The 134,379-nt window shown below is 39.2% G+C and overlaps 3 protein-coding genes and 1 long non-coding RNA gene across 4 annotated transcripts; 1 reads left to right on the forward strand and 3 right to left on the reverse strand.

Annotated features, from left to right (window-relative positions):
- Positions 1–676: 676 nt before the first annotated feature.
- On the reverse strand, positions 677–24,202 carry LOC139725725 (neuronal acetylcholine receptor subunit beta-2-like). The gene is made up of 10 exons (XM_071636812.1): positions 23,951–24,202; positions 23,384–23,688; positions 13,557–13,695; positions 11,020–11,064; positions 6,968–7,077; positions 4,883–5,085; positions 3,815–3,947; positions 2,821–3,014; positions 1,785–2,018; positions 677–972 (listed from the first exon to the last, which is right to left on the reverse strand). The coding sequence occupies exons 1-10, from the start codon at positions 24,200–24,202 to the stop codon at positions 677–679; spliced, it is 1,911 nt and encodes a 636-aa protein (XP_071492913.1).
- Positions 24,203–28,443: 4,241 nt separating this feature from the next.
- LOC139726535 (gamma-interferon-inducible lysosomal thiol reductase-like) lies at positions 28,444–40,819 on the reverse strand. Its single transcript, XM_071637521.1, has 5 exons — positions 40,609–40,819; positions 38,592–38,786; positions 37,174–37,341; positions 35,406–35,552; positions 28,444–28,936 (listed from the first exon to the last, which is right to left on the reverse strand). Exons 1-5 carry the CDS (start codon positions 40,723–40,725, stop codon positions 28,814–28,816), a joined length of 750 nt encoding a protein of 249 aa, XP_071493622.1. The 5' UTR covers positions 40,726–40,819; the 3' UTR covers positions 28,444–28,813.
- Positions 40,820–52,398: 11,579 nt separating this feature from the next.
- Positions 52,399–65,658, reverse strand: LOC139726545 (CCR4-NOT transcription complex subunit 1-like). Its single transcript, XM_071637532.1, is given in 15 exon segments — positions 52,399–52,558; positions 53,223–53,357; positions 54,374–54,506; positions 55,174–55,423; positions 55,956–56,039; positions 56,778–56,951; positions 58,310–58,371; positions 58,374–58,410; positions 59,525–59,642; positions 60,546–60,596; positions 60,598–60,680; positions 61,624–61,860; positions 62,500–62,740; positions 64,675–64,841; positions 65,552–65,658. Coding segments are annotated over 14 exon segments (1,863 nt in total). The 5' UTR covers positions 64,839–64,841; positions 65,552–65,658; the 3' UTR covers positions 52,399–52,464.
- A 27,047-nt stretch (positions 65,659–92,705) lies between these two features.
- Positions 92,706–98,328, forward strand: LOC139727275 (uncharacterized). Its single transcript, XR_011710741.1, has 4 exons — positions 92,706–92,908; positions 94,385–94,772; positions 96,287–96,424; positions 97,011–98,328. It is a non-coding gene; the product is annotated as an uncharacterized lncRNA (long non-coding RNA).
- Positions 98,329–134,379: the final 36,051 nt, after the last annotated feature.

Below are 134,379 nucleotides of genomic sequence, written 5' to 3' on the forward strand. Positions count from 1 at the left end.
TACTCGAACGCATGTGTAATAGTAAATGTCAATAAAATTTTGTTGTTGTTTTTAATGCATATTCCACTTTTTGCGAGGTGACGATTGATTCAGAAGTATGTGATTCAAAGCAATGACAAAACTTTTGCAATAAATGAAGATTACTAATATATACAGCAAACTAAACAAATTCAATTTTGCTAACTCTGCAAACTTATATATGCTAAAGGAAGTATTAGGCTCGCCTTGTGCCTAGTGTCTCGATTATACTAACAGATATATAAAATGAGAATGTTCATGAAACAAAAGAGCTATACAAACTCCTAAAATCCTTTTTATAGATATTCTCACCCTGTGTGTTATCATGAGCATGTAACAAATTTATCTGAAATCAATTCCAAATGACACCAAAAATAATGCACTACTTTTGTCCATCAACTTGTAACGCAAACGACAAAACCTCGATCTGTTCAGTTAGTTCATAAACAAAGAAATTCTTTCTTTAGCTACTTACTAGGTATACTGGACATAACTGTTATGGTGTAAAACTTTACACCAGTCATTAAGCCTGATTACCAGTGGAAAGGTGTGTGAGCTAGTATGTAAAGAGCCTTTGCCGCCGCACAGACTGTAGAATCAGTCAGAGTTGTATATATTTAAAAAATTATTTTGGGGTAATTCTAACGACCTTGTTTGATCAGGCTAAGTTGAAGAATAGAATTGTGACGGTACAGATCATGCCGATGACGTAGAAAACGGCGAAGACGCGATCGACCACCAGCGCTATCTGCTTCCACTCGTTCTGAACATCCTCCGATTCCGTGACGTCTTGGTAATGTTCACGTATGTAGCGCACGTGACCGACAAGCCGTAGCATTAGCGCAACAACGTCCTCTTTACGTTCGCTGCTCTCGTCCCTGCTTTTATTCCCGTTGGATATTCTATTCGGTTCCTTTGTTTTGTCAACCGACGACCTTCCCTCATCCAAATGATCTGCGAACAGGTGTATGAAAAAACAAGCAAACACACAAACAACAAACAAACAAATCATCGTTCTGACAGGGAGGTGGAAAGAAGACTACTAAGCATTACATCTTCCTTCCAAATGGGTTTTGACTTCTCGTATTATTCAACTCCATTTTTCAGTTGACTTAAAGTAAAGAAAGTAGGGCCTACCGGTAAAAATACACAATCAAACAAAGTGCTTAAGGTGTAATTAAATCAGAACTAAAATAATCGACTGATGGAATTCGAAAGCTTTACATAATTTCACAAAACAGTGGTGTTTGAATTATGTAGCAAGCACATAAAGGAATTGAAACTTCCATTGATGTCTCATTCTATATCCGACTTTTATGAGTGAAACCATTCCATTCGACTTAGCTCTCTAGTCAGCAGCATATTCCCTGCTTCATTAAAAAAAAAAGATAATAATAAACGGGAGGGGGTCTTAAATCATTTAAGATGTGACTGTGAGGAGAAATACATGGGATCAAAAAGTTTGGAGGAAGCCTCTTGGACATTCACATTGGCAAGAGGTAAAATTGTATACCTTAGCCACGTAGGTTCATCACAGTTAACCATAGTTACGGCATTCTCTCTCTCCAATCTTTTATGCAGTTAACTATAAGTCAAAGCTTAAAAATCCTTATGCCGAAGGTTCGTCATTCCGAAGATTCGTTATTTCGAAGGTTCGTCATTCCGAAAGTTCGTTATTCCGAAGTTTGCGTTTTTCCGAAGGTTCGTTTATCGCACCTTCTTTTCATTTTCGGATTAACAAACCTTATATATAAACGGCAGTTCACCTAGCTTATCATTCATAGTTGCTATCTGGCTGCTCTTTCTGTCCAGTTCGTGTTTTCGTTGCCGGAGCTCCGCAGGCTGCAGTCGCAGAAACCTAGCCAGGGTACCGAGGACGAAAACCCTTAGCCACCTTGGGGCTCGGTTGCAGTAGGGTCCGCGGTGGTGGAGGTTTAGGACGGTGACGGTTAATAAGAGGGAGAATGACACCAGAGCCATGGTGGAGATGTAGTAATGACCTTGGAAGGGGTAAAAAAGCAACGAGATGGATACACCACTCAAATGGCTTGAGGAAATATTGGTATGAGGCCGAGACCCTACCGATAGTATTGGCACAGAGTTATAGGATACACAGCACGTGTATTGTCAGTCTGGGATCACAGTAAAATCAAAAGTAGCAGCAGTTTAACCTATGCAGTAATCGTTTTTGGCTTTTTATGTCAGTATGACGATTGAGTGTCACCTACCAGTACAGACTTATCACAATCTGATTAAAACCTTCACGTTCCTTATGTACAGAGTGTATCTTGAAAATAATACAAAGTGTTTTTGTAAATCATTTAGGTGACTAGGAAACACTGATACAGTGTAAGAACGGGTGAAGCACGGTTATTTCGAAGGCTCGTTAATCCGAAAATGAAATCAGTAGGCCTTTCGTTATTCAGAAAAACAAATTTCATATACCTAGATGTTCGCTAATCCGAAAATGAAAAGGGGGTTGTTATTCAGAACATTTTGTCGAGTTAGTCAGAAGATTCGTTATTCTGAATAGAAGGTAAAGAGTAACGAACCTGATTTCGTTTCCGGATTAAGGAACCTTCGGAATAATAATAATAATAAAAATCAATTCATTTTCAGATTAACGAAACTTCTAGAAATAACAAACCCTGTCTCAATTTCCGATTAACGAACCTACACGAACCGTGAATGTATTATCAGTCTTTTTGCTTTGATGTAAAGCGCCTTTAGCATCTAATCAGAATGGAAAATGGCGCTATAGAAATTGTATGTATGTATGTACATGTATGTATGAAAACATACCTATAATGGGCACAACGCTAGAGGGCGGCATTGACTCTGCGATGAGAAGCAAGAAGACGGTGAGCGAGAGAAGGACGGTGACTCCAAGTGAGACTTTCTCCCCCGAGTCTACAGGGAGGAGGAATCCCAAGAGTGTGATGGAAGCTATCAGGATACACGGCAACAGCAGGTTAAACACATAGTGCATGGACCTCCTGCATGGTAAAATCAATCACAAGTTCATCGTGTGTGCGGCGCATAGGACCTACAGGAACGGCGGGAAATGCTATACTTTTAATATGTGTCTGTTATGACGCTCATTTTCCTACACAGGTGCGTACTACGTAATATTCGCTCGCAGAACACAATAACATGCCGTTCGATTAAATACAATATACCTCGGTAAGAGACAGCCATGCAGCTGGAATTCTCCTCATTGAGAAGGGGTTATAGTCGAACCAGGGAGGTGGGCTACCTCCGTGGTCGAACGTACGTTCATGATTTAGCCTTATGGAAGAGATGATAAATACTTGAAAATACCATGCAGGACGACCACGACGTGGTAGAATAGTGCTATGGTAAGAAAAGTAAAGATTGACACCAATGTCAATATCTCAAACTGTCACCAATGTTAATTTTCAATGCTTTGATAAAGGAGGGTTTAAAAAAAACACGTAAAGTTTGTCCGTATCCAACGTGCGCCAAACAATTTGTTTTTCAATGTAGTTATAATTTGTTTGTTTGCTTGCTTGCTTGTATTTAGGACGTCTTTTCTTGAGAAAAAAAGTAGTAACAGTTTTCTCATGTCTCAAAGATCAAAAATTATGTTTGGATACAGCGGAACTATACTGTATTAGAGTGAAGGTCACGCGGGTATTTATAGGCATTACCGTTTCGTCACCCAAAGTGCACATGGGTTTGAATTGGAGCGAAAGTGTTACTCAATTGAGTAACATTACTCCTAGACGTTAACTGCAGAGATGTTTTACCAACGTGAACTTTCCCCAACACTTACCTTCTGATCTTGATGGTAAACGTGACGTCATAGTACCGAACGCCCGGGTCGTCTGGGTAGTTGAATTGGTTTGTTTGAATAGCAAGGCCAACCATGTCCCATTCCCCGTCGCTCCGAAACACCGTCTCGTCTCCTTCATATCAGGAACCAGGGAATATTTTGCTAGAATTATGAGCCCCATACTTTTATGAAATTAGGTCAATATTACCACTGAACCTACGAAAAGTGAAGCATATTATTAATTTGTGTAACATACACAGTTTGTACACAGGCTGGACGTTGTTGTGTCAAATTAATGCGTTATTTACTGAGCTGTATTCTGTTGCAAAGGACGTTACGATTTGTTCACAATCAAAAATTCAAAATGCCCTAGTCAAACACGAGAAACTAGGGATTTATTTTGACTATGTGTGATTCTATGTTACTCGTGTGCCGTGAAAATGGGACCAGTAGGCCCTACAATGTATTACGGACAATGACGGAACTGGGTTAGAGTTCTGTGATTACGGTTCTCGGTTGCGTTTAAAGCAAACTTTTCAATGTAGAACATGGTTTATAAAATCGTGTTTTACGGTTTAAAACGGTAGTCGTGATTACAAACACGATTTTGAAACACGGCTTTGAAATGCACTGTGGAGGTGTGATTCAAAACCGTGTTTCACTGGAAATAAAGTTTTGAAAGTCTTATAAAAACAACCGAGATTTGAAACATGGTTTATATAACGTCGTATATTGCAAGCGCCCTGTTTGACCAATCGAATTGCGAAGGGAAAAGCTGCGCATAATGAGATGTGCAATCTCACAGTCCGAGCGAGCCAAAAACTCTGGATAAACCCTTATAAACGCTCCTCTTTCAAACCATGTTTCAAATTCGTGTTTCTCAGTACGCAAAATCTTATTCACGCAGCCAAGAATGTACATTCATTAATAATTGATGTCTTTCAAGGGTCTTCCAGAGTATGTAATTTGGTGGTGACACTGCATAGCGATGGATGGGAAAGGAGGAGAAACCACCAGCCCTCATCCCAAACCACACCCATCATATACCACGACCCCGTCTCATCTCACCGGCTCCTTCCATGACGAGTTCCGTGCAATCGTGCTGCCAAGGGCCGAACTTGAGATCACACTGTTGGGTGTCGAAAGGAAAGTTGGCGATGTTCAAGTCACAACTGGCTCTGATGATATGAGGAAAAGCCCAATTCACGTGACCCGTGTGATAGATCTTCACCAGCTTGTTCTGAAGGTAGGGTTCATATCCCGTGCCTGCACTGATGAAAACAAAGGTGGGACAATACTCCATTAATGACAATAAATGCGTATCTTGTGTAGTCTCCACCATTCAGTAATGTATTACGGTAGAATCGAAATTTGGTTTCATTTACATACAATATACATCACTGCCATTCTTTAAAACGGGAACGCAAAACCAGTTAATATTATAGTTGGAAATAAATTTTACGAACACAGCGGTGAAAATGTTATAAAAATTGGACAAAATTTAGGGAAGTTATTGAATTTTAAAGTTTCGCTAAGTTTACAAAACAGTTCTTGAACAGTTGATTTGAATATGGAAGTGCGTGAGCTGATGACACCAAGTCATCAACTCAAAATTTTCCAGTGGTCGTGGACTGAAAAAACTGACGACCATTCAATTATTCTGCTATTAAAACGTAAAACACTATTGCTGGCTGAATGACTTCAAAATAATGATTAATCATGCAGACATTGTTTTAGGACATGAGAATATGGAATAATTGGGTAATCATGAACAAGGAAACTGAAAATTTCAAGATTTTATGCACAAACTATTACGAAAAGTTATTGTGAGACAATGCCATTTTCAACCACGAGCATATTCCTATTAACTGTTAAAGAACTATTTCGTGAAAGTAATTAGTGAAATTTCACAATTTTGTAACTTCCTTAATTTCCATCTGATTTTGATCCCGGAGTTTTTTACGCGAGGTAATGATATATTTTCTATAAAGTTTTAGCCAAGCCTGAATAGTAGTGTAAAAGGCACGAGCTTGTTTCTATACATAGGTCAAAATCAAGAGGAAAACATGAAAAATGTTAGTAGTGCGTAATAACACATGCAGCACTCCAGCATATTACCAAATTATGTTGAAAGATGTAAATGATCAGGGGAAATTTTCTTTTGTATCCTCATGAGTGACAGGTAAGTGGTCAAGCCGAAAGGTGATTCATTTTCACTGTTTTCAAGAACACTCTCCATGGGAAATCCATGGAAAAGAATGAAACGGTAGAGGGTCACCGTATAAGACATTAGTATCTATTTCTGAGGATTATGAGCTGTTTTCCAAGATTATAGGGTAAAGAGTCAGAAACAGCTCATGTATTTTGAATTAGTTGTTATTTCAAGTACTTTGTAATTATGTTGGAGGGCCCCCAAGAAGGGGTCCTCCCACAATAAAAGACCGACACCCACGAGTTTGACATTGAAAAGAGGTCCATGAGTCATACAGTTCACGAGTCATACAGCCCATGAGTTCGACACTAGGTAAAAACAGCCCACGAGTTACAGATACAACACGGGGCTTAATGTGTCGGTCTCGTGGGCCTTGTGTCAAACTCATGGGCCGTATGACTCGTGAGCTCTATGACTCGTGGCTGTATGACTCGTGAATGTCGGTCTCGTAACGTAACGTGCACCCCCAAGAATAACAGTGTATAAACCACTGGAATATGGGGCTATACCCTGTGAAAAGAATATAAATGACTGACTGACTGACTGACTGACTGAATGTATAGAATAAATGAATAAATGAATAAATAGATAAGTCAATAAATCAATAAGCCTTTGTAAGAACCCACTGCAATAACTTACTGGAGAACATGAAAACAGATGAGAGAGTTTGAATGATGGTGGTTGTTGGCGGAGCAAACCATCTACCAACACCATCAAACAGCTCACATCCTTTCTGATTGAAATGGACGCGAGAAAGACAAAGTGTGTGTGTGTGTGTGTGTGTGTGTGTGTGTGTGTGTGTGTGCGTGTGCTTGATATTGATATGTTAAGTGATCGCGAATGTGATAAAAGCAGGCATCGATAATCACGCGACGATAGGAGAATTCCACACTGTTTTGCCCTGATAACGAATTAGCGTGCAGTAATCTCTTTCGTCTTACTTGTTATAGAGCACAATGTCCGGGAGCCAGATAAAATCCGAGGAGATTTTGATGTTCTCCACTCCTTCGTATTCTTCCGGGTTCCATGTTAGGAATTCATCTACCCAATCCTTGAACAAAATGAAACAAACGAAAAATAAATCCTGAAGCCGTTCATCAAAGGGCATCTTGAATATGGTATACTGACAGTCTCTTATGTTAGTGAATGTGATGTGAAAAGTTTTAGTTCAGTTGTTAACAATTTATGGTATGAAAGAAACGTGCGATAACTTTCAATGATCTAACCAATATTGTAAATGCACACAAAAGAACAAACATTCATATACAGCTATTATGTCGTTCTGGGACTTTTGCTTGTTGAAAAGAGGCACTAAATATGTCTGCGAGAGTTCTAATGCGAATTCCCTCACCAAACGAGCGGGACTCCCATCAGGTCTTGGGGTAGTACCCTATACGTGATGCGCTTGTGCTCTCGGGAAACTTCCCCTGGTTGTACAAGAGGGCAGGGCTCTCGAGAGGGAAGGAATGCTGGTGGAGGCTAAGAGTGTTAGGCGGCGGGGTGTCGGAAGCGACATTGACGAACTGTGTGTTAATTCTGTTTGCAGTTGACTTATAATCTGTTGGTCCAACGTTCTCAATTTGGGTCAAGGGTGATGTTCTTTGCCCAGACGTAATTTTTTTTTTCCGATGTGTTGAGACCAGGCTGATGGACTACAATGTTTGAGATGTTGAACTCTTTTCGAGTAATAATTGGCTTTGGCAGCTGCGATTTCTCACTGATTTTTTTTTTTTTTTTTGTCATGTTTTCTTTCGAAGGCTTTTCGTCTTTTCACTACCATCGATTTAATGGCTGGTGTCATCCATTGTGCCACGAGAAATACTGGAGTATGTAATTCAACGTTTTATTGGCTTCAATGAGCTATGCGCCCACGCATGCAAACTGAAGCCCGATATCCGAATGATATAGGTTTTTCCCGGCCAATTTCGCACTTTTGTCAGTCCATTTGATAGAAGGTTCATTCAATTTAGCAAAAACCCTCGTTATCGCACAGTGTGTCTTTCAAAATTGCAACTCGTGCGTTCAATTAAGCGTTTCGACCAACGAAATTCGCACATGTGGCTTTCGAATTCGTAAAACGGGTATTTAAATTGGCTGGTACTCTATACGTTCATACAAATTCGCCACCCCAATCACTCGCCGAAAAGGGTATTTGAGTCATTCAATTTCGCGACTGTGCAGTCAAATTCCAAGCATATTCATTCAAATTCACGTCATGCTATTTCTCTCTTCTTCTTCTTCTTCTTCTTCTTCTTCTTTTTTGAAATGGTGGGAACGTTTAAACATGTATTTCTATGTGACTTTTTTTTTAACCCACGTACTGTTAAGCATGCAGTCAAAGTATATATATCATATTTTGACCCTATATAACTCGAGTTGGTTGTTCTGTAACGCCCCTTTTCTTGTCATGTCATATAGGTCTACATGTACCAGTACTACAGATTAACTTCGTTTCTTACAGTCATGACAGCACAAGTTACAGACGTATATCTCAAGAAGACAGAGAAAGAATTACAGAAATATTTGAGGATCATAACCTTGACTTCCTAGAACTGGCCGACACACTCAGAATAAAGCGCTCAACGGCCAGATACGTTATGACCACTTGCACTATCTTCGGACTGGGAGACTCAATAAGCACATAAAAAAAAAAAAACGGTTGCCAAAATCTCTAAAATGAATACGAAAATAAATGTTATGATACTCACAAAACAATAACTATGATGAAAGAAAATAAACAATGAACCAAAGCATAAACATGTCTGCTAAATTGATTGCAGAACATGTGAAATTGGACGCCCCAAAATGAATTTGAATGAACGAGGGAGGGAAGCATATACGTGATCACGTGACTATATCATTCTAAATTGAATTAACGAATAGTGAAATGGTGCTTGTCTTATGAATTTCAGAAGATAAGTGTTAATTAGAATGAGATTAGAGGTGGGCCCAATTTGAATGCTCCAAAATGAATTTGAATGAAGAGATCATAAAATTGAAATACCGAACATGTCATCATTATTCTGTGAGTTGGTGAGTGCGGTGAGTTGGCTCAGTCGGTAGCGCGTCTGCCTCACGATCACGCGGCCCGGGTTCGAACCCGAGTCTGGACTGAGCAATGTTGTGTGTAAACATACCGTCCCCTCTAGCAAGAGGCAAAACACTCTGTCCCTCGGATAGGACATAAAATGGAGTTCCCGTGTATGAGAGAGTCACAGCTCATGCACGTAAAAAATCCCGCTTCATTCATTCATCGAAAAGAGCAGGGTGTCTAACCCGGTGAAGTGGTGTCCCAGCCCACATCCAACTGGACCCCATGGAAGACCAGCTTAGTGTAGCTGAATATGGGCTATCCAGCCATCTTCACAGATGGAAAATGAACAACAACAACAACAACAACATCTACGCTAAATTTTGCTAAAGTGAATGCAGCAATAAGGAATTGGATGGAAAGCAGTGCGAAATTGGCCAGGAAAACCTATATTATACAAAATTTAATGATGCAGAGAACAGAGTGGTATGGATAAGTGAGAATAATATTGGATGCGTGAGTTTGACTTCGGAACTGTTTAAGCCCACGAGTGCATGCAGCGAGTGCGTTTCAGATTGTTCCAAAGTTTAACGAGAGCATCCAATTCTCACCGATCCACGAAACAGGCCTGTGCATCATTCGTTTTATAAAATGGGCCCGTAAATTCATGAAATTCAACCCTTTTCTCCACCATGCGTCCGGTTCACCTATGACAACGCAGTAAAAGGCTTGAGCCATGCGTTCGGATTTTACCGAACGCATGGCTCAGTGTGGATAGGTAAAAACCAATACATGATAATTGACCAATCAGACTAGAAAGATTCTAAAGCCCATCTTATAAAAACATAATATAAGACAGCTTTAGCATCTGATTTTTTTCTGTTGATATTGAAAGAAGAAATAAACACTCAACTCCACTATGCTTTCTCTTAAAGGGATGGTACAGTTTCGATTGAGATGGTACTTGAGGTTTCCAGCGTTTTTTGATGACGATTTTTTGAGAAACCTATTATGAAATATGAAAGATGATTTCAAATTGTATTTGGTGAAAATTGGTTTTGATATTGATGAGATATCCAAAATAAAGTGAGCCTAACAAAAGGTGGGACCCATCTCTTATTAGGATCGCTTTGTTTTCCTTTGTTTTATTGATATCTCAGCCATTGTATTCTTTTGATATGCTTTTTAATATTTCATAAAGTGGTTTCTAAGTATCTTGCAAAAAGTTTGAAGCTGAATTCTAACCTCAACCAATACTATACCATTCCTTAAAAGATGTCATCGACTTAATGTAAAATGTAATTAACGGATTTACAAGTACTGGTTTAGAGATAAGTAAGACGTATGTGTGTCATTCGGTACCTTGATAATTAAAGAGATAAGATAAAGATATTTTAATGATTGTTGTTCAATAGAATGCACGCCTATGATGAAGTTATACTCTGAAGCCGTATAGATTTACCTGGAGTATAGATTTACCTGGAGTTATGAGGCCCCATCCATTTCGAACCTAATCGCCTATACGATGGCGGTCTCCTTCATTCAATTATCTCTGTTATTTACTGAAGATAATACTGTATGTTCTATTTTATGTTTCTGTGTATGTATACTGCTCAATGCAATTGCTTATGACATCGTGTATCTATAATTTGTGTACTGTTATCGATTTATTTCACTGCACTTGATATTCTTTGTCTTTGTGCTTTTGAAATTTGTATTCATTTCTGTGTGTGTGTGTGTGTCTGATTGAATGCGGAAATAAATCAAATCAATGAATGTTGTTATTCAGTGCAACGATAGAGGGTTCGGGAGATTGTTTGGCGGTCAAGATCATAATCAATAATGTAAATATAATGTGGGAAATAAGGTTAATGACTGAACAAACGTGTTGAATTAATGGAACACATCATCAAAGCAATATGAATTTTTTGTTAATTCATTAAGAAAAACATATATACTTACGAATGTTAACCAAACATTGGCCTTCAGAAGTTGAAACCTTTCATTCTGTAGCAAAAGAAATAAGACAGAAATTCAAGAGAAAATGTGGTATTAAGAAACACATCAATATTTGGCTAGCGGAGGTTGGATACCAGCCCATCCAGCACCCCCCCCCCACAAACAATCAAACAAACAAACAAACAAACAAACAAACAAACATTTCTGTGTTGGTGCTCTATCTTTTCATTCAATTCAATTATACTTTATTTCCATCCAACAAAAAGTAATACATGATCTAAAGTATGGATTTGGCAATTAATATTCAAACATTCATTTTCAGGTTTAGTTTTAGGGAATGTAATACAATCTTTCATTTGAGTTCGTCAGGGTTCACAATAATGAAATATGATTACGTACCAAATATGATTACGTATCAATTGCAGAACTTTCAAAAAGTGTTAACTGTGACTGATTTGGAGCTGAAAGTTCCCGTTCTCTCTAATATTCGCACATTATTTAAGTTTTCATTCTGCTTTTGTTCAGATTTAAGCAATGTAGTTCCGTCTAGCCTTTCTCAAGTATAAGATTTGCAGAGAAATTAGGGGAACCATTTTTTCAAATGATATCAATTAGATGATAATCCCCCAGGATTTGATGGTCAAATTAGGGAAAAGAAAGCGTCTGTTGTAACCATCTTAACAGCTATTATCTGCTTGGTTGGTTTTTTTTTTAATCATTGGTAACGATTACCAATTAGTGACGATATGAGTTTTTTTTTTTACTTTTTTTTTCGAGAGGATCTGGTGTGAGAGGTGGCGGCGTTGAGATTGTTACACCATTTCCAATGCAAATACCCATCTCTATCAATGATTATCATCTGGCAAACGGGTCCTAGCAGGAAGAGTGTTTTTAGTATCCATTCCTATAAAAATTGGGGGAGGGGTCTGGAATCCGACTCATGTTTTGACAGATTGTCCCCTTTGCTGTCTGTTCAATACTATCTATGCAAGCTTTATGGGGGGGGGGGGCATTTCATGAAGTGCTTTGTCAGATATTTTTGACAAACTGCTATAAGCTACTGGAATCCTTGCATCTGATTGGCTGAGAGCAAATTTGTCCGACAAAGTTCATTTCTCGGGGAAAAAAAAAACGCTTCATGAAATGCCCCCAGGCATTAAGAAGAGACTGCGAGGAGAGATAGGACTCCATGTCATATTACATGTTATCATTTCACTAATTACACAAAATGGAAATGTTAATGCAATGAGACCCACATCCGTCACTCATTGCTCGGAGGTAGCAACAAGCCACACTGCGTGTAAGTACGCGGTAATTGCTTTCACCCACCATCGCTAATGGTAATACAAAGTTTGTAATATAGAGTTAAGTTACCCGTATACCATTATTTGAGTTACATTGTCGCTCTTTGTATCCCGCGTTCACTCTGACCAGTTTGAGAACATTTTTTGTTGTTGTTGAGCGGAACAGGCCCCTAATTGATGATTGTTAAATTGACTTTGGCTTGAACTACTAACCACACAGTTACCTGTAATGCCATGCACGCTGCCTCGGCTTAAAATTAGTTCTCAGATAAGAAATAGGCCTGAAAGTAATAGGCCTGACAGTAATGGCTTTCGCATTAAGCGTCGCTTAATCGCGAAAATTACATCTGTACTTTTGACGATATTTAAAGGGAAGTATAGGCATTCATTTAAGTACCCTCAATTTCAAAAGACCGACGATGAACGCCGGTGATGGCCGTCAACATCAAGGAAGTAACTGTCAAGGAGAACACTATCCCAAATTTAAACTAAAATAACATCAACGTTTCTTCAAATTTTGTTTTTCATTCTTTTCATTCCTACACTGTTACAATCAATGTTCATAATATTAAGTTGTATGCGCGCGCAGATGCTACTAGTATATCAATTACCAATGTCAACCAGTGTTCCGTGTTGAAGATAGAGACAATAAACAATTATTCTTGAAAAATGCATAAATTATTTTCAATGCATGAGTTCAGAAGCGCCACACTCCCATTCTAACATCAAGACATGTTGAATTTACGTACTTTAACAATCATTATGGCAGCCTCGAAATCACGTCCTTTCAGACGTTAAAACTGCTTGATTACCCTGTATTTATGATGAAAATATAATGAAAACTGAAGCTTTGAAACACAAACAAACGAACCAAAAACGTTTGAAATCTAACAAGTGATAACTTCATGAAAAATGCTTATAGAAACATGGAACAAAAAGAGGATTTAATAGTGTCGCGGGTCAAGGTCTTTAGTACATAATTCTCTACTTTTCAGACAAAAACAGTGAGACACTTAATATTCAGTTGCCTCCTGAACGCTGGCGCAGGTATTAGAACTCGCACAAACACACTTACGGACACACACACACACAAACACACACACGCATGCAGATGCAAAACGGTAACACATTCCGACATAACAAGGACACGCATGAATTTAATTCTTACCACAATGTGCTCAAATGTGAGCATGCTGGTAATATGATGAGATATAGCCTTATACTCCACTCTCTTACCAGCTCCAGGATTCGAGCCACGAATAACTGCATCTTCAGGTGAATGGCCGTTGTCTCGTTAATGGTCGGCCTGATTTGGCGATTATATGGATCCTCCTCATCGTGGAATAACCTTTTTAGCAGGCCTTTCGTCAGAACACTGCACATACCTGGAAAATCATATATTGACAATGGCTAAAAAACAAACAAACAAACAAAACAGTACTTTGCAATGTTCACTGTTTGAAAAATCTGAGTTGATTAGTCTCTCATTCTGTTAGTGCTAGTCTCTGATATTGTGCAAAACAATGAAAGTAAGATTATTCAAATTTACTTCTTTTATTCTGGATTTACTGAGATATGAGTTCAATGGAAGTCAGTTATAAAATTGATGTTCTTTCTCTAAATTCCTTGGCACTACCGTGATAATCTTATATTTGACGCATTTTTATAACGCGTTGAGAGCGCACATACACCGTTCATAATATCAATGAATAAGGCATGTGTTGGCCTCCCGGCGTCAACACGGATCTCTCCCCGGATCAGATCCGGGGTGGTCCGGGGTGATCCGGGATGTCTATGTGACTGGGGCATTATGCCCCAGTCACATAGCACATCCCGGATCACATAGCACATCCCGGAGCAATCTGGGGTGGTCCGTGTGGCTGCCGAGTAGATGCCGTGTTGATCCGTCTATAGCTGCCGTGTTGATCCGTGTAGATGCCGTGTTTGTCCGTGTAGACGCCGCGCTCTTCCGGCCTTCTCCGTGTAACTGCCGTGTTGATACCGTGTGTACAGTCATACCAAAATCCCGGATCTCCCTGGACGTCCCCGGATCTCCCCGGATCACCGTGTAAATCCTTGAGCACCCGTGTTCATATGTGACTGGGGCATTATGTTGATAGACTGTCTTTTTCACATCAATGCATCTGTCTGCAGTAATGTGTTCACTTAGAAAAATATCTTTTAAAAAGATTTCTGATTATGAAATGGGAGGAAAGAAATAGAGAAATATAAAGAACATACCATATCTAAAATAGGCAGGCAGATGGGGATGTAGGAAATCGCGCTGATTATGAGTTCCTTAGTATAGAGACATCGTATTGTATAACGGAGAGATAAGGAACCAAATAAATAATGCAGACAGAGAGAACCATCAGATCCAGTGATTGATAGCGAGATGAATGGATGAAGTGATGAACAAAAATAATATATGCATGATTTCGATGGAGATCAAAGTGTTACCGGTTGATGAGTCCGGGTAATGGAACCCTTGACAATACCCTGTCGTGGAAAAAAAAAATGATGTATTACAACCGGAGAAATCAGACGCAAATTTCTCATGGTAAGTCACTGATGGCCTGATCGCGTTGAAATTACACTTTTATACCACTTCATTAAATCCGTGTCGGGGTTTTTTTTTTTTTTTTTTTTTTGGTTAAAGGGATCGTATAGTTTTGGTTCAGACCTAATTTCAGGTTTCTAACATTTTTTTTTGTGAGATAATGAGAAAACTCTTATGAAATATAAAAGAGTATGTAATTCTTTGAGGAATCTAACGTTTATTTGATGAAAATTGGTTTTGAAATGAGATATCCAAAAAAGAGTGATTCTGATAAAGTGTGGGACCCACAGTTTATTACTCTCGGTTTGTTTTACTTTATTTGTGGATGTTTCAGTCCTTCCAAACCCGATTTTCATCAAATAAACTTTGAATTCCTCTTGAAATGGTATGCTCTGTATACTATACCATAAGTTTGTTTTGTTTTTGTTTTGTTTTGTTTTTTTGGTATCTCGCAAAAAGTTAAAAGCCCAATTCTTGTCTCCACCAATCTGTACCATCCCTTTAAAGGGATCGTATAGTTTTGGTTGAGACCTAATTTCCACTTTCTAACATTTTTGGATGAGATGATGAGAAACCTTTTATGAAATATGAAAGGGCATGTAATTCCAAGAGGAATCCAACGTTTATTTGATGAAAATTGGTTTTGAAATGGTTGAGATACCCAAAACAGAGCAATCCTATCAGGATGGGATCCACCTTTAATTACGATCACTTTGCTTTACTCTGTTTTTTTTTTTTTTTTTTTTTAGGTCTCAGCCATTCCAAAACCTATTTTCATCAAATAAACTTTGAATCCTCTTAGAATGGCATGCTTTCTATTTCATAAGTGATTTCTTGGTATCTCACAATAAGTTAAAAGCCCAATCCTCATATCCACCAATACTATACCATCCCTTTAAATTCTCATAACTTTCGAGACTGTATTATGCGACAGGTGTCTCAAAAAAGATGAACTCTAAATTCCAGATATTCAACAACTTTTTTTTTTTTACACAACCATGTCGTGTTCTGTGGTGTATTCACGCAGCGTCGTGATTTACGGAATTGGCGTCACGAATTTGGATCAGAACTATAGGTATGGGGGTGCTATTATACGACCCCCAAGTGTCTTAGGGATGATTATATTGGACAAAACACATACTTACGCATATCTAACCGGCGCTCAAAAAACACACTTGACAACGAAAGTATGTTCGTCCTCAGTTGCAAAAAAAAAAAAAAAAAAAAATGCATAAAAAGGCTTTAATTGTATGTATTGACAGGAAATCTTTCATGCCTTTGATGGAATACTAGGGATGAAAATCGCATCAAAATCAAACTCCGCATGGGAATAGCCTGGGGAAAAAATGTGAAAAAAGACGAAATGGAGGTATATCTCGAGGAGAAAAAAATGAGCAGTTTGGGCCCTTGGATAATGTCAAGGGTGCACGCCATGAATTCGACACCCACGAAGCATACAGTCCACGAGTCATACAACCCATGAATCACACAGCCAACGAGCCACACAGCCCATGAGTCACACAGCCCACGAGGTATACAGGCCACAAGTCATACAGCCCATGAGTCATACAACCCATTACCCATAATATTCGACACTAAGCAAACAAGGTCCACGAGACCGACAAATTAATGTCGAGTCTCATGGGCTGTTTTTACCTCGTGTCGAACTCATGGGCCTTATTTGCATAGTGTCGAAGTCATGAGCTGTAAGACTCGTGGCCTCGTTGACCTTTTTACTACATTGAACTCATGGGTTGTATGACTTGGGGTGTCGGTCCCGTGGGATGAACCCAGGTAGTTCCCTCTGATTTGAAATTTTTGTACGTTTTACTTTTGTTTATTGAGTTTTGTTGTAACGAACTCTGCGTTGTTTCCGGAATAAGGAATTCACAAACCCCTAATCCCTATAAATGAGTGATAACTCTGATAGATCAGTATACAGAAATTGCTGGGTTACAGAAAAATGGCAAACATGCTACCGATATCAGGATATGAGAAACAAAATCAACAACTTTCAGTTGAAACTTTTCTTTGACACCAGTTCAGCTATGCCGTTAGGATATATACCGACGTAAAATATGTCACAATATGGCTTGCTTGATTCAGATCGTGTAGCTCCGTATAGAGATCTGGGCTCTTTTTTGCCATTTTATCAAAAGAGCCCATTTTATTAAAGAGGAAATTGCCGCAAACATAATTCAGTGAATTGCGGAATATTAGTGAAATAGACGGTAGCAAATCGGAAATTTCGATTAAAATTTGTGATGAGTATTTGGTGAAATCTATAGTGTCTCTATAAGAATCTTATAAGCCGTTCTTAATGTCACTGTATAAGTAGACCACAATCTAAAAATAGCAATGCACCGCTTATATATGACATAATATTCTTGGTAGCATACACGGACAAGACAGTTTTTAGTACTTTCAAATTAAATCGACGCATTAAATGAAGCGAGAAAAATCATAAGAAGAGAGGTAAAGAAGTAGAGAAGATACGAGTAGGAGTTTGTCTTCAATTTCTCTGCCCTCTGTTCAAATGAACTTTGTATGATCACACTTGCTGATCTACATTTTCAACAAACCTGTCAGGAAAAGACACCAGCGGGAATCCAACATATCATTTAATGCTTTCCGGACAGCGACAGTACCACCAGACTATATCCCTGGTTGCCAGCAGTGACACGATTAACTTTGACAGGTGTACAGATGGCAGACAAATCGAAGAAAACTCTTACCTCATAAATTGGCATTATTTGAAATCACGACCATAAACTTTGAATAATGATTATGACGTAGGTGTTAATACAAACTGCTTTACTGTCTTTCTTCCGGTGAAAATGGGTGAAACAATTTCCATGTGTCATGAAATATAACAGCGCGGTATGAGGGTAAATTTCTTTCTGGTGTATTAAATGATCATTTTTCATGTTTCATGTTTCATGTTTTCATGTGTTTTGATGTTCACTTCGTATAATAGCTATAGGCCTATGTTAGTGTTGTTCGTTTTTCATGGCAGTAAAAGGTTAGCAAAAAGATTCCAGTATTTAACACGTAACATTTCATACGATACACCTAAAGAAACATAAATTCCAACTGGTATTAATGAACGAAAATTAGCACCTGACTGGTCCTCAAAGAAATCGAGTTATATTTTATTTGTTCGCCACACAAGAAGTGTAGATATCCTTTACTCACCTTGGCTAATAAGGAGAAGAAACAGAAAGATTTTCATTAAGTGTCCGTCCATTGGGAAGATATCAGTGTCCACGCAAGATATACTGACAAGCTAACAGCAATATCAACACCCTTCGTATCCCAACGCTGCTTCAGATACTTCAGTATGACTCAACTGTAACTCTTAGATGTCCTCCACTGAGATAGAAAGCTAATAATAGTCCAGGCACCTGTATAGTACTGAGAAGCTTCACAGGAGGAGACACAGTATCATTCATTATTAGTGAGATGAGATGGACAGTGCGTGCGGGAGATGCGTTGGAGAATCCGATTAGAAAAGTGCGCTCATCCGCGCGGCTGAACATCTCCCTGCATCATCACGTGGCATGTTTTTCTTGTCACACTCATGGTGACATGAAATGTCAAATGCGGGTCGCCTCTGTTTTTGCACACCCCCCGCTCTCTACCTCTCCTTCGCTGTCTTTGCGTACGGAATTTCAAACATTTTTAGCAAACGATGAGCAATCCGGAAAAATCGCCTCACGTGCACGCGAGGATTATTCTTTTAAATTGATGGATACATTTAATGAAAAGAAAAGATCCTTACTAACTAAATCTCGACGTTGCTTTATGTTGTAATATTTAGAATATCTAACTGCACATGAATAATACTTCAAAGGTCCATGTGATAGGCTCATTTCTTCCTTTGACATGTTAAGTAGAAAAGCTTCTGGTAAATCCTTGACCCCGTTTACAGTGCGGGGCTGGGCCGAGCCGCGGCCGAGCCGCGGCCGAGCCCAGCCTCAATTGCGAGGCCGAGCCCCGCAATTTTGTCCGTTTACACTGCCGGGCTCGGCCCACAGAACTCTACTAGTCAGAGTTCTGTGGCTCGGCCGCGCTTTTGATTTAAACCTTTCAATATTTTGTCGTAGTGGCGCTCTGCTTGTAAACAAACGCAATTTGGTATTGTCTTGTTTTCAGACCCTTTGCCAACTGAATTCCGTGGCGACAAAGTCGCCGTTCGGGCAAAGGTCTTTGCCGAAGGAAAAAATCCTTTGCAGGACAAAACCACCTTTAACTATACTAGTTTTCGACGTTGAGGGGGTTAATATCCTGAATAGCGAAAGATACAGGCAGAGGGTTTGGAAGCCAGACTAAAATTGGCCGCGCATTTGGCCCAGTTTGCGTTTACACTGAGAAACGCTAACCTGGAAACATTAAATTGCACATTACTTGAATATGAGACCATTCTGAAGCAAATAATTTTCACACAACAATAAATATATAATGTACTCTTAAATGAATCCCACAAGAATTGGAACAATCATCCCCCAGCATTCCCACTGATTCCCACTGATCAGTTACTAGCCATCCCCTTTAAGTATACCAATACATGATCCTTACTTTGTCGTCATAAAAGATTTATCTATTAAAGCTATTCAGTGTCATCACTATCAAGGTTATTCTCGTTGTCTTCCTATATCTTCACTTGGATCGCTTTGATTCTTTTATTATTATTTTTTAATTCATTTTATTTAACCACGGTACTAACATCAGCCACGGCTATTTTTTTCAGTCAGTCCGTGCAATAAAAACAAGTATACATAACGTGATTCATCATCATAGATTCAAAGCAAATAAAAACTACATAAAACTACACAAATCAATTAACATAATATCGTAGGCAAGACACAAAACAGGCAAGACTATCAAATTACAAAATAAAATAACATTTCCATCAAAACTTAAAGTCATAAATATCTTAAAATAATTAATTATGTAATTAATTGATTAATAAAAACAATAGAATAAGATCAAACACAAAATTACCGAAATAATATCTAACACACACGAAAAACACACTTAAAACTATTGATAACAGATTGCTGTAAAACGAACACTGCACATCCCTTCTAACTACCCTAGCCTACGCGTACACACACACGCACACACACACACACACACACACAACTACAACCCACCCGCCCCTGCATATACTTGTATATTGAAAACAAACTCTTTTAATAAGATAAAACATATAATCACAAATATTATCTGAACAATAAAAATTCCTTTGCTCTAACTAAAACACTTTCATCCTCATCAACTCGCCTTTTAAACTCACCCCAATTTGCTACCTTAATATCATCTCTCAAGTTATTCCACAGTTTTGTCCCATAATAAGAAATACTCCTTCGTTTCAACTCCGTGCGAATCGGCGGTAATATGAAATTCTGTATCGTTTGTCTTAGACTGTAATTATAACTCTTAAAAACAAAATGACGTCGCAAACATAAAGGCACTAAATCAGGAACTACTTTATACATAAAATAAAAAACACGTTTAATCTTTCGATCTTAATATTTCTATCTAATTTAAGCATATCATAAACTGTATCAGAAGAAACTGCCCAATCTACTCCCATAACTGTTCGCACTGCCCTGTTTTGTACAACCTGTAGCTTTTGTTCAAGACCCTTTCCCACATTTCCCCATACAATATTACAATAATCAAATTTAGATTGGGTAATACATTTATAAAACGTAAGTGCGGTTTTTTGACCTATAAAATACTTAATCCGCCTCAATAAACATATATCTTTTACAATCTTTTTTCTTAACGTTTCCACTTGAAATGACCAGTCAAGGTGCTCATCAATCATAATTCCTAGATATTTCACATGCTTTACACGTTGTATTGTTTTTCCTCCGATAACAACATCACGTACAACAACATCTCTAATTCTCTTTCTGGATCCTACCAGCATAAACTCACATTTCTTTACATTCAAAACCATTTTATGTCGGGTCAGCCATCGATTTACCAATTTTAATTCTTCATTTAAAGTGTCAATGACGGTGGAAGGGTTTTTGTGCGAAAAATAAATACACGTATCATCAGCGTATAGGGAAACTTTACACTTCTTTATACACTTTGCTAGGTCGTTGATGTACAATGTGAACAATAGAGGGCCAAGATTACTTCCCTTTGATATACTAGTACCACAATCTACTTTCTGCATTGATGACGTAACACCATTGACAACAGTGCACTGATACCTATCTTGTAAGTAACTCCGAAACCATGTACGAGCTCTTTCACTTTGTCCCGTTCTTGTGAGTTTATACAATAAAATACCATGGTGGACAGTGTCGAAGGCTTTTTTCAAATCTAAGGCTACCATTCCTACAAATCTGCCCTCGTCTATAGAATCTGACCAGTTTGCCGTCACATTCAATAGAGCTGTTTCAGTAGAATGTTTCGGTCTAAAGCCAAACTGACTTTCACTCAATATAGATTCTTCAATCAAATATCTGTAAAACTGGTTACATACCAATTTCTCCATAATTTTAGCAAAAATGGGTAAAACAGATATAGGTCTATAATTCCCAATGTCACTCTTATCCCCTCCTTTGTGGATCGGGGTTACCCGTGACAATTTCCATTCTTTGGGAAATGAGCCATGCATTATGGACATATTGAAAATGTGAGTAAGAGGTCTGACAATGTAACTTGCTGCGGGCTTTATCAGGGATGCTGGGATTGTGTCTAAACCACTTAATTTATTTTCCTGTAAACCATTCAACATATCCAACACTTCTTGTTCAGTTATTTCTTTGAAATCAAATTCATTGTTGCTCTCATTTTCTTCTTCATCATCATCTTCATTATCATCATCAGTATTGTAGCCATCATTCATTTCTTCTCCTTCATGTCTGCTGTGAAAATCATCATTGGTTGAGATAGTTCCCTGTATTTGTTTGCCTATGTTTGTAAAATATAAATTCACCTTTTCTGCTATCACAGTTTTGTCATCAATTTCTATTCCATTTTCCCCAATCTGATTAATGGCACAAGTTTTGTTTTTCTGTGGGAGTACATACTGCAGTGCTTTCCAGATATCACCTGACTGACCCTGGCAAGAGGAAATAGATGCTGAAATATATTCTTTCTTCGCCAAACGTATTTGAGCAGTGACTTTATTTCTTAATACTCTGTATCGATCCCAGTCATCAGGTGATTGCGTCTCTTGAGCTTTTTTCTTTTGTTTATTTCTATTTTGAATAAGTTCAATGATACATTCATTTATCCACGGTGATTCTTTCTTTTTTACTCTCTTCTTCCGTAGAGGTGCATGTTTATCTAATATTCCCTTGAACTTGTTCTCAAATGATATGTATGCCTTCTCAGCATCTTGCTCTTCAAAAACATCTGTCCATGTCAGTGAATTTATATCATCTTTATACAGCAATATATTTATTTTCTTTATATTTCTGCTATACTTATACCTGTGCAGACCGTGTTCACCTTGCTTTGTATTACCCCATGCACCATATGAGATAATGATCACTCAAGGCGATTGGTAACACTTTAACATTTCTTATCTTATCTTCGTTACTTGTTAATATCACATCCACCAATGTATACAAATGTACTTGTCACTGAAGTCACTCTTGTTAATGATTTTACACATTGTACCAAACCAAAATTTTCTGTTATGTCACAAAGTCTTCTCGTTTGCCATGACCGAGGACTAAGCATATCGCAATTCATATCACCTAATATCAAATAATCCGTACCAGTATCATCTAATTTCTGTAAAACTTTCTCGAAAAGCTGAAAAACTGCCAAGGTCGTATTTGGTGGTCTGTACCATACTACTACAAACAATAGCTTAGCATTTGGCAAAAAAAATCTCAACAACAATCATTTCAAGCTCTTTCTCTTCTAAATCAGTTCTTACTTTAAAAACAATGTTTTCTTTTAAACACATAGCTACTCCGCCACCTGAAGCGGTTTCTGTCTTTCCCAAGAAAATTATATGAATCAATATTTAATTCATTATCTTTTATGGTGTCATTCAAATGAGTTTCACTCAACGATGATACATCGAAATCTGTCACATGAGTAAGATGACGCAAGTCATCTATATTCTTTGTTAATGACAAACAGTTGAGGTGAGTTATTTTCAGACCTTTTTCTTGTTTCAAAGTTTGAATTTGTTCAACAGGCATATCAAGCGACGGTGAAGGGCATGCTACCGGGGTAACAGACGATTTGCTGACTGAGGAATCAGGATACTTGGTAGTTTCATCAGATGTAAAAGGAAGCTGTTTCCAACAACATTTGCGGCATATCCAGTCCTTATCACTTATGAAAAAATCGATTTCTTTCTCTGAGCAAACGAGGTGACACCAATTATGGCATAAAATACACAGGATAGCATTTTGATTATTCCGCACACTTTTTCCACAACAGATACATGGATATTTCAATTTCATCTCGGGAATAAAACACGGAGACAGCACAGTGTCGTCACGCGACTTACTCGAGAAGTGCGAGGTCGTCCACGGTCCTGACTAGAACTCGTTTCTCCTTGCCATCAGGTGTCGATCTCCATACCGTGATTCTCCCATCGTTGGTACGGACGCGTTTCACATTGGGCATTTTCATCGCTCTGTTCATCAGGTCTCTTCTGAACGGGGTTAGGTCCTCCTGAACGAAGATGTCTGAGCCCTTCAGCTTGGTCTTCGCGTCGTACACTCGTTGGCGAATGTTGTACGCTGAGAATCGCACGATGATGGGATTTGGGCGTCCTTCCCTCCTTCCGCTTCTGGGAGTGATTCGTGGCTCCTGGCGATGTCATTTCCAGTCAGCTTCACTTGTAGATGTTTGCTGGAGATATCTCGAACGATATCATCGGTGTTTTCAGATTCATGTTCTGGGACGCCGTAGAATCTGAGGCATTCTCTGCGGCTGTACTGCTCCTGGTCGTCAAGACTAGCTTGCAGGTTTCTCAACTTTCTCTGCAGTTTGTCGACATTTTCCTTGTGTCTTGTCCTTTCCGTATGGCAGCTAGATCCATTGACATGGCGTCGTAGACATCTTAAGTGACCTGTTGCGTGATTGCCTCCATTATCACATTCTTGATCTTTTCCAGCACGTCATCGCAACACAAAGCCTCCTTTATTCTTGGTTGGAGATCAAGTCCAAGTTCGTCGAGAGCGAATGGGGCTCCTTCGCTCTGTTGAGCACCTGCATTGCCTTCGCTAACATCGATCGGAACTACTGGAGAGCTTCCCCGGAGCCTGTCGCTCCACTGTCCGTTTGATGTTTTCAGCTTTGCCTTGGTGTTCTTCGATGACATTTCCTGATTTTTCTCCTCGTCAATTTACCACATCAGAATGCTTAGTCCAGTGACACAATATGCTCAGTGGTTGGAGGATGTCATGTATTCCTCAATATGACCCTTAATATGAGGTTTCGAGGACGAGAATAGATGAAAATACGTGAAAATATCACTGGTTCTCAGAATAGTTTCTCAAGACGTGCGTAACTCGGGAAGACACACACACACAATAACCAATGATGGTTATTGCAACCATCATTGGTCTGTCTGTGAATGTACTTGTTTCAGTCTTCAAACACAATGCCGACGTCATTACCCCCTGCCGAATTTCAAGATTATTTCCCTTAATTATCCTGGTATAACTTTGTTATCAAAGTCACCAAAGTATATCGGAACCGCCTTTGAGAAACGAAGCGTAGCCTATATTATATCCTTCCCTTTAGCACGTCGACACTATGAGTTGGTGACTCTTTAGGATGTCGATCTCTTTCTTGCGACACTTTGAGGATCCATCCTCAAACGGTCCTAGGTTTTTGCAGCCTAAAATGACAATTTATTTCACGGCGATTTCCCATTGCCAAACCCAGTTTGAAAAAGGAACTTAAATCTGATAAAATAGAACTTTTGTAACCTACAAGTCCCTTGAAAGACGCTCGAGTCATTCAAGGTAAAAATCCTGAATTACAAATGTAGCAACAAGAAAATGACTCTGAGCTAATACTGTCACATGTCATGTCATATTCTGACATTCAGATTATCATTGTCGTAATGTAATTAATAGAAAACCTGGGAGAGGACTTACATTAAAAGAAAATTTTAACGGGTTGTTCGTTGCACTTTTTAGGTTAAAGGCCTACTTGTGATCAATTCCATTAGCTTAATTAACTTTTCTGAGGCGCGCACGCCGCAATCATGTCGAACATCGAGCGCCTCCTGAACTCCTCATCAGCGGGTTAATGAAACGTGAAGAAGAATCGTTCAGCCCCATTGAGCTACCTCTTGTATAGAGATCAGTGTTCACACATCGTAATAAACCTGTCCGCCCTCATTCGGGCACATCTTCACAGAGCTCGTGTGGCGGCGCCAGCGAAAAGTGAACATTGCATGCTGTCACAGCGTGACATTCCAATTTGGTCATATATCTTGTAACATTAGAAGGCCATACTCGAACAGATGACGATCGCTATTAGTATAAAGATGTTTATTTTGTTTCAAATCATGGCAGATAGCGTTTAAATCTGTCCCAAATCCACGTTCCCATTAATTCTTATAACATAACAGTGTGAATAAAAACAAACAACAGGTCCAATTCTGATTGGGTATAGGTCCTATAGAATTAAAAGAAAAAAGGTTGTGGTATCTATCACGCGATGAGGGAATGTCATCGCCTCCAAACTCTCTCACTAGCTCGCACAAAAGAATACAGTTAAACCTGTCTTAGAGGCCACCTACCGTATACGGCCACTAAAAACAATTTCCCAGACAAAAAAAAAAAAAAAAAAAAACATGTTGTAGGCCTTATCTCTAGCGGCCGACTCTCTGCAATGGCCTTTTTTTTCCCCGTCTCCCTTGACTGTATCATGTACTTGGACAATGGCAGGCTTAGTAACTTTATCCCGAGCTCTCCCCTTGAAGATTAATCAAGTTAAATAAATTAAGTATTTTCGATATCATTGGTGTAAAACGTAACGGATATTATAATAATAATCGTGATTGGCATAGTTTGTAACGTAATGGCATCATGACCTCATTCAATTTTCAAGGTGTTGTCACTAATGCCAAGTGATACTGTTTCGTGAAAAAAAAAGCAACAAAAAAACTTGGAATTCCATATTATGAATTGCTCATTTCATGTTTTTCTCTAACGAAAATTATACATATCGTATAAATTCACGATAACAATGGAAGTCAACTTCACCCTAGAGTTCACCGATTGTCACTCATTAGCATCACTCGTCACTCACCCCCACTGATCTCTAGGTATTAAATTTTACATAGAGATCACTGCTCACCCCTATCACCCGTCACTCGTCGCGAGTCGCCTCCCGACCTCTCTCTCTCTCGTCGTTCTAGTCCTATGACGTGACCGCCGCTCGTTTGTACTGCCCATGGGTACACTACCTACCTTCAATTAGTGGTATCAGACTTTTGAGCATCGTGGGCGTGTCCATTTTTAAGGACAGCCTTGCTTTGCAGTGACATGTCATACATTATTAGTGTACAAGAGAGCTCTTCTCTACAGGGATATTATACAGGCGACTCCCTTAAGAACGAAGTCCTCGGGACTGCTTTTTTTTTTCGTTATATCGAAATTTCTTTATAGCCGAACAAATAATGTGTATAGAGACGTATTGATAATTTTGGAACCCGAATTTTACTTCGTTGTATCCGAAATTTCGTTAGACCCGTGTTCGTTATAACGGGAGTGCACTGTTTAGTAGCCTGTACACGAGATATATCTTATACCATCAATAACGGTGTTCGGGTTGACCCTGTATACCTGATAAAACCTTGTGGCTGTAAACTGAACGGAATCAATGCACTCTTTAAACTCTCGTCATTTCTACCGGATGTAAAACTTCACGATGTGTCAAAATAAAATTATATAAACGCACAACAATGAGAATTTGATCATTAACTCACTCATCTACATATATATAACAATTATTACACTATATCGGCTGTTATAGAGGCATTTTGTGAAATTTAGTGACATTTTATAATTTCATAACTTCCTTAAGTTTCATCAGATTTTGATCAAATTTTCACTATTGTGCTTTAAAGAGTTTACTCTTTCTAACCAAGCTTACCTTAAACTGGTCTGGAATTCCCCTTTAAACAAACAAAACTTTTTTCCCTTCTTTCTTTTCTTGATTTCCAGCGGCGACTTGTAAGAGGAATGCCGAGTAAGCTCACAGTTATTGCAGAGTAAAGATTCAAATAACATTCAAAGACTGAGGAATTAGATTTGAATCAGTAGAAATAGTTTTATTGAAGTCAAGGGCACGATTTGTTATCTCAACAAAGTAGATAATTGAAGTGTGTTATCACAAACCTAATGCCTACAATCAATATGAAGAATGTTACAAGATTCCTCAAGCACACTGGTTACGGTGTTGGTCAAAATAACAAACACATGATGCCCACTTGTGGTTCGTCGAAGTCTCTGGTAAGTGCAGTAGGCTTCAAGCGTGTAAATCCCAGAGATAAAGTGCTAAACATCGCACTTTTTACCCGTTTCTGAAGTTTATTCCCGTGACGTATCTGGCGCATTTGCTAAAAATGTGAACATTTTAGAATGCGCACGTGGACCCGCTTTTATAAAATGATAGCACATCCCAATAGGACCACTCACGATCTTGGCAGAACCTCTTGATAACTGGATCGTAAAAGTGTGGACAAGTCTCTCAGTATCCAGGGTATCCCTTGCTATACACTGTATATGCATAACTCTTTACTATTAAACTAAAAATGTATAGAAAATTGTAAATGCATGCATATTTTTATAGAAGGTATAGACAATAGCTGCCCTGAGTTGACATAATATTGTAAAGCGTCACCTTGTTCCACTATCCATATGGATCTACAATGCCAACGGTCGAATGAACGTATGTGTGTTGACATTTTAGTCACGTACCTGGGATTTTACGGAAACCGCTTGACGATTCCAAGGTTTTACAAACACAACGGTGGTGAATGTAATACATGCACTCGTTTACTTTGATTGATTATGATATCAGAAATATATTGTCCAATAGATATCTGGTATTGTATAAGGTTAGAATGCAACTCAAGATTAGAACACAACATGAGTCACCCTATAATTCACACACATACACATAATAAGAAAGTAAAAACTAATCTTGGTTCACTATTATGCCATGCTCACCAACTACACGTTAGTACCTGAGATAACATGCACTTTTTTCAATCCGACTGATACACAATACCTCATGTAACTTAATATTTTGGTCTAATGATGCAACAAAATATCATTAATCATCAATTACAAATGAATAAAAGAAAATGATCCAAATGATCTCTGATGAAGAAGTTAACAGAGAGCTTTAGAATTCGCATCGTGGACGTTTAGACGACGATTAAGTGACCGCTCTCCTCTTTTTCTGCGTCGGGTTGTAAAGAGGCTTTAGATTACGCAACGATTTCTGCATATCGATCATTCTCGATCAAGCTTCACATTTTGCTAAGCTACATGTTCCTTCTTTTTTTTTTCTTTTCTTTTCTTTTCTTTCCTTTGTTCTTTCTTTACACTATTGTGCCGTAATTCAACGCTAGTATTCCGGGTCATCACAATCGATATCAAGGTTGTATTTTGCCGTTGTATTTTTCATACCTTCATTGATGAGCGGTTTTAACGTGATATTAATACCCCGTTTAGAATTGGTAGATAATAATAGTAGCCCATACCTCATTAGAATTGGTAGATAATGAACACCTGGCTGACTACAACAAGTTTTTAATGAATTAGCTACGACACATGTGTCGATTATTATTTTTGTTCTCTCTTTCTTTCTTGGGGGAACTTCGCCGTTGTCTAATGGAAGACCAGGTATCAAGAGAAGAACGTGGTAATGCGACTCCAGATTAGGAATGAGACGAGGTTGGTTTTTACTCTCGGGAGCAGGCCTTGGGGAGCGTGGTGCACCCTGCAGGTTTGGGGCCCGTGTAGGTGTCACAGACCACGCCCAGGGTATTGGACGTTACCTCATTCTGAATCTGCTCAGTGTGAACCTAGAAAGCAATCAATAAAGCAAAATTGAATCAGAGAACGAGTGACCCATTGCCTATAACTTTATCATTCCTGTATCGCAAGAATTTCCTTATATCGCGTTTTCACACTGTAGTGGGGAAAACGTGAAGGGTCTTGCGTTTGCAAAATTGCATTCCATTCAGTATGGTACTTTGTTATAACAACACAAAACAATTGTTTCCAATGGGACATAAGAAACGAGTTCGTATTGTCGCAGTATCATTACACGGATCTCTTTGCATCAAGTTTTCAATGTATTGTCGACTTTGTTCTACAAAAAAAAAAAATGAAATTTTGGGAAACTGATCCAAACAGGGCTTACATATTGACTGATAAACTGACTGACAAAAGAAAACTAGAAATGTCGCTACGGCGACTGATGTTTCCGCCATAATGCATGATTCTCCCAATAGGTGTATAGTACAATGTCAGCACAATGTGTGATGACAGTTTCACATAACTGGCAAAATATCGAAATAACAGGTTTGTCAGAAATATCTTGAATGTTCACTTTCCACGAACTGGGTTTGCTATAATTGTCTATTAAAGAGTGCAGGTACACATATTTGGGGAATTGAAAATTTTTACTTGACTTCTGACCGACCTTATTATAAGTTTATGCATTGAGTATAATTTTCAAGGTATGAAGAAAGAGTGTAATTACAGTACAAAATATATCTCTCTTTTTTTCATTTAAACCTGACCTTTGACCCTTGACCTTTGACCTGCTGGCTGGAAATTTCCAAGAGAATCTCCATTAAGTAATACATGTACATATATTAAATTTTAAAACTAATAATGCAATCATTGCATATACTAGTATATGAGGGAAATAGTAACATTTTGAGGAGTTGACCTTGACCTTTGACCCCCTAACTATTGACCCATGACCCCTATATTCCCTAGATAATCCCTGCCAGTCAGTCCATGCATATGTACCAAGTTCCATGAAGATACATTGAACCATTTGCGAGAAAAGTGATATTGCAACATTTTCACCTAACCTTTGACCTTTTGACCTTTGACCTTATGACATGAAACTCTCTCTGGAGAATCTTTACGCAGTAGTACATGTCTACACTAAGTTTCAAGAAAATAACTGCGGGCATTGCATAGATATGGGGGAAACAGCAACATTTTTAGCATTTGACCTTGACCTTTTGACCTTTGACCTCTTGTCAATGTCACTAGAATTTACTCAACTAATTGTCCCATCATACATCATCCTTGGACCAAGTTTGGTGAAAGCTGCTTCATCCAGTTTTGAGTTATCACGTAAACAGATAAATTTTAGGATTTGACCTTAATCTTTGACCTTTGACCTCTGTCCGATTTCACTGAAAAACTAATCAAGTAATTGTCCCATCATACATCATCCTCCAACAAAGTTTGGTGAAATTTGCTCCATACAGTCTTAAGTTATCGCGTAAACGGATACAATTTCATGATTTGACCTTGACCTTTGACCTTTGACCTTTAGCCGATTTCACCCAAAATCTAATCAAATCATTGCCCCATCATACTTCATACTTGGACCAAGTTTGGTAAAATTTCAGTAAATATTACTCGAGTTATCGCGTAAACGAAAGCGGACGGACGTACGTACGGACGTACGTACGGACGTACGTACGGACGTACGGACGTACGGACGTACGGACGGACGGACGGACAACCCGAAAACATAATGCCTCCGGCACCACTTCGTGGCGGAGGCATAAAAATAAAGATAATCAACGACTGACAATTTCTTGTTGACTGATTAAATGATAAATACTGAAAGAAATGATGGAGGAAATGTTAGCATTGAAAATAAACGACTGACAGTTTCTCAGTTTCTAACAAAAATATGGTGTTATTCACCTAGGGTAACCGCCTCAGTGTTACCATCGTTCTTCTAGAGGACACTGGCATTATTATTACCCTGACATAACCAGGCACTCATTTTTACCCCTGGGTCGGCAGAGACATCATAGTTGAAAAAAACAAACAAACAAACAAACAAACAAAAAACCGTCATCCTAAGGACGTGTAAACTGGATGGTACTCCATGATTTTCATTGGGTAAGTTTTTTCCTGGAGTACATTGGAACATGCAAGGTCTGTTCACATATCACGGGTGATCGTTTGAAAAGACACATATACAATCGAAACAAATTTCACCTTTCTGCAATGAATGAACATTGTACTTTAAGGCCCTTTACAGATACTGTATATCTATAATACACAGATTGTGAATAATGACATGTTCAATATGTCTGTGCTGTTCGCGCTGAATTTGTTTTTGCAATTTCGGCTTCTCATACGTAGGCTAGTGTTAGCACATCAAACATAGCGATGATTGTGTGTTAAATGTATGCGCGCGCGCAATATATAGTAGTGTGATTTTCGGCCTTCCATAATGGGCTAGAAAGATGGCGCACGAACCGACGGTTTGCTGGTTCGTGAGTCTAGCAAAAATGCAGAAAATGTGCAAGATTATCACATGATAATCACAGAATCCCGGATGGAAGTCTTGCATCTGATGGTTCTGCGTAAGTTTACGATTATTACGTTGTTCACAGTTCTTGATAAAAGAGAATTTAAATGCCTTTTGTGTGTCCGGATATTATGAACGGTCTAGCGTAAGTGACGCTAGTGTAGGTTATGTACGGTGCATATTGATATAGCGTAGGATTGACAGCTTCGCATTGTGCATTGTACGTTGCGTGTAGAGTTACTGTAGTTGTAGCGTCGTATAGATTCGCATTGGCTCTTTGTGTTATCACTTGGCCGTGAGCTGATATGATGTGTAGAGCAGTATTCAGAACTTGGTTTATTTGGTAGTAATACATTCAGAATTAATTCACAACTTCTGTAAGACAGAATTTGACAGTTAAGCAACTCTGTTGAGTAACATTTCCAGGTGAAGGTAAAAGTAGATATGAGGTTGGATTTGATATCAGTAATGATGAAGATTAGTGATAATTTTGCTGTGTGGACAGTTTCAGTCTAAATAATGCATTTGGACGTCAGGATGAATAAAAGACTGTCTTTTGTGTTTTTGTGTTTCGACATACGTGCTTTACGTATTCATTCATAAATATGTGGTTTGATGTATGGTAGCGTACAGGCTGAAATATTGTCACATTTTTATGTGATATGAAGTGTACGTTATTAAGGCATCTTAAGCAGCTTTAGCTTAAGAGAAAGTATAATTTATTTTGCTTAAATGTACGAAGGCAAGCGTAGTGCCACACATGTAGGTATATAATGTGTGATGTAAGTTATTTTGTATTTTTCATACAATCTTTTGCAACTTACTGTATTATTTCACAGCTTGGGACAGGATCGCAATCGGAATGCATCCAGAAGGGTTAAGCTTCTAGGCTTGGAAGATCACAAGTCTGTAAGTCTGGTATAGGGTCTTTACATGTAGATTCTATATTACAGCCTTTAAGCAATATTTTTCTTGTGGATATTGCAACAGTGTACAAGGTGTATAATTAACATTGCTATAGTGTAACAGTGGATGGATAATGACATTCAAAAGCTGTCATTTCATAATGTGTAGAGAATACATGCATGGATACAAAATGTGTATGTATAATGACGCAGTACAAGACAGTGTACTATTGTTTGTTCAGAAGAAGCAAACCTTTTTTTTGTGTGTGTTAATGGAGCATTATATCCATATACATTCAATTTATTGTGATCCAAAGAAATGTATGTTTGATATATTCATACAGTGTATCATTCATTGTTTCATTTGCAGTTTTACCGTTCGTTCATCACATACATGCGCACACGCACTTGGGCTTGCGCATGCACAGCAAGAAGGATAATTCAATGAAGACAAGAGTGCAACGTTCGACTCGACTGTCTGCAATTTTATTCTTGTTGTACATTGTGTGTACGGCGGTTAGCTGACTGGATAGGATCTAGTGCTACCGGTACCTAGAAATCTGAGGCCAGCATAATGTCATTGCATCAAATTATTCAGCATTTGCTTATCACGCTCGTGATGTCGAGAGCTCTCCGCAAGTACGATAAATGTCTGAGAATCACTGGCATTGCATTTGATCATTTCCACTATATTTTTGACAAATATTGATGTCTTCTACATTATTAAAAAAAATCCTTAAAGAACATTTGTGCTCAATTTTGCTTCGCAGAAACTTTTCCATCGGTACCTACTTAAAAGAAACCTGTACTGACATTTTCTACTTGTCTGATAATTCTAATCTACATTTTTTTTTGATGCCTACAACTGGAAAGAGAGGATTCTAAAACCCAGGATAAGCCTGTAATGATTTTTGAAAAAAATGAAAACGAGCAAGCCAAGGAACGATCCACACAATTTGGCATACGTCACAGGTGCCAACCTCCGACTTTTGAATAGCAAAACGAACTAGAAAGGTTCTACACATGTCAATTTACTGATGAAATCTCACACGAAGTACTGCAAAAACTGTTATTTAGTAAAATTGCAATATGGAGCTGAAATAAACATGTTAAACAATATTTATTAATTTTTAAAAGGAATCTCTTCAAAAGCTTTTTATTTAGATCAAATTTGTGGGGAATATTCCAGATATGCAAAATGAAATTGGCATCATTGTCCGAACGTGCTGCCCATAGAAAACTGTGTGTAAAAAAAGTAACGTTGCACTAACTATGCATTGATGATGAGCGATAATGGTTCGACATCACAGTTCAAACTATCTAACGAAGATTAGGACAGAGTGATTCTTAAAATCTAAATCCAAAAAATAGTCAACGGCAATCACGGTTTACGCCTAGTTAGAAGAAAACGGCACTCAGTACATATAGACTCTAGACTAGAACTAGGACTAGGACTAGTGAGCAGTCAAGGACCGAGAAGATTCTACTCGCCGCTCCGTCGACAGCTGTACGTGCACAGCGCTAATAATAGGCACAGCGTAAACGTTTCGTATGCAATACATACCCACCCCGAATGGCCCTGCTGCCAGAACTTGAAGAAAGTCCAGACGAAAGTCCAGACTCCAAGGTCTAGCGTTGCCGCTAGAGGCCCTTGTGCTGCAGGCTCTGTTGTTTCTATGCTGAATTTTGCAGGTAAGGTATCTGCTTTATGGATTTTCAATGTTTTTGTGGTCGAGATAAATCTCATGGTGGTCGTATTAACATCAAGGACTAACTTAGATCTAGTTTTAGTAGGACCCATACCTCGGAAGAGTGGCCCGACCACGTAGATACAAACAGTGCCACCGCTTCGCGATCCAAGCGCTGGTGTAGGCATAGTGCTAGAGTACTTCCGTATCCATGTAGATATCTCAAAATTCACCCAACCAAATTGCACCAAAATCACAAGAAGTATTTTATGACTCATGTCCACTTGCTCACGCTAATTGGAACCAAATCGCAAGTTGAGAAGCGTGAGTGAAGTTGTCGACTTTCCTGTCGTCGCTAAAAACAATCTGCTCTGTACGACTAAACAAGAGTGATCGCAGCGTATAGTAAGTAGCCCTACTTGCCTGCGCACGCACAGACTGAAGTTAGCCATCTAATATCATGAGACAAATCTTTCAAGTAATTGGGAGCAAGAAATCAATTTATAAATTATTTGAGCTAAGTTGAATGAAAAATAAAGTTCGTAAATCACACAAATCGCTAAAATCATGACATTTTTAAATTCAGTTCCCGCGTAAATTCCCCGTTCGCACAGCACTAGTCGGCTAACTTCAGTTCTAGATTGTGCATATCGCGCTTACCAAGATCTCTCGCGAAGTGTGAGGATTTTTTTAGTGACAACTTGAAATTCGGCGTCAATATTGATACTTCTCGATAACCGATTTCGTTCAAATATGATACGGTATTTTGAAATATGCTTAGAAGTATATCCTGTAATTTTGGTGCGATTTGGTTCAGCGAAATTTGAGACAGCTGCATGGATAGGACAGTACACAAGTGCCGCCTGCTAGCTAAATTGGGCCTAAGCGTCGTCTGCTACTCGGCACGATTTAACGCACGCGTATGCGAGGGCTTGTAATCAGTGAAACATTTGGCACCTGTGACATCACGACATCCGGGCTCGTCAGCTCATTAGCATAATTCTCGCCCAAAAATTTCCATTTTCAACATGAAATTACGGACTAAATCGTTAAGAAATTTTGATTCTGTTTGCACCGCTGGGTCTTTTAGAATTAAAAGAACAACATATAAAAAATAAAAAACCGGTACAATGCCCTTTTAAGGAACATATTAGGGAGCTTTAGATTTTAGACGCGCGGACGTTCAAAGGGAAAAAAACATGGTCTGAGCGTGCGCAGAAGCGCACGTCAACTTGACGCGCGCTACTGCGCACGCTCAGACCATGTTTTTTCCCCCTTTGAACGTCCGCGCGTCTAAAATCTAAAGCTCCCTAATCTTCTTCACAGATGCAACAGCTCCATCAAAAGAAGTGCAAAAATGCAGACTGTGCTCATATCTCACCCCATTGAGGACCAACCAGGGTACGTATTGATGAGGGGGATTCAAGGCGTCAGTCTTCACGGCCATTTGATGCTCCATCTCGTTCCCTGCTTTGCTCTGTGTACACGTCTCGATTTTCGAGTAGTCGACGGAGTGCAGGGAGGCGCACTTTATGTGGTCAGAAAGGAAGAATAATGAAAGAATGAATCAGCATTGCAAAGAGAACGTGAGCTATAGCACAATTAACCCTTATCCATGTAAATACTGTATATACGCCATATATTTCGCGAGTCTAAATGTTCGCGAATCAGGAATTCCCGACGATTTCGCGAGTGGTTTAAATTCGCGATCGTGGAGTCCTGTACTGAACGGAGAAATGTACACGCGTATGTCACATCCACATCGGGATCAGAGCCAATAATTTTCGTGTGTCTTCAACTTCGCGAATAGCACCTGACTCGCGAAATTCGTGAAAATAAAAACCTCGTGAAATATTCGGCGTATACAGTACCTGTACCCTCTACATCAGGGAGGTGCTTATAAGGAACTAATTGTATTGTCCTCCTTTGAAGTCATGCTCGGCACCGAAGACATATGGAAGACATATGCACTAGAGACATAGGCACCGAAGACATATGCACTTGCATATGTCATTGCAAGTGCTTTGACAAAGAAACAATTAATAACAACAAAAACAATAACAACAGAAACAACAACAAAAACAATAACAAAAATAACTGCAACAAAACAACAGCAAAAACAATAACAAATACAACAGCAACAAAACAACAACAACAAGAAACGCGTCAGTAATAAAGGACTAACGCTCTCAAAGCACAAAAGACGTCTCCTGCTGCAGTTTGCTCTAGTTTATCTCATCTTCAAGTGGCTGGTAACAATGAGTGCGCTTGCTTTGAGTTGGAGCAGCAAATCGAATGCAGCTCGTTAGAATTACTTTTAACAGCAGGAAGTAGAAAAGCGCGCTTGTTCAGTTGATAAGAGGAACTAATTCTTATTTTATTTCGATGGTGCATTGCGATGAGAATAGATTCTTTCAAAAGCTGTTTTAAAAATTCGAGTATTTTATTCACATTTTTACGTTACAATACAGTTTGTAATTTAATCACATGTAGGCCTAAACAACTTATTCCTCGGCTCCATATTTCATCTTTGAGATAAAGTCAACGAAGAGGAATGCTCGACATCCCATTGTAATGTTTTAGAGAACGCAAACTATTTTTTCATGGATCACGAAGACTTGCCAAACCTACTATAACACCTCCCTGTTACACATGTAAAAAAGAGTCTCGCGATTTGGTCAACAGGGCGCCGGGCATCGATCAAGTTGCGCACGCCTGAAATGTCCCCGGAGTCTCACAGCTCTACCCTCTCACCTCGCAAGGTTATTCCCACGTTTATTGTGCAAATTCACAACATATAAACTACATCAACATCCAACAAAGAGAATGGTTGAGGTTCCATATTCATTTCTCATTTGTATCTTCTTGTGTTTCTTCAATTACAGTTCGTTATCTCAAAGTTTCCTTGATCCGGAAACGAAATAAAATTTGTAATTTTGCAGGTAGCCACCTTCTTTTCACTTTCAGATTCATATACCATCGGACAAACGAACATCGTGACCCCTAATGCCATGTCCGAGTTTAACAAAATCCTCTCTCACTCTGTTTATTCAATTCTATCATCATTAATATCAATTTGAATTCTGCATGGCTTTTTTAACACCCTGACTGCTGAAAACATGGGCGAACTTGGACCATGTGTGACTTACATATTCGGCGTTGGTCAGCGTCGGACCGTAGTATTCCAAGCAATAGATGAACGGGAACGCCTTTGGCATTGCGTAAAAGTTCAGTGCGCACGTTTCAATCAGATTTCCCAGACATTCGGCGGCACCGTGCTGACAAGTAAAGTACCATTGGCCGCCATATTGTTGCTCCTGACATAGAGAGAGAAAGAGAGGGTGAGAGAGAGAAACCTTCTACGATTAACATCGGAAAAGAGACTTGACAACAAAGAACGGTAATTAAGTGGAATGCGGTACTAGTGTTCGTTCTGTCCATAACCTGTAAGTTTCTTGTTGTTGGTATGGGATGCAAACGCTATCCGCTTTCTGGGGTCTGTGTGCAGTGGGTACACAATAAAGACGTTTTTTACTCGTGTAAGCCTACTTTTGTATTCAAGCCATCTTTTATTTCGTCCATACTTATCTATTTTGCTTCCTGTTTTAATTTATTCCATACTTTAGTACAAAGTTTATGATTTAACACCAATTTGCCATATTTGGTAATACGATCAATATTACAAGGAAACTAAGACAAATTTGCGGTCACACAAGTGTTTATTGATAATACGCAGCCATGATATTCTGCTTGCCGTATAATGCTAACGGAATTAATATATCTGTTTTCCTAAAGCCCCTTTTACACTTCCACGAATTGCTTCACAGACCATCACAGATCGTAATCAGTGATTGAGCTAAAAGGAAATGAGCTATACAGTTTCAATTAAGAATTCTCTGCATAGTTTACCGAGCATCACATTTTGTATTACGAGCTATAATTCTCAAAGCTTAGGTGGGATAAGTAAACCTGAAGACAACTTCTTTCTAGTCTTTGCTTTTAATGGTGTACATTGTGAAAGAAGACATAGATAAACAATATACAGTGGACTTCCGTTATAACGAAGTCCTCGGGACCGAGAATTTTCTTTCGTTACATCCAAGTTTCGTTATAACCGAACAAATAAACAATAAAGAACAAAGAGCAGATAATTTTGCGGCCCGAATTTTTACTTCGATGTAACCGGAATTTCGTTATAATCCTGTTCGTTAAAACGGGAGCGCACTGTACATAGAAAGTAGAAGTTTCACCGATTTTAATGCGCTCGGATTGACTGACCTTTGTTAAAGTGCATGCGGGTCCTGCATGTATATAAATCGTGGGACTTGATCGCTTCTCCCACAATCTGATATCTACGTTGGTTATCCTTTTTAGCAAATGAAGAATGAAGAGTTTCTCACAATCTAAAAAAATTCTGATAGTAAGACATTCTTCCAAACCGTTTCGCATCATAAGTCAGGGAGTGAAAAGGAGTTGCAATGCGTTACGAGCTTGAGATAACATAATTGCTATTTCTTTTCTTTTGATTAACCGAAATTAAATGAAGATGAAAAAAGACGACAAATACCTGAGCGTTGCCATAAGGAACCAGAGTGAGGTTCAGAATGCCGGAATCACCGATCTTCTGCCAAGTTGGCCACAGCTGGTTCTGAATGTATTGACGGCAGTCGGGACACAAGGATTCATAGTAGAGCTCCAGTTGAACAGGGGGTGCGTCTGTTACCCCCTTCTTAGACTGCCAAAAGGAGCACTGCTTTTCCACCTGCGAGAAATGATGTGAAATGAAGCCGTCAATAACCAAGTGTGTCAACAAACACCACACACAATCACTGCCTTTACGTTTCTTACAATCGTCATGGCAATAACCCCATCAACCAGGCAAAAGTGATGAAAAGGGTGTGGAAAGGTGACCCACCCCTCTATAGAATATACTTAATATATCTGTGGTCACAATAATCACCTCTGTCAACAACTGAAAATGAAACAATCAACTAGCTGTGTAGACTACTCATTGCAACTTCTTCAAAATAAACAAGGCAAAGAAAAGGCTAAATGACAAAAATGCAGTTTACAGGCAGTTCAAACAAATGCTTTGAACAGATTTATGTTAATACAGATAGCCAGCGTATACATGCATGGTGCCATATACAGTACAGGGGCGGATCCAAGAATTCCATGAAGGGATGTGCCTTTTACAAAAAAAAAAATAATAATAAAACCACAACATTATTCAGAATCTATTATTAAAATTCTTGTACATGTGTATGAGGAACTTCCTACCACCATCCATCACCTCCTTGGAGATCTATATAAGAAGAAGGTGCATTACAAAGCTCTGATGAGTGCCTGCCTGAATTTCTAGCTGCACATAGAAAATTGCAGTGATTTTTCCCTGCACACTGCAGCAGGAAGGGGGCCTGAACCCAGCACTTGACGAGCATGAGGTATAGATCCTAGACTGCTAGGGTAAGGCCTACAAGTACAATATTATGCCAGTGGTGGACTGTACCATAAAGGAAGAAAAAGAGAAGAAGAAGAAGAAGAAGTGGGCCTATATTACACGCCAATAAAATCTCTCAGCATTCTTGTACTTCTTCTAAAGTTCAAGTTTAAAATACACCCCGCACCAACGACATGTTTTAGGTACCTGATGATGTTATGGCTTTATGCTATGCTTGTACTAGCTTGTCAACAGTCAAGTGCCCAAATTAATCTAAAGATCTCACTGCAAGTTTTACAATGGATGGTGAGGGAAGTGAGACGTAACCTCGCTGCGCTCAACGGCTTATCGTACTACACGAGGGTGCACATGGTCGGAGCAGCGACGAGGAGTCCGGTAAATCTGCCTCTATGGTTTAAGTCTAACGTTAGTCTGATAAATCTGCCCTTTGTATGTACGGTTGGCAATAGAGTCGGACGCAGCCCGGCCCCTCACCTCGCGACATGCGACAGGGGCCTTCAATGGCCATCCCTGCAAGAAAGAAGAGCACAGGCAAAGGTTGCAATGATTTACTGCATTAAGAACTCCATGATATCCGTCCCCGCAACAGTTCTGACCCCTTCGCTACCTCTTTCAAACAGGGGACACGACCAGAAACTCCAAGTACCATTCGCAAGAACACAAGTCCTACAAAGAAGCTTCTTCCCAGATGCAACCAGGCTTTGGAACTCATTACCCCAGGCCACCGTCTCCTGTACCTCTCTGTCAAGCTTTAAGAGAGAGGTACTCAAGACCCAACTCCGTTAAGACACGGATGCCTGTTTTTTAGCCGCACATAGTACGTTCCATGTAGATTTTTCTTAATCCAGACACTGTACATATGCCTGCACAGCACAACAGTACGAAAATACACCCGACGGTGGCCTGTACTTACGGGTGTATAGAGAAGAAGAAGAAGGGGCCGACCGTAGTACATGTACCGACTGCGACCGTCCTATACTTAACAAGAGCTAGGTCACCGAACAAGAGGCAGATTTATCGGTCTACATTATAAAGCAAACTGTACAAACCATACCGTACTTTTCTAGCCTACCACGAAGTGAATACAATCAGGGCATTTTCATTTTCAAATCACTATCCTTACCCCACATGACTTTGCAATGTCTGGAGAACTGCACCACACGGACGGAGGGAACTTGCAGGCATTTATCACCGCCGTAGTGGCAAGGATTATCGCCAGAGTGTACAAACCCGTTCTCATCTTGCCTGAAATTCTGGTAACAGCTCACAGAGTCAAGTACGATCAAGTAGCTGTATTAAGTGTCTACTGTTTCACAGTTGGAACACCTTGTTTATATCCCTGCCGCACTGCTGGTTACTACATTGTAATACAAGTACTCCCAACACAGTACTAAGTACGTTTGTACTGTGTGTATGGAGCACTTAGTCACATGACACAGGCAATCATGTGGTAGTCCATTGCACAATCGCGTGTAAATGTAGCCTCAATCCAAGGCCGTATTACTCTACGCTGATGTCACGACATTCGCAACCATGCCAAGCCAAAAACCAGTCCGCTCCCTGTTTTTTCAACATTGGAGCGAGAGGGACTTTGACAAAAGCTAGGCAGAACGCAAATGTACACAGGTATGCTAATATTATCGTGCCATCTGTATGTCAATACTACGAACATGATTATCGTGTTTTAGGCCTAAATTGCTTTAATATATCCTAGTCTTCAACATTGCAACCTCTTTGCTCGCTTGCAGACAGTTATGTTGATTGCAGTTCAGCTGAATTCATAAGAGGGAGAATTTAAGAGGTTCAATTATCTGAGCGTATTGTGGGTACGCCGCCCCCTCTACTTTGAACTGTTTCCCGCACTTTATAACCACCATTATCTCTCCTAAACACCCACGCACACGTATGCGCTGTAAGAACTGAGGTTGTACAGTATACATGTATATAGTAGGTCTATGAGTTACAAATCAGTTAGATGAGCTAGCTATTGGCAAGATACCATAAACAGTTGAAATAATATTACTTGTTAACTAGTCTTCTGAAATTACGTGAATGCAGAATCGATAATGACTTGAGCTACCGATCAATATTATAAAGTAACGCTTGAATATGGGGAACGCATGATAAGAGTGTAGGCCTACCCAACTGTACGTCAAGACATGGACTTACACAGGGGCGGATCCAGGAATTCCGTAAAGAGGGGGCGCACGCACCCCTCCCCCATTTTTTCTTTTTATTTCTTTTGTTTCAACAACAAATAAAGGGGTGGGGGGCGTGCGCCAGTTGCGGTCCTCCCTGGATCCGCCCCTGCTTACACCTCATAAACCTTGAAATAATCAGAAACTGAGACATTGTTATAAAGTAGCTAAGCCCTATAACCCTAACACTAATTGACCACAAAGTTCAACAGAAACTAAAAGAGCTTTTATATATAGGAGAGTAAATATACTTTGATCCTTGCCTACGTTTGGAAGGAATAAAGACAACACGCAATATTCACTTTAGACGGTATATAGGCCTAAATGCAATCCCAATGACCCAATAAAGGCCTAAAATTTGTGAAATTCTACGTTAAAAATTTAATATAGAAGTATTACATTTCTTTCTAGGAAGGATAAAATCCCCAACCCCAGCACAGGCTATCTTAAAACAGAATGAGATTTTTTTTTCAATAGTTTATTTATTTCCATCATCACAAAGAAAAGAAAAGAAAAAGTTGACATAATCCAAAGTGATACAATTTTTTGTTTCATTTCTCTTACACTCGTCCGATAAAGGATTTTTTTTTTCAATACAATATAAATTATACACGAATGATGTCGTAAAAAAGAAACAATGCACTTTGTCATGGCAACAAAAATAGTAAATAATCACAATGATGGAAAACAGTGTTCCACTAAAAAAGCCACGCTTGTAAAACGTGGAACACTGGAACAAAACAACAACAGCACCAATTTGTTATACCAATAAGACATATTCATTTTAAATTCTTCTATATACTATTGTACATTTTACTCATTGATATAATGATGTTGATTATGAACAATACTTACTAGGATTTTAGGATGCAAACGTATAAACTATATAACATATCACATTTGTGGCACAGATTTCATTTCTACATCGAAGGTACATTGTCCCATGAATAAAAGTAGCATATTCAGAAAAAAATTCTGAATATAGAGTGGTTTTGTGAAATACAGGGGGGGGGGGTGCCTCACTTGTCCTGCCCATATACACACGCAGCCCCTGCACGTGTGATAATGATAATCCATGGCGTTCATACACTGAGTGTATACGCTGCACTAAAGGACTGTGTACGCGGTACTGGTTGAGGTGAGGACTCAGGTACATAACATTTTGGTGAGATAATGAGAAACCTCTTATAATATGAAAGAGCATGTAATTTCAAGAAGGATTCAACGTTTATTTGACGAAAATTGGCCTTGAAATGACTGAGATATTAAAAAAAGCAATCGTAATAAAATTGACAAGGCACGTACGCCTTTTATTAGGATCTGCAGTCTTTGTTTTACCTTGCTTTTAGATATCTCATTTATTTCAAAACCAATTTTCATCAAATAAACTTTTGATTACCCTTAGAATTGTATGCTCTCCGGGTATACTCTTGAACATTTCATAGAGTGGTTTCTAAATATCTCACAAAACGTTACAAGCTGAATCCTCACCTCAACCAGCACTGTATACAGTCCCTTTAAATGGATCCTTATTATTGTCTCTCTAACAAAGGTCCACGTAAAAGTCGTTTGGAGCTGTTATATTATTGTTTGATGGACTTGAACATTGATATATGAGCTTATAGTTTTGGATAACAAATTATAGCAACGAATAGTAATTAAGGAATGAATTTGACACACTGTTAATTCCCCCAAAGTATATATTTCCCCAATTTAGCTGCTTTCATTATTTTGATTTACGTAAGGGGCTAAAATCATCGTTTGCAATGTGAAACTGAACTGCAGCTTTTGAGTGGATACAAATAAAGAGAAATGTATAAAAAAAGTAGAACCTATTCCCGTCATATCAAAGTCACAACCACAATGTCAAAATGTGTTTATTAATTTGTCATTCTCTTCTTTTTAGTGAAAGATCTCGTATTCATCTTGCCTTATATTGTAACTGTTTGCGTGGTTATTTTGATACAACAATCCGAGGTATAACACTTCTGTCACTGTGAAGAAACAACGAACATTGATATTCAATCCTAACACAATATGGTATGTCATACTGTTGTAATTTTATGCGGCTTGAGACTTCTAAAATACATGCTCAATTCAGTGATCATTAAATCTCGATTCATTTCGATGTTAAAATGACTAGAGGAAAAAAAAAAAACAGGATAACTCATCCTCCACCCACTTCCCGTAACTCTCATATCCAGTGACTGGCAGTTTAACCAATCAAAAAGGAAGTAAAACCGTTATCATCATGTCCTGTATGCATGTTTCTTTGTCTACCACCACCAACAACAACAAAAAATGTCTACGTGCCATGTGACTTTCTTACAGTATAAATAGGCCCACATCGGCCGTTGCGATTTGTGGGTATAGCTGGCTGTTTGTGAGTTGATTCGAGGCCGTGACGCCGTACACGGTGGCTACAATACCGACAAAGGATATAGGCTGGAAAACAGGTGAGCTTATGAAATAATTGAAGGTCTTAAAGGGGAAATCCAGTCCATATATAAGTTTGACTGATAACAAAGAGTAAAATATTACGAGTTCAACAGTACAACAATTTTGATAGAAATCGGGTTAAAAAATAAGGAAGTTATGACGTTTCAAATTTTTGCTAATTTTTCAGGAAACAGTTCTTGAACAGTCAATATGAATATGCAAATGGCAAAGTGAGCATGTCATTCCTAACACAACTTGCCATATAGTTTGTGCATGATAAGATTTTGAAATTTCTGTTTTTTCTTTCAAACGCAATAATGCCCGAGGCTCCAATCCCGGTATATCGAACTGATCATTATTCTGAAGTTGTTCAACCAGGAATAACGTCATGTTTCAGACTTCAATGACAAAAATATTGAATTTTCGTATTCTTTTTTTTTTGTACGCGATCAATGGAAAATTGTGAGGGTTGACATGGTTAGCTTACTCATTTGCATATTCATGTCCATTGTACAAGAACTTTTGCAGAAATTAACAAAGCTTTGGGGCAAATTATTTGTATAGGGCCCCATTTTCTCTCTCTTCTTTCTTTCTATAAAATAACAACAACAAAGCTTCAAAAATAATAATAACAATAATTGACAGTGCTTATATAGCGCATAGAACACAAAGTGATAATGTCCCTATGCGCTCAAGAAATAAAAAAATGAAAATATTATACAAAAACATACAATTCCTCTTACAGTGATGGTACCGAGCTTCATGTTTGCTTACACTGTAAACAAATGCGTTTTCAAAGCAGACTTTAATCTATTTATATCAGTAATTTTTCTTGAGGTAAATTAAAAAAATAAAAATAAGTCATAACTTCCTTATTTTTCATCCCATTTCAGTCAAAGTTTTGTCTTTTAACTCGTAAGATTTTACTCTGTTTTTTATTAGACCATGGACTTACGTAGGTCCATGATTAGACTATTATATTTGGACTAGATTTCCCCTTTACAGAAGAAATTGTTTACCAGTACAGTATGTTCAATTTCCCAGGGCATTTCTTGTCAGTTCTTGTCTCTGCGACATTTCCTGAACTTGCCGAAAGTCGTGGCTTGCTCGATTCGGGAACAAGTTAACAGTGAATGGAATAGATATACGTTTTCCAATCCATTTTCGCACTTTTGTTATTCAATTTCAAAGGTTTGTTATTCAATTTCGTCCCGAGAAGCACGTGGAACGCAAATCCTAACTTCAATTTCGTCAATTGTCATTGTAATTCGTTTTTCGTCAAACATCGACAGTCAAAAGTCATAACCCAGGACAGTATGTCAGTGTCACCTTTTGAACATTAACTCGTAATTTTCAGGTTTTCGCATCATAACGCATGAAGCAAACTTTAAATTTTGTACCCTGGAAAGCAGCAAACATAATTATGTTATCCATTCTTTGACATTAAACAGGCCACAATTCTACATATGCACTTAAAATTTTGTCTTTAATCATGTTTGCCCAGAAATCGTTTGTCAGTGTTTTCGCATGCGAGACGGTACGTCTGTTTGTATCAGTGTGTCCTCGGATTGCTTGTGTGTGTGTCTGTATCTGTGGTTCTGTGTGTGTGTGTGTGGAGGGGTGGGGGGACACTTGTGTGTATGTTAACGCCTAAATTTAAAAAAATGTGAAAGGTGACAGGAAAAAAAAATGCATGAATGACTGGGAAATCACACCGGATAGAGATATGAGACGAATATGAATGAAAATTTAACGAAAATGATTGACAAAAGACGAAATCGATCCTGCTGTTTTGAGTGCTGCGAGTGAGACTGACGAATTTGAACAGTAAATGAAGAAAATGTATGCCAAATGACTAAATTGAATGGACTTTATTTGAAAATGAATGACGAAAGACGAATTTGAAAATAAGATCCCGCGACGAATTGAAGCTAAAATTTGTGAAATTGAATGAAAAGAACTTTAAAAATGAATGGGAAAACGTATATTCACCGAGCTGCCAATGATTTTGCTCAAATAAACGATCGAGCATCATGGAAACAAAATGGTTTCGTCTAAACGAGGTGTACAACATTGCACTTTTAGGTGAATACTGATATTATACCTCCTTTGATATTAGTTCATACAGTTAATGATGTGTAAGCAGTAACAGTGCCATGGATTTGTAATAAATGTAATACAAGTATGGTCTTTCTTCACAACTGGCGATGCACATTATATTATAGGTGGAAAGATGGGGGAAGGGTAGACGGCATCTGTAAATTTGGCTGTCATGTCACTAATAAGCAGAGAGCTTTTTAAATCAAGGAAAATGACATCCCAGAACTTAGCAGCAAGCAAGAGGCAGGCAGACAAACACGCAAACAGATTCTGATAGCAGTGACAGCCCAGAACCGCGTCCAGAACAGCTCGTATATCAGATGTAATCAGACCTAAATTTAAGACGACAATATTCGTTTTGTTTGCTCCCACATTATAACAGACAAAGGACGGGAGGCGGTGGCAGTTCGAAGGGGTCCTTGTCAAGGGTGAATGAACAGAGAATTTGTTTGCGAGATCGAGCTTGAGGATAAACAAGTTTTTCAACATCTAAAGGCATGAGCAACTATACCCTACCTTATGTCAGGAATAAGTCGAGGGATAGATATTTTCATTAAAAATAATGGGGGTATTCTCTTTACAATTACTTTATGTCGTTTTAACTATCCTTACAGCACGCATTGTGACCTTCCTAGCAAGCAAAGACGGCATATGGATTGACTCCAAACTATTAAAAAAAATCATAACTTTTGATTGACAACTTATTCCACACATGGTGTATCATCAGTCTTCACTGAAATGTTTTCTTTTTCTGCATTCAAGGAGGTTTTCTATACACATCGAGCGGTGGTGCACAAAGGTGAAAAGATGGGGACACAGTCAGAAATTATCTGTGAATGTGGTTTACATGGCAATACTAAGCAGGAATCTTTTCAAATCTGGGAAAAATTTAATCTCCAGAATTTGGAATTCCCCATCGCAACGAGAGAAAAAGTTCGAAGGGAAGGGGTGGTAGATAGATGCGCAAACAGAATCTGATAGCAGTAATAGCCCAGACCTATAATAGATGATTATACCTATTAAATTTAGGACCACAATTCGTTTCAAAATGTGCTCGCGTAACCTCGTGGAGGGGTATTGCAGGGTAATTCATAGGGACCGTTGAATGAATGAACAAACAATAATTATGTTTGTGAGGTCGAGCTGATGGAATAAACAAGTCTTTCACCGTCTGAATTCATGACGCAACACTGATGCTTAACTTTTTATGCTTCGAGTCACAGCAATCAAAACTAGTGACCAAGAGATCTAAAAGTGACTCAAATGGAAAATATATTCCTGCTCAAGTACGCTTTGAAATAAAATCAAAATAATTCAATTTTGTTTATTCAATCCCCTCCCCCCCCCCCCCCCCCCCCCGGAAAAAAAAAATTAAAAGCAATTATATCGGCATCTTCTAATGTTTCAGTTTTGGATCCAGCGGCCCGATGCATAAAAGTTACAACTATGCTTACTTTGCCATCCAATGGTAACTTCCATGGACTTCTTCATTTTGATTGGCTGTTGGGTGTTGTTACCATGTTAGTTACCACTGGATGGCAAAGTTACCATAATTGTAACTTTTATGCAACGCAGGAGTTTCAAACAGCGCACTCTCGTTGTAACGAACACGGTCATAAAGAAATTTTCGATACAACGAAGTAAAAATTCAGGTCCCAAAATTATCATCTGTATATATCTTTACATAGTTTACTGTTCGGCCGCAACGAAATTTCGATATAACGAAAGAAAACTGGCAGTCCCGCGGACTTCGTGATTAAACGGGAGTTGTCTGTACTGTACACACTGGATGAAAAAAAAAAAAGCTGTTGCCCGCGCCATTTGGCAACACTATGCTGCAGAGGACAAAATTCAAGTGCGTGGCCACGTGATCCCCATATTCATAATGTGCCCCACTGAGGTACAATATTTGGTTGCATGACTTCCATGTTTTGAGACAAAGAAAGTACCGCATGTAGGTGACTCACTACAGAAGCATGATTGAGCAGAACAAGGCTGTTGGAGTCATGTTTTATGTAGCCTCCTTTTCTCATTAGAATTAGAGGCAGTTTTTCGAACATACAGGTGTAAAAAAAAAAGAATCAAAAAAATAATCAAGTATCTAAATTAAGTTTATATTGAAATTAATTTAGTTTTTTCCTGAGGTAAAACTTAATGAAACAATAACCATTCAATGAATCTCTTGCAACTATATACAATTCAATACAAAAGCATTTTCTTTAATTGAATTTATACACAAACTGTATTTTCTTGATTTTATTTATTCCTTTATTTATTCCTTTATCCATTTTTGCACTCGTCAGTTGGTATGTCGGGCAAGTTTTTCTGGATATTAAGAAAAATCTTGATACAAAAGTCTGGCTGGGGCAAATGTATAAAATACGGTAGCAAGCTGGCCTCCCCCCAGGCTGTTGTAGTTCCCTTGAAACTCACGCCACCGACCCGACACTCTAAACGTTACCGAGTCTTGACATAAATGCATCAATTTGTTTCAAAAATTCAAAGTCCTCATCCTTCAACATGTGTGATCCCTGTGGCAATGCACGTGTGGTGTATATATATAGCCCTAATCATCTGGATTTTATTGTAATTTTCAGAACTCCAGTCATAACGACTCAATACCCGGCGACTTTTTTAATAATTTTTTTAAACAATATTGGTTCCATTCGTGTGCTAACTACATTGTACATTATTCTCTTCGTGACAAATTTGTGGTTGCTAGTTAGGATCAGTTTTTTACGTGGCTACCAAGGAAGCAATTGAATGTTAAATGAGCAAGCTGCCAAGGGACAAATAGCCGTAAGCTCCCTCTGAAGGACGAGGCAAGGAGGGTAACGTGTCTTGCCCGAGTTGACTCGAAGTAGGGACTCCAAGATCAAGAATTTAAAGTCTCAATTCACTGAATAACCCTTGGTGAGCAATTATTAGTTCTACTCTTTATCTTGTGTGAATACATATTGGAAGTTATCTCGATTCCATTTACCTGATTCAGACAATGATTTCTCTTTTTACTGGGTGTGTCTAATGCTTTGTTTAGGTAACTTATCAAAGACTGTTGAGAAAGAAGTCTTAATTATTGTTCTTGGCCAAGTTTGCTGCAGTCTTCACTTTCACATGGCATGCAAGGTTGCATTTAAAAAGAATGAACTTTCATCTCCCTCTGTTGTTTTCCCCCTATTCAAAAATGAATTGTAACAAAATGCTTTAAGATATTGTGTGCTGTACTAAGTTTCTTCTTTTAGGAAAGCAAACTATGAGAATTCAGTCATAGCTTCTTTGTTTGGTATATGACTGAATTTCACCCAGCATATATGGCCAGTGTTCATATTAGATTATTACACTGTAAATAAATATACCATTGAGATGAAAGTGTAGGAAGATTTTGTGAAACTGAAATAAAAAGTCATACACAGAACAAAATGCAAGTAACTCAAATTTTACATGTTTCATATACATGCCTTAAGTTTTATTTCAAATATTTGCAGAAAAGACAAATAAGACATCAGTACCAGCAGTTTCATTGTAACACTGTGCATCAACCATTCCTTTCAGAAAAGAAAAATTCACATCCATTACTCTCCATCGGTCAACAAAACCATTATTACATACATTTTTACAGTCACAGTATATCTCCTAACCCCGTTTCTTGTCAACATACAAACCGATCCTGAGGGAGGCAGATTACGATACACGTGTTACCTGAAAGGCGTCACCTACAATCTAAAAGAAATGTTAAAACAATATCATATATATAAAGTCTTCCAAAATGCTTCATTATTAACAGCAACAAAACAAAGTTTACCTATAAAAGTAAGAGGACCTCTACTCGTAGGAAACAGCTCTTCAATAACTCAAAGATGATGACCAGATCTGGGCTTTCGATTCAGGCATGCTATGTGATTTCAGTTTGAAGGTAAAGGGTCCATACACCTCACTTGGTAATGTCCAGTTGTTAAGTTCACAGTGACGTATGAAAGATACTACACAACGAAAAAAACTTTGTGTGGAAAGGACATGGTTACTGCAATCCACGAGGCAGATTAAACCGATATGTTTTTTCTCCGAGCCTCTCAAGGGAGCAAAAAATTGCACATTTAAGTAAATCAACAGACCCAGTGTTCAATAATATCAGCATTATATTATGATCTAAGTGCAGGTTGTAAGTCAACTGCGTAATTGACTTGATCTCTTGAATATCTGAAGGGGACGTTACTGAACACTGTAGAAAAAAGACACAAGAGCAGGACACATCTGGAGTGGGGCGTGGCCTAAGAAGAGTTGCATACTACGCTGCCTGGAGTCGAGACTATGACACAAGAGTTGATCAGCACAGCTGGAACCAACCATGTGACATTGTCACATGACAACGGCAGACGTGTCTGCAACCCGTCTTGTCCAATTACAGAAAACGATTTGTGAGATAACTTAACCATCCCATATGGCTGCTTGTGCACTTTTCCAACAAATGAGGACATTCTACATAAGAAAGTGGTTTCCTGTTGCTTTTAGTTAAGAATCTCCACTGCACCAGTTACCCAAAATACATTTCTGAATACAATATGACAGATACCCACATCACATTCACTATATCAAAGGGTAAACTTGTGACAATTTGAACGGAGTGAAATTTGGTCATATCTCATGGTAACATGCACATATTACTTGAAAATTTACTTGATAAGAGATGATGTAAATGAATTAAGTATGAAATTACTGATGTAAATCTGCAGACTTAGTATACTGTTGGGTATTGTTCCAAATACAGGATATTATTGGACTTGTAGCAACAACAATGATTCACACACTCAAATAGGAAATAATATTAGTGTATCCCTAATGTCTGTTGTAAACATGAGGTACCTCAAATTCTCAAGATACATGCAGACATATGGAATTCATGAATAAATTGAGGTGGAAGTCATTCTCATCAGCTACAAGTTCAGAATGAGCCAAAATACAATGGAAGTGCATGGTGGCAATTCAAAACGTCCATCATGACAAAGACATGGTGTACTGAGACATGGCTTAATAAACTGAGCGTATGTTCAGGTTGAGAATCTGTGCTCTGTTTCATAAAACTCTGAAAATATTACAATCACTAATAACTCTGTAACCAATGGTAACCACCAGTGATTTCTTGGCTGTGATTGGCTATGGAATAATGTTGCTATGATAGTTACCACTGATTTTCAGAGTTACCATTAACTGTAAAGTTATAATTTATGCCACGGAGCCCTGTTTGTGAGTGAAGTGTTGTGGTCCTCTTCATCGAACTTCTTGGTCAAGCCAGACAGAAAGGAAACTGGACCATGAATTAGTTGAGCATGAGGTAAAGAATACCACCTCTTATCGGACTCTCATCAGGGTGGGGTGTCATCATATTGTGAATTTTAATGCAATGCAGACTGTTTGTTAGGATGTCGCCTCTGAAAACGACATGGATTATGTACTGACACAACGGTGACATTTCGCAATCACACAAACTATTAGCCTCATGTTTGTTCTGCGTCATAGCCGTTTGTTTAGTGGAGCACCAGAATATCAACATGTACAACTACAACAAGAATGACAACCTCTTGGCACTTGGGATGTGTTGACTGAAACTAGAAGGCACAACATAAAAAGTCTTTCGTGACAGGGAATATCATGTCGCCAACAGAATCATATTTGCACATTATTCCATGCTCAAAGCCACGCAGGAGATTATATGGAAGAGCCTTCTATACATTGGAGGCTTGTTACTAGCACACGGCATTTTGTACTTGCTAGCATTAAACTGAATACACAGAGACTCTACATGCTCCTTTCAAGCAAAATCCACTTTTTGCCATGTACTCTTTGACTGAGCAGATGCGTATCAAATCAAGGCAAAACAAAAAGTATTAATGCAATTAAGAATGATGATGATTACTCTAGTACAGAAAGATGATAGAATAGAGGTCAGTACAGTACAAAAATCTTGACACAAAGACAACAGGGCTAGTTGCAGTCAAAACCTTTGTTCTACATACAGGAAACATTACTGTATTCTGTCAGGTTGATTTTGACAATGTGCAGTCAACGCTGCATAATCAGGACCACCACAAACTGCCTTTGTGGCTATACTTCAGCCACAACACCAAAATCAGAAGGCCAGGTAGAATCACAGAATCATGGTTATAGCAGAGTGTCTTTTTTTCCGAGCTTGGGTTTCTCACACAGTTTCATAGTTTCCGCTTTTCACGGATCGACGATGGTAGAGGCTAGGTTTCGTGGGCCTCGGCTGAATCGCGGTTCATTCCGGTCTGCGCACTCCCCTTCTGCTGCATACAGCTACGAGCCACCGATTCAAACAGCCTGTGAGTATCAAAGACACACATATGAACTTTGATTAGATCATTATGTCAGGTGAAATCTATGTACAATGAAATTAATTATCAAAACTTGCTGAAGCAACCAAAACTAGCCATTAGTGAAACGGAGCAAAGTTGCAATGATTGCCACTCCTCATCTAAGTACAGGTACTGTAAAACCAGAAATTTTCTCATGCATTTTAATTTTGTAAATTTTGCGAAGCCAAGATTCGCAATACTGAAATGCATGTGAAAGCTAGTTCCTGTCTACATTATTGTGCATTGGATGTCAGCAGCATATTTGCAAAAATTTCAAGCCACAAAGAAGGCCGTTGGCCAATTCACTAGTATGTCACGCCATAAATATTTCCTGCTTTATAGTAATACCTTACTACCTTACTCAATCAAAAAGCACTATTGCATCTCTTCAGTAGAGTGATTGAGCCCTGGGTATTTGAACATTATGCTGCATTTTGCAAAATTTTAATCGCCCCAATTTTTCACTAACTTAGAATTAAGGGTATATGGATGTCAGAAGTCAAAGTATACACAGGACACAGCAGAAAATTGTACATCGACAGTCACTGAATTAATAAATTTCATTTATCAGAGTAAATAATGTAGTATCTTTGCCTCAATGGTGAGAGAAAACTGTTGGACTTGCTTACTTCTTGATCTCTGGAGCACAGTGCACAAACTCGTGGCTCCAGAACTTGAAGTTGTGGTTGCGGATGAGCTCAATGAAGGTGATCAGCAGTCCCCAAGGATGCGGCCGGTTCACAATGAGGCGCTCCAACAACACACTGTAAACACAAGGTCAAACAAGTGTGGACCACTTTGTCATTAGTGCTCAACAAGACAGGACCAGAGCAGTTTAGAATGAAGCTTGGCAGTTATATTTCCTTTGACAGAAAATACAACAAGACTACAATAAACCCTGTATAATCTGGTAGTGAAATCACCATAAATTATTCCACACATAGGCAAAATATGTGAATAAATGAAAGAACAGCAATGTATCTTTGACTGAGATTCTCTCTTACTTAAGCTAGCAGGTCACGATACCTCTCGGGTCAAAATGCTTCTTCCTGAACTTTGTCCTCAAACCTATGAGACTGACTGACCAACTGCTAATCAGAGAATCATCATTCAAATTGACTAATTCCCTGCATAGTCTTATACGTTACTAAATGTATGATTGAACTATACACTGTGAAATTGACAATTGAATTTTTATCCCGAGATAAACGTATGCATCCTAAAATTAGGTAAGAAATTTGCATCATCAATTTGTCTCCTTAAAAAGTTTCATAAGATTCCAATTATTTATATTGAAAAGAGAAGATCATACATTAAAAACTGACATTTTGACCTCACAAGGCTACTCTAATCTGAAAATACTAATACAGTGATAATAACATGAAATAAATTTTACTGATCGACTTGTAGTAGTTCTTTAATTACATAAATGGAAATTAAAAAAAAAATGAATAACAAGATAATGCCTCAAGAGCCCATTGGTACAGAAGCATAAGAATTTCCTGAAAGTACTCAAAACAAAAGGGATCAGCTTTTTAAAAGCGATATTGTCTTCTTAACAAGGCAGTGACAGGCTTAATGTACTGGTTCAGAAAAGAAAAACATTACGGCAATTTCCCTCAATACTTGGTAGATTTTCTAATACCACTATCATGAAGGTCAGTGCATGCATTGGAATCAAGGAAGGGCTGCATTTCATTTGTAGCAGCCACTCCTCTGTGAAATGAGATTGTCCACTGACTGTCCACTGATTGTCCACTGACTGTCCACAACCACTGACCGTGTGATCTGTTCCTGGATAGCCTCTGTGTTGGCTTCAGCAAACAGGTAGAGCAAGGTGCAGCTGAAGTAGTGAGTGTGGCTGTTGGGATACCGCAGCTGGTTAGCGATGGCGTTCAGGAACAGGTAGCGACCTGGGGTGAGGTGGGGAAGGGACGAATGAGGGGTGAATGGTTTAGGATCTTGTGTCTGTGTATACATCTATAGGCAGATGGAGAACACAGCTCTAAGGAGAGGTACAGTCTTCACTAGTCTGTAAGAAACTCATCCAAGTGATTTTTAGAAATACTTTTACAAGACAGTAGCTAGTGGCATGGTACAAATATGAACAGCTGATGTACGACCAACTCACTCGTTAAACGCAAGCACAACACCATGTGGTCTGAATAATTTTAACTTTTTTTTTATTTCCTAAATCTAGACAACTATGTCTCACTTGACAAAACTCAAGAATGACCACAAGTTGATCAGAGTAACAAAGTCACATTGTGCTTCAAAAGCCTGCATGATGTTTTATGAACCACATGTATAAAACATATTGTAAAGCCATGTTATATTTCCAAACATTATGATAGGAGAAAATATTTATCTTAAGTTCAGCCAGGGCGTGGGATATTCTGACCACTGTTTCACTGAATATCTATGTCCTTGCATCATATGATTCGCCAAAGTATCAAAAAATATATGTATGTGATCATGATATGTTTATAACATGGATTTAAATCAGTAATGCAACATGTATGTTTTCTCTTATGAATACGGCAAATGACTCGGAGCAGAAGCAGGGAATCAGAAGCTCACCCTCTGTATCCAGGTCCACCACAAGGTTCTGGAAGATGTCCATGTGTGAGGAATGGGTGATGGTTCTCATAGAGGGCGTGCTTCCTTTGCTCTGGATGTAATTAATTGCCTGCATGCCCACGTAGAGGACCAGGGCGTTCATCAGCGACACGTTGTAGCGCTGGCCCGGCTCCTGGGAGACCTGGAGGTGACTGCGCAACTCCGACAGGAAGGTGACGGGGCTGCGGGTCTTGATGTACGAGTCAAGGTCCTGTGGAGGATAAGAACAGAGATAAACTCCCAGTTAGCATTGCTTACCATGCTTGATTTTAGTATTCAGCATTTTCTAGCATGGCTTTACCAAAGGAAATCTGGTTTCTGTCAATATATCTATCAAACACAGGGTTTGCTTTGTTTCCTCTGCATAAGGGCTTCATATCTTACTTTGTTGTGAATGAACCACTATTGATGTATTAGATCATAACAAGTCTTTCAGAACTCATGTATCACTTGTCCAAAACATAGCAGTTACAAGACAAGCACAGCGAAATCATGATCTCGCATGAACAGCTACGTAATCTTTAACACAAACCTCATACACCATTTCCCAAGAGATATTTTAGCTTCTTTCCACCTACATATCAAATGACCGAGACATTTCCTGTACTATAAGAACAACAAGAAAAGCATTGTATGCAGACAAAGGGATGCAAGACAGTGTGGCACTAAAGTCTCTGAAGTAGTGTGGGTCAAAGAAACAAAGACCAAACAAACAAAAAAACAAGTGGAGCTCAGTGACTGACCTTTTTGAAAGAAGCAGGCTGGATGACAGTGACATAGTTGGTGAGGATCCTGGGGTGATGAGCGATGTCTGCCAGCATGTCAACCTGAAACAAAATCATATGGTAACAGTTACTTCATGCTTCAGCATGATGTGTGACCCTGCATCCTCAAACCCCCCTAAAGTCACACCACACAATATGACAGTTGACTAAATTCACCTGGCTACGTAGACCCTTCACTTTAAAACCCCCCTCTCTACAGTAGCATTATTTTCTTACGATTTTTCTACATCGACACGTTACTTACTTTACTACTTACTTATTTCCCACAATTTATTTTGGTAGGATAGGAACATGTAGTCTTGATGAATTATATACCATTTTATGCTGAGAAACTCATACTTTAAAGCCTGCACATGAGTATTGAAAAAAAACATATATATATATCTGTTGACTTTTTGTCAGACTTTGTTATACAGGGTCACGAAAAAGGTTCGATTTGAGATAAAACATTCTGTACTTATAGAAGCTGTCTACAAAACAGTGAACATGATAATGCATTATCTTGTATCTGCACGTTAGCTGTCTGCTGAGATGATATGATTGTGACATACAGTTGTACATCTCCAAATTCACTATACTCTTATGTAAAATGATGTGTGTTAGGCATTGGTTTTATAATCTTGTTTTTACCATTCTGCCCAACATTATGCTATATCATTTTTTTAAATCCAGTCAAGAATGCATGGCAAATGTCGGCATTTAAACTGCAAATGCTGCCAGCTTACACTTTGATACAGCCACCATGAACTTAAAGAGAGTGGACAATGACATGAGACTTACCTTGAGGTTTGGGGTGAAAGGGTCTGGGAGGCGCATGTTGCGAGGGAACGCGCTGAGAATGAGGTTGCGCATTTGGATGCAGTTTGGAGGGATGACATCACAGAAGCCATAGTGGTAGTCACAGAGAAACTCTGGGTGGTCGTGGAGAAGGACCAGTAGCACCCTCAGCGTACCCTGCAAACAACAGAAGGGTAACAAACATAAAAATTACAGGGTAACACACAATTAAAGGTCCTGTTTACCTTTGGGAGCAGTGATTCAAAAAATGTTCAAGATATCACATTTCATGCATATGTGTAGGTCTGTTGTACCACAAAACATCCTATAATATATATTTTTTGCAATAAAGCCTAAAATATCAGTAGATATCAGTACTTTTCTCAATAAACCGTTACTGCAGACGGTTAAGTCTGGAAACATTTTTATTATAACAATTGTTCACATTTTGTAAAGTTAACAATACTCAACATCGATTTTACTGATTCAAATTTCTACAGTTTCTATCCCTAAGTCACATTTTAGAACTATTTTAAGGCAGTAATGCTAGGTTTTTGTTTCATCTACAAATGGTAAATGATACCTTTAAAGGGTAACAAACAGCACCTAAGCCTATTAACTGTATCACAACAATTAACCTCCAAGGACTATTACCTTCGGCTAAAGGTACCAGTTAGTGATAAGGTTAGAGCAAAGATTAAGGTAAGGGCTAGGGTTAGGGTCAGGATTAGCTTCAGGATTAGGATTACGGTTTGGGTTGGGGTAAGGTAAGGGTCTGGGGTAATTGTAAAGGGGGTAATTGTCCTAGAACCCCTATTACATCATCTGACCCAACACAATGTACCAACACAGAATCACTGTACATTGATTTCCCCATAATAAAGATATGGATATGAACATTTCTAGCTGGCAACGATTACTGGAGAATTATTTGTCACACACAATCGCTCATTTCATTCAATGGCAACAAAAATCTTTCCACTGTTCCATTCTCGGGTGAAATACCACTGAACCACATTTGTCTCATCTTGTAAAAACTGCAGGTTTTCCTTGTAAAAGCATGGTAACAATTAACTAATTGCAGGAAGCTGGGAAGTCCTTAATACCAAGGTAAAATGTGACAACATAGCATCTTCCTTTTCTCTCAACTGATGACACACATCCTTGCATCTATACCCAGTAGACAGGTTATCTTTGATCAATGACGCATGATCTAGCACAAAAGATTTAATCTAGAATTTGTGTCACAAGCAAGCAATCAGATGACTAATGGCTGAAGTCCCTTCTGCATGACTAGACAATGAGGATAGAGTGCCTCGCCCAGGGGGTGCAACCACTGCCGCCAGGGGGCTAGAACCAGGGACCTCATGGTTGATAGTCTGTGGTCTTATCAACTGAACCACAATAGCTTCTCATGGTTCATGTTTACCATTCTACATAAGACTTTCTAGATGTTACAGCTTCACGCGCATCTCAGTTTCAGATTGACATAATGTTTGCTGCTCTGGCTGATTTACAAACTTTAGAATCTTTACCTTGTATAGGAGTGCTAGGTGTTTAGGCAGTTCTGCATTCCGCATGAATGGCGTCAGGAACTGAAGAGACCAGTCAGAAGACCTGCATACATGGGCCATCCCTGTGGTAAGACAAACAATGAGCAGCATGGAAGACACCTTCTTATTTCACTGCACCTCAATACAATAATAAAGCATCAACATAGCAACAATAAAGCAGCAATATAACAACAATAAAGGAGCAACATACACAGTAAAATGTAGCAACACTGTAGCAGCAATATAGCAACATAATAACAACAAAGCAATAATACTGTATTCAACAATACATTGCAAAAAGTCAAAGCATGATTTATCTATTGTACAGGGAGACAAGGTTGCCATAATGATAGTGTGTGTGATTTTGGTTCAGTACAAGCTCAGCTGAGCAATGCTATCTCCTCTAATAAGAGGCAAAAACACTCTGCCCTCAGCCAACAAGTTGCAGTGGTGAGTCGTTTACTTTTCTGGTTCATAGCTGGATGCAACCCCTGGGAGGTCACACAACCTGCCAAGCTTTGCAGGTTTATCCCAGTTCAGTCTAGCATTCATCCTAGCTGACTCTCCTGTTACAAAGTTTTCAAACTGTCCATTAAAAACATCATCTTTTCTTTTCTTTTCTTTTTTTTTTGCCACCTCTGGTGTGTCTTTATACAGATAAGTCGGTCTATACTGTATGTCCCCAAAAAAATTACAACGGGAGCTCGGCAATGATATCTTTAAAAATAGTGAATCAATCTAAATACAAATTCAGGGTATGAAACTATAACTCATTGCCCACATCTTACAGAAAACCCCATTCGATTTGCTTCAGTGGTCAAAGAGAAATTAGGAATTTTGTAGAGGATGTCAGGAATCTCTTCCCTCCAAGTTTCGTCTATAGCATTCACGCGCAAGAGCATCGAGGTGCTAAACTTGGAAGAATCAGACTCATGACATGCTTTACAACAATCCTAATTTCTCTGTGGCCGCTTAACCAAATTGAATGGGATTTTCTGCAAAATAGAGCTAAGATGTTATATTTTAAGACCTTAAGTAGCACTTAGACAGTTTAATCATATTGGGTGTTATCAATGCAAAAATCTGATTGTAATATTTTTGGGGGACATACTGTATGATTACATTTCTGATTTGGTTAAACATTGTGAAGGTGTTAAGAGTAATGTTCAAGATTAAGAGACTGGGATCCTTTCTCACCTTCTGCTGAGGCAGCATGCTGAGCATCCTGGGAATGAAGATGCGATGAGAAATGAGCTCCAGCCAGGCATAGACGAACCCTGGTGCCTTAGATGGCCTCAACACATGGAGGACATTACTAGAGGACACAAAATATGACAATGACAGCATTACATCAAACTCTGAATGTTCTCTTGGGAAATCATTTAAATCTCTTTAAAAGCTGGTTTTCTTTCACGATCACATAAACTAATGACATCACATGCAGACCTCCCAACTTTTTAATTGAAAAATAGGGATGGTTTGGCTCATAAGTAGGAAAGAAAGAGCAGTGCCCTTAGGAGTGTGTAGTAAAATTCTCAAGAAAAATAAGAAACTCCTATTGAAACAAGAGCTGGGAATAGTCAAAATTCAGATTCTTTCCTTCAAATTCAGAATGGTGGGGAGGTCTACACATGGCATGATAGCAAGTACAACTCAGATATGATAAAGGGAGACCAAAAGTTTGACAATCATATTACACATAATTTTTATGTTCTAACAATGATCTCAAAATTATTTTATCCACATTAGTGATTTCAGCTTGTCTTGAATTTAACTTTCATTCACTAATCAAGAATGTATGGTTGATATTCATATTCTTTCAGCAGAATTTATATGTGCCTATGAGCAACTTATCACCATATAAATGCATTTATCTAGGGCATTTATGCTCAAACAGCTTTGGAAAGACAACAAGAATGATAAGTGACAGCAACAAAATCTTGACTATTATGATTAAAAGGATTAGAACACTTGCTGTCGGGTGGAAGCTCGGTGGTTTAGTGGAGATGATGCCTATCCGGAGATCAGGAGGTCGTAGGTTCAAATCCTGCTCGAGTATGTACGCCCATGACTTCTTTTATCATAGTTACTACTAAAACACTCATCAATTCAGTGCTTATTTACGTCGATGTAGGGTAATTTGTCAATCAGTTGCAATGAAAACATCTCGACGGAAGAATTTCATGAATTTGGAAAATCTTGACTTGAGGTCACTCACCAGAATGCCGACATGACCTGGAAGTTGATTGCCTCAAGGATCTGCTCCGGGGATACGGTGGTAGGGAAGCTGGTGGAACTCAGTCTGTCGCACCTCATGGTCCTGGAGTAGGACTCCTGCCACGATGCCTAGCACCTAGAGTCAGGGAAGGAAAGTATCCTTATTATTATACCAACCAAAGGACTCCATGATCATTATATACCACCACTACTAATTAGCCACATCATTTGTCATTTTACCTTTTATGATATTGGACCAGGGCCCACTTGCATCAGACTATGGTAACTTTGCAATCAACGGTAATTACGATAGCATCACTAAAGAGTACCAATGTGTGATGTCATAGCCATTCATCGCCACGGAAACTGGTTCTAAACAACCTCATCAGGCCGTAGTAGGTGCGCACCTGGTTCCCCCCCCCCCCCCCCCCCCCCCCCCAAGCTATGATTAAGGACTGTGACATCATCAGTTCGGTACAATATTCCGTAGCCAAACAAAGCCAAGAAATCAGATTATTTACCATTGACCGCAGTGTTTTCATTTATCATAACGTTACCACAGTGTTATGCAATGGGGTCCATGTGTGCATTTTTTGGTATATTGCACCTACACATTTAAACCTTAAGCCACTAAGAAGTTTCTTTGTGAGTCAACCTTCACTCACTGAAGTAAAGTAGTGAATTTCACAAGATTTTGTCTGGGTCTTGATGGATCAATTGTGAATGGAGATAAACTTGCAGTGTAGAATGATACAGTGATGATGACTCAGGCATAGTAACACACATATTCTCACACAGAGCACCTCATCGCTACACTGAGCAACACTCGTATCAGGGCAATTACCAACCCCCTCCCCCTCCCGGGGGGGCAATTACCCCAAGGTTAAAATACTGGTTAGTGGTGAGGTTAGAGTAAAGATTAGGGTTAGGGTTAGGTTTACGGTTAGAAGTTTGGGTTAGGGTTAGGATTAAGTTCACGATTAGGATTAGGATTAGGGCTTGGGGAAGGGTCCGGTGTAATTGCCCAGGGGGTAATTGCCCTAGACCCAGCAACACTAATGATTTTATGACACACCCACCTTGTTGAGTAGGTTGATCTTAGTTACTGGGTTCGTGGCATCGCCAGAGTGCTTCACAAGAAGGGCAATGAGTCTGACGAAGGCATCCACGGTCTGGAAACACTTGGCCCTGTTTAAGGCCTGACTGTGTACCTGTTCCCCTAGAGCCCGGTAGCACACATCCACACAGAGCTCGATGGAGAGCCGGAAGAATCGTGTTATGAGGTCATCTGTCTTTAGGATGCCTTGTTGGTGCATCTGGAATGGGACGAATAAAAATCAAGTATAACTTCAATTCCTCTGGACAAAATGAAAAGTTTTTGAAGCGCTCTCATTTGGTCTTTCCTATCTTTCTTCACTCAATCATATACTTTCAACATTCCACTCTGAATTCATTGAATGTTTGATGACTAATACTGCACAAGCTAACAGTTTTGAGGTGGTGTTATTTTTTGCCAATCTCGCAAATCATCTTTGAATGATAAAAGTAATAGTGCAAACAAATTTTTTTCATAAAAAGAAAATAATACTGAGCCAGGACTGGATCACATGTAAATAGTGCACTGTGTAGACCATGACATAGTGGTATCTGAGGCATAATGACACACTAGTACAGTAGTATTTTGAATGCAGAACTTGCTACCAGTTTATGTACAGGGAATCTCAGGGAGTAAAAAACATTCAGCGATGGTATTTTCACTTGTTACTCATTCTTATATATTTCATGAAAGGTGAAGTAACGATTACTAGACCCTCAAAACCACAAAATTAACAACACACGAAATTATGCTACAAGAGGTAATTTGCAAAAATATCTGTAGCACAAGTCTCAGTTTGTTCAGTATACAGACTAGATGCTCATGCTGTCAGTGAATGTATCTGTTTAAATTTTCTCACCTGATTGACAAATGCAGAGAATGCCTTGGTGCTGTCCTTGCCTCCAGCCGGTGAGTAGTACATGTTAACCCACTCCCTCAGGAGGTACCGGTACTCCGTCTTCTCCCTCAGACCTGGGGGGTCGTCAAACTCCCTCGCCTGGGAGATGCCCGAGTGCATCATAGAGGTGGGACCCCCGGGGGCTTTGTCCAGGAAGGCGGGGCCGTGGTTCTGTCTAACAAGCTCAATCAGCTGAGGAAGGCTGGTGTGATACAAGTTATTTGAACATTATTATCCTCAGAATAAAGCAGACTCGCAGGTGCACAGCTCTGTGATTACACTTCCAAACAACTATCTACCAAGAAAGACAAAGAAATGCTTGCAATTAACTCTCTGTGTGCCACAGTGTTAATCCCATGTGCCACATTATTCTGAGACTGCCATGCAAGAGCACTTTTGTAGAAGAGAATGTTTTTCAAAGCCATGTTAAAAGCTGAACCTTAATCATGCACATGGTTTGGTGACAAGCAAAGGTTGCTAGGACCTGTTTCATGAAAAGGCAAACAATATTCATTATTGTTACGTCATCTCTAATTACTTGCATGCACTTGGCATGTGTGGTGGACATGGTAACAGAATGCAGAACTTCCTACTTATCAAAAACTCTGTGAAGTGGATTTTGTCATCACATTACAAGAAACTTTCAATTTGTGGACCTCCCTGGAATGACACTTGTCATGAAATTTTACTGCAACCACCGAATGGACTACCAGGTGAGATATTACTATCATCGACATCAAGTACACATTATCACTTCAATAACATTCCACACACACACCAAAGGTCGATAGTCCCACCTGTGTGTGCCTCACTGCATTTGATAGTTCCTGTGAATTGGAATCATGGTGTCTGGTACAAGTATAAGGGGACACCTGGATCAGAAAACTTTTCCTTTAAAGGACAAGTTCACCTTCATAAACATAAGGATTGAAAAAATGCAACAATATTAGTAGAACACATCAGTGAAAGTTTGAGGAAAATTGCACAATCGATGCAAAAGTTATGAATTTTTTGAATTTTTGTGTTGGAACCGCTGGATGAGGAGACTACTACAGCTTGTGAGTCATATGCGTACAACAGTATAAAGAAAATGTAAAAGAAAATTCAACATATTTTCACTTTTTTGGCATAATAAAAGTGCACTTGACTTGCCTCTTTCTAAAGGCAGAGGGAATAATATTACCCATAACATTTGTCGGTAACGAGTCAAGGGAATGTGTACTTTTTTTCAAAAGATGGAATTTTGTGAAATTCTCTTTATATTTTCCTTATATTGTTGTACGCATGTGACATCTAAGTTATTCACACACTGCAGTAGTCTTCTCATCCAGCGGGTACTGCACAAAAACTTCAAAAATTCATAACTTTTGAACGGATTGTCTGATTTTCCTCAAACTTTCAATGATGTGTTCTACTAATATTGCTACATTCTCTCAATCCTTATGTTTATGAAGGTGAACTTGTCCTTTAACTACCCAAAGGTATCACTGTCGAAAGAACCCGAAAGGCATTGGAAATAGTATGTCTATCCAGCCTCCTCAACATCGAGACTGAAGCAGAACGTGAAGACGACCACATCGAGAAAGACCCAAGTGCCATATACCCTGAACTCAATCCAGGGATAGTCCGCTATTTTGTGCTTACCAATACCTGCATTGTACCCGAAAAGGACAATGACCATCACTCTACTGCTAGCGAACAGTCTCTACACAATAACTCAAATCATTCGCCAGAAAATTGCCTTCGTCAACTTTGCGCCCTTCCCCGTGACTCTTCAGGCCATCTCTGTATGAAGTGCAAAAGTTTGCCGCGAAGAGTGGACAACCTGACAATGGAATTGCGAAAAGTACGGCATGCCATTGATGCCTTGTTATAGACACCCCCAGAGTGGGTTCTGGACCAGAGTAGGTCCTGAGCCAGGGTGGGTCCTGGGCCAGAGTGATAATAGGCTAGGGTGGATTCCAGACCAGAGTGGGCACTAAACCAGGGTGGGCACTAGGCCAGACTGAGTCCCAGACCAGAGTGGGTTCCAAACCAGAGTGGGTCCCCAGGTCAGAGTGGACACAAGGCTAAAGTGGGTATTTGGGAAAGTTACTACGCCAGAGTGGACACTAGGCCAGAATGACTTATACTCACCCATCTGGTGGTGAGGGGCTCTGGGTGGCTATGCGGGCAAGCACATGGAGAGTGTTGTAGAGGTCAGCCTCATTAAGGACATTACTCTGTTTCTCATCAATCAGGAAGCGCTTGACCACATTCATGGCGAAGGCCACAGCAGTGTAGTTTAGACCATTCTCCATCGACTGGGGAGAGAGGGACAAGTGATTTGTTAATGTTTGACAACACTGCATGTGCCCACACTTCAACTTGCATCATACAAAGTACATATTTATCTTATACTACAGATATTTCATCTATCTTACAAGTGCAGATGTTTAAGTGATTTGAAAACAATGGTCTGATTTATCTATCAACTTGGACAAACCTCAATTTTTTATATTCAGAAATATCCATACCCACACAATGGACTCGATACTCTTTCACCTAACAATCATCTTACTTTTCAGATATTTTGGGACTCACTGAACGAAATAGATGTAAGAGACTACTAACAAATAATCATGTATTTTGTTGCCCACCATTCAAGGACCACATTTGACATAAATGGTAATAAATTACATTTTCTATAGGGAGTTCCCGGACCATGGCTTGGCATATCAGCATGAAGCCACACTGAGATTACATCTATACAGATACTAAAGTAAAGAAGTTACAGAGAGAGGTTCTGTACATTTCACATGCACACAACATCAGGGTAAATAACCGCAAGTAAACATCCCCCTCCCCTTTTCTCAAGTGTATTGTTGCTGCTTCAATTGGAAAAGAACCTCCAACACTACAACCCAAAACTAGATCCATTAGTCCATTGACATACTATAAAACCATACAAAAATTGGAGCCATACATACATAAATGTTGTGAGGTAGAAACAGATATAGCAGGGTGAGCTCACCGTTGCAATGTGCAGGTCAAAGGTCTGAAGGTTGAGAAGATGAGTTCTCAGAAGCTGTTCTATTGCATCCAGGTTGTGTTTCCTCTCACTGCTGGTCTCGCACACAACTCTAGTGAAATAAAAAACAGGTGGTAGTAGCTTTATTGAGAGTACTTGAAGAAAAAAAAGTATGAGAAAATCTGAAACTTCCAAAAACAAAGTCTAAAGTACAGTAAACTCAACATTTCAATACATTTGAACTGAAAATAAAAAAACCCTGAAAAGTGGGTTTATTGCAGTTTAGGGCGGTTTAGGGCAGAGTAAAAAAGTCTGAAATCAAATTAAACTATCACATCCCTGATAAAGAAAAATAGAATCATCATGATTCTTTGGCAAATAATTCCAGTGAAATTGTAAGACTGGTGGTTGTAAGGATCATACCATAAACTTACAGGATACAATGCTGGTAGGATTTAAATACAAAAACAAAAACAAAACACAGGTGGCAAATTCTCCCTATCGCATATAGCTCTACGAATCTGAACGCGTGTGGCGCTCTAATTTTTTTACCTTTAATTCTTGGGATATAAACTTCCAGTTATGAACGCGCGATGTGTAAATGTACGTTTTTATGCACAACGAACGCTGAAGTAGTAGTATTCACAGATCGTATCAAATTCTGTCTTATAATCTGTCAATTAATAGAGTTATTTTCTAATCTGTAACTTTACATTTGACTGACGGTAAACAATGACATTTCTATAAATCACATGACAGTCCTCAGACGTATTGTCACGTAACTTCGAACTACCTTTGAGATGAGGTTTATGATTTGAGCTTGACATGAAACAAACCCGGGAACAATTTTTAGGTCTCTACAAACTTGAACGCGGGCGACTATGATAGAGCATAGCTCGTACAGTTTCAGATTTTGAAATACCCACATTAGACCCAACACTGTTAGCTTCTTTTAGGTTATTCCTCCCACGCACTTTTATACTCACTTGAATCATCAATCATCTTTTAAGAGAAATAAACCCCACCATCAAGGCAATTTTTAGTTTTTCATTTTTCGCGATATTTTTTTAATTGCCTACAGGCATTGTCAAAAGTATAAAACATAGGCCTACATGGAACTATCGAGAAAAAGTAAAACATTATCTTTCAATTCTTTTATGTATATTTCCCCCCCCCCAAAAAAAAAAAAAAAAAAAAAAAACACCAACAACAACAACCTTCTATTCTTTGTTTGTCTGGCTTGTTTTGTTGTGTCTTCAAGTTCTTGTCCAAGCGAATATACGTGATCATACCAATAGCATCAACAACAAAAAAAATACATTTTGTGTTCCTTGAAGAGAATACCCTGGGTTTGGGTAATGTTGTAAGCCGGGTTAATGATGACGCTGACGATGACAGTCCCCATGAGTTGAAATTGCAATGATTTATTGAGCAAATCAAATAGACAGTCTAAACTCCGCACTGTCCTCAGCTACATGTCGAATACAGAGTGAATAACAGATACAGGCCTATTAACTATTCAACATAGCAGAGCTCATAGAGAATACATTTGTATATGTCCATTCTCTCTCAAGTGAAAGTGAAGAATCTAGAATCAATCAAATCTGCGTCATTATATTCACATGAAAAATAAAAGTTGCGTTGTGCCCATGCCAACCACACGCACACTGCGCCATTGGCATGGACACAACGCGCCTCAACGCATTGACGCAACAATAACATACCGCATATTTCCATTTACCACAAACTTCCCCGCGATTATATAACACAACCATGGGTTATATAATCCCAATTACATCATATCATTTTCATAACATTATACATAATGATACATAACAAAAAATTCCCCGCTCTTCATGTCAAATCATTACACTTTACAGCAATTTCATATAAGAGCGGATTAACAGCACATAATGCTATACAAAAATATACTTCACGAAAGCGTGTGTTCCCCGCTTTTCCAGTCAAATATACAAACGTCGAAATACTACAAAATTGAACTTTACACATTAAATCTGCCAAGAGCTGAAACTCTTGAATCTTCCAAATTTACAGTAAATCATACAAACTCATATTTGATACATGGCACAAATGTTCCGCGCCAAGAGAATAACACATCAATATGTTACAATTTTCTTCAGTTCCGTTTCGATGTAGAACTCAGCCGTCCCACATTGTCAGTTATGTACAGAATATCCGAGAAAACAATGCATGAAAACCCGTCAAACATGCCGTAACAGAACATGTTCTATACATTGTATGTAAAACCATACATCAATGTGTATAGTTCAAATTTATCGAGACGCAATATATAGACAAGTCTCTTAATACACATGCCAAATGCATACAACAACACAACTTCCCCGCGATTATATCATACGACCCGTATGATAATAATCGATTTTCTAAAAGTAATGTACTTCTCAATGAATCAATATAACACATATCACGAAATTCACAGTTGAAACAAAGTGAAGTCACAGAATGTTAGAATTCACAACTAACAAAAATAAGCTTTTCCGCTATGATAGACGGTAACTTCCCCGCTTTATGTGTCATATCGTCACAGTCCGCGATTTGCTCATTTACAAAACTTCACACAAATTAAGGGATCATTCAAAGCATGAATTCTCGACCAACTATTTCTCATTATCAAACGTCCCTGACTCACTGAACAACCACTAATATTGTCAGAATGCCATATGTTGTTCAACTTCCAACAAAACAATGAAAACAGTGGCTATAGTTCCTTCATTTTTTCACGTAGTAGTGATTTCAAATACTTTCTTATCACTATTCCAATATCTCATAAAACTTCTTATGAATCACATATCAATTACAATAACCATATTATATTGAGAATCATTTCTCGCATTGATATTGCATCTCTGAATGCGCATAGTTCCTAAATCCATTGCTACTTGAGATGGTACACAAGTTTCAGCTGCAGTCATGAACGTATACACTGTAAGCGAATCAACTCACAACAAATCCCATGAACGGACAGCGGGTTTCTAACCTGCAGCGACCAACCCCAAATCCGGTCTCCAATTTGACTCCCAGGGCCCCCATACCGTTCCCTGAACATGACATCCATGCTTCCACATGTTACAGTTGGGTACGCATGCCTCCCTTGTTGTTACATTATCGACAACAATGTCACCATGAGAAATATTCTCCCCTTTTGGAATTGACCTCTCCTTTGGCGCTACGTTAGTTCTTTGTGGCTGCACTTTTGCATGCTTTTGGACATCCTGACCTTCAAGTGATAATTCGGGACCCCTCTCGGTACCCTCTCCCACAGGTTTTGCAATTAGAAGCACCCCAGCATCTAAATCCTTTGCATCAACCTGTTCATCACATGACTCACGTCCATGTCCCCCAGCATCAATTTCTGCACCACCCTCATCTACATCAACGCAACTCAGAATCTGCGATCCCCCATCCAAAAGAGTAGATATGACATCCTCCTTCTCCTGTCCAGCTGTATCTGACATGTCTGAGGAAAGATCTAGCTGCTGAGCAACCGGGTCAGTGAACACTCCTTGTGTTCCAGTATCAGCACTCCCAGTTTTCAGCCCATCTCCCTCAAGCATACAGTCTTCACGGAGAACTAACAATGCTTCTCTCCTAAGCACTTCAAATCGGTCTCCCCTATTTCTCATGTGCAAACGCCTTAACAAAATTCGTTCTCTCTCATCCCGTGTTCCACTGACAAACTGATTTGACAGAGCTTCATCCCTAAGCTGCCTCAGAGCCGCAGCTTCCTTCTCATCGTCTGCAGCATATACCAATTTGGCATAAAGACGCATGAGAGCCCTACTGAAGTCTGCCAAGTCTTCACTATCATGTTGAGCACGATTATAGAACAAGCATCGCAAATAGTGAGAATTCTCTCGACTAAAACACAGACGGAGAGCTTTTACAATCTCTGTGAAACTCCTCCGCTTCTCGTCAGACAGACAATAAAGAATCTCCTCTCTTGCTGACCCCGTAAGGTTGCTCACCAAAACCCAAGCCTTCTCCTCATCATTGAAATGGAAAGGTTCAATAATAAAATTGAATTCTTCCATCCAGTTAGAAAAAGGTGTTTCAGTGCCATCTTCACAATACCCACTAAACTTTTCAATCTGAGCATGGCCTAGAGCGAGATTTACACACAACCCTATTGCCTGTCGATATGATGACGAAGAGCAATTATCACTTTGCACATCCTTATAAACAAACTGTTCACACATGACTAATTACGCAGTTAAACTGACCAATTAAGACACATCATTTTCAAACATGAAACGTAATGCCCAAATGGCATCATAGGTCCAAAATCTGCATAAAGTCCAATCGGTTAAACGAAAGTTCAGCATCATCCATTATTTCAATTACCAAATACTTGCTCAGTGCGTGAGATGCTATATCGCAGCTCTGTAACCGTCGATTTCGCATCCCGATTGATGTTCAGCCGCCCCCGACGCACGCCAGCGCACTCCGACGTCCACAGCAAAACTCCCGACGCACCATCAGCTCCAGTCTCCAGCCCGCCATCGACGAGCCTGATCATCTTGAAGCTGCCTCACAGAGTAGTGCTGCTCTACCAGGGCTGATCAACGTACACCATCAAGATCAAGATCAAGATTACCCAGCGCTCCTCCATACTCCTGTCCGCTACCAAAGTGTAGTCAAAACAGCAGGTCTCCTCGGAGCGAAACGTGGACCATTATTCCGTCATACTCGAGGCTGTTATTCGTCGATCAGGGTTCTTCAACTGGATGAAGTGGATCACTCCGTCAGGCTGTCATCATCCCACTCCTGACACCATTTGTTGTAAGCCGGGTTAATGATGACGCTGACGATGACAGTCCCCATGAGTTGAAATTGCAATGATTTATTGAGCAAATCAAATAGACAGTCTAAACTCCGCACTGTCCTCAGCTACATGTCGAATACAGAGTGAATAACAGATACAGGCCTATTAACTATTCAACATAGCAGAGCTCATAGAGAATACATTTGTATATGTCCATTCTCTCTCAAGTGAAAGTGAAGAATCTAGAATCAATCAAATCTGCGTCATTATATTCACATGAAAAATAAAAGTTGCGTTGTGCCCATGCCAACCACACGCACACTGCGCCATTGGCATGGACACAACGCGCCTCAACGCATTGACGCAACAATAACATACCGCATATTTCCATTTACCACAGTAAGACAATACTTTCACCAAAATTTTTTGACATTATCGTCTGCTTTAAAACAACAACAACAACAGTTAAAACAAACAAAACAAAACAACAATTTTGATGGATTCTTTGTTTGATTCAACCCAATTTGTTGCAGATTTTACAAGAACGCGCATTAACCCTCGCGTGAGCCTACTGTATATCTTACCAGATGAGCCTTTGTCTCGATCCCTGTGCCGACTCTTCGACGTTCTGGACGTTAGCGGCGCTGTTCCGTGGCGCCGTGCCAGTCATAACAATGAGTGGGACAGTCACTGCCATAACTGAAAAGTTAGACAGAAAGGTATATAAAAAGAGGGGGGAAATGGGATTAAATGACACATCTTTCGCTAATCTATACTTGGCAGAATCGCTGATGACACAAAGGCGTGCAAGTATGCCTTGTACCTTAAAAGATTTTTAGACAGATATTTCTCTTATTAATACCTTACGACGAAAAAGGAGCGGATGGATATTGCTTGATATCAATAGCAATAGTAAGTTACTTAAATTCAGTTGTTATGGTGACGTGAAGTTGACCCAATTATCACTGGAGTTTGCATATATACCAGATATGCCCTAATGTGTAATGCCAATATGGTGATTGTATATTCCTTTCTAGCATAAGTCTTTGCACTACAGACATTTGTCGTCAGACCATACTTCAAAGGTTTCTTGTCTGTCCTACTTTGTGTGTGTGTGTGTGTGGGGGGGGGGGGTTACCACAACATCTGATATATTTCACTCTTCAATTACCATGGCTCTCCCCTTTCATACCCACTGGATGCAATGACTTCCCTCATTTTGGCTCATACCCATTCAATGTTTATATGTCTTGTTTTGAGAGTCAAATTTTGTACACATTAATTGTTCTGTAATAATGTAATAATGTAATAATACTTTGATGTTGCTGTTGTTGTCGTCGTCGTTGTTGATGTTGCTGTTCTATTTTTTTGTTTGTTTTGTTGGGGGGGTATTTTCTTCCTTTGTTTGTTAGTAGATATTTTGCGTGTTTTTTTTTTCTTTTGCAGAAATTCCAACACCAGAAAAGTGAAATTAATGTTCCATAATGAATATATTTTATGAATCTTCGCCTTCATGTGAGACACTCACGCAAAGTAACGCCTGAAAAAACCGAAACTATTGTCAAAGTAACAAAGATTCCGATGTCAGAGACCAGCTAGGCGTTCATTTGCACCTCCAGAGGAAGAGAAGCGTCCTAGCAGGGGAGAGGGTCGTCGGGGAGGATGTAACAAGGTGATGTTCCCTCCCACTTTAAGGAACTTTAACATTTTAAAGGTCCTGTTTACCTTTGGGAGCAGTGATTTAAAGAAAAAAAATGTTCAAGGTATCACACTTGATGCATATTTGTAGGTCTGTTGAATCACATAACATCCTACCTCATAAAATGTTTAAAATAAAGCCTTAAATATATGGAGATATCAGTATTTTTCTCATTAAACCATAACTGTAGACGGTTTAGTCTGGAAATATTTTTATTGTAACTATCGTTCACATTGTGTGTATTTAACAATACTTAGCATCGATTATACGGATTCAAATATTTACAGTGGTTGTTTCTATCTCTAACTCACATTTTAGAACAATTTTAAAACACTAATGCTGGATTTTTGTTTCTTCTGCAAATGGTTAATTATGTTTTTAAGCTGTAAATAATGAGATCTGATAAATACTAATTGTAATGTTTTTAATTCTTCTGATAAACCAAAGATTGTACCAAAATGTGACTTTTTGGTTGTTAGAAAACCCAATGAGGCTTTACGCCTAATGCCTGACACTTTTTAGGTCAACCGTTGATCTAACATTGTCTAGTGTACATTAAACTAAGAATTGATCAAGTGTATAGAGAATTCAGGTAATATTTCTCTTGTATCGCCAGAGTCTGTATCTGGTTGTCTAAAAAGATCTCTTTTTTGAGAGGTCAAAACGCAAACTTTCAATCAAAGACTATTTTTTCTTTCCAATGAAATTACAACAAAAGTATTTCTCATGAATTTGATAAGAATACACGATGACGTCACATTTCATTCCATTGAACAATTACAGAAGGTGAACGATGTGGTTACAGTTCGTCATTCCGAAGGTTCATTGTTCTCCAAGAGATAAGGTACGTTATTCTGAAGGTTCGTAATTCCGAGAACGAAATAAAGTTCCAATTTTGAAGATTCGTCAATCCTAAAACGAAATAAGGTTCGTGATTCCGAACGTTCGGAAGTACGCACATTCTTTTCATTTTTTTACGAACCTTCGGAATAACTAATTCGGAATAACGCCACAAAATGTTCTTTGTACCTCCATAGATTAACGAACCCCTTTTCACTTTCGGACCAATGAATATCTAGGTGTACGGAATTTTGTGTGTTTCCGAATAACGAACATCACCCAACGTCGCTGTGCTTTTAATTTGAGACGAGCTGAAAAATAAGTGAGTCATCGACATTTACCTGATCTCCATTTGTTTTTCCTGAGAGGGGAAGAAGTTTGAGAGGCCCACGAAATTAGCACTACTTCACTTATACATGTATAGAAGCAGCACCTAAAAATAATCTGAGGTACGGCTAATCTCAAAACTTATCAGGTAGGCAGCGCTGAAATAAGTACGTATAGTTTGGCAAGAAAGATTGTTGGAAAAGCACCAATGACGATCGCCAACTGCTCGTAGATTTAAAGCGAGTAAAGGAGTACTTTTACTTCAAAATGGAACAGAGTTGAAACCTTTTCATAGCTTGAGACATATATATTTATATTTGTGAAAGATATCTTTTTTTCATGATAATGTCTTAATAAACACAATATATTACAAGAGGACAGGATAGAGCAAGGAAATATTCAAATGACCAAATCAATCTTCACAATTTCATTCAAAATCCAATATTTTGACGTAAAAGGAAAAAAGACGTATAGGTAGCGGACCTGCACACTGTCCACATGCTTGTACAGTCAAGCTTACTTTTATCTCGACATTGTATTGTCTATAGTTCAGTATAGACAACACGTCCATAAATTTGTGGATATAGACACGCAATACTCAAACATACGGGACAATACTAACCGTTCATTGCAATGCAGATCAACACCATAGTTGGCTTTAAAATAGCCACACCTATTGATTGCATCGACGGGATTTCCACAATATATATGATTATATTCTTCGTTGGTTGTTAAACAATAAGATGAAGGTAGTGACAAACGAAACAAATCCCTATCCATGGGTTTGTTGAAACTTGAAAATTCAACTTTGAACTTTTGTAAACCTTTTTAAAAAACTTTTCGAACTTTGCGTTTACCAGCGTGATACATCATGTTAGTGAGTAAAGTGGAGAAGGGGCTACAAGAACATCATTGAGAAGTTGAAAGCTTTTCTAGGTAACTTTAGCTTAATGTTGTTAAGAGTTTGTACAGTGAACGGTGAATCAAACACTTCAAGGTTCCTACACGATATACCGTATGAGTTGCGGTCTTGCGGAAACAAGCGTTAATGAGGGATTATACAGCAATTAACTCGTACTGCACTCGTATGGAGACGCTAGGTGAGTGTATGTGTGTTTGTGGGTGTGTGTCGAGACGGGCTAGAAAGTATTTCTGATGTGGTTGTCATGACAAGGGCAACCACAATAATAACAACAGTAACAACCTTGGTGATGACATTATGCGATTGCAGCGATATCGGTCGTGACGATAGACGAATATTTTGGATGACACACCGAAGTAATGTCAATACATGTTGTATCACCCCTTTACGCTTTTCAATTTAGACTGTGTCTTGCGGTGAATTATTGGTCTCGGAGAGCTAAGTGTGCTCCTCTACATGGTTTGAGAGCTGAAAGGTTGACAGACTCTGACCACACATGGCCGATTAAAAAAAAAGGGGGGGGGGGAGACGAGGACAATGGCTGATGACTTATCTTTATTCAGTTCTTATTTGATGATTCAATTTCCTATCAACCTCTTTCCTATTAATCGAGTTATTCCCCAAATGTGATTATGAGGCAAACATTCAATTAGGATGAATTGAAAAATTAGTTCACACCGGGCGGATGACCGTTTATTCATGGAAAAAAAAGTCAACGCCAGTTTCTCGAAACAAAATGCATCAAAAATGTGAATTTTGCCTCCTAAATGTAATGACCTGGAAAAATGATTACAGGGTTAAGACAAAACATTGTGCAAACATGACAAAAGCATTACTTCTCTGGTTTTTTAATCTCTGTAAACTAAAGCAAAGACTAGAAATGTCGCTATGGCGACTGGTATGCCTCCGCCATAATGCATGATTCTCCTAATAGGTCTAGATAGTAAATGTACATGTGGACAATATGTGATTACATTTTCACAAAACTGGCAAAATATTGAAATGACAAGTTTATCACAAATGTGTTGAATGTTCACCTTCCTTGACCTTGGTTTAATTGGATGAATAGGAGAGCATGTATTTGGGGATTTAAGGACTTTAACTTGACTTTGACCCATTCATACATTTATGCATTGAGTAATTTTCATGGTACCGGTATGGAGAAAAAGTGCAATTTCTGTACTGAATAGTAAATTGTTACCATGTTCATCTGGCCTTTGACCCTAAAATTCATAAGATAATCACTTTCAGGTAGAACATGCATAAATATGCAGTAAGTTTCACGATAAATTGAGCCACTTCTGAGATATGGAGGAAAAAGTTAGTTCAGCACTTTCACTTGATCTTTGACCTTTTGACCTTTGAGGCAAACCAAAAAAAGAAAAAGAAAAAGAAAAACTCTCCAGAGAATTTCTATTAGGTTACACATGCATACACCAAGTGTAAAAAAAAAATAATAATAATCCTGCTGGCATTGCATGAACATGAGGGAAATAGTAAAATTTTGAAGTGTTGCACTTGACCTTTGACCCCTGACCTTTGATACCATGAACCCTACATTCTCTAGATAACCACTGCCAGTCAGTACATGTATATACTATGTTCCATGAAGATACCTTAAACAATTTTCCAATTTACAGATAAAAAAAGAAGTTGTAATACTTTCACTCGACCTTTTGACCTTTGACCTTTAACCTCATGACCTAAACTTTCACCAGAGAATCTAAATTGGGTAATACATGTATACACTAAGTTTCAAAAAAATATCTTCAGGCATTGCATAGATATGGTGGAAATAGTGAAATTTTATGTATTTGACCTTGACCTTTTGACCTTTGACCTTGAGCACGTGCACCCAAAAGTTGATAGGCACAACTTCACCCCCTAATACACATATACATGCCAAGTTTCATTAGGATACCTCAACAGCTTTTGATAGTTACCTTGTCCACAAAATTCATTACGGACGGACGGACGGAAGGAAGGACGGACGGACGGACGGACGGACGGAAGGACGGACGGACGGACGGACGGACAACCCGAAAACATAATGCCTCCGGCACCACTTCGTGGCGGAGGCATAAAAATATACATCGAAAATGACAATATTGTGGCAGTTCAAATGATATGCTCACCGACTATCACGGATGTGAAGGCGACGCAAATTACCCATTTCTTATCAACCGCCATGGTCTCTTTGTTGGTGTTTGTCGACGATCGTTGTCGGAACCGAGTGCCGCGGAGAGGAGCCTTTACGATGACTCGCAGTGAAAGCAGTTAGCAGACGACCTGGTTTCAGCGGTGTCTTCAGCAGCAATGGGAAGAACCTACTTTTAAAAGACTCTTTTTGCTCTTAGTTATCGATTTGGTTTGTCCTAATCATGCCGGTTGCTATCCGCAGTGTCTCATAGTTTGTAGTCAAGTAATCTTTGATCCCGTGGGAGAAGAAAAGTACACGTGATAATTGAATTAACTTTAAGATACTCCTCTTTCTTCTTCTCCTTAACGAGGCATGGCATTAAGAGCCATGTGGTCCGGGACTACCGCGTTGAGAGATGTGTTTGAAAAGATAGAAGGCGGCAAACTGCAGCAGACGGGTAGGTAGTACAGGGTGTGACGCAAACGTGACGTTCAGTGCGCACTCCCGCCGCCGAACCCCAAAGCACTGCGTTCCGTCAGGTTTAATCGGACCCACAACTATCATTCGTTTTGTTACTAAACGACGTTCGTCGCGAACAGTCATTCACCGGTAAGATCACACTGAAGCGGCGGAGGGCGTACAAGTTGGAGGTCCTCCCACAGGTCCCGATTTTGTCTCGAACGAATCGAGTCGAATCGGCGCCAGAACTTCACAAAATAACCTTCACTGCGCATTATCCGTCTAGTCATTAAACCAGTAATACGCACAAATGACTTATAGTCGTGTGTGCTAAGGAGCGTTGTGTGACTAACTCAAGTCGGAATACTTTTGTAGCACAAATTGTCTAACCTTGATTACACCGTGAGTAAGCATTACGATTAAAGGTCTGCCAGCTTTGATGATATCTACGCGAACTGTAGTAAATGTGAATATAGATATGATGCAATCATTCAAACTACACGAAAAGTATCTCAATCTAGTTAAAAGATTTGATTAAAAAAAGAAATATATATAGCTAATTAGTAATGGAATATGACACTTTGTCACAGGCAACTTGAGGTGTAATGAAGTAGATGAGAAAACAGCGAATCTTTGCTAGATCCATATTTAAAAAGAAAAGTAGAAACTCTCGATAGAATACGTTACTTAGCTGAAAAGGATGAAAAATATACTGCCACATTACATTTTTCGCACTAGCGCTATATTCATTACAATTGTTTATAGTATCCTTTGACGCATAGAAGACACCGTCTAATCTATCACTTCCTTAGCACGGTGATCATATCCCGTAATGAGCTATGATACATGATACACCCTCCCTTAAAGGTAGGGGATACCTTTTACAGACCTCCCAAAATGCAGCAAAACATTAAATATGAACCTCAGGGGACTTGTTTAGGCCACTGCTGAGAAATTTGGAAGTCAACAGTTATCTACAACTTGAATAATGCACAAAACTCAACTACTCAGTAGTTCTGTGTGTCAGCCACACTTAAGCCTTTTTGTTGTAGTCTTCTATATTTTTTATCTATAAACACAAATCTAAAAGTATAAAAGCTGATGTAATAACATATAGAGTGCGTGGCAAGAATGTATATAGAAATGCTTGTAAGTTTTGATGAACTTTCTTAACAAAATATACATGATGGACACACATGCAGTGCGTGGGTCTGCAAAGCTAGCCTAGTAATGTACTGGAATTTACGGTGAGCCCCGAAAAAAATTCAATTCAAAATCTAACGGTCAATAAAAATGTACTAAATGTTACCTTCCACTTTCAATACTTTATGGGAGTTTCTAAAATGATACTATCTTCAACATACCACTGTATTTATACAACTCTTCATTTAAGGCATGCAAATGGGATTCCCCACCTTTAACATTAAAGGCATTATTTACCATTTCCATGCAGATTAAGCAAAAACCAAGCGTAAGTGCTTCAAAATACTTCTAAAATGTGAGTTAGGGAAACAACCAATGTAAAAGTTTTAAATATTATAATCAATGTTAAGTATTGTTAAATATACATGTGAACAATAGTTATTGTAACGCGAGAGTGTCCTTTGCCTAAAATTCTGTTTGCTGCCACCACATGGTTTTAGGAGTCATGACCTCCGAGATCAGTTGACTTGGTGTCAAACGACCCTAACAGTGGAGTGAAAGGCTATCTTAGTACGGCTGTGAGCAGGAATAGTTATGTCAGACACTAGGCATGTGATTGGTTGTAACTTGATCTTAGAAACAGCGTGTGTGTCTAACTGTCATGTTGTGTGCACATACACTTAACATTCACTACCAGGTACTGCGCATCCAACAGTCCATAATCAGCACACGCGCGCAATATGCAAACCACATCTAAGCGCACCTCGTGGTCGATCTCACACCACACGTGCAACCAGTGTCAAAGTTCCACGCTTCAGGCAGCCTCACATTGCCACTCCATAATGCACTACACTAACACTGTCACAAACACCACACTTAGTCTCGCGAGTAGCATGGTAACATTCAATTGCTTCCGAGCGGGGTTATGATTCGATGGAGAAAGGCGTCCGCATCAAGCAGACTTATTGTGATAATTTTACCTACATGTACTTAGACTTCAAACTACAACTGACTTGTTCCTAAGGAGAACTTACAGGCTACAATTCACACTACGATACGACTACAGGATACTGGTACTTCACATCAACACTCACTGGACACTAATCGTGACGCACAGGCAACCAGGTATGTACAAGAACAGTAGTGACAGTAAGAAATTGTAATTTACAACGTTAGGTTCTGATGTAATAACCTTGATCACTTGTTATTACAGAACTATTTACAAGGCATTTGGTCTTTGGAAACCATAGTACAATGCAATTCAAACAAACTCTTTTACACTTTGTACATTGTAATTGTATGTGTATCTCAGTCCACTAAACGTTAGAGTTCTAACTTCATCCGTTCTACAAAATAGTACAATATGTAGATATATGCTAGATACTTCTATGGCTTTGTACTGACTATAACAAAAGAGAAACGAAAAGCTAAGTGCAGACATTTTGTTTAAGAATAGGAAAGGTTACCGTGGGACTAAGTATCTTCACATAAGAATAAGTATGTAGTATTACTAGTAAACCCATACACACAATTCTGTTGCCTACTATTATAAATATTAGAGTTTATTTTAACAGTAGCTATCCTATCGTTTAGAGCAACGCTCAGACTCTATATTGGTGACATTTAACAACCGTTCTTTCCATCCTTCATTACGTTCTTATCCATAACCATAACCTTGCTCCGAGCAGGCCCCTTATGTACTCTCTCGGTCTTCCAAACCTCCTACCTAGTTAATATGACAGTGTCTCTACCTCAGATCCCCAAACGTCCTCCATGTCCTCATGCCAGCAATCAAACATTAACCACTCTCCAGTATAAAAACATCCTTCTTCCCAATCCACTCCTCTGCACCCTACGGCGGGCTTTCATGGCCTTTTCCGCCCCAATTACTATTCCCTAACATGGTCACTGGTTTGGTGCCACACAGTGCCACTTAGAAGACATAGCAATTTACACACGTTCGCTTATAGCTACTGGCCTCAAGATTCTATCTCCCGGCAACTATGACAGGTAGATTCTTCTCATAAAAACAACTGTCTGTGTTTTCCAACCTGTTCCATAACTTTCAAGAACATTTATAAGTAACTATGAGAATTTATATTTTCAACATTCGCATCTAGTACAATCCTCACATAAAAATGTGAACCATCACTACAAAAGTGAACCACTCTCCTTTAATAATGCCAAGTGAAGTCTATCACTCATTCTATCGGGGGGGGGGGGAATGGGGGAACAACGGCAGGCAAAAAGGTCCAAATTCTCCAACTGACACGGCTGGAAGCCAGGTTGGTTCAGATCCTCTTGCTTGCCAGACTCCAGCCTAGATGCAGGAATGATACTAAGATCACATTCACAAGTGGATGAAAAATACAAGTTATGCCTATTCGGCAAGTAAACACCAGGCTCTGTATCGCTAACGCCATGTACCATCTTTCAACTGTGCTTGTTCAGCACGAAAACTGTTATCCTTGTGCAGGATTTCCACTCCAGATGGGTGACAATACTCAGGAGTCAGAGTTGAGAAGGGGGGTGGGGGGGGGGGGTAAGGGTAGAATGGGGGGGGGGGGGTGTACATACATGTACCTGTACTTGCACAAGCATCAATACTGCTGAACCGTGCTAACTTCAATATCGAGGGAAGATGCATTGTAATGCATCCATACATGCTATACTTGCATGTAAACACATCCTTATACAATCCTTATTTATGCCTTTATAACATACTGACTTCTGCTATAGATTCCTATTACACACATTCGTTCCATAGTAATCTTGCCACAATACCTGGACTTATACTTCATAACCTGTCTATACCAATGTACTGTATGGTAACCATGCCAAAGAATACCAACTTAACCAGTACAGTAGATTCAATTGTACATCACTTGTTTCCTATTGAGGTACGCTTTACCACTTCGAACTAAGTTCTTAATGTATGGCAAAGTTTCTGTTGGTTGGTATTACATAATAAATGGATGATTTACCAAGACCACAAAAAATGTTTCTTTTCTGCATTCCAATTCAAAAATATCAAAATTCACATCTACTGAAGATGAGCCATGTTGTGTTCTGAAAGATTATTATATTGTATTAAAAATCCGTAGTCATAGAGAGAGTCCAAATAGCCAAGAATATTCTAATAAATCTATCCATGTTCCCCTATCGTGGGATCCCCGGATCCCAAATTTGCACCTCTCTTTGCCCTCTTCTGTTGTCTCTCCTCGGTCTCATCTAATATAAACAGTAAATGAATTGAATCATGAGACAATAAAGCATACAACTGAATACCGTATCTCCATCTTGGTCTATATCTTCTATCTGTCTAAGTTGTTACACTTTGGTCACTTTACTATTGAACTCCTTCTATACCATCATTGCCAACAATCATTCTTAATTATCAACAACATTTAATATCATTAAACCAGATACATCAGTCACTGACATATATCATAGCTCTATGAGGCATAAAAGAAAGCAAGTGAGACTTACAGTGATGGAGGTTGAGGACGATTGATGAGAGAACTGGTGTGACTAAAGAAGTGATGCTGATGAGAGTGCTCGCAGAAGTGAATTTCCCGAAAAGTGATGAATCAAGCTTCCCGCCGGCTTTATATACGGCGCGCCGGCGATTCTGGCCGCTCATTGGCTAAAAGTCCCGTAATTAAGCTCTTTGTTATACTACGCCCCCTACGTTAGCGTTCAATATCACCAAGACAACTAACGGGTTGCACATCTAATACACAGGGGAACCCGCGAACTACAAATGGGACAGTCGGGGGTTCGGAGTATAATTTAAGCTTAATTATTCCGGATACTCATCAAAAACAATAAATTATGGTAATTTAGAAGTATGAATACCTCACAGCTTGACCAGCTACGGAAACAGGTATTGTATGCACCTTAAATTCATGTGACAAGTTAGGGTTCGCTAAACAATCGCAACTTAGTCCCACATACTATAATCTATGGTGTTATCGGTACCTCCTGCCTACAATGTGTAAAATGAACATGTAGTGTTTCACGATCGTGATTCTGCATAAAATCTAAAGTCTGCACTTAAAAAGATTTTTGGGAAAAATGTACTGGGGGGGGGGGGTATTCAACACATTATAATAAGATTATTTCTGTACTAAACCGTCTACAGTTATGGTTTAGTAAGAAAAATAGTGATATCTCAAGGAGACTCTCTCAACTGGGTCATGTCCTTTCTCAGTGAAAGGAAGCAAGCCGTGGTAATTGATGGTACACAATCCTCATGGAGAGCTGTACCATCAGGAGTCCCCCAGGGATCTGTGATTGGCCCGACTCTCTTCCTTTTGTACATAAATGACATACAAGATGATATCCAATCCTCCATCCGGTTGTTTGCGGACGACTGTGTTGTCTACCGTGAGATTGTGACTGACGATGACTTTCACTTACTACAGCAAGACCTTCAACTACTATCGGCCTGGTCCCAAAACTGGCTCATGAACTTCAACGTGAAGAAATGCGGCATCCTCTCAATAACCCGCAAACGCACTCCCAGTATTTATCAGTACCTCCTTTCCAATCAAGTAATTCCCAGAGTCAACGAGTACAAGTACCTAGGTGTGACGGTTACGGCTGACCTTCGGTGGAACAAGCACTGCCAGACCATCAGGCACAAGGCAAGCCAAACCCTGGGACTCATCCGCAGAACCCTGTCTCCATGTACTAAAGAAGTAAAGGCCAGAGCCTACACTGCACTGGTCCGTCCACAACTAGAATACGCCTCTGCAGTGTGGAATCCTTTCACTTTTATTAATATCAACTCACTCGAGCAAGTACAAAAGTCTGCAGCCCGTTTTGTCCTATGTGATTACAGCCCAACATCATCTTCCACAGCCCTAGTAACAGCACTCGGATGGGATAGCCTTCACTCTCGCCGCCTTCTTGCACAATGCACACTTTTTCACAAAATCCAACATCACCTGGTTGCCATGCCCCTCCCACCCGATATCACCCCAGCTAACTACATTGGAAGACAAGATCACCAACTCAAATACACAATCCCTAGATCCACCATTGACTCCCACAAGTATTCATTCTACCCAAGAGCCATAAGACTATGGAATCGTCTGCCGGGACCCATAGTAAGCACCGCCAACCCAACATCATTCCAAGGAGCTGCTTTGCCCATCCTCAGGGCAATGCAGCCTCCTGCTGGATCAGCCACTGTGTAAGAGGATCGACGCTGTTTTTACTCGCACTGAGCACCTATACTCACATTTTATTGTATGATAGTGAGACATCTGTACATACACTGAATGACACCCCCTCATGACACACAGTTCGAGTTCATCCCAGTATAGCTTCATGTACAAGCTGCTTCAAGGGATTACTACATCAAGGTATCAAGGTATCTCCTTATATTTTTGGCATCTTGCGAAATTTTCTATATGGTAGGATGATTTTTGATATAACTGACCTACACATGTTATGCATCAAAAATGTGATAACTCATTCTTTTTCAAATCACTGCTCCCAACGGTAAACAATACCTTTAAAGGGATAGTACAGTATTGGTGGAGATGAAAATTGGGCTTTTAAATTTTTGCAAGATACCAAGAAAACACTTATGATATACAGAGCATACCATTTTAAGAGGAATTCAAAGTTTATTTGACGAAAATCGGGTTTGGAATGACTGAAACATCCAAAAACAAAGTAAAACAAAGCGATCATAATAAAGTGTGGGTCCCACACTTTATAAGAATTACTCTTTTTTGGATATCTCAGCCATTTCAAAACCATTTTTCATCAAATAAACGTTGAAATCCTCATAGAATTACATGCTCTTTCATATTTCATAAGAGGTTTCTCATTATCTCACCAAAAAATGTTAGAAACCTAAAATTAGGTCTCAACCAAAACTATACGATCCCTTTAAACGTCATTTCTCCTAGAAGTTTGAAACTACATGTTGTATTGTTAATTGGTGAGACACGCAACAGATAAATACCACCTTTAACTTAGATCTGAAGATTGACGGGTAACAGGAAGTGATGACGTCATAGGAAGTTGGCTGTTTTCAGTAATGACGTAGAGAAGGTGGTGTCTGTCTTCAAGCTGTCCTGAGGACGCACGATATTCTCTCTGACTGTACAAAGGGAATAGGCCGTTCAAGGGGCGCATCCTTTCCATACCTCTTATACGTATTGGCAATCCCAAACTTACACTGGATGATCATTTGCGAAACATCTCCAAGAAACATGCAACCCATATGTTGTTCTTGTTGCGTAATTGATTAAAAAGTGGACCCTATTGGAGATAATTTGACCCAGCCAATACTAATACTAAAACAAAATCACCAAATATTTTTTTAGATATTATCAAATGCAACTAATACTGAGATGTTCCATGTTAAGCTTGTGCGCTGGCATAGTTTGCTTTTACGGATTCTGTTGTCTGTTTTTGTTTTGTTTTGTTTTGTTTTGTGTTTACAAAATATCATTGTGTATACTGCTTCCACGCATACATTGTGTACTTCATTTTTTTCAACATAATATTCATAAAGCGCCATTTGCTTGTTTTTTCTAGCCAACTGTGTCTGCAGAAAGGTTTGTATGATTTACTGCACTGAATGATCCCTATAAAACTTAAGCTTTTTCAATGACTGTAATGTTTCAAATAATCTTAGTGTAATGTTTAAAACATGGTTTTGCCACACAGCTACACATTGGTAAAGATTTCAAATGTATACATAATGTGATACTGTAAAGGTAAAATTTTCCGTTACGTCTACATTTTCCTTTCATGCGCTCGTAATTACTGCATACTGTTGACTGCACGGCTACATTAGTTTGTTAAGCAAAAGGTCCGTCATTCCGAAGGTTCATTAATCCGAAAATGAAATAAGGTTCGTTTTTTCGAGGGTTCTTCCGAGGGTTCATTATTCGGGTTCGTTGATCCAAAAAGCCAATGTAGGTTTGTGATTCCGGAGATTCATCAGTAAGCACCTTCTTTTCGTTTTCGAATTATAACCGTCAACGTGTGGAGACTTTGTGTATTTCGGAATAACGACTGTTTCGAATACGAACATTCGGAATAACGAACATCTAGTCCGGGAGCCAGCGGGGGTCAGCCTAGCTGAAAAGGTTACCAATTTTTATGTATATAGCAATTTAGTACATATGCCCCTAAGTATGGAAATGCACGTCTGGCTGGTCATCGGTGGTGGGTGTGGCCAGGAGGGCCAAAAAAAGGACCCCTCAAAATTAGGCTAGCCTAGCTGGAAAAGTAACCTCATGAAAACAACTGGAACTTGTTCGTTACACTTACAGGATAAATGAATGACCATTGCCAGACGTTTTAAGTGGTGGGGGGTAGCCGCCAGACGCTCTTAAAGGCCCAACTCCAGCTAGGCTAGCCTAGCTGAAAAAGTAACCTCAGGAAACCCACTGGAACCTGTTCGTTACACTTACAGGATAAATGAATGACCATTGCCAGACGTTTTGAGTGGTGGGGGGTAGCCGCCAGACGCCCTTAAAGACCCATATTTTTCCAGCTAGGCTAGCCTAGCTGAAAAAGTAACCTCATGAAACCCACTGGAACTTGTTCGTTACACTTACAGGATAAATGAATGACCATTGCCAGACGTTTTAAGTGGTGGGGGGTAGCCGCCAGACGCCCTTAAAGACCCAAATTTTTCCAGCTAGGCTAGCCTAGCTGAAAAAGTAACCTCATGAAAACCACTGGAACTTGTTCGTTACACTTACAGGATAAATGAATGACCATTGCCAGACGTTTTAAGTGGTGGGGGGTAGCCGCCAGACGCCCTTAAAGACCCAAATTTTTCCAGCTAGGCTAGCCTAGCTGAAAAAGTAACCTCATGAAACCCACTGGAACTTGTTCGTTACACTTACAGGATAAATGAATGACCATTGCCATACGTTTTAAGTGGTGGGGGGTAGCCGCCAGACGCCCTTAAAGACCCAAATTTTTCCAGCTAGGCTAGCCTAGCTGAAAAAGTAACCTAATGAAACCCACTGGAACTTGTTCGTTACACTTACAGGATAAATGAATGACCATTCCCAGACGTTTTAAGTGGTGGGGGGGGGGGGGGTAGCCGCCAGACGCCCTTAAAGACCCAACTTTTTCCAGCTAGGCTAGCCTAGCTGAAAATATAACCTAATCAGGGGCGGATCCAGGGAGGACCGCAACCGGCGCACGCCCCCCCCCCCCCCTTTATTTTTTGTTGAAACAAAAGAAATAAAAAGAAAAAAAAGGGGGAGGGGTGCGTGCGCCCCCCATTTAATTTTGTAAACGCGCCCCCTCTTTACGAAATTCCTGGATCCGCCCCTGCTAATGAAACCCACTGGAACTTGTTATTTACACTTACAGGATATATGCATGGCCGTTGCCAGACGTTTTAAGAAGTGGGGGGGGGGGGGGGTAGCCGCCAGATGCCCTCAAAGACCCAATTTTACCAGCTACACTATAGCCCTGGCTGGAATAGTAACCTCCTGAAACCCACTGGAACTTGTTCTATGTTTGTATCTCACCTGATAAACACTGTCGACATAGTATTCTGGTGTTCTTTCAATAACTTTCCACACTTTTGAGCTATATGACCACCAAATTCACTCCTCAGATCATCTAATGATTGCTGTCAAGTGTTTATATTGGTGAAGTCCGACTGTACGCCAACAGTCAAAAAGTCAATGAACTATACCATTTGAAAATCTCTGTAATCACAAAGTCGATACGTGGACGAGACATTACTTCGCTTTTGCCTTGTTAGATGGTGAATATTTGTAAGCTTCCGTTTCTAATTCATACAGCACCAGCATATACATGTCTGAGAATAGCGGTAAAGAAGATCAGAGTCTTTGGCAACAAGTGCAAAATTAAATTCTGTGCCTTATTTTGCTAAACAAACGTGGTAGGAGGACAACGACCTGTTAGGCAATATGGCGGACCAATAGCTCTATATTAGTAGTATTATAGAATAAATGACAATGATGTAGTTCTGAAGCATACTTTTCATTAGATACTTTTGCAATGACTCTTTTAATCGAACTAAGCATATATCCATGACTTGCTCCTGAATTACGGCAGAACGATTCGGTGAGGAAAGTTTTCTGTCATGTCATTACGGAAGAAGTGAACGTGTCAATATTTTGCTATTTTGTTCCATAATCATTTCTGAAGTGGTTAAATGTATTTTCCTATTTAAACATTTTTTTCTTTTATATAATACCTATGTTGCATCCAAATGCCTATTCGTTGAAAAAATGCGGGCCATGTATTCAAAGGTCAAAGATCATTGGTTAATGGAAGTAGGGCATACATTGTACAACATTTCACTAAGTTGTTGTTGTTGTTGTTGTTGTTGTCGTTGTTTGTTTGTTGTTGTTTTTTTTTGGGGGGGGATGATTCAAAGTGTCCTAACACCTTGTATAATACATGTATTTAGTTTTGTAGTCACGACTCTTGCTATGTATGATGCCAAACTCTTCCCGCTCATAAATGCAGCCGTTTCAGGGAAATAATTATGATAATGATTTGGTAATGCTGAAGTGGTTCATAACATTCCATTGATATTATGTATAGAACAGAAAGTGAATTTGACAATGGTATATGATATCCGCAATTTACTCTTTGACAGGTTCTATCATCCGATTAATAATGTATAAATTGAATTTACAGTAGTCCCCTATTCAGTAACTACAGGTTAAGTTAGATAAGCTGCATTCACTTTGCACGCGACCATGGCGTTATCATGGTTATAGCCAAAGATGATTGAATTCTGTAAATCTCTGTGTGCCTGCACAGGATTGGAAAACGAAACAACTTTCTGTGTATAGAACAACGAAACAGAAACTGGTGCATGCATTATTCTCAGTCACTTTGTTATGCATAATGATGGTTTGCTCATTGCAGTTCCGGAATCTCAGCTCGAGGGACTCGAATTGATCCCAGATCAGTCGGCATGCGTGTATCACCCAAAACAATATCTGAACACAATATAACTGCAGTTCTCCATAGTCTCTATTGGTTGCCGATACGGGCTGGTATCGAATTTGATTTTCATATTATTTACAGTACCTTGTATTTAAATGTTTTCATCGAAATGCCCGTATACGGTATGCGTATCTCAGTGAACTCTTTAAACCCTAGTTGTAATCTACGTGCCAAGAATCTCATGTTTTCAATAAGCGTGAACTCCAAGACATGTCGTGATAAGGACTTTAAGACAATTGGCATCGTCATTATAAAACGAATTCCCCTTTTACAAGACACGTTTTAGATTTTAGATAGAAATATGGATTCGTTTGAATGCATACAAACAGCTTCTTAAATCCTCTTACATTTTGTTTTTAAGATATGGTGTATATTTTAGAAGTGTAAGAAGCATGCTCTTGTTTTAGAGGCTTTGAGTACTGGTAAGAAGCATATGTTATTCTTATAGATTATGTGAATAAGTACGCATTCAAGAACGTTTTGAATAAAACTAATCCAGGCAACTGCATATCATATTTTCACATCTCTCTTCATGCAGATGTATACTCTTGCCGAGAAGGTTAACTGTTTGATAGATATAGTGCTCACCTTATTGAAAAGGTAATAGGGTACATTTTTGGTTTCAGTATATTATTCAAACACAACTAAGTTAACTTTTACATTAACATTTTCACAACTCACAAATTCCACACGCACACACATTTCATGATTCACAAGATCCAAGTTACACTAATCCTATTTACTTTGCAGAGTGCAACAACAACATAAGTTATATACTGAGCAAATAGGCTTACATCAGTTCGCACTATTCAAGGTTTAGAGTAGTTAAGGAACTAAATCGTACCCGATTTTGTGATGCTAAGTTGCACCCTGAGATGATGGGCAATATTGCCCCTATAAAGGAGCAGGCAGTGACACTGACTTGCTCCTTTAAAGGAGCAATTATGCAGCAGTCATGGAGCAAATAGGCACCACATAGGTGCAACATCATACCAATAAGGCACAAGATTGCACCCTCCAGAGAGGGTACATTCTTGCATCCTTCGGGCATAAAGTTGCACCTAAAGGTACGAGGTTGAGCCTTTTTCAAGGGGGCAAAGTTGCTCCCGAGGGTGTAACTTTCACCATTTCTTGCGGGTACAAAGCAGCACCCAAAGTTCCAAGATTGCACCCTCAAAACAAGGCACATTCTTGGAACTTTGGGTGTTTCTTTGCACCCACACGAAAGGACGTAAAGTTGCACCAAGATGTAAAGGCTACACGGGGTGCAAAGGTACGCCGAAAGGTAAAGGGTGCAAGATCGCACCCTCAAGAAAGGTGCAACTTAGCACCACTTAGTGTGGGTGGAAAGATGCACCCTCAAGAAGAGGTGCAATCTAGCACCACTTAGTGTGGGTGGAAAGATGTACCCAAGGGAACATTTTCTCACCCTCAATAAAGGGTTCAACTTTGCACCCTCTCTGCAGTATTATTTTATACACACGTGAATTCCTTGTTCCTGTGAGCTACGTTAAATATGAGCGTGACCCAGTATTAGACACGTGTCAAGCCTTTGCAGACACAGAATTTTTTTCTTCATATTGTTTAAAGGTAATTTAAAACAAATTTAAATATATATTTAATTAAGTTAAGAGGAGCAAATGTGGAGATCATGACCTGTGATACATGTTACGGGAAGTCTATATTTTTATGTGTACTCGGTTTTTTTTTCAACTACAACTTTACCTATGAGCTAATTGGATAAAGAAGCTGAGCATTCCTTTTTTTTTATCAGTTAATGTCAGTGCTTGAGTATTATTCTTGAAAAGTTGGCATCTAAATGTCCTCCAAACCAAGTACTTACTGTATAAAATTATATTCCTGTGAGTTACGTTTCTTATGAGCATGACAGATCTGTAGACACGTGTCATAGTGGTTACAAACACTAAGTTTCCTTTGCTTTCATCGTTATCAAGAAGCGATTTTGAACAATTTCAGATGTTCTGGTTTTTTTTCAATTTCGTTACGAGAGGGCAATAATGATTTCACGTAAAACATGTTAATGAAAGTTGATAGTGGGCTTTTGTCATAACATTTTGCATCTTAATCCCTCGAAACTAAGTACATGCAGTATTAGTTTATAGATAACATAATATTTTTGTTGTTGCTGTGAGCTTATTCATATGAATTTTAGACATGTTTCTCATATGTTTCTGTCATATGCTTTACTGAAGAACAGCAAATGTTGAGTTTATTGGCAAGAGAGGTTGATCATTACTTTACATTTAAGTTCATTGAAGTGCAGGAGCATAAACTTGTCTTGAAATATTAGCATCAAAAACCCCCCAAACCAAAAACGTGCAATACTAGACACGACAGGAATTCCTTGTTGTTGTGAGTTATGTTTCTTAAAAACCCTGAATTTGTCTGCTTTTGTATTGTACTATGTTCAAAAACACTCTTGAACAATTTTCATATTTCGTTTCTTTCTTAAGAGAAGAAAACGGTGAGGTCATGTGAAGCATGTTCCTATAAGTTTTATTTCGTTAGTAATTTTTCTTTACCCATCTCCTCAACCGTGTAAGGTGATACGGTACCTAAAAAGTCATAGGCCAAAGGTGTTGAGCTTTACTTCCCCTTTTTAAAGTAAATTTAAGAGCTGGGGCATTATTTTTAAAAAGTTGGCATTTTAAGCTATGTACACCGAGGATGAGTCTTACTGATTGTATTTTTTATGAGCTTGATGGAGTATTAGACAATTGTATAAAGTGTTTGCAAAAACTGTTAATGTATTCCCTTTTGCTAATGTCCAAAGAGTTCATTTGCCAAGTTTTGATTGTCTTTTGTTTTAATCATCAGGGGTTTGTTTTATCATGGTCATAGAGGAAAGAAACTTAATTATTAAAAAAAAGCCTTCATATAAGAAGAGATACTGTAGGACACAATTTCATCAAAAGTTGTGATTTTCAACATTTCCAAAATGCAATTGATGAATATTTCTTCCCAGGGCATAGAAAGAAAGTAGTTTTTGGTCTTGTTTTTTTTCTTTTTTTTGTTCACGTCAGTATGTTATAATACCCGCGGGTTTACGCCCATCCCACCAATTTCCATCCGGATACTGTACCCGGCCCTATTTTTTTGTTTTTTGTTTTTTTATTTTTGTTTTACACTGCAAAGTATATGAGAACACTGATGTTTGAGAATTATCCCGACATGTTTGATTGGGCAATTCTTTTTTGATGTCTATTATTCTTTCCAAATAAGTTTTTTGGTTATCACTGAGGACAAATACAGATACCCTATTTCTTCTACCAAAACCACAGCACTGTATATTCTCATATTTCTACAGTATTTCGTGTCAAACACTTGCCCTATTGATATTTCAAAGCATGTTTCCCTGTGCGCTCAAGAAACTCCCCCATTAAAGGAGACCTCAGGGTGATACTCAGATTTTTACATTTGTACAACTATGAATTAGTTATACTGAGGACAGAGTTTCAGAATTTGTGATAATTGGGATGAAGAATAAGAATATTTTAAAAAAAAATAGAAAAAATTGCAATGAACAAGGATGATGGCATGGAAGAGTCACCATAAGAATGCATGAGTTGGGGCTCAAGGAAGCAGAACAAAAGAATAAGGCATGCATAGATTATAGACAGGTGAACTCGCAAGCAAGCGGTATTGTTATGGAATTACACTGCTATCATTTCTGAAATATGTGAACCTTATAGCTGGTAAAATTGGATCTTTGAGAGCGTCTGGGGGCTACGCCCCACCACTTAAAGCGTCTGGCAACGGTCATGCATTTATTCTGTAAGTGTAAGAACAAGTTCCAGTGGGTAATTTCATGGGGTTACTTTCCTAATTCTCAGCTAGGCTAGCCTAGCTGGTAAGAGTTTGGTCTTTGGGGCGTCTGGCGCCTATTGTCTGCCAACAATCATTCAATTATCCTTTGAGTGTATGACAAGAACAAGTTCCAGTGGGTTTCAGGAGGTTATTTTTTCCAGCTATATACAGGCTAGTCTAGCTGGAAAAAGTTCGGTCTTTAAGGGCGTCTGGCGGCTACCCCCCCCCCCCCCCCCCCCCCCACCACCACCACTTAAAACGTCTGGCAATGGTCATTCATTTATCCCGAGTGTAACGAACAAGTTCCAGTGGGTTTCATTAGGTTACCCGTTAGTTTTCAGCTAGGCTAGCCTAGCTGGAAAAAGTTGGGTCTTTAAGGGCGTCTGGCGGCTACCCTCCACCACTTAAAGCGTCTGGCAATGGTCATTCATTTATCCTGTAAGTGTAACGAACAAGTTCCAGTGGGTTTCATGAGGTTACTTTTTCAGCTAGGCTAGCCTAGCTGGAAAAATTTGGGTCTTTAAAGGGACTGGGGATGAGTGTTGGAACCCAAAATGCAAAAGTGCTATTTCATGAAGTGAAACAGGCAAAAACAAGGACCAACGTCTATGAAAGGACTAAGCAATGAAAAAGAATCGATGAAAAATACGGCATTATGAAGATATCTATGATTTTTTGAAGAGCGTTACATGTAACGCTTGTCAAAATCACGGGGGGTCGGCTTAGAGGCTCTCCGTTCAAGTGTTGTTTTTGCCTCCCTCTTTTGTCCGATTTTGGCACAGCGTTAATGTATTGCCTTCTCCTCGGCGAAAAGCAAGCCCAAGATATCGCCCCTATTGCGAGGCGAAACCCGGGTGCCTGTTCACTGGCTAGCGAGCGTTATCGGTGCATTTCCCGGGATCACTCTTCGTGAAACACTCCCGAGATCCCACAAAGCGATTCCTACATACAATGACATACTAATGACCTTGATCTTCTTCCTCCCGCTTGAACTCTGATCTGCTGGCTGCGTATAAATACCATCCACACTAACAATGGAGCCGCAGGTGGAGAGCGAGAGATCTGTCTCCAAGAAGAGGAAGACCATGAAAACCAGTGACAGAGTATGGAGATGGTGACAGAAAAATAAAATGTAGAGTCCCAATTTCCCTCAAGACACTAGAAGATAAGGGGCTGAACGACAGAGATGTCATTTCACTTCGGCTGGATCGGTAATAAATTTGTGAAACTCGGAAGACCTCAGTCATAGACATAGTCATACTAGTTCAGTGTGAGTAGGACCTACTGTTACAGTGTTTAGTGTTGTTACTGTTAGTGTAACATTAATTGATAGAGATGTCACTTAGAGGATCTACACACACTATTGGCCTACTTAGTAATACTGATAGTAGGCCTAGATTAGTAATTTTGTTAGGTGTCCTATGCCACACCCTAACATTTTTCTATTAAACTAAAAGATATACTTATAGGCCTATCAGAGTTTCCCTGCCTGAGATTTTTAATACTCACATATGTGGAGAAAGGCTACATGCAGATTCACAAAAAGGTGTATTCAGAATGCGATTGAGGTATGGTAGGTATCTTAGACCTATGTATTTTGAGACCCATAATTTAATGACATGAAAGTAGAATAGGGCAACATAATCCAGAATACGGTAAAATAGGAATTCGCGTATTATCTACATGCAAAACACTTTATTAGCGTGCCATTTCTTAATGTGAACAGTGATTTATGTGTAATTAATAGAGAAGCACATTTCAAAAAGGAGAAATGTTGAGCCAAATTTGGGATGTCATTCATAGGCAAAAAAATTTCCAGTTATGGTAACTATACACAGCCCAGTCGCTGTACGTACGTAGCGACAGGATTCGCACAGTGTACTTACAGCGTGTGGTCGGGCTACAGCTATAATGGCAGAGAAAAAGGGCCTCGGACTAGGAGTGGTAGACGCTGTAAGTACAGTACGCTGTGCGAATCCTGTCGCTATGTACCTACGTACAGCAACTGGGCTGTGTATAGGTTACCATAAGTTAACATGGAAATTTTTTTGCCTATGAATGACATCCCAAATTTGGCTCAACATTTCTCCTTTTTGAAATGTGCTTCTCTATTACACATAAATCGCTGTTCACAGTAAGAAATGGCACGCTATTTGAATTTTGCATGTAAATACGCGAATTCCTATTTTACCGTATTCTGGATTATGTTGCCCTATTCTACCTTCATGTCAAATTATGGGTCTCAAAATGTCGAAATAAGAAAGTTACGACACTCATCAGAACTGACGTTTGTTACAAATTGGCGATAGGCGAGAAATCCAATTTTACGAAACGACACTGAATGAATGAAAGTGTCAGCAAAATCTGGTAACTCTCGGTTTTTACAAAATACTTTGTGGAGACTCAACTGTGTATATGTTGTCATCACAGCTATGATCGGACCAAAAACGTGAATTCACATGTTTGGTAAGGTAGTACCTTGTTATTGTCTCCGGTACACATGGCATTGCAAAAATGTTGATTGAAGTGTATCTATTGTGCGTACATACATAAGTGGCTAATGGCGTATATAAGCGCAGTTCACTCAGTCTCTATAGTGTAGTGGTTAATGGTGTATGCTTTGTAGCATAGTAGGTGCTAATTGTTGAGAAAGGTCTGTCAGATATTATTGTGGGTATCTTTTGTAGAGCAACAGCCAGCATCGCATTCAAGGACCATCCTGACTAGGCAGCTCAGTGAAGCCAGTGACAGCCCCTCTGGTCAGTTGAGACCAGCCCTCCCAGATACCCAGCTTGATGAAGCCAGTGAAATTCCCTCTCGTCAGTTTTGACCAGCTACCCAGCTCGGTGAAGCCAGTGACATCCCCTCTCATCAATTGAGACCAGCCCTCCTAGCTAACCAGCTTGATGAAGCCAGTGACATTCCCTCTCGTCAGTTTCGACCAGCTAGCCTATACCCGGCTTGGTGAAGCCAGTGATGTCCCCTCTCATCAGTCGAGACCAGCCCTCCCAGCTTGATGAAGCCAGTGACATCCCCTCTTGCCCATTGAGACCAGCCCTTCCGTTGGTACAAAAGGTTTGTACAAACTAACTTTAATTACCTGGTACTATTTTAATACACCTAGATCCAACAACTGTTTTGAACCTGCAAATGAAAGTTAATGTTGATATTTAGTACACAAAACATCAATAAATTGAATAGATAACTCTGTGTTCTCAAACGATGCTGTTCTTATTCTTGCTGTAATTTAACTTATAACATTTTTTTTTTAAAACCCAAAGCTGTGGTAGTGGTTAATAAGATTATGGTTGTCTTGATCATTACTTTTAGGGTTACAAGTTACATAGTTTGTACATTGCAGCCACATATAGGCCTACTATATGATTGTATGTGGAATTATACAGACCCCCAAATCCCTTGCATGTGGCTGGATTGAAAGACATCATAGGCCCGATATGAGGTATACACAACATATAAATAAATAGGGCCTACTTTGTAGATGGGTAATTCCATGAAGTTGGGGCAGTGTCCATGTATGTAGCATCGTGATATTGACAAAATACATGTCAGCATAACTCAATATCAATTATGCTATACATTTATTGTTTGTAGGCTTTACATTTGCATTGAGGCCACACATTTTCCTGGAAATTTTGTGCCATTCAGACTCAATTTTAATGAAGTTATTAAACAATATGTAACACTGTGTCCTGGAGCATCATGACGTGTCCACGTAGCATCGTGATATTTTTAAATTTGGTCCAAAGAGACAAATTATGGCAATGAGCTTGACCAAAATTTGATGCAATATGCATATTTACAAGGTATGAATAAGATACCTAAATATCTCAAATTTCCTGTACACAGTTTCAATTTTAAAGAAAATTACAAAATGTATCACGATGCTATGCGGTGTCCTTTTTTTGTGTAAAACTGTGGAAAGGAGAGTTAAGATATTTAGCTATCTGACTAATCTAGTAATTATGCATATTATATCAAATTTTGGTCAAGCTAATTGCCTTAATTTGTCTTTTAGGACCAAATGTTTACTATCACGATGCTACATGGACACGTCACGATGCTACAGGACACCATTACATATCGTTTTAATAATTTCATCAAAATTGAGTCGGAATGGCACAAAATTTCCAGTAAAATGTATGGTCTCAATACAACTGCAAAGCCTATAAACAATACATGTATAGCATAATTAGTATTGAGTTATGCTAAAATGTCACACTTCGTGCCCCAACTTCACAGAATTACCCAGATGCACAATGAGAGGCTGAGGTCATCCCGACGTCATGTGCAGTGTCAACTCATCAAAAATTTGGCTGGGGTCTCTGTAGGTCTTATTTTCCTTTTTGCTATTTAAGTTCTACAGTAGACAGTCTATTTCTAACATATTTCATGGAGTTTTCTCTGTTGCATGTATGTGAGCACTACAAGATAAAGCTACCTGGTAGACTCTACACTGAAATACATGGGATAGCAAGTTCTGTGACTAAATTTACAGATTGGTGAAGAACTAACGGGACTATCCTAATTGTAAGTCCGTGTTAATGCCTTTCATTGTGTCTGATATACAGATGAACTCCAGTCCAGATGCCCCTGTGAAATGGAAAAAGGACAAGTTCATGAATGCCGTTGCCTTCTCCAATTAGTTGTGGAGGAAAATGCTACTCTGAGGAAAGGACTTGGGTCAAATTGAAGTGGATCAAAACCTGGTGAGAGTGCTGACAGATATTGATTTTATCAGAGCCTGGGCAGATGTAAGGAGATAACAGGTTACTGTAAAAGTGGATATTTTAGCGCGACTAATTTTTTGCGGTCGGCTGGGTAAGAAGAGCTTCGCATGTTTATAATTACGCGGAATCAAGACATCAACTACTTGAACAAATGGCGAGCAAAAATATTCGCATGCTTTTATTTTCGCGCTAGTTTCGGCTTACGCAAAATGCGTGAAAATTTCAACCAACACCGCAAGAAATTTCCACTTTTACAGTAGATGATGAAGACGTCCCTTTGGCATGCATATTAGGGAATTTTTATGTAAATATCATAAATAAAATGAGCTATTTTCATTGGACTTTCAGCATATAACATAATTGCTTTCATCAGTACTAAACTTGTCATTGCTTGAATGATAGTCTTTAAAGAGAATATTTACTATGTGTATTACTGAATAGTTAATTGAGTCTATATGAGTAGTAAAATAATTTTTCATTGTAAATGTGTAGTAGTTACTTTATTACCAACATTCAGTCATTAGATGAGAGATCAATAGAATGTGCTTGTTGGCCTCTATTGCAGTGGAACAGCTAGCATCACATCCAAGTGCCATCACAGATATCCAGGTTGTTGAAGCCAGTGACACCCCCTCTCGCCAAATAAGACTGCCTCTTCTAGGCTACGCAGCTCGGTGAGACCTGTGACATCCATCTCACCAGTGGAAACCAGCCCTCTCTGCCACCAAGCTCAGTGAATCCAGTGACATCCCCTCTCATCAATCAGAACCAGCCCTCCCAACTACTTAGCTCCATGAAGCCAGTGACATCCCCTCTCATGTTCTTCTTTGTGGCTGGCAAATGTTTGAAAACTGAACTTGGATGACTTCAATATCATAATTATGTTGAGTGCATCCAAGTGATGGCAATGATAATAGCTCTGACACCAGTTCTTCCTGTAGGCCTACTGTCAATTTATGCCTTCATTGTGTATTATAGCAAAAGACATGTTAGTAATGAAAAAGCTGCACCTTTGTACCAGGATTGTTGGGGATTCTGATAAATGCACATTGAACATGAATAACATCAATTCCAATCATAGACTACATTCATGTGATGGCAGTGATAACTGATATGACACTACATTTATATCTCTGAACTCTCTATTTCTGTCTTTCCTGTGAGGTAACAACAAACATGTTAGTACTCAAATGTGTGAATCAGAATGAAACAGTGAATTGATTGCCTGGAAAATTTGTTCTTGCCCCATGTAGCAAGTAGGGAAAATAAATCCTGTAAACTCCTAAACTGCATGTGCGTTAAACTGTTACTGGAAACTGAAAGGGCTGCAATATCCAGGCACAAAGTGTTTTGTCCTTTTTTAGCTCACCTGAGCCGAAGGCTCAAGTGAGCTATTGCGATCGCTCTTCGTCCGGCGTCCCGTCGTCCGTCGTCCGTCGTGCGTAAACTTTTTACATTTTCATCTTCTTCTCGAGAACCCCATGACCGATTTTCACCAAACTTGGCAGGTAGCATCCCTAGGGGGATAGGATCTCAATTTGTTCAAATGGGCACCATGGCCCACCTGGGGGGCCCAGGGGGGCCCAAACACCCTAAAATTAAGGAATCTTTAAAAATCTTCTTCTCTAGAACCAGAACTGATAGGGCTTAATTGATACTATGAGTAAGTACATTGATGACTGTAGTTTCAAGTTTGTTCATGGGGGAATCAGGGGTGCCCCCCTTGGGACCCAGGTGAGGGGGTGGGGAGGGGTCCTAATGGGGCCTAAATTGTACATTTTCATCTTCACTTTGAGATCGCCATGTCTGATTTTCACCAAACTTGGTAGGTAGCATCCCTAGGGGGATAGGATCTCAATTTGTTCAAATGGGCACCATTGCCCACCTGGGGGGTCCCTAGGGGGCCAAACCCCTAAAATTAAGGAACCTTTAAAAATCTTCTCTAGAACCAGAAGTGATAGGGCTTAGATGATACTATGAGTAAGTACATTGATGACTGTAGTTTCAAGTTTGTTCATGGGGGAATCAGGGGTGCCCCCCTTGGGACCCAGGTGAGGGGGTGGGGAGGGGTCCTAATGGCGCCTAAATTGTACATTTTCATCTTCACTTTGAGATCGCCATATCTGATTTTCACCAACCTTGGTAGGTAGCATCCCTAGGGGGATAGGATCTCAATTTGTTCAAATGGGCACCATTGCCCACCTGGGGGTCCCTAGGGGGCCAAACCCCCTAAAATTAAGGAACCTTAAAAAATCTTCTCTAGAACCAGAAATGATAGGGCTTAGATGATACTATGAGTTAGTACATTGATGACTGTAGTTTCAAGTTTTTTTCATGGGGTTGGCGGATTCATTCCCCCCCCCCCCCCCCCCCCCCCCCCCCACGCCCTTAGGACCCAGGAGAGGGCTGGGGAGAAGTCCAATACTTGTAATGGAGCCTGAATTGTACATGTTCATCTTCTTCTTGAAAACCTCAAGATGAATTTTGACCAAACTTAGCAGGTAGCATCCCTAGGGGGATAGAATCTCAATTCCTTCAAATGGGCACCATGTCCCTCTTGGGGGCCCCCTAGGGGGCCCACCCCCCCCCCCCCCCACAATGAGGAATATTTAAAATCTTCTGCTCTAGAACCAGAAATGATAAAGCAAAGTTAATACCATGAGTTTGAACATCGATGACTTTAGTTCCAAGTTTGTTAATTGCAGATTCAGATCCAGGACTGCCTGCCCCCTCCCCCCCCTACCCCCCCCCCCCCCCCCGAGTTGAGGGGGGGGGGGGAGGGAGGGATCCATATGCAGACCTAAAGTTTCCAATGTTCTCAGGTAAGAGTGTGCAAGAATGCATGGAAGGTGAAATTGCGACACTCAGGTGAGCGCGTGACCCGCGGGTCTCTTGTTTTTCATTTGGTCTTTTTATGCCTCCGCCACGAAGTGGTGCCGGAGGCATTATGTTTTCGGGTTGTCCGTCCGTCCGTACGTACGTCCATACGTCCGTCCGCATTCGTTTACGCGATAACTTGAATAATATTGACTGGAATTTTACCAAATTTGGTCCAAGTATAAAGTATGATGGGGCAATTAGTTGATTAGATTTTGGGTGAAATCGACCAAAGGTCAAAGGTCAAAGGTCAAGGTCAAATCATGAAATTGTATCTGTTTACGCGATAACTCAAGACTGGATCATGCAAATTTTACCAAACTTTGTCCGAGGATAATGTATGCTGGGACAATTACGTAATTGATTTTTGAGTGAAATCGGACAGAGGTCAAAGGTCAAAGATCCAGGTCAAATCCTAAAATTTATCTGTTTATGTGATAACTCAAAACTGGATGGAGCAGCTTTCCCCAAACTTGGTCCAAGAATGATGTATGATGGGGCAATTAGTTGAGAAAATTTAATTGACATTGGCAAGAGGTGAAAGGTCAAAAGGTCAAGGTCAAATGCTAAAAATGTTGCTATTTCCCCCATATCCATGCCATGCCCAAAGGTATTTTCTTGAAACTTAGTGTAGACATGTACTACTGCATAAAGATTCTGCAGAGAGAGTTTCATGTCATAAGGTCAAAGGTCAAATGGTCAAAGGTTAGGCGAAAATGTTACAATTTCACTTTTCTCGCAAATGGTTCAATGTATCTTCATGGAACTTGGTACATACGCATGTACTGACTGGCAGAGATTATCTAGGGAATATAGGGGTCATGGGTCAATAGTCAGGGGTCAAAGGTCAAGGTCAACTCCTCAATATTTTATGATTTCCCTACCAGATTTCCTACCAGAAGGTCAAAGGTCAAAGGTTAAGGGTCAAGTAAGGTTTTAATGCAAAAAAAAAAATTATTTTGCACTGTTAAATTACACTCTTTTTTCATACCTTTAAAATTACTCAATGCATAAACTTATAAAAGGGTCAGTCAGAAGTTAAGTAAAAATCCTCAATTCCCCAAATACATGTACCTGAACTCTTTCATAGACAATTATAGCAAAACTAGCTCAAGGAAAGTGAACATTCAAGATATTTCTGACAAACCTGTCATTTCAATATTTTGCCAGCTATGTGAAACTGTCATCGCACATTTTGAAGACATCGTCCTATACTCCTATTGGGGGAATCATGCATAATGGCGGAGGCATCAGTCGCCATAGCGACATTTCTAGTTTCCCCCTGTGTTTCCCAGGTGTTTCAGAGGTGAAAAACTACAATTACTCTGTTACGATAAAATATTGCATCAGTGTTTTAAAGTGAACTTAAGCAGGGCTGTCATGCACAACAGTGTACATCACTGAAGGGCCTTTCACACATTTCATTATTGCTCTAACTATTATTATTATTACTACTACTACTATTGTTGTTGTTGCTAATTCTTTATTACTATCATCATCTTCATAATGATTATTATCCTCATCATTTATGTGATCACTGATATCATGCCATGTGTTACATTCAAGTGGCACAGCAGGTCCTACACAGTAGCATTGTCCATCAGCATTTTGGAAGACACTTTTTCAGCACAAAATTTTGTGATAACTCTATCAAATCACATTATTATGAGGACAATATTTTTGTGGTAAATGGAGTTTGTGCCCTTGTAATATTCATTGCATCTATATTTTGTGGCCCCCCAAAAAAAGTATGAATTTTGATAAACAAATGTGTTGGAAGTGCTTCAAACAAGATGTTCAGTTTTCATTCACATAGATATAAAAATACATTGAAATATACATTTTGGTAGGTCCCTACATGATGTTCTACTGATATAATTGTATATGCTCAAACTCTAAACCAATTGTGTTTTGACAATGCAATATGTAGAAGGTCTCCACACTGAAATAGTATAGTGTTCTTTGTACTTGAAGTCATTAACCCTGTGACATTGATTCTTGGACTTTCACTTCAATATTTTTTCCCTGCAAATGTGCAAGTTATTTGAAATTGGTTGCATTTGTAAGGTTCTTTTAATTTACATGTTATAGTATTATTATCATAATTGTTCAATATGATAGGAGTATAATGTGTAGATGCCCAAATTGACTAATGACAGAATGCTGAGCAGTTTCTTTTTTCTTTTTTTTTCTGCAAATGATTACCTTACCTGTGTCAATTGGCAATCTTTGCTTTACAACTATTTCTATTATGACATTTTATATTTAAAAGATGTAGGCCTACATGCAAGTAGCCAGCACAGATTTGTTATCTCTACATTGTATATCACATCACATTACTGTGAGAGCAGTTTCTAAATACATGTAGCACATTTGCAATTAGAACCTGTGCTCATGATGCAACACCAAATGCAAATATACATGCAAAGATAAAAGAAAATGTAAGGTCAGTGTACCCTGGTACACACAACTTCTAATGTAGGTCCCATGTACACATGCAATTTATATGTGCACATGAAATTTGTATTTATGCATGGTAGTATAACGTAAGTGTAGGGATTTATTTTGAACCTTTTATTATAAGTGTATCCCCCCTTCTTTTATTACAGGTACCACCCCTCTACACATAAATACGTCAACCCACACATACAGTAGTACCGGTATTCACATCCACATGCATCCACACACCCCACCTACAATTGTATCACAGACACACCACATATCACATGACATTTTCCACTCTTTCACTTCTCACCCATTGTTCCCTGTACCGGGTAATACTGAAATCATGCCTAAATCACCCAAGCCTGCACATCATTTACATATTATGAATATTTAGTTTTAACCTTTGTTTCTTTATTTGCATGTTTTGTTATGTTGATTTTGTGTATGCATATTTATGTAACAACCCACATTTACATGTAAACCCATGCCAAATTATGTGAAGAATAAACTGGCTACAAGTTAGTTAGCCAGGGGACTCCTTCCAAGTAACACATGTGTGCTGCCCTAGTTTGCTTTTAGTGTGATGAGTGCTACAGAGCTAAGTGAACCCTAGCCCTACATAAGTAATGTGTTAGATTTAAATTCACTGAAATATCACAACAAGATATTACCTGTGTATACAGGCCTAATTGTTAAGCGTCAATTTACCAATGAGAAAAAAATGTGTTCTGATGATAAAAACCCAATCAGGGTTCTAGATAAAACTGAGTGAATGTTGTTGACCTATGTGGAAATAATTGACTTGAACAGATTATTCCTTGTGTCTTTATTTTCTCCTTGTATAGGTGAACAAGACATTGCATCATGCATGGTTGCATTGTACATATGATAAATAAGAAAATGTATAAGATAGCCTCAGAAATTGTTGGATTGGTTATTAGACTATTACAGGTGTCACATTATTCAGTCTAGAAGACTGAAAATGATCTGATTCCCAACATTTTTGTGTGTATCTGTGAAATAATTCCAATTAACCCTATTTATACAGAAAATAGGTAAGGCCAAAGCCATACCAATGACCAACTTTCTAACCTAATATGTGCATGTGTCAATTGTGAAGAAAATCATCCACAATAAATGTTACAACTATTAAAGTCACATGAAATTACAAATACATGACAAGTTGTACCGGTAATAAAAATGAACTATTGGTTAGTTCCAATGCAAGTTTAGATATAACATTGCACCGGATACTTCGAATTCTCTGGCCTACTCGGTACCGGTACTTGTGTTTCAAATCTTTGAAGAAAAAAAAAATGGGTTTGCCATGAAGATTGCATTGAATTGCATGTACATGTAATAACACAACCCGTTTGTGTTTCATGTAATAATTACATGAATTGTAAATTATTGTAAATTGAGATTTCGTTGATTTTTTTTTCTACGTAGCCCGACCATACGCCGTGCGAAGCACGGCAGTTACTGCGTACATGGTACCGACCTAGCGCTGGGCCGGCTGTGTCCGTGCTTACCCGGAAAAGTTTCTATGTACGTACACGCACAGCCCAGTCGCTGTACATATAGCCCGCCCGGCGTCTGGTCGGGCTACGTATTACTTTACCGCATTCACCTATCCCGCTTTCGGTACTTCTCAACGAAGAATCTTGTAATAAATGGAGTTTGATGGCTTTTAGGATACGTAGCCTACCGAGTCTTCTGACGATAGAACTAGCTCTCATAATATCTTGGAAGAAGGACATGTGAATCTGAAAAGGAGGAGTCCTTTGATTTTAGGTTAGCGCTCTCATCAAATGAAAACACGCAAGATCGTACAGCAGCTCGAGCTTAGAAGCACTGCACACTGTGTATGATGCGAGTTATGGCAAGTGAAGTGCGGCCAGCGCTCGCCGCGCCCATAGCACAGCCAGCCGTAGAGCTAGCCACAATTGCTCTACGTATAACTACTAGTAGTTCCGCAGCTCACTCGGCATGTTGGCTTGATTTCGCTGTAAGTTGGCTTGATGTTCGCAGTCAACAAGCAGTATTCCGCAATTCAAATACGTATCGCCATCGTATCGAAGGGTCTTTTTCCAGAAAAGTATGTTTTGTTTTTCGCTTTTTAAAACATTTGAGAAGATTCCGATTTCCAAGATATTTTCACACATGTTAAGTTACATATCTACCTTTCATTTTATACCCAAAGCACCTTCTCTTTCGCATGTTTTGCACAACCGAACACTCATCCCCAGTCCCTTTAAGGGCGTCTGGCGGCTACCCCCCACCACTTAAAACGTCTGGCAATGGTCATTCATTTATCCTGTAAGTGTAACGAACAAGTTCCAGTGGGTTTCATGAGGTTACTTTTTCAGCTAGGCTAGCCTAGCTGGAGTTGGGCCTTTAAGAGCGTCTGGCGGCTACCCCCCACCACTTAAAACGTCTGGCAATGGCCATTCATTTATCCTGTAAGTGTAACGAACAAGTTCCAGTTGTTTTCAAAGGGTTACTTTTCCAGCTAGGCTAGCCTAATTTTGGGGGGTCCTTTTTGTGGCCCTCCTGGCCACACCCACCACCGATGACCAGCCAGACGTGCATTTCCATACTCAGGGGCGTATGTACTAAATTGCTATACACATAAAAATTGGTAACCTTTTCAGCTAGGCTGACCCCCGCTGGCTCCCGGACTAATCGCCCAACTGCACACTAAGATAAAACGTTTTGTGACTTTTTTTTTTTTTTTGGGGGGGGGGGGACAATTGTAGCAATTCAGTCGGAAAGCCTGCAAAGTTGATGAGATGAACCAAATCGTTTATTTAGAGTCAGCAATTTAAGGCTGCGAGTAATCAATGACAAGGATAGGGCTGTAAATGAACCCTCAGTAAAGTTTTTCAGCGATATCCGTCTAAGAGGAATGTAGTTTAGAACCCCATGACTTCATTTCATTATTGAATATGAAAAATGACACAAATTATAAAACTCAAACGATAGATTGAGTAGTAGTAGTTCTTTCACAATAGCTTTAATTGATTAGTGTATTTCACTCTGAAAAAAAAAGATATACTCATATAAACAGTTGAAATAAATGTACAAACGAAATACCATGACGTAATGAGAATTGTCATTAGTAGGTGGAATCAATGCAAAATATGAAATACATACTTGTAGATGGTTGACTTTCAGGGAAAGAACAAACAAGCAAACAGACAAACACTGGATTCCACGCACAGGCATGGCAATGTTTGATTGATTTTTAGACCACTCAAAGAAGCACAAAAAATCCATATATCTTCAATTTCGAAAGATTACTCGAACGTGTGTGTAATTGATTTCAATGAAATTTTGTTTTGTATATGCATATCCCACTTTTCGTGACGTGGCAATCAATTCAGAAGTATGTGATATAATGCGCAATGACAAAGCTTTTGCAACTAATAAAAAATGCAAATATACACTCTTAAAACATCCGAGTTAGAACTGAACCGGAACTGGGTCCATTGGGGTCATACACCGTTCCGGGTCAGAAATGACAAGGAATGGGGTCATGACCCATTCAGAGTCATGAATTGGGTCAGGGTGACCCCACTCGGGGTCTTCATGACCAAATTCCAAGTCATTTTTGACCCGGAATTGGTGTGTGACCCCAATGGACCCAGTTCCGGGTCAGTTCTGACTCGGAATTTTTTAGAGTGTATAAAGCAAACCAAACAAAATCAATTTCGCTAACTCTCCAAACCTATGCTACATAAATCAGAAAACAGGAAGAATGTATATCAATGACGTAATATCTATAACTGGTTTTTTTATCTTGCTCTTTCTGACAAATCACAAGACTTGAAACATGGGTTCGATGTTCTGTTGGTCGCTTCGTTGGACAACTTGTCATATTTATTCCTGCATTGTGACGTATCCTATCGTTTCGTTAAGAGACAGGTGATATCCACTCAAATCTTAACGACTTCTGATAGCGCCCTAAAGCGACAACATTATGCTCCCGCTAGATCAACATGCAGATTATTTCCTTTATCCGACGTGCCTCAAAACTCGGTGCCCTATTGCTTCCAGTCTCAATCAGATAATAATATGTACCTTACTGTGCTTAATAAACATTGGTTACACCAAGGAGGCACTATAGGCTCGCCTTGTGCCTAGAGCCCCGATTATACTCTCTAAAAAAAAAAATCGAGTGAAAATATTCACTCTTAAAAGAGTGAATACAAAAAAGAGTGAATTTCGAGTGAAATTGGAGTGAATTTTGAGTGAAAATGTTCATTTTCACTCATTTTGGAGTGACGTCAGGGATCACTCCAAAATCTTCGAGTGATCCCTGACGTCACTCCAAAATGAGTGAAAATGAACATTTTCACTCAAAATTCACTCCAATTTCACTCGAAATTCACTCTTTTTTTGTGTTCACTCTTTTGAGAGTGAAAATTTTCACTCGATGTTTTTAGAGAGTACTAACAGAAATATAAAATGAGAATGTTCATGAAATAAAAGAGCTAACACTATGAAATCTGTATGTTCAAACTAATAAAATCTTTTTTTTTTGTAGATAATATTCTCATCCTGTGTTTTCATGAGCATGCAACAAATTTATCTAAAATCAATTCCAAATGACATCAAAAATAATGCACTACTTTAGTGTCCATCAACTTGTAACGCAAACGATAAAACTTCGAACAGTTCAGTTAGCTCATGAACAAAGAAATTCTTTCTGTAGCCACTTACTAGGTATACTGGACATATTATTATGGTGTAAAACTTTACACCAGTCATTAAGCCTGATTACCAGTGGAATGGTATGTGAGCTAGTATGTAAAGAGCCTTTGCCGCCGCACAGACTGTAGAATCAGTCAGAGTTGTATAAAATAAAAAAGAAAATCTTTTGGGGTAATTTTAACGACATTGTTTGATCAGGCCAAATTGAAGAATAGAATTGTGACGGTACAGATCATGCCAATGACGTAGAAAACGGCGAAGACGCGATCGACCACCAAAGCTATCTGCTTCCACTCGTTCTGAACATCCTCCGATTCAGTGACGTCTCGGTAATGTTCACGTATGTAGCGCACGTGACCAACAAGCCGTAGCATCAGCGCAACAACGTCCTCTTTACGTTCGCTGCTCCCGTCCCTGCTTTTATTCCCGCTGGATATTCTATTCGGTTCCGTTGTTTTGTTAACCGACGACCTTCCCCCATCCAAATGATCTGCGAACAGGTGCATGAAAAAACAGGCAAACACACAAACAACAAACAAACAAATCATCGTTCTGACAGGGAGGTGGAAAGAAGGCTATACTTAGCATACATCTTCTTTCCTATCATGACGGGTTTTGACATCTCGTTGTCTGTATTATTCAACCCCATATTTTAGTTGCTTAAGTGAATAAAGTACCAATAAAATCAAACAACCAAACAAAGTGCTGGAGGTTTAATCACATCAGAACTGAAATGACAAACTGATGGAATTCGAAAGCTTTACATATTTTCACAAAACAGCGATGTTTGAATTATGTAGTAAACACATATAAAGGAATTCAAACTTCCATTGATTTCTCATTCTAGCCGACTTTTACGAGTGAAACTTCAACCATTCCATTCGACTTAGCTCTCTAGTCAGCAGCATATTCCCTGCTTACATTACAAAAAAAAAATAATAAACGGGGGGGGGTCTTAACCCTAACTAGGCCGGGGGGGGGGGGGGCCTCCGAGGCCCCCCCCCCCCCTCGACGTTCCGCGCGATGTATCGCAATCGCGAGAAGCTGTCGCCGCGACGTTTCATGACTTTTTTCTTTCGAGTCTCCCGCATCTTTTGACTCCAAATTTGCTACGCCCGGGCGCGCGGTTCCGAAGTTACGCATAAATATGTTCATGCATGTCAGAACAAATATTGCTCAAAAACGTGAATTCGTGTACAATTTCAATGCAAACTGTGCTTACAGGCAAATTTCATAAAAGCATGATTATTTTGGTGTTTTATTGATTAAAATCAATGAATAACATATTTTCTTGTTCAGAGCGATGTCGCGGACAAATTTCATCGAAAAAACAATGGGAAACATAAGGTCGAAAAAACAAAGAAATACATAAGAAATTCAAAAAACAATGAAATACTTAAGAATTTTTTCTGATATCACAATTTTTTTTCATTACATTTGCTAAGGACACTAAACAGAATATTTACACAAAAAATGTGCCTGTTTTGAGCTTTATTTTGTGATTTATGCCAAATAGTCTGATTTCATGCATCATTATGCATAAATTAGCATAATTTAGCATAAATGATAATCTTTTTGAAATATTAACTTCAAGGTATCTTAGATGACATCATAGGCAATGTGTGTGCCAATTTTCGTCGCGATCGCGCGGTCGACGGCCGAGATCTGGAGGGGGGCCTGGGAGGCCCCCCCCCCCCCCCCCCCCCCCCCCCCCGGCTCTATCAACTACCTAAATAGCCCGGCCTAGTTAGGGTTAAATCATTAAAAAAAAAAATGAGGAGAAACACATGGGATCAAAGAGTTTGGAGGAAGCCTCTTGTGCATTCACAAGAGGTAAAACTGAATACCTTAGCCACGTAGGTTCATCACAATTAACCATAGTCACCTCATTTTCTCTCTTCAATCTTTCATGTAGTTAAAGAGGAAATCCAGTCCAAAAATAAGTTAGTCTGATTTAAAAAAAAAAAAGTATAATCTTTCGAGTTCAATGGTATAATTTTGATCGAAATCAGGTGAAAAATAAAGAAGTTATGAAATTTTGAAGTTTTGCTAATTTCCGCAAAACAGTTCTTGTACAGTGAATATGAATAGGCAAATGAGTGAGCTGACCATGTCATAACCTCACAATTTTTCATTGATTGTGTACAAAAATGACGAAAATTCAATTTTTCTGTCACTAAAGTCTGAAATTTGATGTTATTCCTGGTTGAATAACTTTAGAATAGTGATCAGTTAGATATATCAGGATTTGAGCCTCGGGCATAATTGCGTTTGAATGAAAAACCTAAAATTTCAGAATTTTATGTAGAAACTATAATAATGGCAAGTTGTGAGGGGATGACAGGCTCACTTCCATTGGCATATTCATATTGACCGTTCAAGAACTGTTTCCTCAAAAATTAACAAAACTTCAAAATGTCATGACTTCCTTATTTTTCATCCGATTTCGATCAAAACTTTACCGTTAAACTCGTAATATTTTACTCTTTCTTATCATACTAACTTATATTTGGACTGGATTTTCCCCTGTAAGTCAAAGCTTTAAAATCGTTATCGAAGGTTCGTCATTCCGAAAGTTCGTTATTCCGAAGGTAGCGTTTTTCCGAAGGTTCGTTTATCGCACCTTCTTTTCATTTTCGGATTAACAAACCTTATATACACGGCAGTTCACCTAGCTTATCATTCACAGTTGCTATCTGGCTGCTCTTTCTGTCCAGTTCGTGTTTTCGTTGCCGGAGCTCCGCGGGCTGCAGTCGGAGAAACCTGGCCAGGGTACCGAGGACGAACACCCTTAGCCACTTTGGGGCTCGGTTGCAGTAGGGTCCTCGGTGGTGGAGGTTTAGGACGGTGACGGTTAATAAGAGGGAGAATGACACCAGAGCCATGGTGGAGATGTAGTAATGACCTTGGGAGGAGTGAAAAAGCAACGAGATGGATACACCACTCAAATGGCCTGAGGAAATATTGGCATGAGGCTGAGACGTTACCGATAGTATTGATACAGAGTTATAGGAAGCACAGTAGGTGTGTTGTCAGTCTAGGATCACAGTAACAATTAACCTACGCAGTAGTATGGATATCGTTTTTGCCTTTTTATGTCAGTATGACGATTGAGCGTCACCTACCAGTATAGACTTATCAAAATCTGATTAAAACCTTTACGTCCCTTATGTATCTTGAAAATAATACGAAGTGTTTTTGTAAATCATTTAGGTGACTAGGAAACACTGATACAGTAAAAGAACGGGTGAAACACGGTTATTTCGAAGGCTCTTAATCCGAAAATGAAATCAGTAGGCCTATCGTTATTCAGGAAAACAAATTTCCTATACCTAGATGTTCGCTAATCCGAAAATGAAAAAGGGTTTGTTTTTCCGAACATCTTGTCGAGTTAGTCAGAAGATTCGTTATTCTGAATAGAAGGTAAGTAGTAACGAACCTGATTTAGTTTCCGGATTAAGGAACCTTCGGAATAAAAAACAAAACAAAACAAAACAAAATCAATTCGTTTTCAGATTAACAAAACTTCTAGAAATAACGAACCCTGTCTCAATTTCCGATTAACGAACCTGTATGAACCGTGAATGTATTTTCAGTCTTTTTGCTTTGGTGTAAAGCGCCTTTAGCATCTAATCAGAATGGAAAATGGCGCTATAGAAATTGTAGGGCTCACACCCATAAATATTTCCCCATAGGGATGTGTGTTAAAAATCAAATTTCAAAAAATTCTGTAAAATAGCTGAGAGAAATGAAGTGTTTCAGCTTCACTAACCTGGATAAGTTAGATATACCCTTTCATCCTTCAATTCTCAGGGTGGATAATTCAGTTCAAATTCTGTCCAGGGGTCCGCAAAGCCAGACTACGAGTTCTTGTCGCTCAAAAAAATCACCCATTTTCCGTACACGTACCCAATGAAATATAGTCCCCTCAAATTCCACTAGAAAAGCTTTCATCTTCCAACCAAAATGCAATTTGTAGAGGAATTCATACTCAATATCTACAGCTATTCAGTTTTTTTGCCAAACTACATCATTGATTTTTGATTAATTTTTTCTTCATTTATTTTGGTATCTTTGGTACGAATTTGTGAAGGGTCTGGGACAGTCCATTGTATTTACGGGTGTGAGCCCTGTATGTATGCATGTATGTATGAAAACATACCTATGATGGGCACAACGCTAGAGGGCGGCATTGACTCTGCGATAAGAAGCAAGAAGACGGTGAGCGAGAGAAGGACGGTGACTCCAAGTGAGACTTTCTCCCCCGAGTCTACAGGGAGGAGGAATCCCAAGAGTGTGATGGAAGCTATCAGGATACACGGCAACAGCAGGTTAAACACATAGTGCATGGACCTCCTGCATGGTAAAATCAATCACAAGTTCACCGTATGTGAGACGCATACAGGAACGGCGAAGATACTACATGTACTTGATACGTGTCTAATTGATCCATGACGGTCATTTCCCCACACAGGCGCGTACTACTGTTCACTCGCAGAAGACTATTTACTGTTTGATTCAACTCGTTTACCCCGGTAAGTGACAGCCACGCAGCTGGTATTCTTCTCACCGAGAAGGGGTTAGTCAAACCAGGGAGGTAGGCCACCTCCATGGTCGAACTCAGGTTCATGATTTAGCCTTATGGAAGAGATGATAAATACTTGAAAATACCAGGACGACCACGACGTGGCAGAATAGTGCTATGGTAACAAAAGTAAAGACTGACACCAATGTCAATATCTCAAACTGTCACCAATGTTAATTTTCAATGCTTTAATTAAAGGAGGGTTTAAAAAAGAACACGTAAAGTTTGTCCGTATCCAACGTGCGCCAAACAATTTGTTTTTCAATCTAGATATAATTTGTTTGTTGCTTGCTTGCTTGCTTGTCTTTAAGACGTCTTTTCTTGAGAAAAAAAGTAGCAACAGTTTTCTCATGTCTAAAAGATCAAAAATTATATGTTTTGATACAGCGGAACTATATCAGAGTGAAGGTCACGCGGGTATTTATAGGCATTACCGTTTCGTCACCCAAAGTGCACATGGGTTTGAATTGGAGCGAAAGTGTTACTCAATTGAGTAAACATTACTCCTGAACGTAAACTGCAGGGATGTTTTACCAACGTGAACTTTCCCCAACACTTACCTTCTGATCTTGATGGTAAACGTGACGTCATAGTACCGAACGCCCGGGTCGTCTGGGTAGTTGAATTGGTTTGTTTGAATAGCAAGGCCAACCATGTCCCATTCCCCGTCGCTCCGAAACACCGTCTCGTCTCCTTCATATCAGGAACCAGGGAATATTTTGTTATATGAGCCCCATGCTTTTATGAAATTAGGTCAATATTACCACTGAACCTACAAAAAGTGAAGCATATTATTAATTTGTGTAACATATACAGTTTGTACACAAGCTGGACGTTGTTTGATCAAATTGCAATGCGTTATTTACAGAGCTGTACTCTGTTGCATAGGACGTTACGATTTGTTCACAATCAAAAATTCAAAATACCCTATAGTCAAACACGATAAACTAGGGATTTGTTTTGACTATGTGTGATTCTATGTTGCTCGTGTGCCGTGAAAATGGGACCAGTAGGCCCGACAATGTATTACGGATACTGACGGAACTGGGTTAGAGTTCATATGATTACGGTACTCGGTTGCGTTTAAAGCAAACTTTTCAATGTAGAACATGGTTTATAAAATAGTGTTTTTTGGTTTAAAACGGTAGTCATGATAACAAACACGATTTTGAAACACGGCTTTGAAATGCGCTGTGGAGGTGCGATTCAAAACCGTGTTTCACTGGAAATAAGGTTTTGAAAGTCTTATAAAAACAACCGAGATTTGAAACACGGTTTATTAACGTCGTATATTGCAAGCGCCATGTTTGACCAATCGAATTGCGAAGGGAAAAGCTGCGCATAATGAGATGTGCAATCTCACAGTCCGAGCGAGCCAAAAACTCTGGATAAACCCTTATAAACGCTCCTCTTTCAAATCATGTTTCAAAACAGTGTTTCTCGGGACGTAAAAACGCAGCGTAGCCTCGTACTGACATGAGTTAACGTCCGTGGGGTCTCTCAAAATGTGTAATTTGGTGGTGACACTGTAGCGATGGATGAGAAAGAAGGAGAAACCACCAGCCCTCATCCCAAACCACACCCATACGACGACCCAGTCTCATCTCACCGGCTCCTTCCATGACGAGTTCCGTGCAATCGTGCTGCCAAGGGCCGAACTTGAGATCACACTGTTGGGTGTCAAAAGGAAAGTTGGCGATGTTCAAGTCACAACTGGCTCTGATGATATGAGGAAAAGCCCAATTCACGTGACCCGTGTGATAGATCTTCACCAGCTTGTTCTGAAGGTAGGGTTCATACCCCGTGCCTGCACTGATGAAAACAGAAGTGGGACAATACTCCATTAATGACAGTAAATGAGTATCTTGTTTAGTCTTCACCCTCCAGAAATGTATTACGGTTAGATATAGCATCGAAATTCGGTTTCATTTACATGCGATATACATCACTGCCGTACTGTGAAACGGGAACGCAAAACCAGTTAATAGTTGGAAATAAATTTTACGAACACAGCGGTGAAAATGTTGAAATGGTGAAAATGTCGTAAGTCCTCTTTAAATAATTAATTAGTCTCTCTACTACCTCAAAAATATTCAAGAACATTTCCTTATAAATGAATAATTGTTTGCAGGCGGTGTTGCAAAAGTTAGTGGGTTTATGATACTCACTTTTTTACACAAAGTCAAAGGTTAACAAATTCTGCGACGAATTTTGTTTTGATTACAGTATCCTTGTACTTCATGCCATTTAACTGACCAGTTGGCAGTATAGTGTCATCGAAAAACAAGGTATGCAGGTCAAAACCCGGAGTTTCCACCATTTACGCGAGGTAATGATATATTTTTTTTATAAAGTTTTAGACAAGCCTGAATAGTACTGTAAAAGGCAGAAGCTTGTTTCTATACATATAGGTCAAAATCAAAATCAAGAGGAAAACATGAAAAATGTTAGCAGTGCGTAATAACACATGCAGCACTCACAGCATATTACCAAATTATGTTGAAAGATGTAAATGATCAGGGGAAATTTTCTTTTGTATCCTAATGAGTGACAGGTAAGTGGTCAAGCCGAAAGGTGATTCATTTTCACTGTTTTCAAGAACATTCTCCACGGGAAATCCATGGAAAAGAATGAAACGGTAGAGGGTCACCATATAAGACATTAGTATCTATTTCTGAGGATTATGAGCTCTTTTCAAAGATTATAGGGCAAAGAGTCAGAAACAGCTCATGTATTTTGAATTAGTTGTTATTTTAAGTACTTTGTAATTATGTTGGAGGGCCCCCAAGAAGGGGTCATCCCACAATAAAAGACAGACACCCACGAGTTTGACATTGAAAAGAGGTCCATGAGTCCATGCAGTTCACGAGTCATACAGCCCATGAGTTCGACACTAGGTGAATAAAGTCCATGAGTTCGACACTAGTTAAAAACGGCCCACGAGTTGCACAGATACAACACGGGGCTTAATGTGTCGGTCTCGTGGGCCTTGTGTCAAACTCATGGGCCGTATGACTCGTGAGCTCTATGACTCGTGGCTGTATGACTCGTAAATGTCGGTCTCGTAACGTAACGTGCACCCCCAAGAATAACAGTGTATAAACCACTTATGGGGCTATACCCTGTGAAAAGAATATAAATGATTGACTGACTGACTGACTGACTGAATGTATAAAATAAATGAATAAATGAATAAATAGATAAGTCAATAAATCAATAAGCCTTTGTAAGAACCCACTGCAATAACTTTATGGAGGACATGAAAACAGATGAGAGAGTTTGAATGATGGTGGTTGTTGGCGGAGCAAACCATCTACCAACACCATCAAACAGCTCACATCCTTTCTGATTGGAATTAAATTGGCTGAGTGCAGGTGCAACGAAGCGCAAATGGACGCGAGAAAGACAAAGTGTGTGTATGTGTGTGTGTGTGTGTGTGTGTGTGTGTGTGTGTGCGTGCGTGTGCTTGATTATCAATATGTTAAGTGATCTCGAATGTGATAAAAGCAGGCATCGATAATCACGCGACGATAGGAGAATTCCACAATGTTTTTGCCCTGATAACGAATTAGCGTGCAGTAATCTCTTTCGCCTTACTTGTTATAGAGCACAATGTCCGGGAGCCAGACAAGATCCGAGGAAATTTTGATGTTCTCCACTCCTTCGTATTCTTCCGGGTTCCATGTTAGGAATTCATCTACCCAATCCTTGAACAAAACGAAACAAACGAAAACTAAATCCTGAAACCGTTCATCAAAGGGCATCTTGAATATGGTTTATAAATTTACTGACAGTCTCTTATGTTAGTGAATGTGATGTGAAAAGTTTTAGTTCAGTTGTTAACTTATTCATGGCATGAAAGAAACGTGCGATAACTTTCAAGTATCTAACCAATATTGTAAATGCACACAAAAGAACAAACAGTCATAGACAGCTATTATGTCGTTCTGGGACTTTTGCTTGTTGAAAAGAGGCACTGAATATGTCTGCGAGAGTTCTAATGCGAATTCCCTCACCAAACGAGCGGGACTCCCATCAGGTCTTCGGGTAGTGATGAGCTTGAGCTCTCGCGAAACTTCCCCTGGTTGTACAAGAGGTCAGGGCTCTCGAGAGGGAAGGGATGCTGGTGGAGGCGACGAGTGTTAGGCGGCGGGGTGTCGGAAGCGACATTGACCAACTGTGTGTTAATTCTGTTTGCAGTTGACTTATAATCTGTTGGACCGATGTTCTCAATTTGGGTCAAGGGTGATGTTCTTTGCCCAGACGTAAATTTTCTTTTCCGATGTGTTGAAACCAGGCTGATAGACTACAATGTTTGAGATGTTGAACTCTTTTCGAGTAATAATTGGCTTTGGCAGCTGCGATTTCTCACTGGATTTTGTTCCGAATGGTGCGCCATTTTTTCTTTTTTTGGTCATTTTTTCTTTCGAAGGCTTTTTGTCTTTTCACTACCGTTGATTTAATACCTGGTGTCATCCATTGTGCCACGAGAAATATGTAATTCAACGTTTGATTTGCTTCAATGAGCTATGCGCCCACGCATGCAAACTGAAGTCCGATATCCGAATGATATAGGTTTTCGCAATTTCGCACTTTTGTCAGTTCATTTGATAGAAGGTTCATTCAATTTAGCAAAAACTCTCGTTATCGCACAGTCTGTCTTTCAAAATTGCAACTCGTGCATTCAATTAAGCGTTTCGATCAATGAAATTCGCACAATGTGGCTTTCGAATTCGTAAAACGGGTATTCAAATTGGCTGGTACTCTATACGTTCATACAAATTCGCCATCACTCGCCGCAAAGGGTATTTGAGTCATTCAATTTCGCGAATGGGCAGTCAAATTCCAAGCATATTCATTCAAATTCACGTCATGCTATTTCTCTCTTCTTCTTTTTTTTTTTTTGTTGAAATAGTGGGAACATTTAAACATGTATTTCTATGTGACTTTTTTTTCACCTACGTACTGTTAAGCATGCAGTCAATGTATATTATATCATATTTTTGACCCTATATAACTCGAGTTGGTTGTTCTGTAACGCCCCTTTTCTTGTCATGTCATTATAGGTCTATACATGTACCAGTACTACAGATTAACTTCGTCTTTTTACAGTCATGACAGCACAAGTTACAGACGTATATCTCAAGAAGACAGAGAAAGAATTGCAGAAATATTTGAGGATCATAACCTTGACTTCCTAGAACTGGCCGACACACTCGGAATAAAGCGCTCAATGGCCAGATACGTTATGACCACTTGCACTATCTTCGGACTGGGAGACTCAATAAGCACATTAGAGAAAAAAAAACGGTTGCCAAAATCTCTAAAATGAATACGAAAATAAATGTTATGATACTCACAAAACAATAACTATGATGAATGAAAATAAAGAATGAACCAAAGCATAAACATGTCTGCTAAATTGATTGCAGAACATGTGAAATTGGACGCCCCAAAATGAATTTGAATGAACGAGGGAGGAAAGCATATACGTGATCACGTGACTATATCATTCTAAATTGAATTAACGAATAGTGAAACGGTGCTGTCTTATGAATTTCAGTTGAAAAGTGTTAATTAGAATGAGGTTAGAGGTAGGCCTAATTTGAATGCTCCAAAATGAATTTGAATGAAGAGATCAAAAAATTGAAATACCGAGCATGTCATCTACGCTAAATTTTGCTAAAGTGAATGCAGCAATAAGGAATTGGATTGAAAGCAGTGCGAAATTGGCCGGGAAAACCTATATTATACAAAATTTAATGATGCAGGGAACAGAGTGGTATGGATAAGTGAGAATAATATTGGATGCGCGAGTTTGACTTCGGAAATGTTTAAGCCCACGAGTGCATGCAGCGAGTACGTTTCAGATTGTTCCAAAGTTTAACGAGAGCATCCAATTCTCACCGATCCACGAAACAGGCCTGTGCATCATTCGTTTTTATAAAATGGGCCCGTAAATTCATGAAATTCAACCTTTTTCTCCATCATGCGTCCGGTTCACCTATGACAACACTGTACAAGGCTTGAGCCATGCGTTCGGATTTTACCGGACGCATGGCTCAGTGTGGATCAGTAAAAAACAATACATGATAATTGACCAATCAGACTGGAAAGATTCTAAAGCCCATCTTATAAAAACATAACATAAGACAGCTTTAGCATCTGATATTTTTTTCTGTTGATTTCGAAAGAAGAAATAGACACTCAACTCCACTATGCTCTCTCTTAAAGGGATGATACAGTTTCGATTGAGATGGTACTTAAGGTTTCCAACGTTTTTTGATGACGATTTTTGAGAAACCTATTATGAAATATGAAAGATGATTTCAAAGTGTATTTGGTAAAAATTGGTTTTGATATTGCTGAGATATCCAAAATAAAGTGAGCCTAACAAAAGGTGGGACCCAGCTCTTAGTAGGATCGCTTTGTTTTATTGATATCTCAGCCATTGTACTCTTTTGTATGCTTTTTTATATTTCATAAAGTGGTTTCTAAGTATCTTGCAAAAAGTTTGAAGCTGAATTCTAACCCCAACCAATACTATACCATTCCTTAAAAGATGTCATCGACTTAATGTAAAATGTAATTAACGGATTTACAAGTTCTGGTTTAGAGATAAGTAAGAAGTATGTGTGTCATTCGGTACCTTGATAATTAAAGAGATAAGATAAAGGTATATATTATAGTTAATGATGGTTGTTCATTAGAATGCACGCCTATAATGCAGTTATACTCTGAACCTGTACAGATTTACCTGGAGTATAGATTTACCTGGAGTTATGAGGCCCCATCCATTTCAAACTTAATCGCCTACGATGGCGGTCTCCTGCATTCAATTATCTCTGTTATTTACTGAAAATAATACTGTATGTTCTATTTTATGTTTCTGTGTATGTATACTGCTCAATGATATTGCTTATGTGTATCTATAATTTGTGTACTGTTATCGTTTTATTTCACTGCACTTGATATCCTTTGTCTTTGCTTTTGAAATTTGTATTCATTTGTGTGTGTGTGTGTGTGTGATTGAATGCGGAAATAAATCAAATCAAAAATTGGTTACAAATGTTGTTATTCAGTGCAACGATAGAGGGTTCGTGAGATTGTTTGGCGGTCAAGATCATAATTAATAATGTAAAGATAATGTGGGAAATAAGGTTAATGACTGAAAAAAACGTGTTCGATTAATGGAACACATCATCGTAGCAATATGATTTTTTTTTTAATTCATAAAGAAAAAATATATACTTACGAATGTTAACCAAACATTGGCCTTCAGAAGTTGAAACCTTTCATTCTGTAACAAAAGAAATAAGACAGGAATTCAAGGGAAAATGTGGTATTAAGAAACATATCAATATTTGGCTAGCGGAGGTTGGATACCAGCCCATCCAGCAGCCCCCCCCCCCAAAAAAAAAAAAAAACAAACAAACAAACAAACAAACAAACAAACAAACAAACAAACATTTCTGTGTTGGTGCTCTATCTTTTCATTCTATTCATTCAATTCAATTATACTTTATTTCCATCCAACAAAAAGTAATACATAATCTAAAGTATGGATTTGGCAATTATAAATTCCAACATTCATTTTCAGGTTTAGTTTTAGGGAATGTAATACAATCTTTCATTTGAGTTCGTCAGGGTTCACAATAATGAAATATGATTACGTACCAAATATGATTACGTATCAATTGCAGAACTTTCAAAAAGTGTTAATCGTGACTGATTAGGAGCTGAAAGTTCTCGTTCTCTCTAATATTCGCACATTATTTAAAGGGGTGCTGTTCGTTATTCCGAAGGTTCGCTATTCCGAAGGGTCGTTATTCCGAAGGGTCGTTAATCCGAAACACGCAAATTCCCTATACCCAGAGGTTCGTTAATCCGAAAATGAAAAAGGGTTCGTTAATCCGAAAATTTGTGGCGTTATTCCGAAGGTTCGTTATTCCGAAGATTGGTTAATCCGAAAACGAAATTCGGAACAATGAGCCCTCGGAATAACGAATCTTACGAATAAAGAGCCTTCGGAATAACGAACCTTCGGAATAACGAGCTGTAACCTATTTAAGTTTTCATTCTGCTAGCCTTTCTCAAGATTTGCAGAGAAATTAGGGGAACCATTTTTTCAAATGATATCAATTAGATGATAATACCCCACGATTTGATGGCTAAATTATGGAAAAGAAAGAGTCTGCCAATGTTGTAACCATCTTAACAGCTATTATCTGCTTGTTTTTTTTTTTAATCATTGGTAACGATTACCGATTAGTGACGATATGCGTTAAAATGGCACTTTCTTTTCCAGAGGATCTGGTGTGGGAGGTGAAATGCAAATACCATCTCTATCAATGATTATCATCTGGCAAACAGGTCCAAGCAGGAAGAGTGTTTTTAGTATCCATTCCTATAAAAACTGGGGGAGGGGTCTGGAATCCGACTCATGTTTTGACAGATTGTCCCCTTCGCAGCTGTCTGTTAAAAATAATATCTATGCAAGCTTTATGAGGGGGGGGGGGGGGAATTTCATGAAGTGCTTTGTCAGATATTTTTGACAAACTGCTATAAGCTACTGGAATCCTTGCATCTGATTGGCTGGGAGCAAATTTGTCCGACAAAGTTTATTTCTCGGGGGAAAAAACCGCTTCATGAAATGCCCCCAGGCATTAAGAAGAGACGGCGAGGAGAGATAGGACTCCATGTCATATTATAGGTTATCATTTCATTAATTACACAAAATGGAAATGTTAATGCAGTGAGACCCACATCCGTCACTCATTGCTCGGAGGTATAATAGCAACAAGTCACACTGCGTGTAAGTGATACGCAGTAATTGCTTTCTTCACTATCACGTTAACCCAGTCATACCCACCATCGCTAATGGTAATACAAAGTTTGTAATATAGAGTTAAGTTACCCGTATACCATTATTTGAGTTACATTGTCGCTCTTTGTATCCCACGTTCACACTTTTTTTTTTTTTTTTTTTGAGCGGAAGAGGGCCCCTAATCAGTGGCGTATCTAGGGAAAACGAACGGCGCCCGGAGCAAGCGAGAAAATTGCGCCCCTAATTTCTGAAAAAGTGTTCAACCCCATCCCCATCCCGGTATAGAGTCTTTAAACAAAGTCCACATGATATGCTTTTTCAAGCACTTAAAAGGGGTCTTTTTGAGAGTGATTTAAATGTAATGAATTTTGATAAATTTTGCCCCCCCCCCCCCGTATGTTCGAAACCGTTGGCGCCTTCTTTTAAACCAATTGGCGATCGCTTCAGAACGAAAGAAATTGCAGCCGCTGCTCCGTGAAACATTTTGCCTGCTAAATATAAAATGACATGTGTGAACACAATAGACATTGTCATTTTGTCCCCGTCATCATCACGTTTTGTTCTTACCTAATTCTTTTTTATATAAATTTTGGCGAGCGAGCGCAGCGAGCTAGCCGAAAATTTTTGTATTTCAGTTTACAGAACATGGAATTCTTGTGTGAACACAATGAAAGCTAGAGATTGTAATTTGTCATTACTGACAAATTAAGGTGATCCGATTTTTTTTAATCAATGATTCGAGTCCTGATCACAATAGGCATGACTATACAGGTTTCATCTGTGTTTAGAGACATTGGCCGTGTGATGTTTGGATTCTCATTTAGAAAAGGGAGTCATATCTGCCATCTTTGGTACCGAATTCCGTATACACTAACGGAAATACAGAATGAAGTATATTTGACCTTTGACCTCACTTTGCACACCCAAGATGGCGTCTGAGCAAAAAGTGATTATTTTATAAAATGATTTTTGTAACATGGTCTTTGCGTGTGCAAAATATGAAAAGGAAAGATAGGACATGTATTCACCAAGATACAGGATGAAACATTTATGACCTTTGACCCTACTTTACATACCCAAGATGGTGTCCGATCAAGTAGTTGTTATTTTATGAAATAATGTACGTGACATGAACTAAACATGTGCAAAATATTAGGGTGATAGGGTATGTTTTTCTTGAGTTATTGCAAAGAAAGTTGTAGAAAGAAAGAAATATCTCAATACATCGAAGATAAACTTTAATTTCAACCACGTTTTCACGTGATCCCGACACCGTATGAAAATTAAAAGGCATGCATATGATAGCGCAAAGTCTCAGCTACAACATATTAAAATCTGGGAGAAATCCACTTAAGCATAAGTGAGCTAGTGCTCGATAAAGACAATCATGTCAATTTTCACATCTAGAAAAATTCCCTCCCATAGAGATAACACGTCATAACGAAGATAAAGAAACAAATACATTTGACCTTTGACCCCACTTTGCACACACAAGATGGCATCTGAGCAAAAAGTAGTTATCTTGTGAAATGATTCTTGTAACATGTTCTTTACGTGTGCAAAATATGGGAAAGATAAGACATTTATTCACCAAGATACAGGATGAAACATTTGTGACCTTTGACCCTAATTTACATACCCAAGATGGTGTCCGATCAAGTAGTTGTTATTTTATGAAATAATGTACGTGTCATGAACTAAATATGTGCAAAATATTGGGCTGATAAAGCTTGTTTTTCTTGAGTTATTGCAAAGAAAGTTGCAAAAAGAAACGAATATGAAAATACATCCAAGATAAGCTTTAATTTCAGCCAAGTTTTTGGACGTGATCCCGACTCCGTATGAAAAAACGAAGGGCACATGGGCGATAGCCCAAAGTCTCAGCTACAACATATTAAAATCTGGGAGAAATTCACCGAAGCATAAGTGAGGTAGTACTCGATAAACATAGTCATGTCAATTTTCATTTCCAGAAAAACTGCACTCCCATAGATATAACACGTAAACTGGTCAAATTTGACAGGATTACTTTTAATCCATTTTTCCGATGTGATGCCGTCATCCAATCAAAATTATGTTACCACATGAATGAAAGAGCATTTTATAAGCTACAACATACTGAAATCTGGGTGAAAATTGGCAAAGGATAAGTTAGATACGCTCGAGTGAACTTGAAATTTGATGACGTTATTTTGAAATTTTACTTTTTTAATTTTATTTAGAAATCTGATATCTTTTAGTCATTTCTCCAGCATCGCAAACCCATGAAATGACATGTACAAGTCATTAGCTTTCAGAATATGTAAAGAAAGTGGGGGGTCACTTTCCATCCTGACGAGTAAAATCGGATTTAAAATTGGCGGTATTTTGGCATTGTTGCACTGTATATCGCCATTGACGCGCGCGCGGAATTCCAACTTTGACGGGCCCGTATGACGTCATAGTGAGTCAGATCGATTTGAAACTTTGTAGAAATATTCCCTGACATTTTAGACATCCGATCTGTGTGAAAAAACGGGAAATTTCAATTGCATATGAACTGTGCGTGCGTATATGCGCGCGCGCGTACGCGTCCGTCCCATTTTTTCAATTTTTCAAAAAATGCTCCAAATGGTCTGAAACGTGTGCAAAAAAATTTTGAGCTCGATTTGAGCATACAAATATTTCAACGCGCGCGTACGCGCACGTTTTAAAGTATAGATGAATTTTGAGAATATGACTAGAATGCGCTTGACTTGAAATATTATGTGACGTAAATTTCATTGAAAAATTCCATTCCATTAATGGGATATGATTGAGAATGTGTTTTCATATAATGACGTCATAGTGACGTCACGGTCAACTGATCACTTTGATTTTAGTTCGATTGTCGTCTTTTCGACACGATACATATATGGTATAAGTTTGACATTCATAGACTATGCACTTTCTGAGCTAACCTCTACACAACTTTTGGGGAGAAATAAAGAAAAAAAAGAAAGAATCAGTACAGATACAGAAGGTGATCCGAGAGGATACTCGGATCACCTAATTATCATTTTGTTCGCGTCAACATCATGTTTTGTTTTTATCTTCTTTGATTTGGTTTTCTGCCCCCCCCCCCCCCCCTTCCGGGCGAGTTTCTCTTCTTCTTCTTCTTCTTTTCTTTTTTTCTTCTTTTTTTTCTTCTTCTTCGTTTTTTTTTTTTTTTTTTGCGCCCCAAGGAGTGGCGCCCGGGGCACGTGCCCCCCTTGCCCCCCCCCCCCCTCCCGATACGCCACTGCCCCTAATTGATGATTGTTAAATTGACTTGGACTACTACCACACAGTTACCTGTAATGCCGTGCACGCTGCCTCGGCTTAGAATTAGTTCTCAGATAAGTAATAGGCCTGAAAGTAATAGGCCTGACAGTAATGGCTTTCGCATTAAGCGTCGCTTAATCGCGAAAATTACATCTGTACTTTTGACGATATCTAAAGGGAAGTATAGGCATTCATTAAGTACCCTCAATTTCGAAAGACCGACGATGAACGCCGGTGATGGCCGTCAACATCAAGGACAGTAACTGTCAAGGACAATAATATCCCAAATTTAAACTAAAATAACATCATTAACGTTTCTTCAAATTTCGTTTTCCATTCTCTTCTCATTCCTACACTGTTATAATTAATGTTCATAATATTAAGTTGTAAATGCGCGCGCAGATGCTACTAGTATATCAATTACCAATGTCAAGACAGTGAAACCCTCTATTATATTCCGTATTGAAGATAGAGACAATAAACAATTATTCTTGAAAAATGCATAAAATATTTTCAATGCCTGAGTTGAGAAGCGTCACACTCCCATTCTAACAGCAAGACATGTTGAATTTACGTACTTTAACAATCATTATGGCAGCCTCGAAATCACGTCCTTTCAGACATTAAAACTGCTTGATTACCCTGTAATTATGATGAAAATATAATGAAAACTGAAGCTTTGAAACAGAAACAAACGAACCAAAAAAGTTTGAAATCTAACAAGGGATAACTTGAAAGAAAAATATCATTCAGAGGGGTGAAGGTTCAGGTGCAAATTTCTTCACTTTGTCTCCCTCTACAAATTAGATTTGTTAAGATCGCAACTGCTGATCTGTAAATTAACAAACATGTCGGAATAAAGGGGAACACTTTAATCTAATTTAATACAATTTAATTTGTAGAGGGAGGCAAAGTGAAGAAATTTGCGCCTGAAGTGATAACTTGTTAGAACGAACCAAAAGTTTGAAATCTAACAAGTGATAACTTCATGAAAAATGCTTATAGAAACATGGAACAAAAACAGGATTTGATAGTGTCGCGGGTCAAGGTCTTTAGTACATAATTCTCTACTTTACAGACAAAAACAGTGAGACACTTAAAACGATATATTCAGTTGCCTCTTGAACGCTGGCGCAGTTATTAGAACTCGCACAAATACACTTACGGACACACACACAAACACACACACGTACTTGGTTATGCAAAGCGGTAACACATTCCGACATAACAAGGACACGCATGATTTTAATTCTCGCTATCGCCAATGACGTAATGTGAGCATGCTGGTAACACGAGGAAGGTGAGGTATAACAGTCTCACCTCCCTGATGAGATATAGCCTTATACTCCACTCTCTTACCAGCTCCAGGATTCGAGCCACGAATAACTGCATCTTCAGGTGAATGGCCGTTGTCTCGTTAATGGTCGGCCTGATTTGGCGATTATATGGATCCTCCTTATCATGGAATAACCTTTTTACCAGGCCTTTCGTCAGAACACTGCACATACCTGGAAAATCAAATATTGACAATGGCTAAAAAACAAACAAACAAACACACAAACAAACAAACAAACAAAACAGTACCTTGCAATGTTCACTGTTTGAAAAATCTGAGTTGATTAGTCTCTCATCCTGTTAGTGCCAGTCTCTGATATTGTGCAAAACAATGAAAGTAAGATTATTCAAATTTACTTCTTTTATTCTGGATTTACCGAGATATGAGTTCAATGGAAATCAGTTATAAAATTGATACTCTTTATCTAAATTCCTTGGTACTACACCGTGACAATCTTATTCGACGCCTTTTTATAACGCGTTGAGAGCGCACAAACACCGTTCATAATAACATTGAATAAGGCAAGTATGGGTACAGCCAGCCATCATAATTATTATCACGTACAGTATAAGACCCCGCTTACAGTGCGGGGCCGGGCTCGGCCGCGGCTCGGCCGCGGCCGAGCCCGGCCTCAATTGCGCGGCCGAGCCGCGCAATTTCGTCCGTTTACACTGCTGGGCTCGGCCGCGCTTTTGATTCAAACCTTTCAATATTTTGTCGTAGTGGCGCTCTGCTTGTAAACAAACGCAATTTGGTATTGTCTGGTTTTCAGACCCTTTGCCAAATGAATTCCGTGGCGACGAAGTCGCCGTTCCGGCAAAGGCCTTTGCTGGAGGAAAAAATCCTTTGCAGGACAAAACCACCTTAAACTATACTAGTTTTCGACGTTGAGGGAGTTAATATCCTGAACAGCGAAAGATGCAGCAAAGGGTTTGGAAGCCAGACTAAAATTGGCCGCGCAATTGGCCGCGCATTTGGCCCAGTTTGCGTTTACACCAAGAAAAGGCCGAGACCACCTCCAGAGCGTGGCCAAATGCGAGGCCAATTTGGGCCTCGCATTTGGCCTTTTGCGCGTTTACACTGAAGCGGGGCTGGGCACGGCCGCGGCCGAGCCGCGGCCGAGCCTCGCACTGTAAACGGGGTCTAACTCGCCGCGGCGCTCTGTCTGAATCGCCGATGTATGAAATGGGCTTATGCATTCACCTGTACAGTCGGATATACATTTACACCTAGTTCAACATGAATATTCACGACATTCGTTTTAAATGCGACAGATCCAGTTTTCAAATAATATTATATCAGTTACAAGTCAATTTCGAGAGAAAGTCTGCTCATGCTTAGATGGTACTGTAGTAACTTTGAACTGGCTTGTTCTGAGTTTTGCTCGTAGAGGAGTTGGTGATAACAAAAATTTAAAATCAATCCAACAAGAATTTTTGTACTCTCTTCATCATGTTCATCTACTTGCAGATGTGAAGGACATGAGGGATGAGTCGATATATACTGGATGGTAAACGTGTTAAGTATACTGATTAGATGCTGACTAAGAATACTAATTAGATGCTTACTAATTGATTAGCAGCTGCTTATGACATTTTATTTTTTACAGCTGATGTAATGGAACATTAATGTTTAGATTAGCACACCACATGGGGAAAGTCTTAAATGAAACGTGAACAGTTAGTGCGTGCAATCTAGGGCCTACACCAAAAATACATCTTTCTGAATGTTATACCCCAGTCACATATAAACACGGATGCTCAAGGATCTACACGGTGATCCGGGAAAATCCGGGGACGTCCGGGGAGATCCGGGATTTTGGTATGACTGTACACACGGTATCAACACGGCAATTACACGGAGAAGGCCGGAAGAGCGCGGCGTCTACACGGACAAACACGGCATCTACACGGATCAACACGGCAGCTATAGACGGATCAACACGGCATCTACTCGGCAGCCACATGGACCACCCCAGATTGCTCCAGGATGTCTATGTGACTGGGGCATAATGCCCCAGTCACATAGACATCCTGGATCACCCCGGACCACCCCGGATCTGATCCGGGGAGAGATCCGTGTTGACGCCGGGAGGCCAACACGGCAACTTTTGGAGGTCAAAAACATCTGGCGTCATCCGGGAATTGCCGTGTTGGCAGAGCAATCCGGGCTGGTCCGTGTGGCTGCCGTGCAGATGCCGTGTTGATCCGTGTAGCTGCCGTGTTTGTCCGTGTAGACACCGCGCTCTTCCGGCCTTATCTGTGTAGCTACCGTGTTGATACCGTGTGTACAGTCATACCAAAATCCCGGATCTCCCTGGACGTCCCCGGATCTCCCCGGATCACCGTGTAAATCCTTGAGCATCCGTGTTTATATGTGACTGGGGCATTATGTTGATAGACTGTCTTTTTCACATCAATGCATCTGTCTGCGGTAATGTGTTCACTTAGAAAAATATCTTTAAAAAAAAGATTTCTGATTATAAAATGGGAGGAAGGAAATAGAGAAATATAAAGAACATACCATAAATGATATCTAAAATAGGCTGGCAGATGGGGATGTAGGAAATCGCGCTAATATGAGTTACTTAGTATAGAGACATCGTATTGTCTAACGGAGAGATAAGGAACCAAATAAATTATGCAGACAGAGAGAACCATCAGATCCAGTGATTGATAGCGAGATGAATGGATGAAATGGTGAATAAAAATATATGCATGATTTCGATTGAAATCCAAGTGTTACCGGTTGATGAGTCCGGGTAATGGAACCCTTGACAATACCCTGTCGTGGAAAAAAAAAATGATGTATTGCAACCGGAGAAATCAGATGCAAATTTCTCATGGTAAGTCACTGATGGCATGATCGCGTTGAAATTACACTTTTATACCTTTTCATTAAATCCATATCGGGGTTTTTTCTTCTTCTTTTTTTTTTTTTTTTTTTTTGGTTAAAGGGATCGTATAGTTTTGGTTGAGACCTTACTTCCACTTTCTAACATTTTTGGATGAGATGATGAGAAACCTTTAATGAAATATGTAAGAGCATGTAAGAACTCACGGGCCTTATTTGCATAATGTCGAAGTCATGAGCTGTATGACTCGTGGCCTCGTGGACCTTTTTACTATATCGAACTCATGGGCTGTATGACTCGTGGGTGTCGGTCTTGTGGGATGACCCCGGGTAGTTCCCTCTGAATTGAAATTATTGTATGTTTTACTTTTGTTTAGTTTTGTTTTGACGAACTCTGTGTTGTCTCCAGAATAAGGAATTCACAAACCCCTAATTTTTATATAAATGAGTGATAATTCTGATAGATCTGTAGTATATAGAAATAGTTAGCTACAGAATAATGGCACACATGCTACAGATTGCAGGATAGAGGAAAAAGCCTAAAAACATACAAGAAACAAAATCAACAACTTTATGTTGAACACTTTCTTTGTAACCAGCTCAACTATACCGTTGGGGTATATACCGACGTAGAATAGGCCAAAATATAGCATGCTTTATTCAGATCGTGTAGCTCCGTATTGTTTTTTTTTTTCTTAATTTTATTAACGAGGAAATTACCGAAAACATAATAGTGAATTCGGGAACATTAGTGAAACAGTTAGAAGGTATATAGCTAATCGGAAATTTCGATTAAAAGTTGTCATGAGTATTTGGTGAAATCTATGTGTCGCTATAATATAAGAAAGCTATAAACAGTAGTTCCTAATGTCATTGTAAGTGGACCACAATCTAAAGAAGTAATGCACCGCTTGTATATAACATAGTTTTCAGTATACATTAGAATCAAATTGACGTTTTGAATGAAAGCAAGAAAATCTTAAGTATCAAAGAGGGGGAAAAAGTAGAGAAGATACGAGGAAGGAGTTTTCTTCAATTTCTCTGCCCTCTGTTCAAATGAACTTTGTTAGATCGCAATTGCTGATCTACAAAGAAACCAGCGGGAATCCAACATATCATTTAATGCTTTCCGGACAGCGATAGTACCACCAGACTATCCCTGGTTGCCAGCAGTGACATTAGTAACTTGTACAGATGGCAGTCAAATCGAAGAAAACTTATACCTCGCAAATTTGCATTATTTCAAATCACAACCATAAACTTCGAACAATAATTATGACGTAGGTGTTAACACAAACTGCTTTACTTTCTTTCTTCCGGTGAAAATGGGTCAAACAATTTCCATATAATATGTCATGAAATATAACAGTGCGGTACTGATGAGGGTAAATTTCGTTCTGGTGTATTACATGATCATTTTTCAAGTAAGACTCGCCGCTTATTTTGATGTTCACTTCGTATAATAGCTATAGGCCTATGTTAGTGTTGTTCGTTTTCCATGGCAGTAAAAGGTTAGCAAAACCCAGATTCCAGTCTTTAACATGTAATATTTCCTACGATACATCTACAGACATTAAAAAAAACCCGTATATCTCAACTTCCAGTAATGAACGGAAATTAGTACGTAACTGGTCCTCAAAGTTCCTATTCCGCTTGTTCGCAACACGAGAAGTGTAGATTGCCTTTACTCACCTTGGCTAAGAAGGAGAAGAAACAGAAAGATTTTCATTAAGTGTCCATCCATCGGGGAGATCAGTGTCCACGCAAGAAATACTGACAAGCTAACAGCAATATCAACACCCTTCGTATCCCAACGCTGCTTCAGATACTTCAGTATGACTCAACTGTAACTCTTCGATGTCCTCCACTGAGATAGAGAGCTAATAATAGTCCAGGCACCTGTATAGTACTGAGAAGCTTCACTAGAAGAGGCACAGTACCATTTAGTGAGATGAGATGGACAGTGCGTGCGGGAGATGCGTTGGAGAATCCGTTTATAAAAGTGCGCTCATCCGCGCGGCTGAACATCTCCCTGCATCATCACCTTGATCACGTGGCATGTTTTTCTTGTCATGCTCATGCTGTTAAAAATGCCAAATGCGGGTCGCCTCTGTTTTTTGCCCACCCCCCCCCCCCCCCACCCCGTCCCGCTCTCTACCTCTCCTTCGCTGTCTTTGCGTACGGAATTTCAAACATTTTTAGCAAACGATGAGCAATCCGGAAAAATCACCTCACGTGCACGCGAGGATTATTCTTTTAAATTGATGAATACATTTATCGTTTGAAATGAAAAAAAAAAGATCCTTACTAACTAAATATCGACCTTGCTCTATGTTGCAATATTTAGAATATCTAACTGCACTTGAATACTACTGTACTGTACTTCAAAGGTCTGATAAAATCTGATAAAATAGAACGTTTGTAACCTACAAGTCCCTTGAAAGACGCTCAAGTCATTCAAGGTAAAAATCCTGAATTACTAATGTAGCAGTAAGAAAATGACTCTGAGCTAATACTGTCACGTGTCATGTCATATTCTGACATTCAGATTATCATTGTCGTAATGTAATTAATAGAAAAACCTGGGGGAGGACTAACATTAAAAGAAAATTTTAACGGGTTGTTCGTTGCACTTTTTAGGTCAAAGGCCTACTTGTGATCAATTCCATTAGCTTAATTAACTTTTCTGAGGCGCGCACGCCGCAATCATGTTGAACATCGAGCGCCTCCTGAACTCCTCATCAGCGGGTTAATGAAACGTGAAGAAGAATCGTTCACCCCCATTGAGCTACTTCCTGTATAGAGATCAGTGTTCACACATCGTAATAAACCTTTCCGCCCTCATTCGGGCACATCTTCTCAGAGCTCGTGTGGCGGCGCCAGTGAAAAGTGAACATTGCATGCGCTCACACGAGACATTCCAATTTGGTCATATATCATGTAACATTAGAAGGCCATACTCGAACAGATGACGATCGCTATTAGTATATAAATGTTTATTTTGTTTCAAATCATGGCAGATAGCGTTTAAATCTGTCCCAAATATACGTTCCCATTAATTCTTACATAACAGTGTGAATAAAAACAAACAACAGGTCCAATTCTGATTGGGTATAGGTCCTATATGGAATTTAAAAAAAAAAGGTTGTGGTATCTATCACGCGATGAGGGAATGTCATCGCCTCCAAACTCTCTCACTAGCTCGCACAAAAGAATACAGTTAAACCTGTCTTAGAGGCCACCTACCGTATACGGCCACTAAAAACAATTTCCCAGACAAAAAAGCCATGTTGTAGGCCTTATCTCTAGCGGCCGACTCTCTGCAATGGCCTTTTTTTCGTCTCCCTTGGGTGGCCGCTATAGACAGGTTTGACTGTATAATGTATTTGGACAATGGCAGGCTTAGTAACTTTATCCCGAGCTCTCCCCTTGAAGATTAATAAAGTTGAATAAATTAAGTATTTTCGATGTCATTGGTGTAAAACGTAACGGATATATAATCGTGATTGGCATACTTTGTAACGTAATGGCATCATGACCTCATTCAATTTTCAAGGTGTTGTCACTAATGCCAAGTGGTACTGTTTCGTGAAATAAAAAAAAACTGTAAAACTTGGAATTCCATATTATGAATTGCTCATTCCATGTTATTCTCTAACGGAAATTATACATATGGTATAAATTCACGATAACAATGGAAGTCAACTTCACCCTTATAGAGTTCACCGATTGTCACTCATTAGCATCACTCGTCACTCACCCCCACTGATCTCTAGGTATTTACATAGAGATCACTGCTCACCCCTATCACCCGTCACTCGTCGTCGCTCGTCGCCTCCCGACCTCTCTCTCGTCGTTCTAGTCCTATGACGTAGCCGCCGCTCATTTGTATTGCCCATGGGTACACTACCTACCTTCAAGTGGTATCAGACTTTTTGAGCATCGTGGGCGTGTCCATTTTAAAGGACAGCCTTGCTTTGCAGTGACATGTCATACATTATTAGTGTACAAGAGAGCTCTTCTCTACAGGGATATTATACAGGCGACTCCCTTAAAAACGAAGTCCTCGGGACTGCCTTTTTTTTTTTCGTTATATCGAAATTTCTTTATAGCCGAACAAATAATGGGCATAGAGACGTATTGATAATTTTGGAACCCGAATTTTACTTCGTTGTATCCGAAATTTCGTCAGACCCGTGTTCGTTATAACGGGAGTGCACTGTTTAGTAGCCTGTACACGAAATATATCTTATACCATCAATAACGGTGTTCTAGTTGACCCCGCTGTATACCTGTTGAAACCTATTGGCTGTAAACTGAACGGAATCAATGCACTCTTTAAACTCTTGCCATTTCTACCGGATGTAAAACTTCACGATGTGTCAAAATAAAATTATATGAACGCACAACAATTAGATTTTGATCTTTAACTCACTCATGTACATATATATAACAATTATTACACTATTTTGGCTGTTATGCAGGCATTTTGTGAAATCTAGTGACATTTTATAATTTCATAACTTCCTTAAGTTTCATCAGATTTTGATCAAATTTTCACTATTGTGCTTTAAACAGTTTACTCTTTCTAATCAAGCCTACCTTAAACTGGTCTGGAATTCCCCTTTGAACAAACAAAACTTTTTTCCTTCTTTCTTTTCTTGATTTCCAGCGGCGACTTGTAAGAGGAATGCCGAGTAAGCTCACAGTTATTGCAGAGTAAAGATTCAAATAACATTCAAAGACTGAGGAATTAGATTTGAATCAGTAGAAATAGTTTTATTGAAGTCAAGGGCACGATTTGTTATCTCAACAAAATAGATAATTGAAGTGTGTTATCACAAACCTAATGCCCACAATCAATATGAAGAATGTTACAAGGTTCCTCAAGCACACTGGTTACGGTGTCGGTCAAAATAATAAACACATGATGCCCACTTGTGGTTCGTCGAAGTCTCTGGTAAGTGCAGTATAGGCTTCAAGCGTATAAATCCCAGAGATAAAGTGCTAAACATCGCACTTTTTACCCGTTTCTGAAGTTTATTCCCGTGACGTATCTGACGCATTTGCTAAATGTGAACATTTTTAGAAAGCGCACGTGGACCCGCTTTTATAAAATGATAGCACATCCAAACAGGACCACTCACGATCTTGGCAGAACCTCTTGATAACTGGATCGTAAAAGTGTGGATAAGTCTCTCAGTATCCAGGGTATCCCTTGCTATATATGCATAACTCTTTACTATTAAACTAAAAATGTATAGAAAATGGTAAATGCATGCATATTTTGTTAGAAGGTAGACATTAGCTGCCCTGAGTTGACATAATATTGCAAAGCGTCACCTTGTTCCGCTATCCATATGGATCTACAATGCCAACGGCCGAATGAACGTACATTGTATGTGTGTTGACATTTAAGTCACGTACCTGGGATTGTACGGAAACGGCTTGACGATTCCAAGGTTTTACAAACACAACGGTGGTGAATGTACAACATGCACTCGTTTACTTTGAATGATTATGATATCAGAAAAATATTGTCCAATAGATATCTGGTATAAGGTGAGAATGCAACCCAAGTTTAGAACACAACACGAGTCACCCTATAATTCACACACATACACATAATAAGAAAGTAAAAATTAATCTTGGTTCACTATTATGCCATGCTCACTAACTACACGTTAGTACCTGAGATAACATGCACTTTTTTCAATCCGACTGATACACAATACCTCATGTAACTTAATATTTTGGTCTATTGATGCAACAAAATATCATTAATCATCAATTACAAATGAATAAAAGAAAATGATCCAAATGATCTCTGATGAAGAAGTTAATAGACAGCTTTAGAATTCGTATCGTGGACGTTTAGACGAAGATTAAGTGACCGCTCTCCTCTTTTTCTGCGTCGGGTTGTAAAGAAGCTTTAGATTACGCAACGATTTCTGCATATCGATCATTCTCGATCAAGCTTCACATTTTGCTAAGCTTGCATGTTCCTTCTTTTTTTAATTTCTTTTCTTTTCTTTTCTTTGTTCTTTCTTTACACTATTGTGCCGTAATTCAACGCTAGTATCCCGGGTCATCACAATCGATATCAAGGTTGTATTTTGCCGCTGTATTTTTCATACCTTCATTGATGAGCGGTTTTAACGTGATATTAATACCCCGTTTAGAATTGGTAGATAATAATACCCCATTAGAATATTAAGTAGACAATGAACACCTGACTGACTACAACAAGTTTATAATGAATTAGCTACGACACGAGTGCCAACAATGATGTTCTCTCTATCTTTCTTGAGGGAACTTCACCGCTGTCTGACGGAAGACCAGGTATCAAGAGAAGAACGTGGTGATGCGACTCCAGATTAGGAATGAGACGAGGTTGGTTTTTACTCTCGGGAGCAGGCCTTGGGGAGCGTGGCGCACCCTGCAGGTTTGGGGCCCGTGTAGGTGTCACAGACCACGCCCAGGGTATTGGACGTTACCTCATTCTGAATCTGCCGGGTGTGAACCTAGAAAGCAACCAATAAAGCAAGATTGAATCAGAGAACGAGTGACCCATTGCCTATAACTTTATCATTCCTGTATCGCAAGAATTTCCTTATATCGCGTTTTCACACTTTAGTGGGGAAAACGTGAAGGGTCTTGCGTCTGCAAAATTGCATTCCATTCAGTATGGTACTTTGTTATAACAACACAAAACAATTGTTTCCAATGGGACATAAGAAACGAGTTCGTATTGTCGCAGTATCATTACACGGATCTCTTTGCATCAAGTTTTCAATGTTTGTCGACTTTGTTCTAAAAAAAAAAAATGAAATTTTGGGAAACTGATCCAAACAGGGCTTACATTGACTGATAAACTGACTGACAAAAGAAAAAAATAAAGATAATCAACGACTGACAATTTCTTGTTGACTGATTAAATGATAAATACTGAAAGAAATGATGGAGGAAATGTTAGCATTGAAAATAAACAACCGACAGTTTCTCAGTTTCTA

Source organism: Diadema antillarum, unplaced genomic scaffold, assembly GCF_040938485.1.
Source record: "Diadema antillarum isolate AM-2024a unplaced genomic scaffold, OU_Dant_1.0 scf00000017, whole genome shotgun sequence".
NCBI classification, from domain to species: domain Eukaryota; kingdom Metazoa; phylum Echinodermata; class Echinoidea; order Diadematoida; family Diadematidae; genus Diadema; species Diadema antillarum.

Bases quoted from the DNA above. Each gene is read 5' to 3' on its own strand.
- LOC139725725 (XM_071636812.1), bottom strand. From the start codon at position 24,202: ATGTCATCGAAGAACACCAAGGCAAAGCTGAAAACATCAAACGGACAG. The intron at 13,696-23,383 runs GTAAGTCGCGTG...AGGTATGTGCAG, and splicing joins GACGACCTCGCACTTCTCGA to TGTTCTGACGAAAGGCCTGC. The intron at 973-1,784 runs GTGAACTGCCGT...ACCTGTTCGCAG, and splicing joins AACTATGAATGATAAGCTAG to ATCATTTGGATGAGGGAAGG.
- LOC139726535 (XM_071637521.1), bottom strand. From the start codon at position 40,725: ATGAGAACGGGTTTGTACACTCTGGCGATAATCCTTGCCACTACGGCG. The intron at 38,787-40,608 runs GTAAGGATAGTG...CATTTCTCGCAG, and splicing joins ACATTGCAAAGTCATGTGGG to GTGGAAAAGCAGTGCTCCTT. The intron at 28,937-35,405 runs GTGAGATATGAG...ATTGCTTTCTAG, and splicing joins CCTGGTTGGTCCTCAATGGG to GTTCACACTGAGCAGATTCA.